This window comes from Corvus cornix, chromosome 12, assembly GCF_000738735.6.
Source record: "Corvus cornix cornix isolate S_Up_H32 chromosome 12, ASM73873v5, whole genome shotgun sequence".
NCBI lineage: Eukaryota > Metazoa > Chordata > Aves > Passeriformes > Corvidae > Corvus > Corvus cornix.
In genome coordinates this window covers 8,735,815-8,858,854 of record NC_046342.1, presented here as the reverse complement: position 1 = coordinate 8,858,854, position 123,040 = coordinate 8,735,815, and the positions used below count along the sequence as shown (strand labels likewise).

Here is a 123,040-nt window from a genome sequence, read left to right as displayed (position 1 = left end):
GAGGGCTGGACACCCGGGAAGGGTTGCTGCTGGGTTTACCACCGAGACCTCCGTGAGGGGCTGAGTGGGCTCCAGTAAGGCTCAAGGCAGTTTTCCTCCCAGCATCGACATCTTCCAGGAAGGTGAGGAGCTCTGGCACCTGCCAGCTAGGAGCTGGCCACCCACATCCATCCATCCATCCATCCATCCATCCATCCATCCATCCATCCATCTCAGGGGAATGTGTCCTGGAGACCTGGGGCCTGGCCCCAAGCAGAGCTGGATAGAGCTGCCACAGCAATTTGAGCCCTGGCACCATCTGGGTTAAAGCCTGGCTCTGAGCAATAGCCGTGGGAAGGACACTGGTGGTGAAGGGCTGGTCCCCATGCCAGCGCAGCTCCCATGAGGCTGCAGGACAGCCAGGCCTCGTCCAGGACCTTTCCTGCACCCATGGCTCAGGGTACCCATCATGTGGGACCCTAGCCACCCATGGTTCTAGTACGGGGACTCGCTGGAACCAGCTGTGAGACATCATCCTGCTCTCCTCAAAACACCATCTCACAGCAGCTACCACAGCAGGCTTGTGGCTGAGACCTATCCCAGAACTGGAGAAACTGGCTGGAAAGCCACTGGTGATGCGGCTGCAGTTGCTGGGAGGAGACGAAAGGGAGAAGATGCCCAGCAAGGCAGGCAGGGACCTCGTGTTGCCCTGGTCTCACTTCCTGCCCATCCTGTGACTGGTGGAACAGTCCCCTGAGGCTCCACCTCAGTCCAGGGTGCACCCCTGACCCCTCAGGGTGCTCCTCATCCCCAGGGCACCTGTGGGACCGCACTGCTCCTTGGGGCACATCACACAGCACCCCATCCTCCCCACTGGTGCCTGTGCTCACCTGGGGTTGACCCTGGCTCAAGGAACCTGCCATGCACCCCATGCCACCTGCCCTCTGTCCCCCTGACCACCCTGCATTCCCCTGTCCCCAGCGCCCCACGTACCTGTGTCCTCCTGGCCACTGGCCCAGGAGCTCCCCTCCGGCTCCTGGCAGGGCAATGGACAGGTCCAGGGGCATCTTCTTGCGGGCAGCAAGGGGAGCAACAGTGGGGATTGCTGGGGCCCACGGCCACCTCACAGCTGGGGGCCCGGGGCAGGGCCACCGGCCACCGAGCAAAGATGCTCCAGGGTCGGCTGCAGGCAACTTTCCCAGGCACACGCTGTTCCCAGGCAGGGGAGGAGAGGCGGTGCCCTCGCTCTTCTTAAAGGCACAGCAAGCAGTGCATCCCCTCCTCTTCATTAGCCTTCCTCTCCTTAGACCCCAGCCCTGGCCCCCAAACCTGGCGGGCGGGTTCCGAAGGTCGCCGTGGCCACAGGTTTCCCCCTGCCTGCCCCAGCCCTGTGGGTTCCGGCCGTGAGTCCAGCATCCTCAGGTCAGGACCATCCCCAAACCCTCCTCCCGCCAGAGCCCGTTTAATGAAGACAAGGCGGCCTGTCCCAATTAGACAAGGGGCTTCGTTAAACAGGGAGCGGAGGGGCCTGCCAAGGGCTCTGTGGCTGGCCCCGGGCCCGGAGCTGGTGGAGCAGCCCCACGGGCGCGGTGCCGGAGACAGGGCACGGGCGGCTGGGGGTCACCCCGGCCAACGGGGGCAGCGCTGGGGCGAGCATCGCCCAGCGGGCACCGCAGGCAGCGGCACCGGGGCAGCGACACTTCACAGCCATGCCGGGGGCTCTGCCCACCATCTCGGCTCTCAGGACTGGGGCAGGCACCAGTTTGGGGTGGTCCCCAAACCCCAATTGCCCATGGAGAGCCCGGCAGCATCTTGACCATCTTGCCAGCAGCATTCCCCTTACATTTGCACTGGAGTGGGGCGCGCAGGGGTGCTGGGTCCCCAAAACCAGAGTGTCTCCCCCTCCGCGGTGTTTCCCAGCTTCCCTCCGCATACCAGGGCCAGGTAAGGAATCTGCGGCCCCCGGCGCGGGACGGGGCTGCCTCTGCAGAGCGAGAGCACCAGGTGTGAGTGACTCACGCACACACCCCCGCGCTGCTGCACGCCAGTCCCTCCGGGAACATCCCGAAAGGCTGTACACCCTTCTTAAAGCCTGCAAGGCTGGCAGCCCAGCCACTAGTCATTCTCACAGCCCAGACTTGGGGTTCCCCGTCTCCCACAGGGCTCAGCCCCAAAGCATGTTGATTCCTCTACATTGACACTGACCAAAACGTGTAGGGCTGACCCTGACCCCAGCTCCTCGCCTGTGCATACCAGCCTGGTTCCCAAATGCCACTCAACAGCTGGCCAGATCACGAGACATTCCAGGACACCTCCACAGGTCCCAACAACCCTGGTCCTTGCAGGGCACTGCCCAGGCAAGCACTAACCCTGAGCCCCACAGGGGTCATGCCACCCCCAGGGAAGGGAGCCCCCTGGTTTGAGAGTATGCACAAGGGAAGCACGGGAGCTGAGCTTCTCCCTGCTTATGCTTGCCGGGCATGAGGCCTCACAGCTGCCTTAGTGGGAAACAAGAAGGAAATCTTCAGCCCCAGGTGAGGTTTCAGCTCTCTGGGACAGGATGAGTCACTCATCACGGTAAGATACAGAGCCAGCTGCACTTGTGGTACTGTGGGGAGTGTGCCCCACCCTCTGCCCACCCTCTCCACCCCCTGCCTCTGGTGTTGGGAGCTGGGATTCAGCACAACCCTTACAGGATTTTAGTATTCTGGCCCTACAGTGGTCCTGCAGCGCTCCTTGCTCCAGCACAACATGAGCATCCCCAGCCAGAGAGAATGCATGGGACAGCTCTGGAGCTGCTGAGAGGGAGAAGCCACCTCTCCCAGCACTTTTAAACTGGGGAGCTTTCCAACGGAGAGGAGCAGCAGCGGGCTGGTGCTGAGGCGGGTGAGGAGAGGAGGAGCTGGCCAGAGCCTGGAGGGGGAACCTTGTCTGCCACAGGGGCCAGTCGGGACATGCTCCAGGAATGTCTTCCAGCACCAGCCACCGCCAGCTCCATGCCCAGCATCCTGGGAAAGGGGCCCATGACCCCTGGCCACTATCACCGGTCAGCTTGGGGAGAGGCCAGAGGGCCAGGGTGACACTCACAGTGCAGCCTTGGGGAACGCTTGTGCAGCCTGTGGGACAACCCAGCAACCCAAGAGACCACAAAATAGACCAGGGTGGGAAATGATCAGCCCTTACCACCTGCTGACCTAACCCAATGGGTCTGGGGTGGGAAAAAGCCATGCCAGCCCTCCAGGCTGCACTTCACAAGGAAAACAGACAGAAGCCCCCCAGCTTCTCTGTGCCAGAGGGGACAGCTTACAGCATCCCCTTTCCTGCTGCTGCCCAAGGCCACATCCCTCTGGCAAAAGGAATCAAAGTATGACATCAGGATGGAGTCACGATCAGTGAGCTGCCCTCTCTGCCCAGTGGCTCTTGGGATGTCTAAAGTGAAGGGGATGCTACCAGCTGTGGGAGACCACAGCTGCTGTGGAGACAGCAGCTGTCTGGTGACTGAAGGATGATGGAGGCAAGTGGTCCCATGGCAGCCAAGCTTGGGGTCAGGCTGAGCCTGCTGTGCCCCCACACCAGGGCTCCATAGGGTGGTTGTGTGTTCCAGCTCTCCCACGACTGCTGTGGAGGGATGGAAAGCTTTTCCTGCCCGTAAACTGTTGTGTCTGGAGGCTGCTGCCAGCACAGCCGCACACCAGCATCGCACGAAGCTGTGCTGGACTGTGGCCAGGCCCCACTGGCCATGCAAAACGGGCTCAGGAGGGAATGGTGACACCACAGGGATGTAACCCTCCCTTGTCTGAGTAGTACTGGACAAGGCAGCCCTGGTCAGCGTGACTGCAGAGGCCAGGCTGGTTCTCAGGGACAGCAGTGAGGGGAGAGCCAGGCACCACCAGGGCTCTGCCAAGGGCTGGCGGTGCTTTGCAATGGCATGGGGGCAGCGTGCCAGAAAGGGAAGGTGACGATGATGGAAGCAGGATAAGGAAGGGATGATGGAAGCAGGATAAGGAGCCAGCAGCACTGAATGGGGCTCTAGAGTCCCTAGTTGAAAAGCTGCCCTCAGCTGCATCCTGTGGCTGGGCTTTGGGTGATGCTGGGGATGCCCAGAGAGGCTGCACAGTGGCTGGGGCTGGGTGTCAGGGACCCAGGGGGTGGCAGGGGGAAGGGGTAAGCAGAGTGCAGGCAGGGGCTGAAGTGCCCCACGCTGCAGGTGGCCACACACACAGCCTGGATCTTCTGCAGGAATCCAGCTTCTCGACTGACTGAGGCACGAGCTGCTCCCCTTTGCTACTGGCCCTACAGCCTCCACTTGCAGCAGGGTCCAGGCTCAGTAAAACCAACCTGCCTTGCCCTTGAGAATGCACATGTAGGAGACGGTAGAAACGCAGGGACCAGGTGCAGCAAAGCTCCCCCAGAACCCCTGCATGGGGCCAGTGCTGCTTTTCCTCAAGCTGACAGTCCCATGGGGTGCTTATGCCCCAGAGATGCCTCAGCCAGCCCAGCACACGCAGCTACGGAAAGGAAACTCCTGCTTCTTTGTAGGGGCAGATAAAAATTCCCTGCCTTGCGGTTACAAGGACTGAGGTGCTCCCAGCCCAGCCCTGGCTGCAGGGTTTGCAGGCAGCAGCAGGCAGTGGCTGGCAGCGCCTGGGGCACAGCCGGGCTTGAGGTGCACGAAGGGAGACCCAGGGACCCATTGCAGCGCAGGAGCGGGGCCTGGCAGAGCAGAGGGAGCGGTTTCCTCTCGGATGCCTGCAGGAAGGAGGAGATGAAGGGAAGCCGAGGGAGAGCTGCCAGCCCACGTTGCACACACTCAGGGCATGTGCGGGCTGGGTCGGGGTGCGCAGAGCGTGACTTGACACGCCGGGCGGCTGAGCCAGCCCGTGCCCGCCTGCACCCACCAGCGCTGCGCAGCCTGCCCGCCCAACCCTGCGCCTCTGCGGGGCTCCCCAGGGACCAGCATTGTCGGCAGCGCAGCGCCTCGGGCCAGGTGAGAGATGCAGAGGTGAAAGGTGGCATTCCTGCAGCCGGCCCCTGGGAGGGAAGCTCGGGGCAAGGCCAGGTCACTGGTGCTTCCCTGCAGTGCCGGGGAAAGCAAGGAGATCATCTTACCTGCAAACACCAAGGTGCCACACCTCTGGCTGCCTCGAGCCCTCACCAGCATCCCTTCAAGAAGGTGTGTGGCAGATGGGACAGCTCAGGCCCCACTGGGTGCTGGGGGGCTGTCACAGCAGGGGCTGCTCCTGGCCTTGCAGGGTGCTCTGTCCCAAATCTGGCTTCCAGGGGCACCTTGGCTTCAGGGGACTGGAAGGGCACACAGGAGCAGCCGAGCAGGGGTGTCTGCAGGAGGCCAGGACAGAGCCCAGCCCTGCAGAGAGCAAGGCCACTTGCAGCAGCACAGCAGCCCCTGTCACACGTGGGGACAAGCTTCCCATCAGATCCCAAACCCGGCACCCCCTCTACTCCCCATTAGAGTGGGACAAGCACCATGAAGCCATGGCTGCCCCATCCCTCCTTCCCACCCCATGCTGAGAGCAGATGGTACAGGGGTAGATGGGCAAGGCAGCACCACCTCCCCGGTGCATGGAAGCTGTTCTGCTGCCTGATGTTGAGCTTTTCTGGGAAACAGCAGTTGCCCAGCTCCCACAGCAGCACCCAAGGACACAAGGCCAGCTGCAGGCTAACCCAGCCATGGGAGCCCCCATGGACCCCAGAGAACCTGCAGGAGCAGACAGCAGCATGGTAGGGGGGTGCTGGGGGGGAGCAGGGCAGTGACAGGGGCTCACAGCAACTGCTGAGCAGCAGGGAGGAAAGGCAGGCAGGCAGCATGTGGGCCTGGGAAGCTGGAGCAGTTCCCGGGATGCTGCCAGCTGTGCTGCAAGAAGCTGCTCCTTGCAGGGGGTTCACACAGCTTGATGGGGCTGAGTATATTTGTTCCTCCTTTCAACGGCAACAGCAGATGCCTCCCTGGCTGCAGGGGCTCAAGATTCCCAGGGGAGGAGTGTTGCCAAGAGGAATAGCTTGGCTATTCCTCACGAGTCCGAGGAGCCAGTCCTCAGAGGCCCCTATCCCAACCCCCAAGGACGGACATGCTGGACCCTGCTGCTGTCCCACAGCTCACTGTGGACTGACACTGCCTTCCCAAGAGATGGAAGTAACAAGCCACTAATGCCTTGTGTTCGGTCCCTCCTGCTGCCAGCCCACAGGCCTTGGTACCACTGGCCCTGGCACAGCAGCACGCCAGCCTGTGCTCACAAGTGACACCAAGAGACACATTCTGGAGCTGTACAGGAAGGAGTTTGCCTAACTCATCTTGCCAAACCCAGATTTCTCAGAGCCCCTGTGCCAGGGAAAGGCTGTCCCTTGCTCACACCCCTTTTGGATGATCCTGCTCTCACTTCTCCACTTCTGCATCTGAGATGCCGGTCTGACAGCTGGGAGGATGGGGTGGTTGCTCAATGCTTCCTCTCTGCCTCTATAAAAGTGTTTCACAACCTGCACCACCTCCCCTAAAAACTACCTGCAGCTCTATATAATTTCTGGCAGGACTCATGGAAGAGCCCCTATCCCACTCTTCCTGGGGCTTGGCTGCTCCTTGCGCAAGGGGAGCCCAGTGGAGCCTTGCGGAGCAGCACCCGTGGCTGGAGGGCTGGTGAGAGACGTGCTCCGCCAGGGAGGGGACGGCACAGCTCACACCCGGGCGTAGCAGGGGCCTTGCCTGGGATGGGCAGGGGCACAGGAGGGGGCTCTTACCAGTAGAGAGTTTGGGCCATGCTGCAGCCTCTGGGGAAAGGGCTTTTGCAGGCCTTGGGCACTGGTAAAAGCATGTGGATAAGCACAAAACTCTTCTACCCACACTTGCCCATACCAGGCTAACACAGCGGTGGATCCCCAGCAGCTGCAGGATACTGCCCTGAATGTTTCACACATGGCCCATGGGAAGGAGGATTAAGGTCTGGTTATCAGTCTGTTAGGATGGTCAGGAAGCTGCAGGGAGCCAGCACCCAGGGAATCAATGCTGCAGGAGGGGTCAGGCTCACCCCTACGTGTGGGGCAGCAGCCAGGCTGCAGGGGAAACTGTGCTCCAGAGGGATTCATGCAGCTCACGAGACCAGACTTGTCCTTGTGTCTCTCCCCCGCGAGGCTGTGCCATTGCTCCTTCAGCTCTTTGGCTGCATGCCCGACTCCAGAAGAAAGGAACAAAAAGGACGAAGTACCCGCCCTGCCCTGTCGGGTGAATCGCTGTCTGTCACCATGGGAACTCCTCCCTCCCCAGACCTCCCCAGGATGACTTCATATCTCCATCGAGCAGGAGGGTTCGTCACCAGCATGGCACAGGGCGGGTGGACATGTACATCCCACACAAGGACCCCACAGCTGTGGGGCAGGATGCTGTGGAGCTCCAGGGGGAAGGCTGAGCAGCACGGGACGGGGGGGGTCCCAATGGGGATGGGGTACGGTCTGCATCCACACAGTGCATCCCCAGAGCAGTGACAACTGGGGACTCTCAGAGCTCCAGGTTCTGGCAGAAAGCACATCGCCAGCACCTCTGCACCCCTCTGTGTTGCCACCAAGAAGGGAAGACCACAGCATCCCGTCCCTGGCCCCTCACCACCTTCGGGACTCACCTTGAACCGTGACAACCTCATCCTCCATCCCCCTCAGCAGAGCTGGGCCAAGGTCACCTGTGAGTCACCGCTGCGCGTGCGAGGCAGGAACAGGAGATACTTGTGTTCCCACGTCATAGGGGCTCCTGCCAAGTGCTGCACATCTGGAACAGCTGTAAACAAAGCAGGGGAAGCCGGAGAACCACAGTGGACAGCAGCCAGGGGCAGTGGGGACCTCCAGCCTCGCAGCAGACAGTGGGGGGAAGGGGTGGAAAAAGCAGAACTGCCACGTGGAGTTGGGATGCCCAAGCACACTCACCTGCCATCTCCTCATCCTGACAGCCCCTTGGTACGCTGGGGCATCCTTCATGCCAGGGGAGCAGAGGCAGGAACTTGCCACAGACACAGGACCTGCTGCTCCAGTTCATAGAGCCCCTGCTCACCAAGCCTCCTGGGAGAGACCCCCGTGCTCATGGGTAGTTATCCCTACCTGGAAATCCCACCCTCGAGGTTCCGTGGGTAGCACCAAGCCTGTTTCTCTATCACTACAAGCTCTGCTCAAGAGTGATGCGACCTGAACCAGCGGCCATGGGTTTGGTACACAGGACTCTGTACAATGGTGAACTGTACAGTGCACCCCAAGAAACTCGGAGTGCACTGTCCTGAATCTGAAATACATCCACTGCTAAATCTTGAAGCAACATCACTTTAATTCCCTAGATTAAACATTCAAACGTTTAATCTAAAAAAATCCCCCCCAGAAGAGTCAACTCACTCTTCCCTAAATATAACAAAGATAAGCAGCACGTTCCCTTTATTGCATTATCCAAGTGCCTACTCTGAATAAAAGTCACATGCAAAGCAGAAAGCAGTGCACAGTACTGGGGCTGCTTTACAAAATGCATTGCACACCTGAATTGCTGTGTGTGGAGGGCAGTGCACAGGGAGCAGCTTTATTTCTGTGCAATGCACCTGGCGTCAGCACCCACCTCGACACAGCGCCCTGGAAAGCTGAATGCTCCATGTCACACTGCAGGCTCTTGGTGGAACCAGGAACTCAGCACTCAGATATTCAGGCTCCTGTTTCAGTATCTTAAGCCTTGCTCAAACCAGGCATTCAACCCAGCTTCCTCTGCTGTCCTCATGCTGTCTCCGCTGTGCAGCTCTCGCACCAAAGCAGGATATGGAGCCTTAAATAACCCCAGGTCATGGCAGAGACTCAGCAGTGGATGGTGGGACACTGAGCAGGAGCAGTGTCTCCAGGGCACCTGGCAGATGACCCAGCACAGGTACTGTTGACACCTCTTTGTACAGAAAAAACCCCTCTTGCTCTCACAGATCAGGGCTGGGACCTCCCCAGGCTGCCACCCCAGCAACTCCGTTTTCCATTCCTGAGCAGATCCTTCTCCAGGCCCCACACTTCAAATAGCTTTTCTGGGCATCTTCAGTGATGGTCTGAATGGGCAGCAAAGCCAAACCTCAGCCTGGCAGTCCCACTAAAAACCTCAGAGCCCTGAGGAAGGAAAATGTGTAAGGGGAAAGGACAGGAAAGCAGAGACTTGCATGGAAAAGTGAGAACCATCCAACCTCTTTGGATGGCGTGTGGGGTAAAGCAGCTTTTAATGAGGGTGTTCAGGGCTCCAACTCACCCCTTCCAGGCACACCACTGCAGACAAAGACAGCTCCTGCCACCATGCCTCGTGCCTCACAGCAGCCTGGGATGGCTGTTGCTGGCAGTCAGGCCTGGATGGGCCTTTTGTCCACTGCTTTTCCACGCAATCAATACACTAAAGCTTTACACGAGGCATTTCCTTTTCCAAATAGGAAACAGGATTGCTGGGTATGTGTCCAGATACCACTGCTCACACTTCCTCTCTGCTGGTGTACAAAGTCTCAGCAGTGCACAGAAGGGCAAAGTGAAGTGCAGGAGTCCTGGTCAGGACTACCAAGAACCAGGTACCTCCCTCAGCCTGGCAATCCTGCAGCCCCACTGAGTGACACTTAATCACAGGGGGAACCCAATCCTTTCCTGAGCAAACCACACTATACAGGGGCCAGATGGGGGAGAAAGTCCCTGGTCACAGCCATGCCAACATCTCAGTCAATCCCTGCACCAGCGGTCTGAGCAGAGCAAGGCTCCAGCAACACAAGACACCACAGAGCTGCACTGCTGCCCTGTCTTCTAAACCCCACTCACCTATGGCTCCCACTGCCATTTTTCACCAGCCTTGGCAGGACAGCAGGTACAGGAGCAGGCCCGGAGGGCTGTGGGCTCTCCTCCCAAGAGCTCTCTGGCACCAAAGAGCGGCACAGCTCCAAGCCTCTCATTTCTGTGAAAGCCTCCCTGCAGCTCCCTGCTTCCCCAGGACAGGCTTGGCTCAGCACCCATGATGAGTATCAACTGTACTTTCCAGGGTGGGTAATTAGTTCAGGTGAGGCAACTCTGACAATTGGCTGCTCTGGCCCCTCTCTTGGCAAGCATTGGAATCCCAAACAAGCATCTCACATATCAAAGGGGCTGCCTGCTCCACAGGCAGATCCACCCTGTACATCTGCCGGGCCCTGCAGCCCTGCACTGGGGGTACCAGCAGCTCTCTCTGCAGAAACCAGGACAACATAGAGCATTCAGCACAGGGCTCTAGTGAGTGCTCCCCATTTTCACTGCTAGAGTTTATGCTCCCGGAATACCTGTGTGTGGTGGAGACAGCCACTGAAGTGCTGTGCAGGGAACTGCAGAGCCTTGCACAGGGTGCACATCAATGCACAGTATCCTCCTTTCCAAATCCTCCCCTTTTGCAGCCAACAGATGGAACGCCAAGGTGTCATGGAGGAAAAGCAAGTGCAATAGCTTGAAAGAGGGGACTTTATCTGGAGAGGGTAAAACTGTGCAGAAGGGGAGGGAGCAAAGGCCAATCCATATACCAGGCTAAATTTATCAGCACAGATTAATGGGATCCCAAGTAACCTTCCAAGTGAAGTAGCAAAATAAAACACTTAAGCCATTGAAAACTAAACTGGTCAAAGAGCCCCGCTGAACAATCCCGCATTGTCCATGGAGCCAGGAAACAGATTTATTAGGTCACCCAGGCCATCTCCAGTTACAGTGAACTTGGGATGCTTCTAGGGATGGTTCCAGCTCCCTCCTCTGGCACTGTCCTTCACTGGGCAGCGGAAACTGCAGGAAGGGGAGAGGAGAGGTCCAGCAAAAGATCTCTTTCTCAAGGTTCAGGAAAAGCTGAGGTAGGACACTTCCGTCATGCCAGACATTTCCCAGTTTGGATTCCCTGGGACTGAGGCTACTGCGGTGGAGGAACAGAAACACCCCCATACAACTCAAACAGCAAGAGACCTGCCAATGAGATTAGAGCTTCAGTTCCTCCAGTATCAAAGCATTCAGCTGCCAAATGCTTAATGACTGCATCAATTCCAGGTTACACTTCCCAAGTCCCTGATAAGGCGCAGAGCACAGGCATCTTTGCCAAGCCAGAACACTCTCGACTCCTGAATGGGTTTCCCCTCCCCACCTTTTAGATCCCAAGTCTGAATGCTTGTTGTTTACCAAGCAAAAAAAATTGTATGGCAAACCTCTCAATCCTTGGAGCTGGTGAGACACGTTTCTGGAGGCATGGATTGCCACAGCACACTAACACAACATGCACTACAAGGCAGAGTGCCATCACAACTGCAGTCTGAAAGTGCCAACATCCTGGGCACAGCTCAGCCTTGACTCTTAACAGGCACCCAACAGTCCTCTGCATCCAGTGCCACTTACCAGGGCACAGGTTCTAGTCCAGATCAGCCCAGATACTCAGAGTTCTACACGGAAAAAGCATCTACAAAATCCATTTAAGGGTGCATAAGCCAGGCAGCCTTGCAGAGCTGCAGCCTTTGGTCAGGAGTTGCTCCTTGCTGAAGTGCTGGGAGCAAAGCTCAGCACAGCCAGATGCTTTTGCAGAGAAACAGAGCAACTTGGAAAGCATCTGTGGCTGAGGGGTTTGAATCTGTTCCTAGAATAAACTACTAGAGAAGAGCCTGAGGAATTAATTACTCAAGGAAAACAGACATTCCCAAAGAGATACCGCCAAAGAAGAAAACTTGTAGGAAATGCTAAGGCGAGGATATACATCTCCTGTTCCTTGTACTTCTCACCAACTGCAAAACACTTTAGAAAATCACCCGTGAGGGGAAAATATATAGCAATGGAAGACAAAAGAGGATTAGTCTGATTGCAGTCACAAAACCAAGGCAGAATAATTTACTGGTTCCACAAGGCTGGAGGCATAAGTGAGCTTGTTTAGTTTTTCAGCCCTCAGTGCACTTGTAACGAGCCAGAGCTTGTGACGATAGTTAAATCCAAATTGCATCAAGAACATTTAACAGTTTCAAACTTGCCTAGTGTACGCAATGGGTTCAGACACACTGACTCTCTGATCAAGAATCCAGATTCAGCACAAATGATTTAGCACACTGGATTAGTCTCAAGTGTAATGACTAACTCCGAGAAACTTTTACACTATTTTTAAATCTCACTTGTCAGGGCAGACCCTGGAAACTAAATGAGAACCTCAGAGACATTTATCCCAAAGAGAAAAATCAAACAGGAATACCTTGCGGCTTCCAAGGGTAGCTGTGACAGGCTAGTGCCACCTGGTGGGAAACTTTTCTCCACCCCCCCGCCTTGCTCCATTTCATGGTTTCTGTTCCATGTTCCAATTTCCCAGAGGCAAGACAAGGGAGCAACAACCAGTTTAACACCAAAAAAGCAGAAAGGGCTGGGTAGCTCTTCCAACTACTCAGACCTAGAGATTATCTTATGGGCATAGGCCAGTCAGCAGCTTCTCAGTTATTGCACAGCTGAGCCTGACTGCATGGAGTCGTGTACAAGAATGTGTAGCCCAATACTACCACTACATAATAATCTCTGCTCATTATTGAGCTGGTTTACAGATAACCAGGAAGCTTAAGGTGAGAGGTAACACATCTCCATATAAAAACATATGGGTTGTCATAACATAGCCCCTCTGGAAAGATGTTTGTCTATCAACAGCCCCAGTTCCTCACATCCTATGTCCCCAATCTGGCAAGATTAACAATGTCTACACACACCACCCAGCAAGACACAGTTGACTCCCAGCAGAACCAACTCCACATAGGATGTATTTATTTTTATACATTTAACACCGAGAAGACAGCTGCTTTGAATGGACTCAGCTTGCCCATGGTGCCCAAGACATTCAGTGCCAGAGGGAACCTGTCACAGTCCACAGCTCCATTATTTCCAACCTGCAGGCAACACATCCTAGAGACGGATCCAGTACATGGCACTGCGGATGCGGTTGTAATCCAAGAGCTGTTCAATGGGACCTGAGTGAACAAGAGAAAAGTCACTTGGAGACATACTTAAAAATCCCTGTATAATTTCTCATGGTCTTTAAAACAGATGGTGGCAGAGCAGCCTGTGCTTGCAATCCATAGCAGCTTTGCACAAAACCAGGCAACTACAGCTCAAACTTGCATCAATAAAACTAGCAGATACCAGCTCCTGACAAAATTAGGTGTTTCCTCACACTGCTCCATAATGCTCAGTACAGCTCCCCATACAGGTATCAAATACAGGGAGCCACCAAGTCATTTCAACTTCCTGCTCAAAAACTGTCTCCCTTTTCCAAACTGCTCCACTTTGAAGGCCAGAGGAAACAGCTGCAAGGAGGAGGGGAATTCACAACACACAGGAAGGAGGCAGCAGAGCTGAGCTGCTTAGGCAGGTTTTCCGAGAGGAATTTGTCCTTGGCCAGACAGACATGCCAGAGCAGTACAGGAGGATCAGGTCCCTTCACTTCCCTTACATAAACCACCCTGACCCCAGGGTAAGGGCACCTGGCAGACGTGCTGGGCCCGCACCCAGCTACAGGACTCCCAGTCTTAGTCATGGCTCCACAGCAGGCAGAGGTGGGAGGACAGCCAGCAGCTCACTGCCACTGCATCTCCATCACCTGCAGGTCTGATCTCGTGGCAAATGGGCCTTGGCACACCTCATGTGCAGAGGTAGGAGGACACCAGTAAAGAACCAGAGTGGTTTAAGGAGTCAGGACAGACACATCAGGACTGCCCACAGCTCACTTCCACTCTGCTCTTGGCCCCATCCTGTTTTTGAAGTGTGTACTGATTGTCACATGCTACTCACCAACTGCTGCAACTGCCGGGCATTTGTCATAAATGTATTTACTGCAGACATCTCTCACCATTCTTGCATCAACGGCCTAATAAACATCAAACAAGCAATTAATGACTCTTCCAGCAGATCTGCACTTCTCAAAGTTGCAAGTTACTGTTGCCATTACATATCAAGATCATTAAAAGATACAATCAGACCCTTGGGGCCATCTGCACCAACTGCCCAGCTCTGCCTGCAAGTATGGCTAATGTCCCTGCACAGTGCATTCTTTTGTGGGTACAGAAGACAAGCCAGTCCAAAATCGGAAGTCTCCTAAGGGATAGAGTGGCTGCAGAATTACACAAACTAGGAAAACTGTTAAAGGAATTTCAGGTGGTGCTGCTTGACACAGTTGTATGCCCTTTCTGGGATGGACTGACTCCAGTCACAAGGACACAGGATACACCACTGCGTGTGTGCCAGAGATTCTGACAGTTACATCAGTGTCAGCAGGATAACCGTCTGGACTCCAGGCAGTCTGATTAAGGAATAAGTAAGCCACGTGTTACTGCAACAGACCAAGGACAGACAATACTGACACCAACCATGCTCAGGTATCCCAGCCAAAACAAATGGATACTCACAGAAATCCTGGCATCCCACTCCTCCAGAGGGATACGGCGTCCGTAGTGCAAGAGATGGCTTCCAATATTCTCACACACTCGTGTGGTACCTGGATGTTGAAGACATCACATTGTCAGTGCACCAAGAAGCCTTCCAGAATTGCACAGCATGATCATCAGCCAAAGCACAGAGTAGAAACTCTAACCATTAAATCATCTGCTAACGAAGCGCAGTCTTAATTCCCAGTCTGTGCAGCTCCAGCAGGAGCTATGCAATACACAGATCGCTTCACTGGTCTCCAAAATGTTACAGCCAAGGCAGATGAGTCTGAGGGTCTCAAGTCTTAGGTCACCAGGCAGTATGTCACTCGTGGGAGCACAGCAGGCTGGGGTCAGCTGCTTTGACAACATGGCAGGAGGAGTGTGGAGCAGGAAAAAGAAGTTTTGCCCAGTGCCTGCCAGCAGAACTGCAGTCTCTAGCACAGGTCCTGCTCCCCAAGAGAAGCACAAGCAGAAACCCTCTTAAAGCTGCACAGTGGTCAACCCATAAACCAGAACATACCATCCAGCTGAGCCACCATGGCATTTCGGAGATAGTTCTTGGCTCTTGTCACCTCTGACTCTGTGGTACTGGTGCACAGACGCATCCTGGAGAGGACACAGAAAGACCATGAAAGCTCTTAAAGATGTTTGTCTGCTCAGAAAGTGAATTCCTCCCTTTCCCAAGCCTCCTCGAAAATAAGCTGTTATCAACACTGCTTGTCTTGCAGGCTGACATTCATCCTTGATCTCCACAGAGCAGCTAAGAACTGGGGAGCACTGAGCAGCAGGAGGTAAGAGCTCCAGCACACAGGCAGGGGATTCAGCTAGCAGGATAGACACTGAGTTTACACTCAGAGGTTCAGCAGCCCTGGTGCTGGCTCTGGCTTGCCCAGCAGCATGTGCTGTGCATTGCCCTGTCACAGGAGAAGGAAGGCGTGTCATCCATTCCCATGCATGGAAAGCTGCTATGAAAACTGATGCTGAAAGAACAAGACAGCTCCACAAAGTCTGTTTGGACTCCAGCTGCTAAATCCCTTCTTCCCCTGCCAATGGCCACGTCTCTGGGGCAAGGGCTCACTCCACCTGCTCCACACACAGCATGGCTTGTAGCTCAGATGTAGCATTGAACCATTACTGGTTCATGGACACAATAAGATGGACAGCCAGAAGGCTCCCAAACGCTGGCATGATTCCAGCAGCAGGTCATTCATCAGCCACAACACAAGGACCTGAGCAGCAGGAACTCTGCCTGCTTTGCTCAGGCTTAACAAGACAATGGAGATACATCTCTTGGGCACCTAGGAAAGACTTGTCTAAGGAATGATCTCACTTGTATATAAAAAACCCCAAAGCCTCGGTGCTAATACTTGAAAGCATGAACAAAAGACCTGAAAAGCCCTAAGAAACTAAAACAGCTCCTCAAAAGCCATATACCCTAAGAGATTTACAGAAACCACTTACAGGATCACTTAACCAGAATGCAAGTCACCAAGAAGTTCATAAAGAGACACAGTTCTCTGTAGACTTAATATGCTCCCCCAGCAGCTCAGTCTCCCACAAGAGGCTCAGATCTTAAACAGCACCTTGTGCCAAAGTTGTACTTACCACTCCCCCTGAGCACAAAACATCATATCATCTATGGACAGAGGGTCAGAAACAAAATGGAAACCGAAGAGGCCGGTGTCTGAGTAAGAGGTGTTGAATGGCTCGAAACTGTGGCAGAGATTATGCTCCGCAGCAAGCGCAGCCACCCTGTTAGACTGATTCTGTAAATAAGGAGATATTGTCAGCCATTTCACTTTCAGCTTCCTCACAGCTCAAATTCTTTCCCACTGAGCTGTTTTCACAAATACCACAGACAAGACAGAGCAGAACACTTTGCTGAAGGAGAGTTTAATTTAGAGCCTTCATGTGGTCAACAGATGAGAATCACTGCTGGAAAAGCCACAGACAATGGGCTAGGAGTCCATTCAGCAAAACCATTTCCTTTCCCAGCTGCAGATGAAAAGCTGGTATGCACACCATCGTAGGAGTGGGAGAAAATGGGGAGGACAAGGTCTCCCAGCAGCAGGGGTTAGCACAGTTACACAGGCCAGACAGTTTCCAGACGATAACGGATGCAATACCGAGGTTTTAAACAAGTTCCATTTGCTCTGCAGTGGTAAGGCAAACTTGCATCATGAGACTGTAGGGTATTCTGTCCTGCTTCCATCACCACCCCCACAGAGTGGTTAGTTGTGAGGGTGGGAATAAGCTGCTGAGAATTCACCAGCTACACCTCTTCCAAACTTAGCAGAGAAGGTTCAGTTCATTTGCCAGCATCACCTCTCAAGAACTGTCCTGGATTAGCCTCGATTACACTTCTATTCTACTTTCCAGGCTCCTAACCCCTTCGCAGTTGGAAGTCAACCAGAACAGCCTCCCCTAAAGCACATCCACCTAGGGTCTCCATAACACTTCACATTAAAGTGAAGGCTCTCCAGGCTCTCCCTGTTGCACTCCCAAGACTCTTACCTTCCCACCTCCAAAAGTGCGGTCGTAGCGCCCTATGATAGCATTAGCCACATTGAGGACCACGTTGTCGGGATCAGCCCATCCTGGCCCCTCCACGGCAAGAGCAATATGAGCAAGGGGCAGAGCATCATCTCTGGCACGGATCTGGAAAATCATCAAGGAGTGGGGCAGAACTGAATGAACACTGTGATCTGTCTGCAGCCTGCTGCCATGCCAGGCTGACACACTGGGGCACTTGATGTTATTTCAGTGAAATAAAAGAATCCCAGGCAGAACTAAGCACAAACCAGCTGCTCTGATGTGAGTTTTGCAGCAGATCATATGAGCAACAGCCTCACTCTCCTAATGGATTTGGGTTCCATCTAAAACCCAACACGTGGCAATAAGCCCCAAGAACAGAACGTGGGAGCAGTACCAAGATGGTGCATCATCAGCTTCTCCGAGATACACAGACTTTTCCACTCAGAAGCAGCTGTAATTGGTTTCACATTCATTCAACAGTTAGGCAACAGCTGCTTGCTTTGATGGGAACCAAAACAACTTTACCTCACTCCCTGTGAAGCGACAGTGTGCAAGAGCAGGCACAGAACCCTCCTTGGATGTAACAGGCATCCCAGTGAAGTGTTGCTTAGCTGCATCTACCAGCTCTCTGTGGGAAATACCTGGCAATGATAAAGAGAGAGATTTGCTAAATCAGACTAATTTAACAAAAACATCTGATTTTACATTAGCAATGTGTGACAAGTTTGATTGCATGCTTAAAAATACCAAGGCTTCCCAGGATCACAAGCATCTAGAACTTACCTCCAGCAGCTGCCAGGACCATACGAGGTGCTCTGAAGTAAGTATCAATATATGAAGCCAGATCTGCTCGAGTCAGCCGCCTGTAAAGAACACAAAGACCCAGAACATCAGCATCTCCAACTTGGGAGGAAAGAGAGGCTTAGGAGAAACAAGTTCACAATGCAGAGACAGCAGTGATTCTCTTTGTTGTGGGGTAACAATACTTTCTAGAAGCAAGGCTGCACTATGTACTGTGTTTGACCTGTGCTCTAATTGTAGAGCACAAAGAATGGGAACCAGCAGCCAAGATGGAGAGTTAAGGACAGACTTCAGTACAGACTGGAGGGTACAAGGCCACTGCTTTAATGAGCACCCCAGCTCTCCAATTTCTCTAACAGTGTCAAACTGACAGGTATGGGAGAAGGTTCAACCTGTCCCTTCCAGCCTCAGGAAGGGCTTGCAGGAGGTGGTTCTAAGGAATGCATGCAGCATTACACTTTCACCAGCCCCAATGGGGAAAACACAGTCAGGGCAGCAGGAGAAGCCCATGGGCTCAGATCACCTCCATGTACACACTGTGCAGTCACCATGCCCAAGAAGCAGCAGTTGTGCACCCCACGGACTGCACCCCTGGGCTGTGCACCACACCCAGCCTGTTGCTCACTTGATGTTCTCTGTGGTCCCTTCAACAGTGTGGGCCAGCGCAGTCCCCTGGTAAGCAGTGGCATGAAGGTAATCAAAGGTGACATCTGCCAGATTGCTGTCCATTTCCTTCAACTCCTGAAGGATGACACCACGCTCCCTCTCGATCTGAGAATCCTCCAGCGCACAATTCTGCACAAGGTCGCTCAGAAGCTCTACAACTGCAACACAATTCCTACGTTAGCATGCCACTGCCTGACTGCTACCCAGTGCTGCTGAAAGAGCAGTGAGTGCTGAAAGAGAGTGAGAAGAGACACACAGCAGTGAGCAAAAACCACGCTGGGGAGGGGGGACAACGTAACAGAGCTGAGTGCTACCCATTCCCAAAGCATCTGGGAGGGACAAACAACATTGGTTTAGCAAGAAGTCCAAGTCAGCTTGCCGAGCACCCCTGCCAGCAGAGTGCAGGCAACATCTGCAAAAGGGGAAGTATGTCAGAAGCAGGTACTGTTCCAGATACACACTCAATCCTTAGAGAGAGTTTGTGGCACCTACAGCATAGCCCATGTCCGCAGTAAGGCCCCGACTCAAATCACTGCCTCAACCCAAAACCGACTCAGAGGAGGCAGCACGCGGCAGTACAGAGCAGGAGGAGCACCTGCAAGAGCTGCACTGAGGACTCCTCCTACAGCAGCTGTCACTAAGCTCCATAAAACAACCATAAACTAGTGAATCCCTCCCATCCTCCCTCCTGGCAATGCAGTGCAGCCTGACATAACTAGAGCACTTGGGTTAGGGACACATGAACATACAGCCTTGAAGCACCACATCACTGCACTACTCTCTCCAACTACCAACCAGGACCTCCAATTTACTGCTCAGCTACTTCAGCCCCTGGTCTGTTGGTAGAAAAGATGCTTGGGGGTGAGAAACACAAGCACATGCACTTAAACGTAATCTCCTAGTCAGACTTTACCCCTGGCCATCCTACCTTTGGGCATGTCCTTGGACAAGGCTTTTATGTAAAAGGCAGTCTGCTCACGGGAGGTGTACCCGTTCAGGTGAGCACCCAGACTCTCCACTTCCTTCTCAAAGGCTGAGCCAGGACGCTTCTTAGTGCCCTAAAGGAAACCAGATCAACTCAATTATGAAATGAACAACCTTCCCTTCAGGGCAGAATTAAAGCAATGAAAATAACAATAAAGACCTAAAGCAATAAAAACTGTCATGTGATTCATAAAAGCCAAGGGCAGGTACACAAGGCAAGACATTTAAAACTTGGTTTATTTTCTCTAGATAAAGGATGGCTGAGGTGTATTTTGACAGACCAACACAAACTTTCAATAAAGGTTGTGTTTATTGATACACAACAAAGCTGCCTGAAAAAATAAAGGCTGTCATCACCACTAACCAACACAAACTCAGCAGCTACACTGAGGCAACAGTGTTTGAACAGCACATCCCTGGAAAGTAAACCAAGAAAAAGCCTAAACCAAGCAGATTTCTAGCTATCCAAGCAGTGATATTCAGAAGAAGACAAACAGAAGCAGAAGACTACTTCTAAATACAGGGCCCATCACTTAAGGAGCGAGCCAGGTGCTGCAGTTGCCTATGAAGGCACAGGCTGAACTTGAGTCAGCAAGTCCCAGGCTTAGATGTCTTCTGCCCTGTCTAGCAAACATCTGCATAATTTGAAAAACAAGAACTGTAGCCTCTAAACTTTGCTGGACCAGTAAGAAAAGCAAAGAAAAATAAATGGTTACAGGAAATGCTGCTTTGAGCTCTCTGTGCTAACCTAAGGAAACATGCTTCATAACACAGTGCTCTACGTGTGTTACACTACTTAATTACATTTTTTCCTTTAAGAGGAAAAATAAGCAAATAGTAAATAAGACTTAATTCATGCATGCTTGCAAGTTGCTGCACATTCAACCAATGAGCACCACATGGGCTACATGCCTTTTGAGATTTATTTTCATACTGTGTGCAAAGTCTCTAAGACTCAGATGACCTGATTTACACCCTCTTTCAACAGCTACAGCCTCCGAAGCGAGAGAACAATGTATGGACGGAGTACTCAGGGCAGCTCTGTGCAGACCTAGGACACATCCTTACCTTAAAGGCCATATGTTCCACAAAGAAACCGGCCCCGTTGGTCTTCGCATCTTCATAGCGGCTCCCAGCCTCGATCCACAAACCCACCTGGCAGCAAAACCAGCGAGTACCAACATCAGAGAAGAAAACTATCAGCATCCTAATGACACAAATGTAACAGCAGGGACAAGAAGTCTGCTCCACAAACATTATGCTAGAAGAACTGAAATAAGAACAAACTAGCAACTGTTTCCTGCACATATTTCTGCTTTTTCTCTCTTGGCTTCACCAAAGCTGGTTCTGCCAGAGTGATAACTTACTGATCACTTACTGCTCATACAAAAACTGTGAGGCTGAACAAATTTGTAGAGCACAAAAGCTTGTCTAAAGACAGCACAACACCAGGCCGGGCCTCCTGCTGCTGTATTAATCCCACTTGTTCACAAAGAGAAGCAGTGAACAAGTAGGTCTCTGTCAAAAGTGCTGGTTCAGACAGGGGTCTGTCCCTTTCAGAAGACTAGCTGCAGGCTAGACAAGGCTGATGGTTTCAAATAAGCCCCTAATCAATGTTAAACTTACCGTGCAGGTTGGCTGATTGGACTCCTCTGAGGCTACACGGAGGCCGTTCTCCAGGGTGGTGACCTGGGTTTCAGGGATGTTCTGGAGTGTCTGGGCATAGGTGGCAGCCCCTCGCTTCCTTGTCAAAGTCAATAAAGCTGCCTGAAAAAATAAAGGCTGTCATCACCACTAACCACCTGTTCCCCTCGGCACGGCCGGGAACTCAGAGCTTTGAAGAACTGGGAAACCCCAGGGAAGAGCCGCACGAACCGGTCACACTCCAGTACCGGGGGCGGAAAGCGGGCCGGCGGCAAGCCCCGCATTGGGTGACAGTGACAGCCACCGCCGCTCCCCACCCGCCCGGCCCCGCTCCGGGCCCCGGGCGGTCCCACAGCCACCGCCGCCCGGCCCGCACCGCCCGCCGCGTCCCCATGACCTTCCCGGCCGGCGCACAGGCGGGGCCCGGCAGCCGATCCGCACTGCGGGGCCGCCCGCGGCCCGGCCGGGCTTCCCCCGGCGCTGCCTCCGCGGGGCGCGGTGACTCACGGAGGGGCGCGGGCCCCACAGCAGCGCCCGCCCGGCCGCGCTGCCCGCCCGGCACACCGAGCGCGCCGCCATCTTGTTCTTCCGCCGACCGACCGAGCGGCAGCGGCGCGCCTGCGCGGGGGCGGGGCCGGGGCGGCGCGTGCCGCGGCGATAAGCGCGCGCAGGGCGGCAGCGCCCCCTGGTGGCGGGAGGGCGCGCCGGGGGGGGGGGGGCGGGTACGCGGCAGCCCGGGATGGGGGTTGCTGAAAATGGGGTTCCCGGGAGATGGGGATCCCGGGGATAGGGATCCCAGAGAATGGGGACCCTGGGAATGGGGGTCCCGGGAATGGGGATCCTGGAGAATGGCGGGGACAGGTCCTGGGGAATGTGGGTCCCATGGATTGAAGGATTCCAGGGGTAGGGGTCCAGGAGAATGGGTATCCTGAAATGGGCATCCTGGGGAATGGGGATCTGAAGGGAATTGGTTCGCAAAGAATGGGGATCCCCGCCCATATTGGTCCCTCGGCTGCAGCCCCACGGGCCCAGAGCAGGTCATGGGGAGGGAGAAGTGGCAGAAAAGAGCCGGAGAGACGGTGCCGGGGAGCCCACCTGCAGGGAGGCTGGTCCCAGCAGTGCCGGGATGCAGCCAGGCGGTCTGGCCCAAAACCACCGTTATTGAGGAAAGCGCATTGAAACCAACCCTGAGAAACACCACGTAGCTTTATTCATGATGCCAGCCTGCTGCCAGGAGCGGGACCCCTTTGGCCCCTGCACCACTCCCCAAACCGCGTGCTGGCCCAGTGGGACAGGCCTGTGCTGGGGCAAAGTGGGGGCAGCAGGTGGCCCCTCGGAATGACAGCAAGCAGCGGCTCCGTCCAGCAGCAGCCCCATCACAGCGGGGCTCATGGACGGGGCAGGGGCCCAGTGCTCAGAGTCCAGAGGGGCTGGTTGGTGGGGTTCAGGGCCTCTAGGCCCCACGATGGGCGAGTTGGTGCCATCAGGGTGGCAAAGCCTTCCTTGCCCGCCCGGCTCCTGGGGGAGACGTGTTCCTCTTGAGGGGCTACATTCTGGTGCTGTGGTCCACCTAAGGGGGGCAGAGAGGGAGGGGGCGGTGTCGTTGCCCTCTCCATTGCCATGCTGGGGACAGCAAGGGGACGGCAAGGCTGGGTGCTCACCGAGGCCTGGCGCCTCTCCCTGCTGATGTGCACCACTGCATCATGCACCGAGGGAAAGAAGGAGTGCTTGGTGATGGCTGAACTGAAGAAGTTGCCCCGCTCCAGCTGGGCCAGGACGGATACTGTGTGGAGGGAGAAGTATCTCAAATGATGGCACCTAGCTGAGCCCCACCACCCCCATCCAGAGCAGCCTCCTCCCGCCTCCTATGTTGCGGGGGACACCAGGGTCACTACCAGGGACCCGACTTTGAGGCTCAGACTGGATCCCTGGAGAAATCTTAGAGATGGGAGCACCCAGGCTATCAGCTGTGTGCCATAGAGCTGGCTATGCCCAGCCAGGGCTCATGACTCTGCAGATCCCCCTCACCCGGGCAGCTGGCAATGAAGACGTCGACTTCTATCTCATGGAAATCTCTGAAGATCTGCAAATGGCAAAAAAAAGTTTTACCCAGGAAAAGGAATGGGCAGCAGCCATCAGGGCACCCCACAGGGCCCTGGAGACACCCTCAGCAAGGCTGCTGTCCTGCCTGTTCCCCAGCTCCTTACATTCTTCAGGATCTTGATGGAGACAGTGTCCACGAAGCTGACAGGGCTGAAGTCCAAGATGACGGTGTGGAAGCTGGGCTGAGGCAGCCCTAGGCTGTGCAGGGTGGGTTCTGAGGGGGCACTGCTGTCCCCCGCACTCAACTCAATCACTGACACCCCTGGACCGTCTTCTGTGTTCTGGGGGAGGGAAGGAGACCCGGCATCAGTGCTCCAGGGCTGGTGGCACCCTGGTTGTGGCAGTGTTCCCCCGGGCTCACCTTGGTGAGGCTCTTTGGCTGTGTGAGAGCACAGGCAGTGGGTGGCCCCGGGAGTGGGTGCCCCTCTCATACCTTCACCCACTTTTGGGCTCTTTCCAGATGTGTCAAGATCCACCCCTCTCCCCAGCACCACTCTCCAGAGCCAGGCTCATTAGCTGGCACCAGGCCACCCTTTGTTCTTGCTCTTAATTCTGATTAACTTGCCGAAAGGTTAATGACTTGTTGGCTCCACCACATAATCATTAACAGCCCAGCTTTCCCACCAACCTTGGGTGTGACGCTGTGACCCCAGTTCAGTCCCAGTGCTTTTCTCACCCATTGGCCCTAAACTGAACTGGGAACCCCATGGGCCACCAAGCCCCACCAGTGCACTGACAGGAGCGTCAGAGTCAGGCAGGGAAGAGGTGCAGGATGTCACTGGAGGGGTGGTCTCCTGCATCAGGCAAGCACCTTTTTCCTCTTTGCCTTTTCCCTCTTTGCCTTTTCCTTCTCCAGTTTCTTCTGCTGTTTCTGGAGCTTCTTGAGGGCCTTCTTCTTCTTCTGAATCAGGCGGTCCACATTGATGCCACTCTGGAAAGCAGTGTGGCCCTGTGTCCCCAGCTGCCCCACCACCACCCTGTTGCTGGCAGGTGGGGGACACAGGAAGCACTCTGAGGCTGGTGGCTCTCCTACCTTCTTCTTCAGGGCCTCAGCGTACAGCTCCACATTGGCAAAATAGATGGTGGAGGAAGAGCGGAAGATCTTCACGCCAGGGACCTCCTGTGCCTGGGGGCAGATTGGGAGGGTGCTACCCCAGGGATGGAGCCACCTGCTCCTCTTCTGTCCCCCCCACCAAAATGCCCCCAGCCTCTTTTCCCAGTGAGCCACTACTGGGGGAGCTTTGAACTGCCCCCCTGTTGCAGGCAGCTCTTCTCCCACCCCTGGTGCTGTTACCATCTCATATTCCGCCACATCCCGGTAGACATCAGTGTCCGATATGCGCCCCAGGACGGAGTAGTGGGGGCTGCAGGGAGCAGAGCAAGGGGCTGAGGTCACCACAGGCTCCTCCTGTCCTTGGGATATGGCACCGGCCCCAGCCCCAGGGTACTCACAGCTGGGTACGGAAGATGACCGTGAGCAGCCCGAAGGCCACTGAGACCGCCAGGCCGATGTCCAAGTTCAGCAGGAGGGTGGCCACAAATGTCACAATCCAGACCAGCTGGAAAGAGGACACAGTCAGCTGCAGCATAGTCTCCCCGCTGGCACCCATAAGCCTCAGGAAGAGCAGAGAAACCGTCTCCAGGAGCAAGAGCACAGCCCCAGGGCTGGCCAGCACCTTACCAGGTCCACCCGGTTGGACTTCCAGAGAGTGCAGAGGTCACTGAACTGCTTGAACATGCCCTTGAGGTTGGCGATGATGATGGCAGCCAAGATGGCCTAGGAGAGAAATCTCTGCAGCTATGAGGAAGCTGAGGGCAAATCTGGGAGTGGCTCTTAGCTCTTCCCCTACCATGTCACCATGGCATGGGACAGGCACAGGGGTGGGACATGACACAAAGGCTGTGGGACTAGATGTACCTTGGGCAGGTCCCGGAAGAGCTCTCCAATCTTCAGGATGGTCACCAGGATGACCAGGGATGAGATGACACCAGCTACCTGTGCAGAAGGAGAGCAGGAGGCGAGGGGTGAGCCCCCACTGCTCACTGTGCTTCCTGCCCCTGCTTCAGCCCTGGAGAGGGAGGCAGCACTGCCCAGACCCACCTGGCTGTTGCCCCCTGTGCTCTCCTGTACCAGGCTCCTCGACATGGAGCAGCTGATGGCAAAACACTGGAAGAAGCCTCCCAGGAAGTTGGAGAGGCCCAATGCAATCAGCTCCTGCAGGGACAGAGCAGTGGCCGGGGAAGACCATGCTTTCATCTGGCTGCAAGAATGGCAAGCTTAGCTTTCATCCAGGGTGAGGGCCCTGTGCCTCAGAGCATCACCTGGTTGCTATCCACTTTGTAGCCATGTTTCAGGGCAAAGATTTTTCCCAGGGAGATGCAGATGGCGTAGCCTACCACAGCAATGGCAAAGGCATTGCCCACCACCTGCCCAAAGTAGCTGATGTTAGGGGCCACAGGTGGCTTCAACCTACACTCAAGAGAGAGATGGGGTTCAAACAGGGGTGCTGTGGGCAGCATGGTGCCCTGGCACAGCCCCCTTCACCGCCAGGCCCTGCTCACCCGCTGGGGATGTTGCCCACCACGGAGATGCCAAACTTGTCATTCAGGTTGACACCATAGGAGATGCCGGTGGAAACGATGATCTGGGGGAGAATGACTGGAGTGAGGCAGGGCCTTCCTACACAGGGACTGTGGTGGAGGAAGAGGAGGAGAGCACAACATATGCCCTGGAGCTGCACTTGCCAAGGAATCCCATCCCTCCTCTCCCCACTCTGAAGGGGACAGGGATGCACCAGGGATTCCTGGCTGCATCCCCACAGAAAGCTGGGGCAGCTCTGGGTACCGTGATAAGCTCGATGGGGATGGGCATGGGCAATTTGGCAGCAAACTTGTGGTTGAGCTCTTTCACAATTAAGATGGCCACAATGGCAATGATGGCAGTCACCAGGGTGCCCACATTGGTATCTGGCAGCTTCTTGCAGAGATCGATGATGGTCTAGAGAACACAGGAGGAGGGAATGTGCTCAGGAGAGCAGATGCCTCCCCAGCAGGTTTTTGGAGGCCTCTATGTGCCCCACAGGTGAGCACCAGGGGTCTTTGGGTGCCAGCAAGCCCCCACTCACCACAAACAGTGAGAGTGGTCCTGACTGCTCGCTCTGGGAGACTCCAAAAACATTCTTGAGCTGGGAGACAAGGACGTGCACAGAGGAAGCAGTGGTGTAGCCACGCACCAGCGGGTCTGAAAGGTAGGTCACCACGAATCCAAACTGCAGGAGGCCCAGGGCCACCTGGAAAGAGAGATGGCAGAAATGACCCACAGGTTATGGTCTCCTGTTCTCTGCTAGACTAGGCCGGGACCACCTTACCTGGAAGACACCCGTCAGGACAGTGATGGTGGCCACCAACTCCACCCTGGAGGCGTCCCGCAATTCCTCATTGACCGTCGCATTGGTGCCATTGACGGACTCCAGGAAGTTCTCACTGGGCAGCAGGGACTCTGTCAAGCTCCCGATCATGACGGAGATGACGGCGAAGGGACCTGAGAACAGGTAGAGTGTGGGCAGGGAGCCCAAGGTGGGCACCAGGACCTCTCTGAGAAGACCTCTTAAGGGGTCAGCTCCTCTCTCCTTAGGCCAGGCTCAAAGCATACACTGCACTTCGGCTCTGGCTTGGCCAGCCCCCTTCCTGGTGGAGCGGAGTAAAGGCAAGAAGTGTCCCTCCCAACTGCTGATGTGGTGATGCTGTGCCATGGACATCCCTGCTCCCTCCCCACCAGGGCTGTGCAAGCACATGGTCCCTCAGCTCACCCACGGAGTTGTGCCTCGACGTTCCGAAGAAGAAGTAGAGGAAGACGGGGTAAAAGGAGGAGTAGAGACCTGTGACAGGTGGCAGCCCAGCCAGCAGTGCATAGGCAAGCCCTGGAAGGTGGAGCAGGGAGAAATGTCACCAATGGCCAACCCTTGGCCACCCCACCTGTGGGGAGCCCCTGGCAGCCTGGGCATGGCATCACTCACCCTGGGGCAGGTGCATGATGCCCACACTGAAGCCCGAAACAATGTCCCCCAGGAGCCAGTCCTTGATAGGGTAGCGGGGCAGCCAGCGCAGGAAGGGCAGGAAGCGGAACAGCAGGGACTTGGCAGCAGAGCCCGAGCATCTGGCGGGAAGGGAGCAGGAGCCAAGGTGAAACACAAGTGTAGGCGGCTTGGGGACATCAGTGAGGGTGGATGCAGCCGCATGGGAAGCAATGGGACCCTCAGCTCCATCCACTGGAGCCTGGTGTCCCCTCAGGCAGGAGGACAGAGTGGGTACATGGGTATTTGGGCAGGGAAGTGAACCCCCGGGTCTGCAGCTCTCTGTGGTGGTGGGGCTGAGGTGCACAGTGGCAAGGTCCAGGCACATCCCACTGGCCACCTGGTCTTACCTGGTCTTGTGGAGATAGCGACGCAGAGAGAGCTTGGCGGGAGGTTTCCTCTGCGCCACCTCCTCCAGTTCAGCCTCACTCAGCACCTCACGGGGCGCTCGGTGGCTCAGGGCCATCTCTGCTGCCATGCCCACCTGGCTACCCGGAATGCCAGTCCACTGCAGGGTCACAAGGGACAGCTCAGCCACATTCCCACGGCCAGGGGCAGCCAGCACCCCACCCACCCCAAAGCCCCTCCTCCAGCTCCACTTGCCCCACAGAACCATCCCATCCTGGCAGGAATGGCCCTGAGGATAGGCACGAGCCGGGTTTTGGGAGTCCTGAAGCAGCAGCAGCAGCAGCTCAAAATGGAGAGCAGTAGGCAGTCAGCAGGTGGGTAGGGAGGGAACTGAGGCTTCGGCAATCAGTGCTGCCCACTCCTGCCCCACAGCAGCCCTATCCACCCCACTGGAATGCACCGGTGGGGTCTGCCAGCAGAGCTGCCCCGGGGGTCTCCCCCTGCACCTGCCCACGCAGGACCCACCTCGGTGCCAACCACCCTTCCCCTCCGTGTACTGCAGCAAGGCAGGGCAGTGGGCAAGCACAGCTGCTGAGCAGAGCCCCAGCCATCCCACAGCCCTGTCTGCAGACTTTGTCCCTTTACACATGAGGGGAGCAGGAATGTGAATCCCTGGCAAATGTCACGGCTCACCATCCCTCCAACAGTGCCCTCCCCTGATCCCTGCAGTGCAGAGCAGGATGAGCCTGTGAGTGGAGGAGCTGGGCTGAGCTGGGGTCTCACCCTTCACAGGGCTGGGATGGTGGGACTGAGGAATCCCTGTACAAATCCACAGCTTGGCCTTGCTCAGGGCTCATGCTGAGAGCTGCACCATCCTGCTGGGCCCACCCAGCCGGTGGCCTGCTCAGTCTTACGGTGCTCACCCACTTGCAGCTGGACCCAGAATCCCCTCGCTGGGTGCCCTGACCAGTCCTAAGGTGCTCACCTACTTGCAAGGACCCTGAGTGCTTCAGGCTGTGCCAGCCTGAGTCCCTGTGTAACCCCCAACCCTCTTATCTGCTGTGCTCAAGCTGGTCAGGAGCCATCAGTCAGATCCATGCTCTGCTTCCTCCTATTTTTTAAAACCAGCCTGTGATCTTTGAGACACCGTTCCCTGCCTCCTGCCCTTCCTCCTGGCCTGCCGAGAAGCTGCCCTACTTCCCAGCCCCACTGCTGCACAGCACCCACCATGCTCCCCTTGGTGCTCCGGAGTGCTGGGTTCCAAAGCCATGGCAGACCCAGCACTGTCACCACGGTGCCCAGAGCCATCCCATTCTGGGGACTGTCTAGTACAGTCCCAGCTCCTGGTCTGCAGCCATATCCAGGATGCTGCCATGTCTGAGCATCCATGCCACATGCAGGGCAGGGGGCTTCTTGCCACTGGGCACAAGCTGGTGCCACCCTCCTGCCAAAAGCTGCCTCCCCAGGGCACTGCTTGGGATCCCACCATCACCCTTCTGTGCCCCCACAGCTCCCACGGATGCCCACTCCCCAACCCATGTCCTGGAGCAGGAGTTGTGACCAGGACAAGGAGGGTTACCCACAGCCTCTGGTCATGGCATCCAGGGTTTTTTCCCCAGACCCTTGCTTACCTGCTGGAAACAGGTGTGCTGTGCTCTGTGGACTGCCCTGGTCTCACACAATTCACACAGACCCAGTTGTTATCTTGTTCCAAAGGTCCCCCGCGGGCACTATAGTCCCACTGAACCCATCACACCTCCCTGGGCTCCATCACAACCTAGAATTGGTTGCAGGGAATTTCTGAGTCACGTTTGGCCCGGGACCGTGGGGACACGGCAGAGGAAATCCAGGCTCACATGTCTGACTGGTAGCAAGGTGTGGCGTGAAGGTAGGGCAGGGCCAGGCATTAAAGAGTCCTGGGTCCCAGCGGTGGTGGGATGGGGCTGATAAGTGGCAGGAGTGGTGACATCCAGGACCACAATCTCCGGGGTTGGGGCAACTTGTCTCCATCCCTGGTGCCTGGTGGGGGCAGCCTGTGGCCACCTTGGCGCCCTCTGTGGTGAACACAACCCAGGTCCCACAGCTTTCAGGCAGTGGGGCTGAGCCTCTTCCCTCAACCTCTCCCACATCCCTGCCCCTCCCTGTCCACCCTTATGCCATCAGTGGTCAGGTAAAGGCACGTCCAACACAGGCACCCCCACATGCGACTGCTGCCTCCTTGTTTATCCACTCCCCATCATTTATCCACTCCCCCAGCATGGAATGAGAGGCCATCACAGGGCTACTGCTTGGAAGCAAATAGCACCCAGTGTCATTTATTACCTCCTTATCACTGCTCCCTGTCCCCACCCATGCCATTCCTTCCTGCACTCCAGCCTCCAGCCCCCCACCTGCACGCCAGGCTGGTCACTCTACCTATGGCCCCCTCTCACCACCCCAGCCTCCCTGGCCCTCACCCCCCAACCAGCCTTGGGAAGGGCTGCAGGACAGGACCACAGCTCCTGGCACTGCCAGTGCAACTCCTGAAGGCTGCCCTGAACTCAGCCCCCAACTGACAAGGTGACAGCCCAGAAGGGACAGAGGGGTGACAATTGATGGTGACCCTTGCTCAGGGCGCTGTGGATCAATGCTGCCCTTTGCTCACCTGCCCTTTCCTCTTAACAAAAGGGGAGGGACAGAGGGCACCAGGATCACGCTCAACCTCCCCTCCCCACACTTCCTTCTGCTTGCTGGCAGCCAACTTGACCCTGCTGAGGTCATGCAGCCTTCAGAAAATGGATCTTCCCTTGGCCTAGGTCAGGCTGGGGGTGCTGGCAGCTGCCAGGCATGAGCCCCACAGCTCACCACAGCCACTGTGGCATTGCAGCCCTGCCAGCCAGGCCTGGGGCCACTGGACACCAACACAGCTGATCCCATCTCTGGGTAAACCCAGCCTGGATATAGCCCAGTTCAAGCAACTGACAGCCCCTGAACTCCCCATCCCCTCATAACCTTGCCCCTGGCCACAGCGACTCCCAGGCAGCCTAGGAACTGGCTGTGAACTCCTGCCCAAGCCCCCTCCCAACATCACCTCAAGCCCTGCTGCATCCATAGCCCCAGCCACGGATCCCCAGCACAGCGAGAGACAGCACAGAGCCCAGCACCATTTTATAGACTTTTATTTCCAAATCTGGCGCTTCCATGATACACTTTTACACAGCCAAAGGGGAAGCGTGAGCATTTCCCCACTCCCTGCCAAGAGAGTCAGGAGACAGAGAGAGGAAAAAAACCCCAACCAAATCCCCCAAAGGAAAAAACCCAAACTCAAGGAGGATGCTCCCCAGAGCCCAGGTCACAGCACTACAATCTGGGACCAAGCTGCAGATTGGTCTGCAAGAAGCAGATTCCTGCTTTTTGACTGTCCCAACTCTGCAGGGATGGCCACCAGCTCTGCAGGGATGGCCACCAGCTCTGCTGCTCTCTTCTTTTTGGCACTTGACACTTGCTCTCCATTTGGCAGCATAAAGAGCCCTGTGCCCAACTTGGCAGAAACATGGGCCCTACAGTGCAGCAGGGACAGGATCCCAGGACTCTGGTGCTGGCACTGCACAGCCGGAGAGAAACTTGTAAACAAGCTTGTTCCCAAAGGCAAAGATGGGCAGCATGGAGGGGCCTGGCTGTTCCCAGCATGTGGGGCCAGCAGGCTTTCCCTCTGCACACTGGTCCCGAATGGCATGTAAACATGTCAGCAGGCCCTTCTCTCCTCATCCCTGGGAAAAGGATGACAGTGAGCCTGCCTTGTCAGGGCTGTGCTGGGGACCCATGGCACCCCCAGTCACCAGCCCTTCTGTTCCCTCCATACTCTCCCCACTGACTCAGGGATGCAGCCAAGAGGCCTTGGCCTCCCCAGAGGCCTGGAGGATGGTGGCACAAGTCCTCTCTTGTAAACATGTAGGCTGGGCTACAGTAAGATGCCATGGCAGTGTGGTAGTAAGGCAGTAAGGAGCACATGGTAACGCAGCCCCGAGAGCACCATGGGGCTGAAAGGGAACATGCTGCCCCCCGAGCCAAATGCCCTGCCCTGAGGCTGGGGTAGGCACAGAGGAGTGTCATCTCACAGCAGGGCCAATAGGAGCCGGGGTCAGGCCGCAGGCTGAGCAGAGACACCATCAAGATAGCCTGAATTTCCAGAGAGGGAAAAGTGCTGTTTATCTCCATCTCCCAAAATTCAGGCCACTCTAAGCTGGGGTCCTCTGCTACTCAGAGGAGAGGAGGTGTATACAGAGCCCATAGGGAACCAGCGAGATACAACTTTTGTGGGCAGTGCTGGACCCTGAAACTGGAGCCACATCATGCTCCTGTGGATGCCAGTCTTCTGCAGAGTGAGCACTGGCTCTGGGAAAAGCCAAGCCTGCTACTAAGCAGGGAGAGGGTCATCCAGCTCCTTTACCAGACCCACAAACCAACACTGGTTTGCTCTGTAACATGCAGGTTAAAGAGCCCAACACTCACTGGGAAAAACACAGTGCTCACTTGCTGAGAGGAGGAAACCAGCACTGATGAGAGTGGGACCATCCTGGTACAGGACAGGACTGCACAGCAGAGCTTGTCTCCTCCCCAGCAGGCTCCCGGTGCCAAATCTGCTGCCCCATTCGCGTGTGCTCTTGCTGGTACACAGCCCCAGCTCACAGACAGGGGCAGCCCCAAGGGGTGGTCCCACAGGAGGGCAGAGGGAGGCCTGGCTGCAGGGGGCTGAGGGACACCAGGCGGGAGGGTGGCACTGAGACAGGTGGAGCTGCACAGTGGGAGGGTGGGGGGCAGCAGGGCCAGCTGCCCTGCAGTGGGGATGGGACAAAGCAGTGCCAGCAAAGCCTTAAGGACTGCCTGGCACTGTTCCTCCAGTCCACTGGGATTGTGGTTCTGGTAGCCCCAGGGAAGCTGGCAAGGGGCTGTTGGTGAAACAAATGCTCCAGGTCCTGGGAACAGACCATCCGTAAAAATAACCATAGAAATTTCTCTTCTCTCTGATTACAAAGATACAAAAAGGTAGAAAACCCTCCCTGCCCCCATATCCTGGGCTCCATTTTCTGTCCCTCTGCCACTGCCCACCCTCCACACACACACAGGCACACCCCACACACAAACAGCTCACAGAGAAGGAGCTTGGCCCCAGGGGGTTGGAGATGCCACCCTCGCCCAGTACTACCTGTCACACCAGGCAGGTGACGGAGAGCACGGCAGCAGCCGAGAGCCTGGAGGCTCCTGGCAGTGGGTGGTGTGGGCTGCTGGTCCCACAGCCCACAGCGCAGGGGAAAGGAGGGTTGGTTTCAGGCCTCTGACAAGCATCAGTTCTGGCCCCTGCTCCATGGGGATACCAAACCTCAGCTGGCAGTGCCTGGCGAAGGGCCCTGCTTCTTCCAACTCTCTTGTGGACAGCTTCGGCCCCTCAGGAATGGCCATCGTTTCTCATTATTCTTCTCAGAGGAAAGAAAAACAATATTAAGCCATGGCATCTCTCCTGGGCTCCAGCGTCCCTTCCCCGCTATGCCAGATGGGGACAGGGCAGAAAACCTCTCTGTGTCAGGGCAGGAGCAACTGTCTCCAAGTCCCTGAGATTAGGGAAGAGGGAAGGAGGGGTGGGGTGGGGTGGGGTGGGGTGGGGTGGGAACAGTACCAGCAGGGAGCAGAGCTAGAAGGAAAGAAATTACATACTGGAACAGGGTGCCTGGGCAGAAACGTGGCTGGGGCCGGCAGGGCTTCCCTAGGACTTGGGCTCTCTCTTCTCCAGCCAGCCTGGCCCTTGCATACATCCATTGGGACTTAGCGCCAGCACTTGACCAAGGGACCAGCCAGGAGGCCAGCCTAGCTGCATAGAGCATCTTCCCTGAGTACCCACAGGCCAGAGGCAGGGGCCATCATCTCTTGGGCACAGGGACAGACTCACATAAACAAAGGCTTCTGCTTGTGCTGCACTCAAGCATCTGGAGCTCTCACACCTGAGGCTTCTCCCTGCCCAGTCACTATTCAGGACCAGGAGACACCTGCCACTCACCTGGGGAGCTCACCCTTACACAGCCCTCTCCCTCCAAACTAAACCCCTTTGGGAAGAAGCCAGGCAGGCAGACAGTGCACAAGATCAGCTGAACAAGACCTGGCTGAGGAAGGAAGGAGTGCACTTACTCTGAGTCCGGTGACAGCTCTGAAATGCTGTGGGAGGTGGCAGAGCGAGGTGTCGAGGGACACACCACGGAGGGCGTCGAGGTCTGCATGGCAGAGGGAGTGGTGGTGGTCTGGGGGCCTGAAGGTGTGCTGGAAGATTGCACCGAGGACAGGACGGAGGAGTTAAAAGAAGCAAGGATGGAAGAAAGGATATCTAACTGTTCAGTGGAAGGATGCCGGCTGGGAATGGCCTCCAGGTTCTCCCTAGAAGGCTGTCTCCTTGACAGCGGCTCTAGGCTTTCCCTAGACAGCTGCCTCCGAGAGAGGCTCCCCAGGTTGTCCTGCGAGGGCTGCCTGCTAGGCACTGTGTCCAGAGGCTCTCTGGAATTGGATCTTCTGGACAGAAAGTCCAGCTGCTCCCTTGAAGCTTGTCTAGCTGACGCTAGCAGGTCCCTTGAAGGCTGTTTTCTAGAAAGCAAATCCAATTGCTCTCGAGAAGTATCCCGACTTGGCAACATGTCTATTCGGTCTCTGGACACTTGCCTACTTGGCAATGTGTTTAGCCACTCTCTAGAGACTTCCCTTACTGGCCCACAGTCTAGCTGCTCTCTTGATCCAAATCTGCAGGGTAAAGTGTCAAGGCAGTCTCTGGAGCCCTGCCTCCGGGGCAGCGTGTTCCCATGATCTCTCCGACTGGGCCTAGCAGCGAGTAGATCCAAGTTTTCCCTAGACGCATGTCTGCTTGGGATACTTTCCAGGTGTTCAGTAGACCCATGCCTGCTGGGGATAGTGTCCAGCTCCTCTCTGGACCCATGCCGACTGGGCACAGCTTCTAAGCACTCTCCTGAGTTGTGCCTGCTCAGCTGTTCCCGGGACATCTGTCTCCTCATCAGCATGTCAAGCTGCTCCCGGGATGAGTACCGGCTGGCCGGCTGTGACAGACTGCCGGCCCCAGAGTAGATCCTGCCATAGGAGGCAGCAGGGACAGCCCTGTGACCCAGCGTGGACGTCTTGTACCACGTCAGCTCGTTGGTCATCCTGCCAACAGATGGCAGGCCCTGGAGAGTTGGAGGGTACTGGAGGCGGTTCTTCAAAATCCCTGCATCAGACAGAAAGAGAAGTCAAATATTTGCACAACAGCAAGAGGAGCAGGAAAACCAGGGAGATAAGCCATGCCTCCCCAAGGGCATGGCCACATAGATCTGATGCTGAGCCTTCAGTCAACCTGAGAAAGGCAAGGCCACCCTTGCCCACTTGCTCCAGATTGTTACCTTTTCTCTGCCGTTGGGTCTGGGTGAGGGAGTTCTCATCCCCACTGGTCAAAGCCAGGTCTGGCTGATTATTGTTGGCTGCATCCTTATTGATGTCAAATCCCAGCTTCCGCTCGGAGCCCCACTTCTGCAGGGAGCAGGGGTGAACCTCACACTCGCCCAGAGCTGGCCAATACGACATGAGGTCATTGCCGTCCACATCTGATGAAGGACACAGCAAACGAGGCCCCAGAGAAGATGGAGAGAATATTCCATGAGCAGCAATTGAGCCATCACAAGACAAGGCCTGACCCCCAGGGAGCTGAGCTCATCCTTTTCCCTGCCAGAGCCCTGGGACTTGCCTTTGGGAGTGGTGTTGGCAGGGTTAGTGAGGAGGCGTTCGCTGTGTGCCGCCCGCTTGAGCTGGCGCTGGAAGCGGCCCCGCAGGCGTACGTTCTCCTCACTCTCTGAGGATGGGATGGAGAGGCTGCGCTCTTCATCCAGAGACAGGTCACTGTCCGAGTCTGAGTCCTGGTCTGTAGGAACATGATGTGGCAGGGAGACATTTGGAATGAAGGTGGGAGAGGTTCCTGCTGGCAGCACCAGGGAGGCAGAACCACCCCAGGAAGACCACACTCGTGAGAGTGCCTTACCCCTTACTGTCCCTCCCTCAGCAGCAGCCTGTGCCAGCTCCTCTGGCCCTATCACCAGGTACTGTGAGAGGAGCCCAGCTCCATCTCATTGCACCTCCCTGTAAGGCAGCTGCAAATAGCCCTAAGATCCCATCTGCCTCTCCCTCCTATGCTCCATGTGATTGGAAGTTGCAGCTGAACATGGGGTGGAAGACGTAACCATACAGCCAGAGCCTGCACCGGGAAGAACTTCCCAAACCCAGGAACAGGGCTGAGCCTTACCTCCCCCAGCATCACGGTGGAACATTGCCACGTCGATGTCCGTGGGGCCGGCGTGAGCCAACAGGCTGTGATCCAGGGCCGAGCCCTGACGTGCTGCCACATTGTCTCTGAAAGAGAAGAGGCCCCAAGTGTCACAGTGGCAGGAGCCTCTGGCTCCACCCAGGCCCTGCTGGCCCCCAGAGCCCCGGCTGCTCCCTACCTGAGGTAAGCACGCTGGCTGGAGTGGGTGCGGGCAGAGCGCACGCTGCTCACCGAGGACACTGTGGAGGCCCCCAGGGTGATGCGGATGAGCCCACTCTCCTCAAACAGCGCTGTGTTGTTGTAGGCATTGGGGCCCTGCGGAGGAGGGAGGAGGGAGAGGGCGTGTGCCCTGTTAAGGAGTTGCCACGGCAGCCCAGGGGAAATGCGGACAGCCCTGCCAGCTCCTGTCCCAGACATGCAGCCTGAGCCCAGCGCTCTGGGCTACTCTGCTCTCGCCCACCTGTGTGCTCCTCGTGGCCTCCTCACTCTGCCCCTTCTTGCTGAGGCAGGCCAGCTTCCATGCCTCTCTCACCTCCTCATTCAGTACACAGAACAGGACCAGCACTGCCAGGCCCTGTGGGGAGAGAGATGCCATGAGAGACAGCCCTTCACCACCATCTGACCTTCTTGCCAACAGTGGGACAGTCCCCGGCTCCTCCAGAGTCCAGTGTGGCCACCGGACTGGGATGCACCAAAGACCCCCCAATACCAATGAGAGCTAACACCCATAGTGGCCATGGATGAGGGAGGAAAGGGTGGGGTGTCCTCCTGTCTGGCAGTGGCCAAGGAGCAAATGGCAGGGTCCCCTGCAGCAACACCAGCCACAGTGGTGGGAGAAGGTTGGCAGGGTGCTGCCTTGGATCATTTTGGGTGTCCAACACCTCCATCACACACTGTTGTCTTGCTCTGCCATCTCAGGACATGGAGGTGCCTTCCCTCCAGATGGTCCTTGCTACCCCTTGGATGTCACCTCTGAACCAAATTCCTTGCAGCCACCTCCTGCTCCATGCGACTGCTCACCACAGGCACAGCAGCAAGGACTGGCAGAAATCACTCCATGCCACAGAGGTGACAGCAGAAGGGACAAGGAGCTCAGAGAGATGTTGGGAGCTCAGCACAGGGCACCCACTCTCCACAGAGTGTGGCCGTGGGGACCACAGGGATGCTCTCCCGGGCTGACCCCTGCCCTCCCCAGCAGAGGCCAGGCAGTTACCTGGAGGCTGCAGAGGACAGTGTAGAGGTAGTGGAAAGCCAGGACACTGTTGTTGACAGCCAAGAGGCCAAAGAGCCAGGTAGTGCTAATAACTAGAAGCAGAACAAAGGAGCTCCGTAACGTCATGCTGGAGAGAGAGAAAGACAGACAGGGACACAGACACACACCGAGAGGTTAGTGCGTACTGTTAATCTACAGTCTAGTGCTCAGAGACAGAGATCCAGAGGGGAAAGTTCCTGCAGAGACCTCCCTGCTGCACCCAGCACTGCAGGCACATCCCTGCACAGTGGCCCAGCTCCCTCTGACTCCCAGGCCTTCCCTTCTGGATCGCACGTGGCAAACACAGGGGCCCAAATGACACAGGTCATTTAGAGCCACAGAGAGCTGTGCCACGCTCCAGGGCTGGCTCAAGAGGGAGTAGGGAAAGGTCTCAGGAGCATGTAGGAGAGGAAGAAGCAGGTGCTCATAGCTGACAAGGGCTGAGTGCTGAATCCAAGCAGACACAAGAGGTGGCTGTGAGGGCAGGTGGTGAAAGGGGACCAGCTGGTAGGTCAGTGTGGAGATGGGGATGTAGGAACAAGAGGAAAGGACAAAGTTTAGGAAGGGTTAATGTGGCTGGCAGGTGTGGGAGAGGAGAGTGGCTTCAAGGCTGACGCTGATGCACAGAGGGGCCCTCTGCGATGGTAGAAGGAGGATGGTCACTGAAAATGCTAAAAACCACGAGCTGCCAGAGCTCTGCTGGGAGTTTGGCCACTAATACTCACAGAACCGATTTCTTCTTGGTCTCCTTTTGGCCTGGGGAACAGGACATCTTGGCCACAAGCAGGAACATGACCCCATTCATCTGAAAGTGTTGGCACTGATTAGAAGCTGTGCCAAAGGCTGGCTCCGATCTGACCTCCCCAGTGCAGACTTCAGGTCTGCCAGGCCCTGCAAACATCCCCTCCTTTCCCCTTCATGCCCGAGCCATGGCTTCCCCCAGGTTTGGCTGGAGTGAGGAGGGACAAAAAGAGGGCCTCTAACTGAGGGAGAGGGACACCGAGAATGGGACAGGCAGTGGGCAGCCAAGGAGGGGCGAGTGCCCATGGTGCAGAGAAGGGACGTAGGAGAGGGTTGTGGGTGAAACAGGACAGGGTTTTACCACAATGACGACAGTAATGGGGCCTGCAAAGCTCCAGACCAGCTTATCATGAATGGAAATCCAGCAGAAGTCGGGGTTCCCGTAGCCCTCGGGATCCAGGCCAACGGCCAGCCCTGCAGGAGGAAGGGAGAGGTCAGGTCCAGACCCAGCAGGCTTGGACTTGTCCAAACCATGTCAATCCCATGCCAGCATTGTCAGCAGTGAAGGGGCTTTCTTCCTGCTCCTTGCGTTGTGCACAGGCTTCCCCACCACAAGGGCAAGGAGTCAGGACTGTGAGACTCAGCAACAGGGACTTTATTTCCTTTTCCTCAGGTGTCCCTGACACAGCCCAGTCCAGGAGGCATTCACTGCCAGCAACAGGTCACCCAAGTATGCAGGCTTGGGAAAAAACAAGAGACTTTTAACTACAAGTCCCGAGGAGATGTGCTGAGAAATTACTTCTCCTTAGGAGACAAGATGACAGCCCTTGATACATGGTCCTGTGACCACCACAATACTGCTGTGGGCACTGCTGTGGGGACAGCTGGGGCTTGCACTGCTGACCATAGCAAGCCCATCCTCAGCTCTCCACACTGGCTGAGTTGGGCAACACGAGGTGGTCAGGAGGCTGCTGAGAAGCAGCATGGCTGGTTTGGGCACAGCTGTAGCACAAGCAGCTCTTACCAGTGATGATGGCAGGCACTCCCCAGCCAATGGCGTAGTAGAAGCGCATGGCCCCGAAGTTGACGTTGCGGGCTTCAGTCTGCATGCGGTAGATGTGGAGGCCCTGGACAAAGAGCCAGGCGAAGGTGGAGAGGAAGAAGCAGTGGAGGAGGATGGCAATCACAGTGCAGAGAAACTGGGGAGACAAAAGCTGCTCAGAGATGGTCCCACTGTACCAATACTAATGGCATCATCCACACGTCACCCTCACCCCCATGGTTCAAGTCCACAGACCTGGTTCTCAGTGCGGTTGATACCCAGGAGAAAGAGCAGCTCAGAGAAGAAGAGGGTGACTGTTATGTTGGAGTGGATGCCACGTGTGTTGGACTTGAGGCCTTTGAGGCAGGTCAGAAAGGAGAAGGTCAGCAGCAGAGACACCAAGGAGAGAGACACCAAGGAATAGGTGACAATGGCCAATGTCTCCAGGTCACCTTCCAGTTGCTGCAGCAGCAGAGAACCAAAGGCAAATAGCAGTGTTAGGGGCAAACACAGGAAGCTTGCAGAACTCTCAAACTGTGTTTGTGTCCCATAAGGAATTTTTTGCCTGTGCCCAGGACTTTTTCTTCCTGTGCTGGGACCCAGCAGCTAACAGTCCCCACCAGGGGGAGGTTACCTCTCGGTGTGAGCTGTCCATCAAAACCCCAAAGGTGCCAAACTGGGAGCACTGGCAGTGGACGTGAGTGGTGTTTCGGTACACGAGCTCGCAGTCCCTGGCTGTCCAGAAGCCAGAGGGGTTGGTCCTGCAGCCACCAAAAAGCAGAGTGCACTTAGGAGAGAAGACACACAAATGTGTGTGTGGAAGGGACTGCAGAGAAGATGGGTAACCAACAGATACAACTGCACTCCTACAGCTGAAGTACTGGAGCCAGAGAGTGGATGTGGCACTGAGGGAAATGGATTAGTGGGAGACTTGGCAGTGCTGGGTTAACAGTTGGACTCAATGATCTTAAATTAACTCAATGATCTTCCAAATTAAATGACTCTATGACCCTGCTGTGGCCTCCCAGCGGAAACAAATCCCATGGGAGAGGGAGGAAACCCCCACATCCCAGTGCTGCTCAGGGAAACTCAGGGAACGAGGAGGTGTGTGGGGAAAGCAGCTCAAAGAGAGTGACATGCTTGACTCACGGGTTGGAGTGATTCCACTGGACACAGAGAGGTTTGCTCCTGTTGGCTGTCTCCAGCAGGTAAAATTCCAGCACGAGAGGGGTGTCCAGGGGTCCTCGCAGGAAGGTGTGATTGCTGAACACAGACACACTCACGATGGGGGAGTTCATCACAGGATTCTTGGGGAGCCTGCAAGGAGCAACAGAGCTCCACCATCACTGTCACTGTGCATGGCAGCTGCAGACCCCCAGACACTTCTCAGGTGTCCCGCTCTGACATCTCAGAAGGAAGAGCTCTGCCCAGTCCACAACAAGGGGCTGGGAAACGTGGCACAGAGCAACACCAAGGCTGGGAATCAAACCCTCTCCATTGCAGACAGACTTGGCAATTGACAGAGGTAACAGAACAGAGTCCAGCCAGCCCCTCTCCATTGGTGCTTGTGGGGGCAAAGGGGAGGAGGACGTACCTGACGCTGCGGCGATCCACCTGGTAGCGTGCGGGCAGCAGCCCCCCGAGGGTGCGGTACATGATAAGGATGACCACGGTGAGAGTGGGCTCGGGCTCTGGCAGCGCCTGCCTTGGGGAGGAGCTCTCCACAGTGTAGTTCCCTTCACTCCCAGCCAGCGTGGGCACTGCTGTGAGGACAGCTGGGGCACACAAGGGGTGGTGAGAACACACACACACACACACACACACAGACACTGCTCTGAAGACAATTTGCAAGGCCTGTGGTGAAGACTAAAGCTCAGGCTCTCACGGTTTGCTCTTGGACCTCTGACAGAGCCAGGTTCAGTAGGGTATTTGCAAACTAAATGGCTTTTAAAGGTCCATTCGAACTCCAACCATTTTATGATTCTACATCTTTCCTGACAGCTGTACCCTCCCATGCTGTTTCTTGAGTGATGCTCACATGCTCACCTTCAGCTTTCGGAGGGCTCAGCACCGACAGTGGCAGCACAACGTGGGTGTGAGGGTCCCAGGCAGGCTGGCCCCGGAAGAGGCTGCTGTGGTAGCGAGGGTAGCGCCGGCGGATGTGGGAGTGGTTCTCCATGCGATCGATGCTCAGCACTGTGGAGGAGCAAGGCAGTGAAAGTCAGCTCTAGGGTGAACACATGGAGAGCAACTGTGCTCCGGGGCACCCCAGGATTCAAGTCCCTGGCAAATGGACCATACGAGCCCAGGTGGGGTTGGGGCTACGACATGTGTTTAGGCATGACACAAAAATCTCAGTACCCACAGTGCTCCTTCCCAGACCAGATCCTTGCTCAGCCATAGGGCAGACTACTCCTGCCACCAAGGCCAGCTGCTTTTTCACTAGAGACTGGGAAGTAACTGGGAGCAGGCAGCACACTCCTGGCTCTGCTGGCTCTTGGAGGTCAGCTAGTCCAGGCAGGGATGGGACCAGGACATCGCTCACAAATGCCTCCCCAAGTTTAAGAGAGCCACCAAGAACATTATCAGCATGCTCCCTGAGATGCAGTGAGATGAGAAGGGAACAAGGTGTGATGGAGGAGTGTCTCTGCACCACTCAGCCAGCCCCAGCCCCAGCCAGCTCCTACTCACTGATGTTGGGGGTGACGACACCGACGGGGTTGAGGTAGGTGAGTTTCATGTTGCTGGCCAATGTGCCCGAGTAATCCCGCAGCTGCTCCATGAGGCTGGCGCTGCCGTGCTCCCCGTGTGGCAGCATGGCCCAGTGCTCCCGGTTCTCGGGCGCCAGCACAGAGCTGCCTGCACGCAGCAGGTTCTGAATGGGAGAGACGTGAGGGCAGAGGGCGAGCATGGCCTATGGGCCTCTCCTGACCACCCCCAGACTGCAGCACTGTGCTCTCTGCACAAGGGCTCTGGGAAGAGAGGTACTTTCTACTATGATGGGCCCCCAGCCTCAGTGCTCATCAGCCAGTGCCCTGCAGAGACATCTTCCCTGCAACCGTGCCATGAGGGACTTGCCAGCAGCAGAAAGACCTCCCTTTGCCTTCCCAGGCTGAGCAAACCCAGTTCTCTGCCGCTCCTCATCCACTCTTTGCTCCAGCCCTGACCACACAACTCTTGCTTCCCTGAGCCACTATTGGTGTGGACTGAGGAGCCCAGTGTTCCTGACAGGATCCCTCCACATCCTCAATCCCCTCAGAAACACAGGGTGGCTGCTAAGAAAAGCAGCATTAGAAGCCACGCTGATCTGGGGGAAGGACTCACCTCGTTGAAGTGGGCGTCCTGTGTAGCTGTCAGGCCAAAGCCGCGCTGCTGGCTCTCGAAGGCCATGAGGCGGGACAGCAGGCGGAAAGCAATGTGCACGTCATTGCCAAAGTAGTGGTCCATGTGGTCAGTCACAGCCCGGAGCCGGTGGGCCAGCTTCTTAGCTTCAATTGTGTTCAACTCAGTCTTGTTCCTCTCCAAGCCCTCCAGCTGCCAGTGGAGAGAAAAGAGAGGGTTAAACAATTCAACAGGTTCCTTACCAGCAAACTGCATCCTTACCAGGAAACTGGGATGCTGCAGGCCCTGCTGGACACAGATTATTTCTGAAGCCATGGCAGAAGCCATGGACACTCACAGTGGTGGTCACTAGAACAGGGAGCACATCTGGCAGACAACCAGCCTCCAGCAACACACCAGGGTCTGCAGTGGCCCACCTAACCCAGTACCCTACACAACAGAGGCCAAGGAGATGAAAGGACAGAGCAAGGCCCTGGCAATACTTCCCTGGAAACTCTCCTGGCTTCAGTTTCAGGTCAGCATAGATGACATGTAAGTGTTGAATACACTTGCCTGGATATTTCAAAGGGATTTGTCCCTGACAGAATCTGGGGGCTACAGAGGTCCCATGGAGCAGACATCCCATCAGCTTCAAACCACTCAGCCCTGCTCAGGGTTATTTATTTTCCTCTCAAATACTCTGGCAGGACACAGGTCATTTCTGAGGGGGACAGAGATTAAATGAAGCCAAGTGAACTTAAGCTCAGACCACTGCTCCCACAGGATGGATTTGGGGGAAGGAGATGAGAAGAGAAAGGCACTGAGCACTGTGGCAAGGCCCTCTTGTACTCCAAGCACCCCTGGAGAGCTAAGTGCTTTGAATTCTGGCTGTGAGCCCTTGTTCAGAGGGCTCCTGCTCTGTCAGGGCTGCAGAGCTGAGAGCATTACCAGCACAGACAGCTCCTTGAAGGCAGGTGAAGTGCAGTTGAAGAGATCTGGCTCCAGCCAGCCCTTCTCCTCATCACAGTGTCTGATGGCTGCACCTAAAACAAGGAGGAAGGGCTTGTTGGAAATTCAGCACAGGAGACATGGCTGCCCTGCTGCATCCCTCCCAGCAGGGATCCTCTGCAGCAGCTAATCCCAAAGAGCGGCACTGACAAGTGATGGGGAGGGCCTGTAACACCCCAGGGCCGTCATCCTGCTTTGCACCAGTGCAACCCATTCTACTCTTGGTCTGTAATACCTCAGCAGGCTGCTGCCACCCCTCCCTGCAGGAGCTGGGTGCCTGTGTGTGCTTTGGGGCTGCGTCACACCGGGTGCCATCACACAGGATTGCAAAAAGGACTAAGTGACTTGGCAGGACCCAGGCTGGAAAAGCCCCAGGGGACACGACTGTGTCCTTAGGCACATCTGACCCCAAGCTACGGAAGCCCAGGCAGCTCTAGGCATCCCCCAGCTGAAAGCCTGCAATGCCTGCTGAGGTCCTGCTCTCTCTACAGGGCAAAGCCATCCCAGGAGCACAACAGCCCTGCTGTTGGGCTGGAAAACCAGCCCCTGAGATGAGCCACTTCAGTCAAGGGGATTGGAGCAGTGGGATGGTGGACCCCAGTGGGGAGGATCCAGTAGTGTGGGTTCAGTATCCGCCGCCAGCCCCCAATCCATGGCTGGAGCCCAAGCACTTGCGCACAGCAAGGGAGTTTCCAAAACTGAATGGGATGAGATGTTAACCACCACCAAAAACTCTGCTAAAGCCAACACAGAGAAAAGTGTTCTTGGCTGGGAGTATCACCACAAACACTTTGAGCAAGAGAAATGGGGCAACCCCAGTGTACCCAGCAAGACTGTGGAACAGGTCCTCCTGGGGACAGCATCAGGGCACAGGAGCCCACGCAGGTGCCCACGGCTGCGAGAGGGTAGCAGGGAGACGGCAGGGAGAGGAAGCTTGGAGCAGACTCCAGTGCTACTCAGAAAAGCCCCAGTGACAAGCGTGCCCCCTCCCACCACCTCCAGCTCCTAGCAGTCCTCCCAGCCACCCTTCTCCCAGCTGCAGAAGCACAGGGACCAGTGCCATTGCAGCAGGGAGCAGGAAGAACAAGGAAGTCTCCATACTGATGGCATTCCGCTTGCACAGAACAGAGATTGACTCAGATGCAGATCTGGGCAGGATCTGACCCCCAGGTCCCTGTGCCTTCCCCTGCCAGCCAGGCAGAAGGAACAGGACCTTGTGCTGTGCCTGCCCATCAGTTCCTGCCCCCATCCTACCACCCCCCACTCAGTTTCCCCTTCCTCCACCCCACGGCCATTCCTCCCTGGCCTCACCACCCATTGTTCACCACCAGCTCCTTTTCCCCGCCCAGCCTAAGCAAGCGAGAGCCATCCGGGAGCCAGCATCCATCCCAGCCAGGGAGCAGAGCACAGACCCCCAGAGCCAACACTGCAGGCTCAGCACAGCGGGTGGCAGGGGCTGCATGCGGCAGCAGCTGGGCTTGTACTGGTTAGTGAGCTGGGAGCAGGGAACAGTGTGTAGGAGCAGTGAGGCCAGGCAAAGCATTGGGAAGACTCTTGGCAGCTCCAGTAGCGGTGGGGAAAGCGCAGGGGTGTGCAGGGTGTCAGGCAGGGAGCAGGGAGGGAAAGCCATATGGTGCAGCCCTTACAGCACAGGGGGAAGGAGATGGGAACAACCTTACCTGCACCCCTCAAGCCTGAGCACGGAGGGCGAGAGAACCGGGGAGAGAAGCGACAACAGTTAGGAGCCGAACCTGCCTCCTCCTGGGGCGAACGGCTGGAGAAGGACAGGGTTTGTATTGTCCCCTGGGGCTCGCACTGCCCTACACTCCCAGACACCCTGCTGACACCTTTTCTGTCGCTGAGGACAGCTTTGCCTCCTCCAGCTTGGGAGGCTGACTCCTACCCAACATTCACCTGACCGCACACTGTGCCCTGTTTCCCTTGTAGGGCACACGGGGATGGGGCTGGTGGAGCCACAGCAAGGCACTGCGTGTGCTGTGCCCGGCCTGACCTCAGCCTCAAGCCTGGTGAACCCAAAAAGCAGCAAGAGAAGATGAGGACCAAGACTGAGGGAACAGCAGAGCCCCATGGCTGGGTGATGGGTCTTACACCCCACAGCTTGTACCCAACCCTAGTCCCATGGCCAGCACCCTCTGCTCTCTGCTCTTCCCCAGGCTGTGGCATTTTCTCCTCCAACTTCCTTCTCCCAAACTTCAAGCCCAGCTGAACGGGACTGGGGCAGTGCAAGAACAGAGTGATATTGCCAGGGCTGCTACAGGACAGCCAGGCTGCCCCCTCCCCTCTCCATCACGTCCCTCACTCACCCAAGGAGCCTTTGGGACACAGCACTGCAGCCGAGAAGCCGAACTTGGTCTGGGGCCACCACACACCCGCCTTCAGGTTTTTGGGGCAGCCGTCATAGAGCACTGTGGAGACACACACTGGTCACAGGGCCGGGCCACTGACACTGAGCCCCACAGCACCAGCTCCCCACACTGCTGTGCCCACACTCACCCTCGCAGCCACTGGGCGTCACCTCGGCAAAAGGGCTGTCACAGCTGTTGCACTGGCGGCCAATGACCCCAGGCCGGCAGTGGCACCGGCCCGTCTCCCTGTCACAGGAGCGCGAGGTGGAGCCCACAGGGTAGCAGTCACAGGGCAGGCACGTGTCACTGCCTCTGGGGCGGTAGTGGAAGTCCTGGGAGGAGATGGGGACAGTCGTCAGAGAGCCCACTGGGACAGCAGCTGGGGCTGGCTGGGGAACCCCTGGAGCCAGAGAAGGTCAAGGCTCTCCTAATTTGCAAACACCCCACTTCCCCCATCACCACCATGCTGGGGCAGGAAGGCTGTATGGAGGAGCAGGGATCCAGCCCAGAATCGGGCACACAAAGCAGGGCCTGGGCAACTGCCAGGCCTTTGGAGGGGACAAGGAACAGCATCAAAAATAAGCAGGGTTTCAGGCAAGCCACGGTCCATGTCCCCCTTGGCACAGCTGCCCCTCACCTTGCAGTGGCACTGCCCATTGGTTTTATTGCAGTCGGGGTCAAAGCCCTTGTTCACATCACAGTTACAGGGCCCACAGGTGGGGTTTCCCCACCAGCCCTTCGGACACTGCTGGTCCATCCTAGGGAGAGAAATACCTTTGATGTTACAACAACCAAATTCCACAGGCCTTGTTCTGCCACCAGTTCAGCTGCCCAGCAGCTCCAAGGAGGCAGGTGGCACCGAGAGGTCCCTGGTTACGTATCCAGGATGAGAGGCCAGCATGGAGCCAGGCACAGAGGCCATGGTTCTACCCTGTATCTTACCTGTGCTCGCAGTACTGCCCAAAGAAGTTCCCACTGCACTCGCACACGTAGCCCAGGGGTGAGCCTGGCTTGCGGCGACACACCGACTTGTTCTTGCAGGGGTTGAGGTGACACACATCCACACAGTCCCCTCCATAGTACCCTGAGGTGTGGACACAGAGCACCATGTAAAGCAAATAGCTTCTCCCTGAGACGTGCTGGAGTACTGAGGAGTGAATTCAGGGGGCTCAGGAGGGATTCTGCCCTCCAGAAAAATTGATGAGTATCTGACAGGGATGTGACTTGCCCAAGGCATGGACAGGAGAGCAGTCACAGGCCAGGAGGGGGTCACAGGGGGAGAGGAGAAGATAAGCGGGCATGAAGAGCAGAGCAGTGGCAGGGTGCTGCACATCCTACCTGGCTGGCAGACACAGGAGTAGCTCTGCCACTCATCCTTGCAGATGCTGTTGGCTGGGCAGGGGTTGGAGTCACAGGGGCTTGGCACACTGCAGCCAGCCTCCACCCGCAGGGCATGGCTGGGCTTGGGCAGCACGGTCCCGGTGACGCTGTCACCCAGTCGCACACCCTGCAGTGCAGGTGACAAACTCACAGTGAAGCTAGGACAGACACATGAGGCTCCAGTTCTCCTGCCTTCCACAAACCCCCAGCAGCAGCCACTCCCCATCCTCCCTATTTAATGCTACCCCACGGCACCTCAGAGCCTTGAATGCCCAGAGGGAGAGTGACACCAGCAGGATGGATGCTGGCAGCAGCTGCCAGACTTGCATTTCCAACTCTCCATGTAACAGACCCGCTGAAAAGGGAAGGCTCAGAGCAATGGACTCACCTGTATGCAGCCCCTCAGCCCATTCTGCACCTCGCCAGAGCCCAGGACTCCCCCCACATGCAGGTGTTTCACCTTCAGGCCATGCAGTTCATTTCCCACCACCACCGTGTCCTGCGGAAGGAAAGGGAGTAACATGAGGCAATGGGCACCAGCCCTGTCCCAGACCTCTCAGGGGGTGCAGAGGCACAGCCCCGCCTGTGTTTGCCAAGCGTCTCCCACAGTTCTTGTCCTGGTGCCAGGGTCTTAAGCAGCATCTATCTACCTGGTAGAGCCCAAAGTCCAGGGTGAGGGTGATGACATAGCGTGAGTCTCGCCCGCTGTGGACATCCTGCAGCTCCAGCTGGAGGTCGTGCCATTTCCCATCACTGAGCTGCAGCTGGTCCAGGAGGAGGCTGGTGCTGCGCCCGGACCCCCTGCTCACCATGAAGGAGAGCAGGCCCCCAGCCAGCTGCAGAAAGGGAACAGCAATGCCAGCAGTGAGCAAAGACCTCATCAACTCTGGCTGCCTCCAGCCTACCCCCCATCGGAGCATGGGGAGGGGAACCCATCCCTGCTAGATGCCTCTCCCGGCAACTACCCTCTGCTTGGGATGGAGCCAGCAGGGAGAACAAGGTCCCCATGCTCTCCTGGGGCAGACAGCAGCAGAGGCTGGGCCATGGTGCTGCGGCTGAAGCTGTGGCCATACCTGGCAGAGCAGAGTGGTGTACTGGCCTGCGTGGGCCTGCAGCAGCACCCCATCCTGCTGGCGTGTCCGAAACGCCAGCCCCAGGTACCACGGCACTGAGATCTTCACATCCATCTTGAAGTCCCAGGTCAGGACACTGTTGCCCTGAAAATAGTGGGCATGGTGCATGGCTGGAAAGGAAAGTGGAGGTGAGGAGAAGGGATGGGCACTTCACAGGGAGCACTAGATGCAGGGACAGCAGCGTTAGTTCATCTCACATGGATCCATTACTCTGCTTCCACAGCAACCCCAGCACAGCCTTGCACATATCCACCCTTCCTGTGCCCAGCAGTGCCCACTCACTCACCATGGCGGCAGTCTTTGCCCCCAAAGCCAACAGGACAGAGGCAGGAGTAGGTCCCCCAGCTGACAGAGCAGGTGCCTCCATTCTTGCAGGGGCTGGAGTCGCAGAACGTGTGCTTGGCATGACAACCTGGAGGTATCAAAGTCACCTGCATCAGCCTCAACCAGCTCACCACCTCCCCCCAGCCCACGTGGAAAGGCATGGCTGCCTGCTGGCCTTTTCCCTGGCTGTCAGAGGGGCAAGCCCAGCTGCTCAGTCTCTCCACACAGGCCCTGCCTGCTCAAGGATAAGGGTTAAGGCTGTTGCTCCTCCTTATGCCAGAACAAAGATACCGCAGAGCTGGACTGATGATCCAGCATCTCCCAGGTCAGCCAGCTCAACAGGCTCTGCGCTTGGGATCAGGGGACATTCCCAGAACATTAGCTGAGGTGGGCACTGGATCATTTAGGAGGACCTGAAGGCCTTGTTCTCCAGTGAGAAGCTGCTCAGCTCCAGCTGTGGTGCCATGATGCTGTTACAGCCCAGCAGCACCGCCGTATGAGAAGGAGAAGCAAATCCCAGGGCAGGGGTTGGCAGGAGCAGAGGTGCTGGTACCTGCAGCAGTTCCGTTGTTGGCGATGTAGGAGGCCAGGTCGATGCGTTTGCTGTCGATGAATAGGTCTCTCATGCATCCCACGAAGTCCCGGTGAGTGATGGGGAAGTTTTCCGGCAGGTTGGGGACCCCTCCAAGGAGCAAGGGACCTGTGAGGTCCAGGGACCTACAGGATCAGAAGCCCAGGGCTTTAAGAGGTACAGCAACCTCACACTGGCCCAGCCAGCTCCCCAGTGCACGGGGCTGGGAAGCAGACATCCTCAGGGACAGGCACACACAGCCAAGGTCCCAGATGTGAAGGCCTGGCTCCTCAGGGGACCTCTCCCCACCACAGCAGTTGCAAGGAACTCACTTTTTTGAGCTGGTCTGCACACCTTCTGCAGCACAGGAGTAGTTCCCAATCTCATTGCCAAACTGCAGGGCCACTGAGGCATCACATTCATCTATTGTCAAGATGGCCACCTTGTCTTTGGAGGGGCCCTGCACCACCCCCAGGGTGCTGACCTTCGGCTGAAAGCAAATGCAGGGTGTCAGCAGCACACATGCCCCAGACCCAAGCACCCAAGGGTTCACACAACAGCAAGGAAAGGCCTGAGCATGACTCAGGCTCAGCTGTGCTCCTGGAAGCATGAGCAATGCAGGAGGGAAACCTCCAGCCGAGCCCAGCAAACAGCTCCAGAGAGGGACATGGGCAAGGACACCCCATGGAGCGCATTCCTGCGGCCTCCAAGTGAGGGCCTGAGTGTCAATCTGTCCCTGTACCCAGCTGTCTGCTCCACTGCATCCATCCCTGAGGGCTGAAAACGTCCTCTACCTTCTCTCCAGAGCCCCGGCTATGGGACACAGCCAGAAAACAGGAGAGTCAGAGCTGCTCACTTGTGGGGAGAGAGAGCCATGAGTCTTGGGGACAGCTGGGGCACACGTACCTTGTTGTAGTAGTGGAGCTGCAGCGTGTGCCACTGCCCATCACTCACACCCCCCGGCAGGTAGGGGCTCACCACCGTGCTGGACTCTCCTGAGGAGAAGGAATGATGGCAGGCTGAGGGAAGCCAGAGAGCCCTCAGACGTTCCCACCCTTCCTGGGCACCGAGGCCACTGTGCTGCTGATGGCCTTGTGAAGCTCATAGTGACACAACAGGACAGAACAGCAGAAGAGACACCAACAGGGTTTGTCCTGCTCACAAACCACACTCCTAAGCCTGGGGAGAGTCCTGAGACACACAGCTCATCCCCTGTGCTATCCATTGATGCTCACCAACACTTCTCAACCCTGCTTCCCTTAGCACAGGCTCCATCCAGGGCAGCACTCTGCTCTCCCCACTCAGCACAGGCCTTTTCACAGCTCCCATGACACAAATCCCCCGACAGGCAGGGCCAAGCATACCTGTGGAGTATTTCAACTGGACCTGTCCCTGGATGATCTCCACTGCCAGGAAGTCGTGCCTCTCGTTCAAGCGCCCATTGTAGAGCAGGAGGCCGCTGGGCTCCACAGTGCTGAACCTGGGGCAAGGGAGGAAGAAGGAGGGCAGGGTGTGTGCAAGGAGCACGTGGAGATCCCCTCTCTCCCACCGCATGCATCAGTATCCCAGCATGGCAATGCTAAGATCTGAGCATGGGGGCCTGGCATGGAGGCAGTGAGCTGGCAGCAGCAAAGGGCAGAGGAACCGCAGGAAGGGACGAGCTGATGCCAGTGCAGATTCAGAGCCCTTTGGCTAAAGGTGCCAGGGCAGCCCCATGGGGAAGCAAAGCCAGTAACACAGGGGTCTGGAGAGCATCAGGCAGTTCCTGGACTGGCCCAGCGTGATGTGCACGACAGCCACCAGAGCAGGGCCAGGTGAACCAAGGATGCCGGCGTGCAGCAGAGGAAAGAGAGAACTCACGAGAGGGCAAGGGTGAGGTGGAAGCGCTGGCGCAGGCCCCGGAACATGATGAAGGATCGCGGTGGGAAGGAGCGCGTGGACACCTCGCAGAAGGGCGTCTCAAAGCCGCCCGCTGGGCACTGGCAGCGGAAGCCGCCGTCGGCGCCGTTGGTGCAGGTGCCGCCGTTGCGGCACACGCCGGGCACGCACCGCCCCGCGCGGCTGTCCACTTCACAGTTCTCGCCTGCGGGAGCAAGGCCACAGGCTTGGGACGCATACACAGCAGCCACCCATGTGCTCCTTGGCTTGGGAATGCAGACCTCAGCCTGGATTCAGGACAATGCAGCTGAGGGGAAGGCGTCTGTGGAGCAGCTGGGGGCCAGCAAAGGATATGACAACCCAAGTGTCACCCAGGTGCTCCCCACAGTAGCCAGTGAGCTAGCAACCACTGCCAGCCCTGCACGAGCCACTGGGCTGGATGTGATGCCAGCTCTGGCTGAAGGGGCCAGGAGCTCTGATGCCAGCTCTGGCTGGATCCAGTACGGCATGGGAATGGGACAGGAGGGCACTGGCCACAGTGGGGCTGCACACGCCTAAGGACGGAGAAGCAAGCCAGGGAAGTCCTGGTAATGCTGAGAGTGCTTCTTGGTGCCGTGCCACCACATGGACCTGGGACAGGCATCTCAGTCCTGTCTCTGGGATGTGGGGACAGCCTAGTGCCACTGAGCTCCCATCAACAGCCACAGAAGTAGTACCATGAGTCTCCAAACATTGCATGCAGGAGCAAAAGCCAAGTGGGAAACAGCCACATGAGGACAACAAATACCCTTGCACCTTGCTGGCATGGGTAACAGGGATGCGCCACGCCGCTCAACAGTGCAGCGCAGGGCCTCTGTCAGCCCCTTTTCCTGTGCTATCCCCACAGCACCCAGAGAACCACTCAGCTGCAGTCCTACACCCCGGGCCCTGCTCCCATTACTTGCTCCGTGATACACAAGGAGGATGAGGAGACAGCATGAAGTGACAGGCAAATGAGCTCATTAACCCTTCTGCTAATGGCTGTTCACGCTTCAGATGCTGGGGGTTAATTACCACTGACTCTGCTTATCTCACCAGGAGCCACCAACAGGAGAGCTCCAGGCAGCCATCTGCTGCCATGCTCCCTCCCAGCACCGAGAGCGAGGCAGGGGATCCCCTCCTCAGTAGCCACAGGACACCTCCCCTCACCCCCCAGTTGCCAGTTCTGCACAGCCTGTTGGAAACTTGTGGCAACAAGACACTGGCTGGACTGTGAATTCCCCCCCAGCCCCCCCAGCTAGGACCAGATCTGCCTGGATCAGATCCTGCCTGGTGGGGCACCTAGGCCCAGCCTCCCCTTCTGTTCTGGGTGGGTTGCAGCTTAGCCACTGCACACGGGGCCAGTGTGGCTCCACACCTCTGCCAGACCAGCTGAAGACTGGCACAGGCTGAAACCAGCAGACAGACTCCAATGGTCCCAGAGCCCATCACCCTCCCTAGCATGGGGCACAGCCAAGAAACCTCCTGTGCCCCAGCCTAGCACAGCCGTAGTCCTTCTGCTCTGTGTAAAGGGGAGGGAAATGATGACCAGGGTCCCCAAGAGTCCTCCATGCCAACTCCCTACAAGACAGATTTCTATGGCAACCCCAGCCTTGCACATGCAGCACCATGGAAACACGGAGAGCTGGGAGCAGAGCCGGACCTCTGCGGACACAGAGATGCTCTGACACCCACTGCCCAGCTGGGAAGAGCACCTGCCATGGTGACAGCAAGGCCAAGGGACCCACCCACCTGTCCCCCAGGGCCCCAGCCCAGCACTCACCGCTGAAGTGCTGGCGGCAAACGCAGGTGTATCCCCCCTCCTTGCGGGTGCAGATCCCCCCGTTCAGGCAGGGGTTGGAGTAGCACAGGTTGATCTCCGTTTCGCAGTAGTCCCCGGTGAAGCCCTGGGGACAGCGGCACCGCAGGCCAGCGATGGGGTGGATGGGCCGAAAGAGGGTGGAGTGGGAGGCGATGAAGGGGGCGGAGCTGTCGAACTTGAGGACGGAGATGCACTTCATGTAGTTCTGGCAGGGCTCCCGCAGGCACACGTTGTCGTCGAAGGGCAGCACCTCCAGCATGGAGGCGCCCGTCAGCACCATGCGCTTCATGTACAGCTGCTCCTGCAGCTCCTCTGAGCTGAAGTAGCGCCCGCCCCGCGGCGCCAGGGCCGAGAAACTGACGTTGAGCACCGTACCACCCACGTCTGTGTCGTTCTGGATGTTGAAGATGAAGATGTCCTCCTTGGGCGTCGCAAGCACGGTGGCCACTCCTTCCAGGAAGGTGGACAGCAGTGGGGAGAGGAACCGCTCCTGCCACATGTTCTCCAGCCGCACTGTAATGCTGTTGGCCAGCATGTCCTCTGTGATGATGATCACCCGCAAGACGCACTGAGCTGTCACGCTGTGGATCCCGTCTGTTGGGGGAACAGAAACACACTGCAGGTCTCTGCCTGCTGCTTGGAGGGTCTCCTCCCTCCCACCCCAGGGCAGAGCCCTGCACCCCAGTGTGGCCCCCAACAGGTCTGAGTCCTTGGCTAAGGAAGCTTGGAGCCACAGCCCCAGAGGCTAGCAGGGGGCCACCTGGGATGGAGGGGGAGTGGCCAGTGTGGCTGCACCTTCTCCCTCCCATCAAGCTCTGCACTGAGAGAACTCTCAGGTTTTCTCCTTGTCCTGAATTTTGGCAGCAAACTGAGCTCTCAGGAACAAAGGTGCTCAGGAACAGAAGGAAGTCCCAGCAGGAGGTTTGGTGAACACAGGAGCTGATGCCAGGGCCTGGGGTGTGTTGCTTCCCTGCTGCGCCCTGGCTGCTTCCCCCATGCTGCCTTTTCCTGCGCTCTCTTCCTGCCATTTCCTTCCTCTCTCCTCCAGGCTTTCCCAGGCTTTTGTGCTGGTCTCCCTGCTTCCCCCCTTCTCACCATCTGCTCCGCATCTCCTCTCAGCCCATCTCTGGTTTGTTTAATTCTCTTTAATCTCTATTTTCCTTGGAAACAAACTCCTTCCCTTTGGGATCCCACACCACATGAGCAATTTCCCAGGCAGGAGCAGAGGAGCATGCAGGGACACTCGGAGCATGCCTGCCTGCTCTCTCCCAGGACCTTTGCCAGCAGCAGCAGCACACCCACCGCACATCAGGTGCACTCCCAGCCAGCAGCTCAGGCTGCAGGGGCACAGGCAGCACAGCACAGCCCAAATGGGCAATGGTGCAGCTTCCAGCAGATCTGTGATCATGGGCCCCTGCCTCACCCCACCTACCCAACTCCCAGAGACCCAATGGATTCTGATATCCCAGGATACCCCAGACACCTCTGCTAGCAGCTTTGGCTGGGGCAACCAGCTGGGAAAAGCCTGTCTGCTGACCCCCAGGAGGATGTCTCCTCTCAGTCCCCTCCTTCTGGGCCTCCAGCACAGGCTCCAGCAGGCGGACCCAGACTTCAGCGTGACAAAGCAAGACTGTGCCAACCTTGGTGGCCCCAGAAATGCTCGACGGGGCTCATAAGGAACCTCACTGCTCTTGAAATGAGGCATTCCATCTTCCAGCCCACTGCCAGCACCCCAACGCTGGTGCCCCATGGGCATTAGCGGCACACAGCTGTCGCCTGTTGTTCCCATCTCCCATCCCACATTCACCTGAGAGCCTCAAACCTCCACGCTTCCTCAGAAAACTGGCTCTCCATCATCATACCAAGACAACATTTACATCAGCACATCTCAGCAGTGGCTCCCATGACTAATCCTGGATCCCAAGCCTTGCTGTAACCTCCCCTATGTGCTTCACCTCCTCCAACCCAGTGCAACGAGGCGTGAGGAGCAGCAGGTTTCCTGGCACCCTGTCAGCCCCAGCCCTGATGAGGACCAGGTGTGCAAATGCCAGCCACTCATCCCTCATCCATGCCCCAGCTCCAAGCCTTATTTACAAAACTGCCTTTACTGTTCTTCTCTTCCCATGGCTGCTGCGCTGCAAAGCCTTTTGATTTCCCTCAGCCTTGTTTGAAGTTTGCAGTGCAGGAGGATTTACAAATTGAAACATCTCCCTTTCTTCCACCTCTCTCTTCTACTCTTCAGAAGGTGAAAGCTTTCTGGTGACCCTGCAAATTCCCATGCAAGCAGCAGCCTGTGCGCCGGGACTGGTGCTCTGGAGATAAGGCTGGCTCCAGGCTGGGGGAGCAGCACGCCAGTGCAGTCACCCAGGAGCTAATCTCCCGCAGGAAAGGGGGGTTGCTTCTCTCTGAAGTCAAACTACTCCCACCCCACATGGAAGCAAGATGAGAAAGCACCCTTCCGTGTGACACCCTGCCTGCTCTGGCACAGAGGGCAGCACAAGCAGCAGCAACAAAACAGCCCCATCCAGCACCTGACTGGACATGCCAGGGGATCTGTGCCTGCCTGGGCTCAGGGCAAGGAACTGGCATCATCACCCGCATTCCCCAAGGCACATTCTCTCTGCAAGAGGCTCACAGGGTACTGAGACCACCCAGACCTTGAGAGGCAGGAGTGAGAGGAAAGCCACAAAGCCACACTTGGCATAACATGCTCCCCAAGCCACCATCAGCCTGGCATCCCTCCCTGGGGAACCAACTGGTGAGACAGTACCCCAGGATGCCATCACTTTGCCACCAACTCCCTTCTCAGCACACAGCTGGGTCGTTTCCCAGCTCCCTCTCCTCTCCCTTTGTCCCCTCCTCGCAGCTGGCCTCTCTGGTCAAGACAAGCATGAGCTCAGCATGAGCCCAGCTCCCTCCCCTCTCCTCTCCTGAGCTCATAGCTCACCCAGAAGCAGCCACGAGGCCCTGGGGACAGCTCTCACTCTCCCCAAGGGCTGCTCAGTGCCCAGCAATAGCCAGGCAGGCATCTGCCTGATTTATGGCTGTTATTAGGCCTTGGCTGACACAATGCTGAGTCCTGGGGCAGGCTGGAGGCCAGCAATGCCTCACAAGAGCAAGGACCCTGTGCCTGGGGAAGAAAGTGAGCTGGAGGTTACCTGATGCCTTTGGCATTGCCCAGCCCAGGGCAGGAAAGCCAAGCATCCACTTCCCAGTTCCCCACAGCAATGTGGAGCCAGGCACAGCCCCACAGCCCTCCTCAGTAAGCTCCCCTGTAACACTGTCCCACCTCAGCATCACACCCAAGGCTGTCTCCCCCCCCCAGCTCCGTGCAAAGGGAAGCAGATGGTTAAGAGAATGACCTGCTGCAAATGGGGAAAGAAAAAAAATAAAGCTACCAGAAGAAAGCCCAAAGCTGGCTGGAGGCACTGACCCCCCATGGGAGGTGTTTTAATCACGAATGCTCAGCCTTTCTGATTAAATCCTGTGGCTGGAGAGCTGGTGCCTGGTGAATATTCATGCAGCAGAGTGAAGAGTCCTAGAAACATGGCTACAGGGAATGGAGCAAGGAAAACGGACAAGGGGCTCTAACCCTTGTGCTGGACAGCATTGGACCATTGTGTTTGCAATTCCAAGACCGACAATTACCAGCTTCAAAAGCAACAAAGCTAAAGAAAAGATCTATGTCCTCTTCTGGGTGGCAGCAACAGTGTCCAAGAGAGCAAAAGCCACTATTAAAACTGCAATGGCCACCCCAGAGACAGCAAGGGTGCTGTGGGGACAGACAGGGTGGCTCTCATGCTTGCAGGTGAGGAGCAATAAAACAAGTCCAGACAGAGAAGTCAGGAAAAGAGACAGGTATGGGTACAGTGAACATTCCTCACCACTGCTGAAGGGCTTTGGCAGACCTCTCAACATTTTGATAATACTTTACCAGTTAAGAGATCTTGAAAGTATATCAGGCTCCCATTACCCAGCACAGAGGATGAATGCCATTCTGCAGCTGAGCCTCCCCCCTTGCCACCAAGCCCAGAGAAACCAGTCTGAAATGGTTTAAAGTCAACATGATGTCAGTCTCTTACACTGCCCTGATTTCACAGTGCTGCTGGCCAGGGACACAGCCCTTCCATCCCACTGTCCTGCATCCTCAGCAGCCAAGAGCACATTTTAGCAGCCAGAGGTGTCCACACGCCTATGAGAAGCTGGGGTCAGTTTCCAGGCTATCAGCCCCGCTGGAAAGGCACTGGGTTTGTGATGGCCCAAGTCTTCTGCCTCCTACAAGGGGCTGAGCTAAGAATACACACAGCTCACAAGCAGGCAAAAAGGCTGCTTGCTCTGTGTTTTAGGGGGGATTCAGCCTCCCTCAAATGGACCATAAAGACAGAGAAGCCACTCCCTCCTAGGATGCTGACCCTTGGGGCACCCACATAGGTGCTACTGCTGCCTTCCAGCAGCAGGAAGGTGCTCTGGCACGGCGCAGTGTCCGGGGCAGACAATGCAGCCGGGTCTGAATGTCCTGGCTGCCAGCTCTGCAAACCCACCCTCCCTCTGCACGCAGCGACAGCATGGGGCCGGCAGAGCTGCCAGCTGGGCGGGGGGCTTCCAACAACAAAGACCGAAAAACCAAACTAGACTTCCACCTCCACAGCCAATATCAAAGCCAACAAAAGGCCCGTTTTCCAGTGTCTCACTTCCCTTGCCAGAACGGCTCATCCCCTTCCATCTTCTCCCCTCCTTCGTGAGCACACCTCTCCCATTCTCCCTTCCCGCTGGAAGATGACGACATTCTAATTGCAAGGGCCCCCTTGCCGCGAGGCGGCTCGATACAGGACTTCAGAACGTGATTGTCTCCTGCCTTTGTGCAGGGTTAAGTGTGTGAGGAGGCAGGCCTTGCATAAACACACTGGGCCAGAAGCTGGAAAGGTCAAAACCACCCCCCACCTCCAGCGATGGGCATGTGTGCGCCTGCAGCCGCTCTCGGCCAGCCCTGCGGCTACAATTAGCCCCCACGGAGCCCCAGCCCACTGGCAGGCTGGTGCTGCTCATGCCAGATTGCCTTGAACAGGTATCTTTTTAAAGCCCTCGCTCCATATTTTGAAAGAAATCCTGCTCTCACAGAATAAGCCAGATCGAGAGAGCTAAAAGGGAAGGCAGCTGGTAGCCGATGGTCAGGGGAGCATCACAGTTCAGAGTACGGCTCCCCAGGCACTCCTGGCAATTCAGTCCTTGGCCCCTCCAGAGAAGGCTCTTGCTCTCCCTCCCCCAGAGCCGCTCCACGGTTCAGCGATGGACAGATGCCTCCATTTCAGATCATGCATCCGCCAGCTAAGAAAGGCTGATGGTGAAGGCAAAGCTCAGGCTCTGGGAGCTCCAGGTCCAAAGCCTGCTTGCTCACAGGCAAGCCCCTAGGTCCATCTTTGTCCTGTCCTCAGCTGGGCTAGAGGGGACCCCAACACTCCACAAAGCCACCCCTAGCTACTGCTAACATCTGCATTTGGATACTCCAGCAACACACACTGTGCTCGAGTTCCAGGCACTGTGCTCAGGTTTATCACAGCTGTCCCCTGCAACACTAAGTTGGCTGCAGAAAGGTGGTACCAGACTTTAGAAGCCACCCCACAAAGCGCAGGTGTTGGCAGGTGCCACAGCCAGGATCTAGACTGAGCTGTTTGCTACTGGCAGATGGGTGTTTAAAAGGGCTCCTTCTGCACTGAGCTCAATCCCTCCCTCCCTCCCATGCGGAGCCAGGGAAGCGCTCGGTCCCGGCAGAGAGAAGAGCCACCTGGGCTTGGGAGCAAAGCAGTGTACCAGCTGGCCATCCTGGGAACTGTCTCCTTCCCAGGCCAGCACCCTATGGCACACAACACAGCCTGGTTGGCCACAGCACCTCCAAAGGTGCCTCACTAGCAGCCAGAAGCGATCTCACGGCTCAGTAACGATGCTTTGTTCTTGCAGACCATTTCCAGCCTTTACGGAGCGCTGCTCGGCAGCCTGCCTCCCATGCCACCCTTCACACCACTCCAGTAGTATTCCCCGACTAGAAGGGACTCCCAATCCAGATCTTGTTACCAGTCCCCAACCCAAACCCCGAAGCACAATGGGCTGTCCCAGAGGGACCTCGCAGAGCCCCCCCAAAGGTACTGCACTGAAGGTTTAATGATTTACACTCCCTACCTGTGACAGTCACCAGCATGGAGGCCACAAGCGGACGGTTGTTGTCCAGCTTACGGCTCAGCCTCAGCTCCCCGCTCGATTGATTTACAATCAACAAGTGCAGTTCGTTTCCCCGCTCAAAGGTGTAGAAGAGGCGGTCAGATGCATCTGGGTCATATGCTGGGACCTTCCCTATGACCCCCGAGGGGAAGGTGTTGGACTTATTGGACACGTAGTTATTGAACAGGATTTGGAAGTTCTTCAGAACAGGGCTGTTGTCATTCTGGTCAATGAGTTTAATGTGGACTGTGGCTCTGCTGACAAGAGGGGCAGAGGTGGCCTGCACTACAATCACATACTCAGGTTTTGTCTCATAATCCAAGTCTATCAAGGCTGTGAGCTCCCCAGAAAAGATGTCCATCTGGAATATCTCAGGGATGTTGCCTTCCACAATTTGGTACATGATCTGGGCATTGGGTCCCTCATCCGGGTCGACAGCCGTGATTTGGGCCACCACAGAACCTACGATGCTGTTCTCTTTTACCAAGACCTCAAACTCTTCAGCAGGAAAGACAGGGGCATTGTCGTTCACATCCTGAATGGTAACCTGGATGTGGACAGGAGTTCGCTGAGGAGGGATGCCCCTGTCCACAGCGTAGGCAGTCAGTTCATAGACAGGAACGTTCTCGCGGTCCAGCCTGCGCACAGTGCGAATAATCCCCGAGGTGGGCTCTATGGTGAAGTCTCCATCCCCATCCTCCCCATTCTGGAAGGTGTACTGCACTCGCCCATTGGTGTGAGCATCCCGGTCGGTGGCAGAGATCTGGAGCACGCTGGTGAAGGGAGGTGCATCCTCAGAGATCATGCCCTGGTAATGAGGGCTGACGAACTGTGGGGCATTGTCATTAACATCATTCACCATGATTTCAACATATGTGGTGTCCGCCTTCTGGGGGATCCCATTGTCCTTGGCAGTGATAGCCAATGTATACGTGACCTGGTCCTCATAGTCCAGTTCTGCCTGGAGAGTGATGGCCCCAGAGTCTGGATCAATACGAAACTGAGGGACGTTGTCTTCCAAGTAGTATGTGATGCGGGCATTTTCCCCCACGTCATCGTCCGTGGCACTGATCACCACCACGGTGCTGCCCACAGGCCGGTCCTCATTGATGCTCACAGAGTAGTGGGCACTCTGGAACACAGGCCGGTGCGTGTTGGCATCGGTGATGTTGATGTGAACGTGGCAGTTGTCACGCAGGGTGCGATCAGAGGCTGTCACAGTGAGCACGTAGCGCCTCTCCTGCTTGTAGTCCAGCGGCAGAGACAGAGTGATGAGCCCCAGCCCACCTTGCGTGCTGATGGAGAAGCGGTTCCGTGTGTTGCCTCCTGTGATCTGGTAGGTGATGGCACTGTTAATATCCCGGTCGATTGCCGTGACGCTGAGGACGCTGGTCCCCACAGCTGCATCCTCGTTCAGGCGTATGAAGTATTCCTTCTGGGTGAACTCAGGGCGGTTGTCATTCACATCCATGACAGTAATGGTGACGCTGGCTGAGGCAGATAAAGATGGAGAACCATGGTCACGAGCCTCTACCCCAAAAAAATAGTGCTCGACCGATTCCCGGTCCAGGGGTCCACTGACCGTGATCCATCCAGTGGCACTGTTCACCACAAAGGGTGTGTCAGCCGAGACCCCTGTCAGTTTGTACTCCAGGCGCGAGTTCTCGCCATAGTCTGCATCCACGGCCTGGATGTGGATGACAGAGTGGCCAAGGGGAGCATTCTCCAGGACGGAGATTTGAAAAGGGGTACTGACAAAAATGGGGGCATGGTCATTGATGTCCACCACCTGGATGCTCACCATGCCAGTGTTGTTAGAAAGAGGAGGACGCCCCGCATCCTGAGCCCGGATCCTCAGGGTGTACTCCCTCTCCACCTCAAAATCCAGTGGGGCCACCACCTGTATTTCCCCAGTTACACTGTCGATGGAGAACTGGCCCCGACTGTTCCCACTGATGATGTTGTAGTGCACCAGCGCGTTGTTGTCCTTGTCCAGATCCGTGGCGGTGACGCGCAGGATCTCGGTGTGGGGCCGTATGTCCTCCCTCACTTGGACAATGTAACGCTTCTCGCTGAACTGAGGGATGTTGTCATTCTCATCAAGGACTGTGATGTAGACCTTGACGGTGGCAGAGCGGGGTCCCGGCTCCCTGCCCTGGTCATTGGCTTCCACCACCAGGGAATACTTCTCCATCTTCTCCCTGTCCACCGGCCCGCTGGTGGTGATGAGGCCGGAGCGGGGATCGATCTCAAAGACGTCGTAGGCAGCCCGTTCATTGACAAAGCGGTAGCGGATGTTGGCATTGGGCGGGGAGTCAACATCGGTGGCCCGTAGCTGCAGAATGGGGTATCCCTCCTCCACGTTCTCCCGGATGGTCTCCCGGTACTCGCCCTGCTCGAAGACGGGGGTCGTGGCATCGTTTGCGCGTCAGCAACAGTGATGGCCACCATGGTGGTGGCAGAGAGCCGGGGTGCCCCGTGGTCAGTGGCCGTCACTCGGAAGTAGTGCAGGTCCATGCTCTCCCGGTCCAGGGGCTGGGTGGTGGAGATGAGCCCGGCCCGCGGGTCGATGCTGAAGAGATCCCGCGAGCGGCTGTTCATCAGCGCGTCCATGGAGTACACCAGCCGCCCCGCCTCGCCCCCGTCGGGGGTCCTGGCCGCCACCGCCACCACCGCCGTCCCCGCCGGCTGGTTCTCCGCCACCTCCGCCTGGTAGTTGTACTGGGGGAACAGCGGGTGGCGGTTCGGGGCTGCGCGCCGGCCCCGCCGCCCCGGGCCGGCGCCGGGACAAGGGCAGCGGGGCGCGGCGGGGCGGCGCGGGGCGGGCAGCCGCGGCGGGGACCGGCGGCGCGGCGCGGGGGCAGCCCCGGGGGCACGGGCCGCCGCCCGGCACGGCACGGCGGCGGGACAGCCCCGGCGGGCCGGCGGCCCCCAACCCGGCGGCGGCGCGGTGGCCCCCAGCCCGGGGGGAACAAAGGGCAGCAGCAGGAGCGGCAGCAGCACCAGCAGGAGCGGCGGCGGCGGCCCCCGGTGGCGGCGGCAGCAGCAGCGGCTCGGGGCGGCCACCGGCTCCTCCGCCGCCGCCATGGTGCCTCGGCGGCCGCCCGGCCCGGCCCGGGCGCACGGCGGTGGGCTCGGCGCCGCCCCCGTAGCGCCGGCGATGGCCGCCCCCCGCCCCACCGCCCCGCGCCGCCGCCGCCGCTGCTGCCGGGGGTGGCGGCGGCCTCCTCCCGCAGCCCCAACATGGCTCCTCGCCGCCCCGCCCCGCCGCGCCCCCGCCCGCCCCCGCGCCGCCATCTTGAAGCGCGGCCGGGCGGGCTGTGGCGGCTGCTCCCGCGCCTCGCGGGGCTCGGGCGCCGTGGCGGGACACGGCGTCCCCGGGCCGGCCGCGAGTGAGCCACGGCCGGGTCTGTGCGAGGGGCTGCACCGGCCGGCACCGGGCGAGGGGCTCCCGGAGGCCTTCCCTTGCCAAAAGCGCAGGGGCCCGGGACCAACCGTTGCACACAGCACGCACCTGCGGGCAGCCCCCCGACCCGCTGCTGCGGCACTGCCAGCGGCCGCACGGCCGGGCCGTGCCCCGTGTCCGAGGAGAGCCCGCGGGGACAGCTGCCCTGCTGCGGCACCAAGGGCGAGACAGGAAGGTGCCAGCGGTTAGGCAGGAGGCACTGCCGTGCCTGGCAGCCCCGCGGGTCTCTTCCACCCGCACATGTCCATCTGGAAGCGGCACCGCGTTGGGCATCGGCAGGGATGGATTTTACCGTGTGCATGAAGACAGTCTTCCTATGTCCCGCTCTTCCAGGCGGTGCAAGTGGGGTCATATCCCCTGCCAGCCGGCTCCCCCACCCATGGGCACACAAGCGCATGGCACAGATTTAGCTATCCCACTCTCCTTCCCTGACACAGACCCCAGCTGCCACCACATACCAGGTGTGGCATCATCACCAGAGGGTAAAGCTGCAGATTTTGCTTCCGGCATCCCTGATGCAAAAAAAACCCCTACGAATCCTACATCTTTTCCAAGGAAAATTCAGTTTGAGGCCCTTGTATTATGGTGATTCATTAATGCATCAGCCTCATAATTTAGTTGTTGGTATGATTCAATCAACTAATATCTCATCCTAATCCACGGGAACTCATAACAGGCTTAGGAATAACAGGGTTTAGGTCTTCATTAGTGTTTCACATGCCACAGCAGGGGGACGTCCTTGGCCATGTCCTGCTGAAGGAGAGGGTACACTGGGGCAAATGCTAGGGAGTAAAGAGCCATGTCAGGGAGGAAAACAGCAAATCTGGGAGATGGGGGCAGTTTAGGAAGGGGTAGGGAAGGACAAGGCACACATGGGACACACAGTGCCTCCATGCACATCCGAACTCCAAAGGGGCTGCAAGAGCCCCCTGTGCTGCTGTGCTGGATGGGCTGTGGTTCAGGGCGCACAGGCTGGAGACTAAGAGGACCCCCATATCCACACCACAGCCAGGCTAGACATCGCTGGCAGCCCTTGTGTAGGCCCTACATAGCTCCCAAAACAAACTCACAAATTAATAGTGGGATGGATTCACACTGAAGATGGAGCTCCACTCCCAGCACTGCAGGAGCCATGCTCTCTCTCCAACACACTCCCACCCCACAGGAAACAGCACGAGGCTGGGCGAGGTCCCGCTGTCCCTTTGCAGAAATCCAAGTGGCTGCTTGGGAGCTGCACACTGCTTTGGCCAGCACAGGCCATCTGTACAGCAAGAAGGACTCACAGGAGATGCACTGGCCCCAGGGCACAGCGGGTCTGGGGACCTCAAGGAGGTCCAGCTGCCACTGTCCTGGTGGTGCCCTCTGCTCCAGCTGTGGCTGTGGAATCCTACACGCTGCTGCTGCCACAGTGCTGAATCCTGATGCCACCAGTGCTTTGCTTCTCTGCTCCATGTTCTGGTACTCTACCACCAGCTCTCACCCAGCTTTGGTTCCACCAATGGTGACAGATAGTCCCCTAGCAATTATTGTTAGTGTAAATGAGGGGCTGGGAAGAGTACATGCTGCCCACTGATCAGGGGTTTGATAGCAAGCAGGCTCCCATTCCTAGGGTGGAAACTGAGGAAAAACAACATGGGGTCTGCAGCACGCCCAGTATGTCCCCAAACCACTGGCTAGCCTCATGCAGGGCTGGTGATTCCCTCCCATCACCCCTGCAGAAGCCAAGGCCTGGCCATCACCGGGGAAGCCACAGGGTGGGCAGAGCAGGCAGGGCTTTGTCCTTGCCCTGTTGCCTGTGCCGAGCACGTTTTAGGACCGCAATGGGAAATATGAGGCAGGCCCTAAAGTGGTGGCCAGTGCAGCTCCGCATGTGCCAGAGAGAAGTTCCCCTGGTGCTTACACAATGCTCAGGGCTGACACCCAGCGAGTGTGGATGTCTAAGCCCCTGGAGAAGCCAACATGTTAATTTATGAACTCCACAGGATGGGTAATCTGCTGTGATTAACTCCTCAACCACCACATAGCGCCTCTGGCTTGGGTGGTCCTGCACCAGCACTGAGAGGGCTGTAGCCATACCAGCCCTTGGCATGCTGTGCTCTTGGGGGATTTACCTTCTCCCCTCCAGACCCTTAAGCATCCACTTGAGCCCTCCCAGTGCTGTTAGGATAATGCCAGAGCAGCCCTGGCTCTGCACACAGCTCACCCTAGAAACCTCATTTATCATAGGGCAGCTCATCACCCATGTGCAACAGGAACATGCTAGCTGGATCATACATCACACCTCCTCAAACTGGGGATGTGCCATCAGGAAACCAAATCAGGAGAGAGGCAACACTTTTTAAAAGTAATGAAGGCTTTCAAGTTTATTTGTTCTAATTACCCAGCTGACAGCTCAGGGGAGGAGGAGGAAAGTATCAGGGTATTACTGCCACAAAATAGTTGTAATTGAATCATTCCAGACAATAAAGCAGAAGCGCAGGTCACAGGCATTGCATCACTCCCCCCCACACCAACCCCCCAACACCCCTCACTGTTGCACTACAATAAAAACACCAATACGAGCAGACACTGCTCTAATTGTGGCCTATTACAGCAAACAATCTCGAGTGTCTCACCTACACGGAGAGCAGGACCCGCTGAGCAGGCTGGGGGCAGCGAGTTTACACGCTGCAGTTTGATTCCCTGTGATGTGTGAAGGCCTTTCCTGGGCAGCAGCTGCATCTCTCCCCCTGGACCCCACAGCCAGCTGCCCCCCAGCTCTCCCAGCCCTGGCTGCGGGTGGTGGGGCAGAGGGTGTTATGCTACTCTGCAGCTGGGCCGGGGTGAGCAACCCCATGGACAGCAGTGGCTTGGAGATACCAATGGAAGCCACCAGCTCTGCAGTCTGGGCTCGTGGCAAGCAGAGCCACAGGTCCTGCTACTGCTGGGTTTGCCTGGCACAGCAAAGCCTGTGCTGCGTCACTGAGGGCAAGTGCCAGATGAACATCCCACCACAGCAGCAGGTCATGAGCCAACAACAAACCCCAGCAGCACTCAGAAGCAAGCCAAGGTTGGCTCACAGGTACATGCAACCATGTGCTGCACAGAGCAATGGGGCACAGGAGAGCCACCATGGGGGACACACCAGTGAGCACTGGCAGCCCTTATGTGTCATGGTTGCCCCCAGGTGTGCAAATTGCACTTCAAGGCCACACACCTGGGGACTTTGGAGACAGGCCAGAGGCAGGAGCAAGGGCAGCCCTGGTCCCAATTCTGCAGGCAGCTGTGTTTGATGCTATCCCTATGTTTGGAGTGGCACAGCCTGCACCTGGCATTTACATCCCTGCCCTGGCAGGGCTGTGCCCGTGGCCGGGCTGGCTCCCTTGGCACAGAGCCAAGAGCAGAGACCAGCTTCCTGCTGCCAACACAGTGCTCTGCCCAGTGCCTGCTGTCCTCCCACCATAGAACCCCTGCCATCCCAGGCACCTCAGAGCTGCAGGCGCAGGCTGAGGTTTGGGAGCACCGATCCGCAGCCAAGGCGCGATTCATTACACTCGCTACAGACCATTAAACCCGTCCTGCGCGGGCTCGCTGCCTTGGCAGCCGGGAGCCAGCTGAGGCTGCGCACACCTTGCGGGGAGCCAGCCGTGAGTCCAGCTCTGCCAAACCCTGAATGTGCAGCAGCGATGCTGGGCAGGCCCCAGGAATGATGGCTGTGGCCCTAGCAAGGGCTGCTGCCCTCCACCCTTCCTTGTCAGCCAGCAACATGGTAGAAGAAAACAAGGCCAGAAGCTGTGAGGGAAAATTACTGCATTACCCCCATTTGGAGATCAGCACCCACTGCTTTGCCTCCATGGGCAGCAGGCACCCAACCACGCCTGCTTTGGTGCCCCCATGACAGGATTGGGCAGGCAGGGCTACACTCACAGAAGTCCAGTTTAAGACATTTTTATTCTTCTGCAGGTTACACTTAGTGTTTAAGAAAATACAGGATCCCTTTTGACATTCATACATTTTTACAGGGAAAAAATAGGTTTTTCTACTAGGGTGGTTATTAAGCTTGGGCATTCCCAGGCTGACTTCCTTGCCCCCCTTGGCTGCCAGGCCAACCCTCCATTCTCAAGCATCACTGCCCCAGTGGCCAGTCCAGGCCTGCAGAGCTTGTGCCATCCCCTCAAGCTAACAAAAAAAAAAAAAAAAAAAAAAGTAAAGTAAATACAGTGCCCAGTATTTCCAGTTTCACTTTCCAACAGCTCCTACACTGGCTACTGCAAAGGAAGACCTGGGGACAGGGAGTGACCACACTGCGCACACAAATATCTAAGAGACCCACGTTAGTGTGTGTGACTATCTGGACCAGGGAAGCAGGTTAATCCCGTTTGCTAGAAACCTAGAGGAAATATAAATAAGGGTTCCCCACACTTAGCATAGTCACAAACAGCTACTGGACACCAGGCTCACGCTGCCTCTGAGCACTGCCACAGGGACAGGGAGGGCAGCGAGGCAGAGCTACTATGAAGCTCAAGGCAAGAAATGCACACGCTGCACGAACAGAGCGTGCCTGCCCAGAGGCAGCCCCTCTGCTCAGGGCAATGCTGCAACAGAGGTGGCAAGCGGCAGCTTCACTTGGCAGGACACGTCTTTGTGCTGTGTCCGGCCAAGGGCTTCCTAAGGGCAGTGTCACCCATGTGGCTGTTACTTCTAGGCTGCCACAGTGTGCAAGAAATTCAGATTTAAACATCACTATAGAAAGCAGATTGAAAAGCAGCTGCTGGGGTAAGGCCTCCATGACCCAAGGTGGGCTGCTGCCCAGAGGCAAAGCTGAGGGCCAGGAGGGAGTGAAAGGCTCACTAGACGAGGCGTTAGACAGCGAGCAGCTACTTTCCCTTGGCAGGGCTGCAGCACATTGGCACTAGCAGCAGGAAACAAAACAGATGTTACAAAAGCTTCTTCCAAGCACCAGCGGACTCCACTTGGTCACTGCAGGGAGAGAGACGCACATGGAAAAGAAGTGATACTCTAAGGCAAAGGCCTTTCTCTTCAGGACCTCGGGACACCAGTGCAAGCTAAACATCCCCCCATGCTGGCTACTAAGCCCCCACAAGCTTTCTGCCCTTCCCACTAACACCAGCTGCCCAAATAGCTCCTGCTGAGTCTTGCAGGCAAACCACGCGCCAGCGCCCACCCTACTCTGCCTGCCCCGGCACCAGGCCCCAGGGGCACCCCATGCCCTCTCTGCTGCTGGCACTTCCAAAGGGCCGGTGAACGCTGTCCCAACCTTAGGCCTCGCACAGAGGGATATAAGGTATGAGCTGTACTGGAAGGGAATGGGGAGAAAGTGTCAACAAAAGACATAGTCGATCCAAGTGGTTCAAACTCCAGTCCAAGCTGAGGAGCATTAGCTGGTACCAGAAGAGATTTCTGGGAACTCCTTGTAAATCTCCAAGATGATCAGTTTGTCCATCTGGCACTGCTGGTCCTCCTCCTCCTCGCCCAGGATGCGCTGCAGGATGCCCTGCAGGTCGGCGAGGCGGTGCTGGTGCTGCAGATAGGGTGTGGAGCGGATGATGGCGTGCATCAGAGACAGATACTCCATCCTCAGCTGCCAAGTGGGAGGGGAGACAAACCACAGAGCACCGTCAAAGATTTGAAGTGAGATAAACAAGTATGCCAGCCTCCATTACAGCATGAGCACAGGAACAGCTGCTGCTGCACCATCAACCAGAGCACAACTCCAGAGGCACCTGCTTTTCCTTAAGTATCATTAGTAACTATGGAAAACTCTGCTTTTCCCACAGCAACAGAGTGCTGCTCCTCCCCTTCCCTCAAACACGTGTACATCCCCTGCCTCTTGCAACACCAAGCGAGAGAGTCCTCCTACTACTACTACTCACAGAGGGTCTCTCTTCCCAAAGGTCCATGGTCAGAAGGGTGCAAACCACCAGAAGCCTGGCAGATCTTTCTTCAAATATGCTGGTGTGCCAGGCAGGATAAATCCTCCCTTTCTCCTCAGCTCCCAAGGTTGATTTAAGCACCCAGAAATGTTGTGCCCACCCCAGAACTCCACTCTTGCCTGCACCAGCAGGCCCCATGGGGGCCAGGAAAAACACCATTGCTTTGGGACTGTGCTCCCTTCCCCAGTGCCCATGGGTTACTGTGAGCACCTTGTCTCCAGGGGAGAGATCAGCAATCTGCCGCACCAGGATGTCTATCAGGACCATCATGTCCGTGTGATAGAAGATGCTGGCTGTATCCTTGCTGGCAAAGATGTCCTGCAGAAACTTCAGCACTGAGTGTGGTGGCTGAGGCTGATGCTTGAAGATGCAAACTGGATCATCTGGGGGAGGTAGAGAGAAGAGACTGTGCTGAGCCACTGTTCCATCTTCCGTGCACTTCCCTTCATTAGACCCTCTGGCTCTGGAGAGGAGGCTGCCCTGCCCTCGGCCAGCCACTCCCTGCCCATGGATAACTTTTGTGCCCAAAGACCTCAGTGCCTTGCACAAAGGTGTGTAATCAGGATGGCAGCTCTGCAGGCTACCAAGATGAGACCAAACTTGTTATGATTAGCCTTAATCACTGTTTATAGTTCACCTACCATGCCAGGTGAAAGCTCATTAGCACATCGCCTCTAAGTATCTCCCGTTTTTGCTCAACAGCCACCACTCATTTTCTCCCTGGTTTATTAAGAGGGGTCCAATAACCCCTCTGAAAAGCCCATCAGAGCCTGTACCAGAAACAAGCTTTCACCAGAGACCAGGCTAGTACTATCCCAGAAGCAAGAAAAGAAACACTTCCAAGTTTAAATGAGCCACCGCATCCTGTTCTCTTGCAAAACATCCCTGCAGACTCCAAGAGGGGCTCTGGGCCATGGCAGCTCCCTCAGCAGTTGTCAGGAAGGCGGGCAAAAGAGAAGCATCTTCATTAGGTTGTGGCCCCCCTCTTTCTTCTCCCAGCTCCTCACTGAAAAGTGATCCCTGCAGGGAATCTGGCAGGGAAAGGACTAAACAAAGGCTTTGGGAGGAGGCCAGACAGAAGAGCATTGAGGTGCCTACTGCCCTCAAGCTGATATAGTGTGGAGACAGTGATTTGCAGCCCCAAAGAGAACTAAAGCCAGAGTAAGATGAGCTGCAAGCATCACAGGATGGGTTATTTCCAGCAACTCAACAAAATGAGTTCTCTCAGGCAGCAAAGCCCCTGTGCTCCAGAAGGTATTAGAAAGCACAATAGCGGCCTGCAGCACGGGCTGAAAGACCTGGCACCGCTCTTCCTGTGGAGATCTCCAGCGTTCCAGAAATCTGCTCTGCAACAGCTCCACGAGTGCACTGGATTTCACTCCATGCCTGGAGCAGACACAAGGCTAACCCTCTGCTGGCAATTCAGAAATGGAAAGTTCCACTCTCAGCAGCATTTCAGAAGACAAAAGCTCCCTCTGCATCTGTCCCCCTCTGGGCAGAGGTTTGTGTGCCAGCACACATCGAGTCCTCTGCCTGTCCAAGGACAGAAGTGGCCCAGGACCAGCTTTCCTCCCAGACAAGAGCTTGCCACGGCAGCTGGTCCTTGCTCTGAGACAGAGCTGATCTGACCCAGAAGTATATGGAAATGGCAGCCACTCCTCTCTCCCTAGATGCCATCAGCCATCACCTCATTCCTTGTGCAGCTCCATCCTCAGCAATGCAGACTGTCACTCTCACAAACTCACCAGGAAGCAGCACGTCTTGCCTGAGCTGACCGCTCCTCAGCTACCTGCATCCCCGACATCCTACCCCCTAATGAGCATGGGGCTTGTCTCCCCAAGCATCTCTGTGCAACCCCTGCCAGGCACGTAACAGTGCCACACACACTCACCTCCTCTGTTCAGCAGCAGCAGCAGCTTCTCTGTGAAAGTCTTGACATTGGAGTGCTTGCTTATTGTAGTCATGATCACACTGTGTTCTGGAACTAAGGAAGAAACCTGTTCAGCATCTCCCTTTGTCTCCTGAAGACCATGGTGATAAAAACACATAATGGGTGGCTCCTATTTCACATCAGTGCTCTGGGAAGCTTTGGGGAACCACAGTCTATCAGGGCTACGAAAAGCTTCAGGCCCACAGAGTGAGTGGGCAGGGGGAAGGAAGGTGAAATAAATCTGGAAACAGCACATGAAACACTGGGGATTTGGTGCTTTCTCCGTATACCTGATTCATGTGTGGGTTCCCACCTTGCCAGCCAAACGCTGGGAAATAGCTTGCAAAGGCTTTATGTTGTCAAACATTACCTCTGCTCACAGCCCTCTGCAGCCAAGGGCTCCGTTCTTTGGTACCTTCTAACTTCCTATCAGCAGTGCCCTTCTGGAACTTAGAGTCTTGCAAGCTCTCTTAAGAGGAGTCCCAGGAGCATCCCAGAAGAGAAAAGTTTTTCTCAGCACTAAACACTGTGCTCTGCAAGGGTACAGGCTGAAGACTTCTTCTAGGAACTGGCCCCTTGCCTGCTCTGGGGGTGATTTGCTGTAAAATACACTTACCCTAGCAGAGCTTATGTGCGTGCGTGAGCGTGCACACTCAATCACATGCACAGCACAGTGTGGCTACCTCTGTGGCCTGTAGTATTTCACAGGCTGAAAAATGTCTCGGAATCCTGAATGCTATCAATATAATATGCATTTAGGAGAGTTTTTGAACTAATGCTGCATCACCAAACTGCATGACAGATGAATCTTTCAGACAGAGGAATAAAAAATTCAATCCACTAATAAGCAACGTGAACATCATTTACCATGTTCTTAGCATCAGAGAACAAGTCACTGCTCTTGGCTATGCCCCAGGTGGGCAATAATCCCCAGAAACACACTGCCTGTCATGCACTACTGCCTAATTACTGCAGCCAGCAAGGATATGGGCAAGTGCGGGAAGGGGTAGTGAATGAAAGCAGCTGAGATATACTTAATCAGTCTCTGTGCAATCAACTTTCACATGGAATTAGAAACTTTTGCATAAATTTCAATGAAGCGCAACCCAAAATAACAGGTAAATAACTGGACATATCGTTGCTGCTTTATCCTCCCCTCTCTCCAAAAAGTCAAGGATGAAGTCATGAAGCAGATGAAGGGAAACTAATTAACTGAAGACAACTGGAGCAACAGGAGACTGGGTTAAGGAGTGGCTTCTCTTAGCAGGACCTGGAACTATGCTCCAATCTTCCAACAGGCTTCAAAATGTGCAGGCAGAGGGAGGGAAGATGCCCTTCCCTAGGGACCTGATGTGCTGTCTGTCCTCATGGAGCTCAGCAGGGCAGGGAGGACAGAGAACAATGCAAACAGGGGAGAGCACAGCTCAGGCCAATGCTGAAGGGCCTGACCCCAACAACTTGGCACTGGGTGAACTTCAGGCAGTGTGGACAGGGAAGCAGAAGCTTTGCCAAGACCTGCAGAAGGCAGAGGACTTTTCTTCTGAACTGGCATCAAGAAATGCCCACTGAAGCATCTTCTCTCCCAAATCACCTGTGCCTATAAACTAACCCCACTCATGCTCTGCAAGTACAGCCCAACAACTGCTTTGATCAGGCACTCTGGAAGTCCAGTGACAAATCCACTGGGTTGCCAGAGCTGCTGGGCAGGGGCTCTCAGACCATTTTTTCCTCTAGGGTTTTGCACCATATTTAAACACAGCGTAGTGCCAGAGACTAAGGGAGCTGGTTGGTGGTTATAGCACCATCAAGACCCAGCAAGATTCTCCCTCCCCATTTTTCACACCCTCACTCCAGACCACTGAAATCCTGCCAAGGCAGAGCAGCACCAGTTTAACCTGGAATGTGGAGATTGAAGGCCAGAAGGACGTTGACAAATAAGTCAGGCAGCTGGTCAGTGGTGTCCGAGGGCAGCCCGTCCTCAATCACATCCAGCAGGAACTGCACAAACTGAGAGTTGAGATGTTCTGCACAAGGAGAAAGGGGCATTTACAGCACAGTGAAAACAAACCAAGCCAACAAGGGACCATCCAAGCCACTTCTCTGTGCTTTTATGCTTAAAAACCATTAGTTGAGTGCTAGTGTCAGTCTCCAGGGAATGAAGGGCTCTTCAAGTGGACTAGACAGACCACTGAAGCTTCTTTGTGTGAGACACAGTGCAGGGGAATGCTGAAATTTGGTCCCCCAACTGGCAATTTTTTTTGAGTAAACAAGACACCAAATCCTGCTGTAGCTTTTTGCAGAGCCACTGCCACCAGTGAGGGCTTCAAGTCAGGAAGAGATTGGTATTCTTGACCACTGGTTTAGTTAATCTCTTTAAAAAAAAAGCCCTAATAATCTAGATCATTAGTAATAACCAAGTTTTCAATTTAGCTATTAGGAAAGCTCAGGAGCTCAGGCAAATAAGTCCACCTGCAGGAAATAACTGCCAGGGTTACACAAGGAGAGAAAAACAGGAGGTGTAGAGGCTCATTCCAGTCTCTACTGCACCAGTTTAAATCTTGTACAGGTTTACCCAGTGTTAAGGTAATGCTGCTGACAAGATACTTATAAAAATCTCTACTGCATTTCCAGGAAAATTAAGCCCAGAACTTCCCAAATACAACACAGCCTTGGGAAGAAGCAGGCAGGGCTTTCTGGCTGAAATGAAAGGACAGAGGATAAAACAGGGAGAATATTTGCACTTCATTATTGACCGTGATACCCTTAATCATCTCCATTTTCCCTAAGAGCCTGAACTACACAGGGCTGCACTATCCTGCTAGAAGGGAGACCAGAAAGAGGCCACATGATGCAGCTGACAGCCTTAGTGGGCGTTTGTGCAGGGATCTGGGATCTCAGCCTCATCAGCAGACAGTCTCCAAAGCAAGTAAGAGGTGTGTGCTTTCACACAGGCCAGAGGTAAAACAAAATGCCACTTAGTCACAGGGATGGGCAAATCCATGTTGCCTGCAGCGTGGCATTCAGTCCTCCACTGCTCTAACCCAGATTTGTGCTGCTCCTTGGAACTCTGGCATCTCAGCCCAGTGCTTCAGCTGCCAGGCTCTATTGATAAACAACAGACCCTACTCTTGCTGGGCCTTCCACTGAGCTGTCCCCCACCTTGACCATCAGGAAAGGTCCCTTCCCTGTGTCTGCCAGCATGCCCCAGACATCCCACCAGCAGCTCTGCCATGAGCACAACCCACTCTTACCATAGTGGTGATATGGCAGGGGCTCCCCCATGGAGAACATCATGGCCAGCACCAGTGCAGAGTAACACATCTTTTGATGATCTGCAAGACAAAGGTCCTGTCATTAGTTCTTCTGAGGATGTGAAACCTTCCCCCGGCTGCAGCTGTCAAGTCACACATTTAATGCAGGCATTTAACACTGATTAGCCTGCTCCTCATTCCTGTATTGACTGAGCTGTAAGGGTGTTTTTCCCCATTTTAGCACACCACACGCCTTCTGTGCCGTGTGTTTCCAAAGCAATTTAAAAATAATCATAACAAGAGTCCTCTATGTTTTACCCCTCTACTTCAGAGGATCTGGGCAAACTTGATCTGAATAATTAAAAACCTCCCCTGCACAGTCCCAGGACACATCCCATAGTTATGTAATTACTGAACCCAGAAAAAGCATCCATCTGGCCAGCTCAAAATACTGCCTGTTCCAACCAACACCACCCCCAGACAGCCATGCTGCTTGTTACCATCTCTGCACTGCTCTACTTTTGCTACCTCAGCTCTGCCTGAAGGTATAAAAGGTCCCTGGGGAGACCAGATCACTGCTCAGGCTGTGCATCTGCCCACCTCCCAGGCCACGTCTCCAGCACTGATACATCCCAGAGCCTGCTAGTCCAACACAATTTTTGCTGGCAGCAGTTTTATGAGAATGCTCCAAAGGACCCCTGCCAGTGTCTTTCCTGAATTTTAATTAATGGATATCTCTCAATAGATATTTGCAGAACAAAAAAAAGTCATGGAATAGGATCTGTGCCCTCATCAAATGTAGCCTCTGTCCAGTTCAGCAAGTCTGAAGACAATAGGAAAATGAGTATTATTATATATAGGTTACCACACATACTGGCTAAATAAAGTTTGGCTACATCTTCCAGAAAGAGCCCTGGGGCACAAGGAAACTGAAGGTGTATTTATGAAAAACTGACCAAAACTACTTTTCATTACAGGAGAAAACGGCCCCTTCAATCTATGATGCTTTTCCTGGCCATACTGCTGCCCTGCACAATACACACCAGTTCCATGGCCCCCTCCAAACCCTTTAAGGTATTTCACTTCTTTGTGCACAAATCAGCCCCTCTCTAAGCACCTGCACCCTGCAGTTTGGCTCTGACTGCAAGGGCTGATGCCTTCACTGTCACCACCTACTCCTGGACTTGGCCAAAGGACTTGGGACATTTGACAGCTCTCGGGTTTACTGTCAACAGGGGGAACAAAATGCTACTAAATCATTCCAGCCCCTTGCCCCCTGGAAAGTCAGCTCTGTCAGCAAAGCCTCTCTACTCAAAGCACACACGGATTCTGTCAGAGCTCCACACGAGGCCTTGGTTTTCAATCAGCAAGTACTTTGAGTAAAAATAGATAATTTGCAGCTTAACCAGATACTACAGCATTAACAAGAGTTTGTAGACCATGTGACAGCAAAGGAAGGCTGAAAACTGCTGTTTACTCTCTGTAAACAGAGAGGGAGGATATTTAATGACTTAAATATAATTCATACTTATATAAGAAGTTCTCAGCTATAAGGTGACAGTGATGCCAAAGCACACGGCAGCAAAAAAGGGGATCTGACAAACTGTTCACCACATGGTTTCTTCATTCTTTCCTCCATGGCTCCCAATGGGAGTTGGGTCTTGGAGGCAGGATACTGCAGGAGGTAGACACAGGGAGCTGCTGTTCTCATGTTCCTAGAAAGGCCTTCATCAACAAAACATTTTCTCTCATCACATCAGGAGCAATAAAATAAAGTGAGAGCCAGAAGCCAGTGATTAACATGGTTGTAGCAAATATGGAAGAACAGACTAGAGATGGGAGGGAAGAGAGTAGTTTTACACCTCCTTGGTCCTTCTGCCATTAACTGATGTCCCTTCATCCTGGTTGACAGCAGTCTATGTGATTAGGAGGCAAACCTTGTTGTATTTCCCTAAAGACAACAAATCAAAGGATGCTGAAACCAGCCAGAAACCCGAACTTGGGGCAAATCCAGATTAACCCAGGACACTCACTCTGCACAGGCTCTACAAGTTTTTGGGAGTGTCCCAGATGCAGCAGGGCAAGACTCCAAGACTCACCATGCTGAAGAACAGAGTAACTGTCAGTCAAAACACAGCTTTTTTTGCTTTACCTTACAGAGCAGCACCAGTGGCTGTAAGAAATTAAATAGTATCAATGCAGCTCTCTTGAAGCAGAGGGACTGCTGATGACAGACTGATAAGCATCACTGAAGCAGCCATGACAGGCAGGAGAGATGCAGCTGTTTGCTCACCAGCCTGTGTTGCTGAAGCCTACTGAGATAGTGGTGCGAAACTGCTATCATGTATGAAAAGCATTTCTCTGAGGCCTTTGAAGGCCTTGCTTCCACCTTCTAGACACGGCAGTGTGAAATGTGGGCACTGGGAGCAGGCACAATTGTCTAGGACTGAAGGGAGAAGAGCCTGACAGCTGGCTTGCATGTACACTGTGCTGCAACAAGGGAGAAAGTCATGATTATAGACTGGATTATCCCTGTCTGTTTTCTTTGGAATTACTCTGGCTAACTCTGTCTTGCTGTGGCTTATTATAAGGTATTCTAACATGGATAGATGTGCAGGCAAGCCGTAGCAGAGGGAAGGAGCTGTCCAGAAGCAGTAAGACCCAAACATCTGCAGAAGAACTGGCCAGCAGCCAACACGCCTGCATCAGTCCAAGGGTAAAGTCCTTCTCACCAAAGGCACCCAGCATCCACAAACAGAGCTTCTGCCTCAGCTGCTCTTCAATAATAAACCAGGAGGGACCCCACAGAGCTGCTGCAGCCAGTTCCATGCTCCCCAGTTGTGCAGTGTTGGCACTGATTGCTCTGGCTCCAGTCACCCACAGAAGGGATTAGCTATTCCACAGCATGTCATGGATCAGCTATTCCCCAGTTTTTAGTAGCAAAATAAGCTCAAGTCGTTCTAGGATTCAAGGTCATGTTTTCACACAAGCTTGCCATTTGCTGGCAGCACATGAAGCAGTAAAGCACCAGAACGGCAGGAGGGAACTACTAATGCCCTGAAACACCTTTGAAGGACAGACACATTTGGGCCAAGGATGGTTACCCCCCTGCAGCTCCACTGTGAAGGCTGAGAGGACTGGATGCTGCACAGATGCCACTGCACAAGTGCCTACCACAAAGCTGAGCACAAGGAAAGCAGCGCGGGATGAGGACACCAGTTTGTGAGGCTCCTGTATCCACACAGTGGTCTGTCAGCAAAGGAAGAGCAGCTTCTCACCCTCCAACTGGACCACCTTACAGCAAGGAGGGAAAAAACCCTCACCTTCACATGATGCTAGGGAAAGGGAGATGCTGCAGAGCTGCAGGTTGGCAGCTCAGAGGACACTGTAGAGCCACTTCTCACCCACTTCCACTGCCATGCTTTTAGGACCCCAAAGCAGAGCTAAGACTTGCTGAGAGACAAGCCTGCTCCAGCCTCAGTACTACCTGGACATCAGCAGAGGTGTGCAGAAGTCACACAGGTCAGAGCACAAAGCTCCACAACCACCAAGAGGCTGAATCAGCTGTGCTGTCTGACATGACACAGCCCCGGGCAAAACACAGCATCACTGCAACCAGGCAAGGAACAGCAAGTGTGACCAGCCCACCCTGCCTGCACAAAGGCAGCTCAGGAACAGGCCAGTAGACAGAACTCTGTTTGGGAAGGTGCACAGGATGCTCACTTGGAGACAGTCTTTGTGAATGGATGATGGAAGCACAATAAAGTTTATTTTCGGCAGCACAAAATCAGAAAAAATGTTGCTGCAGGAGCACAGTCACAGTCCCATAACCAAGTAGCATTTGTTTCTTGGGCAGTAAGACCTCAGCCTGGAGAAGATGCTTCTCATGCATAACCAGAGTGTGATAAGTTCACAGCACAGGATTTATAAGCAGCAGTAACAAAAGAGAAAGCGTAGCCAGCACAGGACTAATACCTGCAGTGCCACACCACCAGCCCTTCGCCCTGCCCTGAAATGCCACCATCCTCACCTTTGAAATGCCTGCACCTCAAAGCATCTAAGAGGAAACAAAGCCCTCTGCAACAGGCTTGATTTTCATCTCCTACAGCTCTTTCCAGACACAAGATGAGCCCTGTTAATGCTGCCCACCACAGTCAGGTTGGCACAGTCTCTGCTGGGATGCTGGGGACAGGAATGTCTACTATGCAGGTTCAGAGTGGTCATCTAGGACATTTACTCAGCTCACATGAAATGGACGGGACAGTCCTGTTCTCTGCAGACCTGCCAACCCCTACAGAGTCTCATCACCAAATTATACCCCTCTGCAGCTTCATGACACCCACAACAAACCAACAGACTGCAACCAGGGCAGCAAGGCTGCAAACACCAGGCTCTTCTGATTTGATCCACGTGGTCACTCAACAGCTACTCTAATTGTGGGTCACAGTTAGCACAAGACAATGGATTTTCAATGTCCTTTTAAGAGAAAGATGCCACTGCCAGCAGTGGTGGCCTACAGCCTGGCTTCAAAATGGGGAGCAAAGCTGTGACTGTGCAGGACCAGGCACGTGTGGGGAGCTGGAAGGTAATGCCAGGGGAGTATTACTACATGCTTAACTTACTCTTAGGCTTTTCCCCAGCATCTCCTTCTGGCTGCTCAGAGATAAAGGACACTGGGCTAAGCAGGAGCTCTGAGGGCATGAAGGACATTCCTATTAGTAGCAGGGACAGGTCATCCTAACAAATAGAGGTGTGTGAAGTAGAAGGAACATAAGGGCAAAGCCTGGGTACGGAAAGCAAAGAGCTGGGAAAACCTGGGCTGCGGCACTATCCTGCAGAGGACCAGGACTGCAATGTTAAAAACAGCACTACCATCTCTCTTGGCACAGTGGTGGAGAGAAGGCCTTTAACCAGCACACATCTCACTCACCAGGATGAAACACCACAAAAATTTGGTATAGAAAGCTGAAAAAAACTCTATAAGAAACTGCAGAGATCTTCCTTGAGATCAGCAGGTATCTCTTGTCAGCATTATAAAACAAAACTGGTACAACTCAAAACGTGTTTTAAGACATCTACAAGAAGTGACACAGATCATTTAATGGCATGTTCAATAGCTGGAGGGCCTCACACCGTTGGACTGAAACATCCCTTCCTGTGCATTCCTCAGTCACAGCTGTAATAACCTGAATAACTTTAAAGCCAGACACCATTGCCTCCCGAGCACTGGGCATGTGGAGTAGCCAGGCAGTGCGGGGCCACTGCTGCTGCTGCAAATCATGTAATGGGAAGACACTTTCCCAGGGCCCTGGGAACAGCAGCTCTGGCTCACCCTGGGTGTGAGTCTGCATGTCCCGGGCCAGCTCCATCGGCAGCACGGAATTCACGAGCGTTGAGATGACAGCAGCATCCAGGTTGCACATGGCTCCAAAGCACTTCAACAGCAGCAGGCGCAGTGGCACCCTGTGTTCCTGCAAAAACAATTTGTTAGATCAAACCATGTCCCAGAGGAGGGCTCACTCTGAAGCAGAGACACAGCTTCTAGAAGTTCCTGTTGTTGGGAAGCCACAGACCTTCCCAGGGTGACAGTGAACCTAGGAGCTTTTAACAAGCACAGGAATCACTTTACAATAATGTTCACAATTGGGCTGGCTACGGGTTGTTGGCACATGTGGTCAGACGCAATGTGGCAGCCAGAGCACAGATGTGAGATGCCCCATTTCATCCACTAAATCTGGTAACACACCAACAACCCATACCTGTCCCCAGCGGAGAGACTGAATTTGCTGGGTAGCCAGGATTCTCTGAGCACACTAAGGTTTTGTGAATGCTGCTCTGATTAAGGTTTCCTGACAATGTAACATTGGCAAGCTCTCTTTAGGAAGTTTTGGGACATGCAAGGATTTCAGCAAAGATGATGCTCAGCCTGCAGCTCCCGTGCAGGAGCTCTGATGCTGAGGTAACCTTCATACTCTACCCTCAGTCAACAACTCCAGGCTTCAGAGAACACAAGTGAGCCAAGCCTTGGCACTGGGCATGACAGTAGCCAGGACAGGACACCCAACTGCTCCCTACCTGGTCAGGCTTCCTTGGAATTGTGGTCAGAGAAGAGCAGGCAGGGAAAGTCAGCAGGCTCTGTTATGCCCAGCCTGCCTCCCTGCTGCTCTCAGCTATGCTACAGACCCCTGATGCTGAGGTCTGGGTTCAGACACAGAAGTGCCAGATGAAAGCAAAATGCCACAAGACTTGATGTGCTGTAGCTGGGGACATAGGGACAAGATGGAGACAAGTTTTTTACTCCCACAGAGTCCTGCAACAGAACATTCCAGGAAGGAGGGGGCAAAGCAACACATCATAGGCATTTAAGACAAAACTTCAATCTCTTCCTCTGAATACTGATTTCCTTCCTCACTCCCAAGGCTTCTACTCACTACCTACTTTCCTAAGCAAAGTTATTTACTAATGAACAGGATTGCATCAATTAAAAGAAGAGCAATCACAGCCTGTCAGATCTCCCAAGGCATCCTCTGAAATCCTTCCTCTAGATACCAGTGATACCAATGCTGTCCCTCAACGGACCAGTAAAAGCAGCAAGCTTTACCCTTCCCAGTGCTAGCTACTGCTTCAAAGTCTACAGCATCCTCTGCTCTTTCACACAACTTTCATGCATAGCATTGACATTAGCCAGCACTCGAAAGGAATATGCTGCAATTCCAGTGAGACCACAGCCCTATCCAAGGGAAACATCTTATATATATATTCATCATACCAACCCTGCTCCTTTGCATCTTCAGGGAAATCTTAAAAAGAGAGGTCTGGTGCATTCTGCCACCTTACCATCTGATAATATGCCACGAGGGACAGGACAGATTCAAACTCATTCTTCTTGCACATTTTCTTGCAAACTTCTGGGTCTGCATCTGTCTGGAAGAAGGAATGGACAGGTAACCCAGTGACACATCAAAGCAGAAGGTGCCTGCTGCAGGGACCTTGAGGGAGTCCACTTGCTTTCAGATGTCAGTAGCCCCAACATCTCACAAAGAAACTGAAGGCAGAGCACAAAAACAGGTCAAGAACCATCACCTTTCATATTCTGCATCAAAGTGGATTCTTGAGAAACGCCTCCGCCACAGAGCATGTCTCGGGCTGAAAACATCTAAAACATGACCTGAGCAGCACCTGATTGAGAGCATCACACAGTTACACAGGGCAGCTCCAGCACTGCTCCCATCCTGAGAAGTACATCTCCTCCCACCCCTAAGTGATGAGGAAATGGTTGCACAAAACCCCACTCTGCCTTGCCCTGCAGGCCCACAGCAAGGCAGCACAGGCTGTACATGGAGTGACAAAGACCTTGGCATTTATTACAGAAAATTTACCTGTTCTGTTTATGTCAGAACTGGAGAGGACTACAAAATAGTGCCAGAGCAAAGCCCACACCAGTACCCCTAGCACAGACCGTGTCACTGCACTGAGGGCAGCTCCCACATCATCCCCACATACAGACGGACTTGTACATACTGGTGAGAGCGTTGGGACAGTAATCCCACTGCTGCTCACTATGGGCCCGTTCCTTTCCTGTATGCACAGATGTGTCAGATGCTTTATACTTTCTCACAAAAACAGCTTTAAAGCTCACTTTCAAGGCAACCAAAGAATGTTCTTTGCATTTAATGAGCTTCACTCCACAAGTACCCACCAGCAAGGGAGGATGTTTTAAGTGGAAGATGTTTTAAATGGGCCTAGGAGTGCAACAACCCTCACCAGAGACTTCCAGGTTTTCTGTGGGAGGTTAGGTTTTTTTGGAGGTGGGGGTTTATATCCTCTTTTGATAGGTAAATACCACAGTTCTCATGAAGAACAGTTCAGTAACGCTTTTCAGAACAGCTTTGTAAGGTAGAATGGAGAGTAAAGGCAGCTCAAGAGCCCTACAGAGCCCACAGAGAAGGGTAGGGCTTCACAATGACAGTGAAGGACGCACAAGAAACCTCTGCCCCCTGAAACAGCAGATCCAGTGGCAACACCGGGGTGAAGGAAGTCAATAAAAGGAACTTCACCAGGGCTGTCTTCTCTGCTCTGCCTGTAAAGAGAGGAATTTACTCACCAGGATGCGAAGCAGCTCCTCCAGGTAGCAGCAGATGACATTCTCATCTTCGTAGAGTGCCCAGCTGCGCTGCTGAGCATCATCCTTGTGCCTGGCCAGATCTGCAAAGATCACCTCCAGACGCTGCTCGTCGTGGCAGATCTGGCCCGAGGGCAGCCCCGCACTCAGGTTCTGCATGACAGCAAAACCACTGGTTAGTGGGGCCCTGACAGCTGGCTGTTGTTTGGGTGCCTGTTTCCTGCAATCTTGTCTCACGACTGGCAGCTGACCTCATTCAGTCAAGAGCTGGCAGTACAAAACCAGTAAGTTTGTGACACATGTTATTTCAGGAGCCTCTACCCTCTGTAGATTCTGGAAATCATCCCAAAAATGGGAAAGGCCAAACCAGCCTGGTATGGGCCAGGACCACTGCCAGGCAGCAGCTGAGCACCCCCAGCAAAACAGACGTGTCCTGGACACCAAACCACACTGCACAGCTACCTCGAGGCAGGAGAAGTTCCCTCTGCTGCCCACTCCCCCAAGCCTGAAAGGGACAGATCTGCCTTTAATCCTTGGCTCCAGAGCAAGGACTTGTATGGTCCTTTCCATGCCAGCTGCTCTAGGCCTGGATTTTCTGCAGCAAGAACAGGAACCAATTCATCATGGGCTGCTTTGGTTTTGCTTCATTCCAAACAGCAGAGCTCCACTGTTCACCACAGCTCTGAAGTGTGTAGCCACTCAGTAAATCTTACTGCACACATTCCTTTCTCAAACTGCTGTCAACTGCATCCCCATCACTTCTGCCTCATACACAACCCTTGCCATGAAGGTCTCACTCTTCAGTTGCCTTTCCTTTGCTTTTCCTCTCCATCAAGAAAGACGGGAATGTTGAGGGAGCGTTCAACCTGCCCCAACAGCTGCTGTGCTCTGGGATTTAGGATAAGCCTCTAGGACCTAAGTATATCACATGAATCACTTGCTTTCCAGAAAGCAAGGCAAGAAGGGGGGTTCAGTACATGGAACTGAGCTGATCACAGTTGATGAGCCCAGGCACCATTAAGAGAGGTAAGGACTAATTTGTGAAATAGCTTAAATTATATACACAAGGGTTTGGCAGCAGTGACAACAAGCAGCAGGAGATCAGCAAGGTGGAAGAGAATCAAGCTGAGAAATTCAAACAACAGTGAAAACCCACTCACTGAGACCAAATTCCTAAAAATTTTTGGATGAGGCTGTCTTATCACAAGCAGTAGCAAGGCACGATCACTCAGTGAGAAAAGGCCTTTACAGCTTAACAGCCAGGACATCTGTCCTGGTGCAGCTCCTTCCAACAGGCTGGCTGTGCAGGCAGGGGCAGCAAGCCTTTAGGCAGACTTCACTTTGGGAGCAGAGCAGAAGGATTTCATTTGGAGACACAAGCCCATGTCTTGTGCCAGGTGGGACACTTGCAGTTGCACACCTGCACGTGGATGGCCCTTCCTGCCCATCTCCCACCCTCCAGCCCTCTCTGGGGAAACCACTCCATGTTTAACAGTAATGTCTTGCCTGCTTTATTAGAGACAGAGTTGTTAGTCATTTGCTTTGGGGTATGAATTAATTTCATTAATTTAATGGACTTCAAGTCCATGCTTCAGTTATACAATAAAAAAGTTTTCTTGTTGCTGCTTCTTACATAATTTTTGTCAGGCAGGTAATGAAGGAAGGAGCATGCAGGTTTAACACAAGCCTCTGTACACTCTTGAAATTTTGGGAAGCTGCGGGTGGCCTAGCAGAAAAGCAGGTAACCAGCTGTGAGAGAGCACAACAGCTTTCAGGAGCTGAGTACAAACACAAGAATTTCCCTCTGAATGGTGATTTATCAGAAGCAAATACATTAAGAGACTTACTTCATCTTGTCATCTCTCTGCTTCTCCCTAGGAGGACCTACAGCACTGCAGTGTCACCTGCCTGTCCCAGCTGCTTGGGAGAGGGTTCTCCATTCATGTGCCTACTCACATCCTCCTCAGTGGAGCACTGCAGGGCCAGTCCTACCTCAATCCACTGCTGGGACTCTTTTTGGATGATCATTTTAATGAGTACTCGTTTTAATGATCACTCTATTCAGCCTCTTACCATTAATCTACTTTCTCCAATCCTTCATCTGCAGCCCTTAACGACTCCACTGAGCACCAAGCTCCTAATGGACTTGGATGAGATCAATCCATTAACAAGCTCTTCCATCTGACCATGTAACTACACCTCACACTGTCTCAGTGCACCATCAGCACCATTCTCAGCCTTCCCATCACCAGGGTCAGGTCTCTGCTTATTAAACATCTTGGCAGATACTACAACCTGCAGCATCATCATATGGTCATTTCCAGGAATCTGCTGGCGAGCCCATAAGCAGAAGGCGATTTCAGTATTTCTAACAATGCCACTTTGCACTATCTTGCTGCTTCAAATAGTTCCCTGCCCCCAACCCAGCAGAACAAGCTGCTGCAGGGATTTCATTCTTCCTGAGCAGCCCCAAACCATTTTGGGAACTTTATCATACCCACACTACTCAGAGGTGGCCACGCCTGCCATGCAAACCCAGCTGCTATCCTGCCCATTTCTTATTTTCCCATTCCCATACCTCCCTTCCCCCCTCCCCACCAGCAAGTGCAGTGGATCACTAGTGCCATGGGTACACGCATCTTCCCTCCAGATGAGCCCCAAAACCATACAGCCAGTTTTCAGACACATTTCAGGCGGACTGCTCTGGGGCTTCCTCCACCCTCTGGGCAGCAAACTGTTCCCACTGCAACACCATCCATAGAAACCAGACAGCTAACATTGCTCCCAACACACACAGACCGCCAGGCTCCTCAGCAGCTGCTAAATGAGACGAAACGTGGTGCAAGAGAGATGCCTGACTTCAGCTGAGCCAAGTGTCCCAGGGCAGGCCTTTCACACACACTCTTTCAGCAGCAGCAGGTCAGCTCCCAGCTGACACAGCCCCATCCAGGGCAGGTCAGCTCTGCAGGGAGGCACTGTCGGCCATGTACAGACCTGTGGGTGTCACAGGGAGAGAGCAGCACTTGGCTTTCAACCCCCACATTAGCTGTGCCTCGGGAAGGTCTCTGCAGCCTTTGCTGTTCAGGGGTCCCAGCCACCTGCAGCCCAACACACATGGGCTCCACAGACATCCTCAGCAGCTCTCTGGAGGAGTGGGACCATTACAGCTGAGCCGGGATGGCTGCGTGCAGTACTCTGCCACAGACCTTCATAAAGGCTCTTCCAGAAATGACTGAGGAAAAAGACTTGCCTAGGCATTAATGCATTCCTCCCACCCTCCAGATTCGCCTTTGTTACACTATCTCACTGAGGAGGAGTCCTCCTAACAGCCCAGCCAAAGCACTCGCCTTGAAAGCACTCACCCTGCTGATCTTCCCTTGTCTCGGGTGAGTGTGGGGACAGAGCTCCCATGGGAAGTTGAGCCCCAGAGCAGCCTTTGTGTCTTGTCAAAAGCAAGTCTCCTTTAAGCAAAGCTGAATCAATGAATGAATGGGAAGGCAGCCACAGGGCTTCAGGACAAGGAGAGGGTTTCAGCCACATTAGCCATGAGGTTTGTCAGAGCTCGTTGAGGACAACAGGCACTGGTGATGGGCAGCTGGGAGCAGGTCACAGCCCAGCACTACAAGGGAAACCCCCCCCCAGAAACACATCACCTCCCACATCAACTTTCTGACTTGTTCCTCCATCTCCAACACATCCAAGAACAGTCTGACCCCACTCAGCAGCTCGGGCTCAGCTAGAAGACTGACCTACATTACACATCTTTGTCAGCAGTTTTCAAGCTTAAATTTAAGGCAACCAGAGATGGGTCTGAGTCACAACTACAACACAGCAATGCAATCTTAATAAAAAGCAGATAAGTGGTTTCTGAGTTCTCCCTCTCAAGGTGCAGCTAGCTTGTGCATTGGGCACTTCTGGTTGTCTCACACTAAGTTTAGTAAATCTGCAAAACTCAACCTCCTTAGACACGATATCTACAGTACTACCCCCTCCTCTCAGATGGGAGATAATCCAACAGACCTGAAGGCAATCACATATCACCAAAACCTACTAATCCAAGTGACTCTCTAGAAGCCCAAAAACCAGGCAGCATCTCTATCATCTTTAGGTATGTCTAAATTTCCAATGAGGTCCCATAAAAGCCAGCTCCAGTTTAGACAGTCACTGCAATGCTGCCTTTGAAAAGAGGTTTCAGTCACCTTGTGCATCTTACCCAGTCACTGTGACATTTATCAGGAGCCAGCTCATGGACAAGGAGAGGGGCCGTTTCCAAGGCCAGGCCAAATGCGGACACAGGGAAGCCAACCTGGCAGGTTTGCTCCTGCAGATCAGGGTTCCCCAAATAGTATGGTACCTCAGAAGCATCCTTCCTAAGGTGTGAGATCCTCAGCATCCTCCTTGTCTCTGCTGTTCCCCCAACTTAGCCTTAAGTCACCTCTTGAAAAGAGCAGCAGGATGATGTCCCAGCATCTTTTATTCTCTAAAAAAAAAAGTCCCTGTACAAACTCCCTGCTGGAGGAGCAGCAAGGTAAATAAGACCAAAGTGCTACCACTATTCAACCTTCAAAAGGCACTGGGGATAGAAGCAAGGTAATGGATTCTGGAATTGATTTAGTAGACCAGTGAGCTGACTCTAAATTAAAGACTGGAATAGGAATAGAAAGGATATAACTAATTAAAGAACATGATACAAAAGGTTGAAGCAGGTATGGTATCTACTATGAGCAGACCAAAGCTTTAAATCAAAGCTGATATCTTGCTCTGTTTTAGGGAGTTGAAGAAAAAACATTGAAAAATATGCAAGAGAAGAGTTGCCCGTGTATTTGCATGGATTGGGGAGTAGAGGGATTTCAGAAGTTACAAATTAAAGAAAAAAAGTCCTTGACCTAGAACTGACAACTCAGCAACAATTCTACACAGAAACCCCTGAGATTGTGGAATGATTTGGTATAATGAACAACACAAAGCCAACGATAATAATTTGTACCACTAAACCACACTAGTGAAGCTACGGCAGTGCAGCCAGCCCACAAGTACACATGACCACCCTCCCAAATGTTAGAGCTGATCTTCTACACCAGGTGAACAACCTCACCTGGGACCAGGCCCCCACATATCAGCAGAGCTGTATCATCTGTGTGGGACACAGAAAAAATGCACACCAGATCGACAACATTTACACCTGAGCACTGAGCAAGCCCATCCAGGCTCTCCTTCTGAAAGCAGTACTGCTCAAGATAGGTATGAAGAGGTGTAACAGGATGGCACAGAACGTCTGCTGTGTCTCCATACATTACTGGTCATTTTAAAATCCCACAGGTGTCCTAGATGACAGATACCATATCAGTTACCAGTAGATCCATACTCATCCCTGCATCAGCATCAGTTTCTTCCCATCCTTTTCAGGCTGGTCTGCAGCAATGGCCATGAAATCAAGGCTTTCAAATCCCCTCTGCAGAAACCTGGCACTAAATGACTTCTGTGGAATTAAGCTTATTGTATCCTGAGTACAGGTATTAATGAAAAAAATAATATTCAAATCTTGGACAAGGTACAAATATCAGAAGACTGAACTTCTCAGCATGCAAGACAGAGCCAGAACATTTGCTTGAAACAGCTAAACTTTTTTGCTGAATCTAGTTCACACATTGACAGGGCATTGTTACTGGAGAAGGAAGCAATTAACCATTGGGTTATGGCCACAAACAGAGACTTGATGATTGCTTACAGGGCCCTCTATTCAGTGCAAACAGTCAACCAGATTATGATTTGATGTAAAACGTGAATGTCATTAGCTCTCCATATTCGAATGCCTCTGAACAGTTCATTATAATCTTGCCATTAGCAATGGAATTCCAATCTTAGAAATTTTTATATGACGCACACTCCTCAGGGCTGCATTGAGCAAGTGGGAGCTGAAATTTATTATCCCTCCAGCTAAAGCAGAGGGCTGTCCAGGTGCACTTCACCATTTCAATGACTGATGCAGAAGGAGAAATATAGGATTATTTTGACATAAGGTTTATTTAGAACAAGCTCAAGATACTGCTCCAACTCAAGACTATGTCATTCATCTGCAGCTCATCTGGGGAATAAACTCACCTGTTTTCCACTTCTCTGCTAACAGTACTCGGACCTGGCTTAGACCTCTGGCTCCCCTGGCTGGACACTTACCCCCATCTACCACCTTTCCTTTGGGATCTCACTGCATTTCTCATCCCAAACATCAGGAGCTCATTGAGCTCACAACACCTTGATACTCGGTCTGCAGCAGTCCCCACTCCAAGCCCTACACATGTTACCTTACTCTCCACCACGGAGATGAGGATCTGCTCCATGATGCTGCTGGTTGCAGGGATGGAGGTCTGGATGTGGCCGATGACGATGCCGATGGCCACACGGGACAGCTCGTAGCTGAGGTGGGTGTTCCTGCGCACCAGCTCGATCAGTTCGGCACCAATTGTCTTGGGCACGGAGGCCACCAGGCCACTGGGTTCTGCTGGCAGCGACTCCACCCCAGCTGCCTTCTTATCCTCCAGGCAGAGGTTGCTGAAGGCATCCAGGCTTGCAGGGGGGGCCACAGCAGTTTTCTTTACCTGAGAAGTCTTCTCCCCATCCACGTTGTGGGACCTCTGGCTCCCCCCTTCAGCTGGCGGTGCTGGGGCAGCCCTCTTGGACTGGGGAGATTTGCTGGAATCCTTTGGGGAAGTCCCATAACGGGAATGGGTCACAGAGCCGCTGTCCAAATTGCGTGTGATCGTGGTATGGACACTCCGGCTCGGGACAGGGGGTGGAGTGTTGGCAGGACTGGAGGTGGCTGTTGGGAGAGCGGTCTCAGACACAGAAGAAGCAGTGTACAAGGTATCCAGGGATGTCGTGCTTATAGAGGAGGCACTAGAAGCTGACCCAGGAATAATTTCAACAGCATCTGAAAGGGAACAATTAAACATGCCTTAGCAACAGCATCAAAGGAAAAGAGAAAAAAACCAAATTGCTACAGCGCAGTCCATTAAAAGGCTCATTGTGCATGCGACCAGAGCAGTTTAACTCCTCTTCCTGCCTCACTTATCTCAAAGCAAAATTGTACCAGTTCTCTCTGGAGCATTCCCACACAATCACCTCTTTAGAAAGGGGAAAGCTACTCTGTTGAGATGAATACCCTTCAAAGGGCTTAGTGTTTTACACAGGGGGAGGGAGGGAGGGACGGACAGAACTAAGAGACAGCAAAGTCTTTTCCCCCTGGGTTAGGCTTTTTCTGCATGAAGGATGTAAGCCCTCACTTTTGAAAGACGGTGTCTCAGAACTGCAAGACACAGAAGGCTTCACACACCAGCCTGCACCTCCCTCTTGCACACACCCCACAGTTAGCACCGACAGTGAAGGAAACACTTGACTGACAACCTCTCTAGTCCCTCCCTTTCAGCACTCTCCAACACTTGATCATGAGCCCTGCAGCCCTGCTAGCACCCCCTGACTTCACTAGCCTCCACACTATCTGCTCTACTGTATTTCTCCCCCGACTTCTAGTTTTGACTAGCTCTAGCAGTGGGAATTCCACCTTCCAATGCAAAAAAACCATAACGAGCAAAGAGATATTAAGATTTTTCTTCCCTTTAACCTGGTCTTACATATCGTTTTGATAAATCTTATCCGTTAGTTTCTAGTGGGCAGAAATGTATCTGAGTCCTTCCCTGACTATGAAAACAATTACTTGGGCAAACAGTGGGCTACCTAGAGCTTCCCAGAAGCAGCTGGCGTTAGTGCTGGAAGAGAAGCAGCTGCACCCCAAGGGGAGCCCACTTCTCAGGGAAGGCAGTTACACACCTCCCACCCACAAAGGAAGGAGCACTGGGACAGATGTGAAATGCCTTTGCTGCCCCTCTGCAGGCAACTCCAACCCCTCCTGCTCCATCAGTGCTTGCAGCCCTCCACTAGTCTATCCACCAGTCCCCCAAAAGTAAACACCAGCTAGGCAGAAAAACTGGGCCCTTCCCTCCTACACAGGTTCAGCATCCCTCTTTTTCCTCCTCCTCACAGAGGATCAATTCATGAATCATAGCTCCCCCCATGCTTCATTAAATCAAAATAATGAGTTGAATGAAATTGACCTTTGTGAACTCCCACTACTCCAGTCAAAAATGGCTCAATACCATTAAGTACCATTAAGGAAGCTGGTGCTGGTCCCAGGTTTCAATTACCTGCAAATCAATAGCTCTGCCCTGCTCCACACAAGGGGACACGAGTGGGCTTGAGATGGGCTGAGTGTCACCAATGGCATCACTGTCACAGCACAGCAGAGCACTTGGGCAAGCTGGCAGCAAGTCAGCAGGATGAGCACAGCCCTGTCAGCCCAAGCACGCTGAAGACGGAGAAGCTCCTGCCCTGGCCCCATGGTCCTGCTCTCAAGTGTTCCTCACTAGCTGCTCCTCTGCCTGTGGGCAGCACATAAGCAAACGTGTCCCTGGTATTATTACTGCTCCTTACAGGCACAAGCCACTGAATTTATGGAAATCCCACCACTGTACAAAGAAAGTGCTCAACAGATTGGGAGTCAAAAGCAAGACCTGAGACTGCATTAAAAGCCAGTGAGTCCCCCTGGTGAAGTATCACACTCTTCACTGCAAGGGAACACTCCCTCTGCCTTATTGGGAGATGGCCATGGTGTCTGTGGGAGAAAAAGGATCTTAAACCACTGCAGCTGTGCACTGGCCAGACTAGCCACAGGAGCAAGCAGAGAGTTGCTCCATGGAGAGCACTATGATTCCCGGGGCCATAGGCACTGAAAGAGCAGGAGGATGCTGTACCTGGCACCCATCCACAAGCTGCTCAGACCCTCCCAAATCAGAACAGGCTTGAAGGAGTACTGGTCACCAGCTCAGGACCATTAGCATTAAAACCTACAGGAATCTAGGCTATATATATTTTACAGATATATTTTTAAGGATATAAACCATATAGGACTTCAGGAAATGGATAAGGATGCTCATCTAAGCACAAACCAGAAGCATTCAGGTCTCATGGCTGTTACACTGCCCAGTGTCCATTTCATGCCCGAGACCTGGAGAGCAGTTTGTCCTTACTTTTAATGGGAGCAGCAATCTGTGTGTTCTTGCGCTTCTCTGGAGGTGGGGGGGTGACAGGAGCAGCACGCCGGGACTGTGGCGGGATCTATAAGGAAAGATTTCAGAGCAATCAAAGGAGGTTGACAATAAAGACATTTTCTTTTACAAAGCCTTCTTTCTCGTGTGCATGTGTGGATTTGTCCTTACATCTCTCTCGTCATTTGAGGCAGTTTTCTCAGGAGGACAGATGTTAATAGGCGGCCTCCTAGAAGAACAAAGCAGCACTCAAACTGACTTCATCCCCTCCCTGTGACAGGCAAAGCAGCCCTTGTTTAATTGCTGTGTTCAGCAGCACATGGCACATACGTCGTGTAGACCTGTCAAGCATTTACTCCTCCTTTATTCCAAATGCAATCCCACACACTTACCATGTCTCCACATTACTCTCAATAGCTCCACAGAGGCTGCAAACAGAGTGCGTATTTACACACTCTTCTGGAGAGATCCATTACATCAGCTACAAATACCCTTGCAGACAGACAAGACCAAGGACTGGAAACATGTAAATGCTTTTTCCATGCTTTCAAAGCTATTTCTGCTCATGCAGGGAGAAAATAGGGCTTGACCCTCTGTGCAGTACTATGCTACCTATAGCAAGACGCACTGGGAGAAGCTTTGCCAGGGAGTTGCATTAACTCTCCACATCTGGGGTTTCTCCTGTAAGTCTCTTCTTCTAGGATTGCCAAACAAGCAATGTATGAGCCCCAGGCTAAGATTCCTACACTCATCTTTTCCTGTCAGATCTAAACACCATGATCACCAATATCACTTTCACCCACAATTACTCCAGGGAGGTGCAGCCTCAGGGTTAACCTCTAATCAGTAGGGCATCACTGAACACAGCAGCCAAGCTAGGTGGGAGCATGTTGCATCAATACTCCAGTCCCCACAGCCCAGCAGCTCAGGGCCAGGAGACTCTGCTTGGGACCTCTTAGGACTGCTGGGATTCAGAGCCTGCTGCCTCAAACGTGCCTCTGCTTTTATGGGATATTGCAATCGCTGTCTGGCCAAACCTCCCAGGGGAGTACAGGAAGGGAAAGGAGGTGATGGTCTGAATGCCTTGGGTCACCCAGCTTTCAACCATTTGGAATCTATAGTGACATTCAGTCCATCACAAGTGAAAATTTTCCAGGTTTGTTTAGCCCTGGAAGAAAAGTTTTTCTGTGCCCTGTCATTGCTGAATAGACCTATATGAACACCACAGAGGGCACAGATCTCTGCCACCCCACAGTGAAAATCTGAGACAGGCCCCTGAAGGGTCTCTAACTTACGTAGCTCAGTAGAAGGAGAATGAAAAATGTGCTTTTTTTCCCCCAGACCCAGGAAGGGCAAAAACCTCCTCTGAAATGGGAGCAAAGATATTTCTGTAAATAAAACACCTTCAAAAGCCACTTCAAACATTCAAGACTCGATGTCAAAAGCTAAAGATGTGCTCACAGCCCACGTCTAGATCCACTAGACAAGTGAAGACACAGCAGTTTGCACAAAGACTTTTAAAAAAAGATCTCTTAGTCTCTTTCCCACCCAACACCAAATACATCCAACCTTATACCACGTCATATAAAAAGTCACTCCTTTACAAGCACCTTCAGCTGGTGAATTAGCACGAGCCACTGCTGCAGACTCCCCGCCTGCACGCCCTGCTCTTGTCAATCCACCCCACATTGTTCTCTGGGTGGAATGCTATTCGATACTTGCATACAGCTTCAAAAATGATCCGTGTCGGTCCAAAAAGAGACTGCACAGCTGAGAGAGGTCAAGCAGATCAGGAGGGGTCTCTGCATTGCATGGTTGGCAGGCTGGCCCCAAATCCAGAAAGCTCAGCTGTGCTAAAAGCAGAGCCCTGTCTGCAGAGCGCTGGAGCTGACAGCACGAGTCAGAGCTGCTTGGCACAGCACGGCCACAATTACTGAGGCAGTGGGATTTAGCAGACAGGCAGGCTCAGAGCTTAGCACAGATGCATGACATTGTTTGGAGATAGCGAGGGTTGGGTCATTCTGGAGTATTGCCATGGCTTCATTAGCCCTTCCAAACTTACCACACAAGTTTAACACAGTTACCACAGGCTAGTGCTTAAATTAATAGATGTACAGCTAATGCTAGCTCAGCCCCTGCCAGTTTAGACAGCCCCACACCACAGTACAAGTGGCTGCGAGTAGAACGTGCAGCATGGCAGGAATTACCCTGTGCTTGCCCAAGCCGCATGGTCAGGAGCTGTGAGATATAACCGATGGCCATCCCCTCCCTCCACCCCACGTCCTAGCCACTGCTTGGGGCCAACAGGAGGATGTACAACACCCAAACCCCCAAAGGGAAAGGGAGAAAATATCCTCTGTGCAGCTGCCATGCACAAGCTGACCACGCAGGAGTCCTTGAAGTTCAGATCCCACCTGTCCAGAGGGGGGAAAGATGAGGGACCTTACCAAAGGTTCAGAGAAAAGCAACTGTACTCGTGTTGAAAGCCTCCCTTTCCCCAGGCCTCTATAAGGGCACTGTGAACTTCCCCAAATCCACAGATTTTACACATCTGCTTCCCTTCCTTCACCCTTTTGCAAGGACTGATAGCAGGCTGTGCTCCCTGTGCTGCTCAAAGACAAGAGCTGACTCAACCACAACACTCCCATTCCCTTCGCAACCAAGCAGGCAAAGAACATCACCACTCTGACTCCTGGGAACAAGGTTATTAGAGTAGTACCCTTTAAACAAAATAATAAAACAGTAAACCAAACTAACCATCTCCCACCCACCTCCTCCTCCAGGCAAACTCTGCCAAGCCAGACACACTGGACTGTAGCAAAGGTTTCCAGAGATGAGCATCACAAACTCACTGAGCACGCACAAATGCAGCAGACTGACTAAAATACTCCAAGAGCCCAACCTCCACTCTTGGCAGCTGGTATGGCAGCAGCCCCAGCCTCCCACCTTATGCTGACTGTGGAGGAGCTGAAGATAAGCTCAGCACAAGTGCCCTCACCAAGTACTGAAGCCAGTTCAGTCCTGGGAGCAAAGCCGCTGAGAGGAAATTTGCACTTCAAATTTTGCTTGAGTTTTCAGATGCAAACACTTGAGTGCACCTGAAAATCCCAAGCAATGAAAAGCACATGCCAAGACCTTTGCTCCTCTGGAGCTAGTGAGAAAGTTTAGATTTCAGTAGGTCTCCTCTTAGGCTACTGCATAACCAGTGGAAGAAAGCAATGCTGCTTCCTCCACTCTGTATTTTCAAAGCGCACCGGAAATCCACCAACTGAGCTGTTAAAATCTCAAGGAGCCCTTTCAGCACAGGGCTAAGCTGGAAGCCCTTCAACTGCATTCTCAGTGCCACCCAGACAGAAACAGTTCTTTGTCAGCCAAGGAAATTTGTCTTCCTCCTTTTTGGCAAGCAACCAAACCACAGACCAGATAAAGACAGGGAACCAGCATGGAGAATGGGCTGTACGGTGCCCCATTTGCTCAGCCCATAATGTACAGGCTTGAGAATGGAGCTGGTTTGACTGCCAAAGAACAAAAACGAATACTGAGGAGAAAAATGGGCTTTGTAGGAATTGCTATGTTCAGCCAGAGTAAGCCAGAGCTACCTTTCATCTCCCCAAACTCACAGTTCTTCATGTGTAAAACAAGCCTCATCTGCTAGGGAAGACAGTGTATCAGTACCTTATAAACGCAATGCCTCCAAACACTCGGCCCAGAGAGATGAAGAAAAACTACAGTGCACGTGTTCATCTGTAGGAGGAATAAAAAATCTCCATGCTCATCCTTGCTTGGCGCCTTTAGCCCTAACATCCAGCTACACCTACACAGGGAAATCTGGCACATCATTCATCCCCAACAGCCACAGCCTCCGTCCTAGGCTGCTACTTTGAAGCCTCACTGACGCCACACTGTAACCTTGGAACTGCGTGTCGCTGAGATAAAAAAAGATCTGCTCTAAATCTGATTTCCTGCAATTTCCCTTTAATTCATCATGATAAGCAACCTTCAGATAAAGCAGGATCTTTGGGGTTTTTTTGGCTTTTTGTTTTGAGTAGTATAAATAGGCAGCCACAGCAGATAAAATGCTTAAGGACCAATGATCTTGTGCAGACATAACAAGGGAGAAATGAAGCAGTGCTGAGTGCTTGGAGGGGGCTCTGCTGCTCACGTCAAAACTGCCTTTCAAAGCATTCTCCAGGGAGCCTGCAACTCTTTTAGAAAGTTGCCAAGAGATAGTCACACAGTATAAAGTGGATTTTGCATGTTCCCATAAAACTGTGGACCCTCAAGGATTCCAAAAAGCATGACAAGTGTAAATAGCAAAGGGACTGTTCCAGATTTCTTACACCGAGACACCAACACTTTATACTGCAGTAATCCCAGGTCAGCAACACAAACACTTGATTTGTAACTTCAGCTGCAAAGGCATTTTATTCAACAGGACAAGCAATGTCACACCACCAAAGGAGGAACCTAGCAAGTGTCCAGCCACTGTTACCTGATAGAGACCTTCATCGTCCTCCTCGAACTCGGTGTTGGGGAGGCTGTGGTGTCGCTCATACCCCGTCCGGCACACCCCGTTGGGCTGCCGGGACACATCCAGGTGGTGGTCACTGGTGGACTGAGTCATAACTGTCCCCTGCGGGGTGGGAGAGTGGCTTTTACGGGACACAGTCTCCTTCCGGTGATGGATCAGTTTTCTGAAACGGAATGATGACATCAGGAAGAGCAAAGCTCAAGGGAGTGACCATGCTGCAACATTTAAATTATTTTTTAATGATTTATTGCATTTGGGCTATATATACCAGAATGGGCTGCATTACTCTGAACACCAACTCGTTTCATTAACAACTAAGGAAGCACTTCTGGGGGAGGAAGGAAGAGGCTTTGCAAGAGCCCATAATTTATTCATCAGTTCACTGGAGAAAAATGCCTCTTCCTCGGGGGAGAGTCACATATTGCATTGCAAGCTTCAGAAATTGCCTGCACTTTAGAATTGCTATTCAACTGAGATTAAACCAGCATGCCTCAGCACAGAGTGCGAGGTGTCAGAGAAAACAAAAATTCTCCTCACAAGCAATTATTTGAGAACATATTAAAGACCTTGTGTCACATGCCAACAACCTCTACAATTCCTGGCTGGTAAAGCAGAGAAAATGCAGCCAGAAAGGTTTTGGATTTCTCCTCCAAGCCTACAGCGGCTGAGAATCTCCTCTTCTTGGCATGCAGAGGGATAGAGAAGCAAGGCCAAAGCTCCACTTTGCTGGACACAGTTGTCAGAAGGAGCAGCATCAGCTCAAACACTGGGAAGCTGTCTGAATGCAGCAGCACTCTGCAGCACAGGGGCTCCAATCAACAACATCTAACATCCCTCAAGGACAGAATGACACTATGACCACCCTCCATCTGCCAGCTCTCCCAGATGCCCATCATACTTACTGGAGGACATCTCTCTGCTCCAGGTTGTATTTTCCCCCATTCTTCATGGCTGCATTGTGCACAGCCTCAATGGCACGGTCAATGGACTGGAGAACCACATCCTGCTCCAGCACCTGAGAAAAAACATCCAACATGCTACTGTGCCCTTCAGCTGAGGTTCTTTTGCACCAGAGTTTATGCCAGGAGAGACCATAGTACAGTAAACTCCCAGAGTTTATGTTTGGGAAAGAAAGTCAGAGTTACAAGAACCAAAGTCCAATGATTCCTACAGGGAGACCAGAGACAAAGCTTCAGGACCATGCAGCAGCCTTGAATATTTAGCCTCCTGCAGGGAGGTTTTAGAGATCCCCCTGGAAAGCCAAGCTTATCCCAAGCCCAATTATTCCTGCTCTTACTGCCTTACTATGGAGCAAATTCACAACTGTGAACGTGACAGTTGAAATCTGGTGGCCTCCAGAGTCTATTGACTCTGGATGGGGGTTTTTTTGCTCACTATTTCTTGATGGTTTTCATACTTGGTTTGTAACTTGAAGCATCTTTTCCAAATCTCCACCCAAGCTGTCACAGTAACATTTATTCCTCCCGCCAGCCAGCTTAGCACTCATTACTGCATTAAAATAAACAGCAGCCTTGAAAGAAGAAACACCAAAGACACCACTCCCTGAGCTCACACAGGAGGCTAGAAGGGGAACAGGAAGATAAAGCAGGTTTCTATACTTGTGACACTCTAAAAGGCTATGTTTATTAACAGTTGACATGCCTTCAGGAGAAAAGACCTTTACAGGACTAAGGCAGAAGGCAAAGGACACACTACTGAGTCTTTGACCCACAGGTCTCTCATAAGCTGCCACTGGTGCCAGCACCATCCATTCGCTCCCGCTGCTCCAGCCTCAGCCCACGCACAAGGGGAGGAAGGGAATGCTCGGGCTCCAGTGCTCACTGCAGCTGTTTGAACACTAAATCCTCTCTTTATCTTCACTTGCTTTGGCCCCCCCTCCCTGCATCAGAGCAACTATTTATCCAGCCAAGGAGCGGCTGGATTCTCATCAAGGATGCACCTTAATTGGCCTTAGGAGGCTGCAGAGCACAGAAGGGAAGCCCTCCCCGCCAGGGCGAAAGTGCCTGTCTCCATAGCACTGGCATGCAGTTTCTGATAACATGCTATGTATTATTTATATCCTGATTAATTGCTTAACCAAATGTGAATTAACAGCTACTGCAGACTGTGGGGAAAAAACAAGGTGTGGATGGGGGGCCTCTTCTGCAATACTCAGCTTTGAAAAATGTAGGAGGGGTTTTTTTGTTAGTTTGTTTTCCCAAGAAAGACAGAGAAGAAAGCATGTGGGGAAAACTTTAAAAATAAAACCAAATTTATTAAAGTATCCGGTCAAGAACAAAACCAACACTCAGAACTCAACCTTGGGATGAAGCTCCAAGCAGCCCCATATGACCTAGGGATATGGCCTAGGGAGCATTTTGCCACCTCTAACTACAGAACTAAGTAAGGAAACGGAGCAAAGTGTATTTGGACACATTCCAAGGGGGGTTGGAAAGAACAGCAAGTTATTTCAGAGAATTCACCTCCTTTTCTGAGAAGATAAGAGAAAATTACAGCAAGCTGCATGCTCTCTCTGGGAAAGGGGATCAGCGAAGAAGTCTCCAGCACTGCTGTCTCCAGGGGAATGCTAAGTTTTTCTGAGTGCCACAGACCCCTGCTGTCTGCACACCCCACCTGCCCTCCTGCACTCCCACATGAGTCCTCACCCCAAAATTCAACACAACTCCTGCTACAGCCTCCAAACACTGGCCCTGGTGCACTCCCTGGTCCCCTACTTGTAGTTCCTCCGCATTCACCACCACCCCTTCCAAAAACAGCCGCTCTACAAGTTGCACCCCTTTGTGCAGCTTTCTCCCACGCTCCCCAGTTTTCCAGGCCTTCACCCACAAGGGTTTAAGCCCTATCTCAGTCTGATCATCCCAGGGAAGATGGCAGTACAGAGCACTGAATCCTACTGAACAGCTCAACACCTCTGCCCTCTTCCAGAGGGCACATCAGCACAGTCCACGGGAATCCACAGGCTGGAATCATAGAATGGTTTGGGTTGGAAAGGATCTTTTAAATCTTCTAGTTCCAACCCCCCACCATAAGTAGGAATGTCACTCACTAGACCAGATTGCCCAGGGTCCTGTCCAACCTGGCCTTGAACACTTCCAGGGACAGGGCATCCATAACTTCTCTGGGCAACCTCTTCCAGTGCCTCACCACTCTCCAGTTAAAGAATTGCCCCCTAACATCCAATGTAAACCTTGCCTCTTTCAGTTTAAAACCATACCTCCCTGTCTTAGCACTACCTGCCAATGTAAAAAGTCATTGCCCATCTTTTTATAAGCTTCCTTTAAGTACTGGAGGCAATGAGGTTTCCCTAAAGCCTTTTCCAGGCTAAACAACCCCACCCTCTCAGCCTGCCTCCATAGGAGAGGTGCTCCTGAGGAGCTGCTCCCTGCTGTGCAACGCCATTTATTATGGAGAGGGTGCTTTCTTTCTGATAAAACAGCATTTTCACACTAATGCAGCAGTGCTGTGACAACTGGCTTTTAGCTGCTGTGCTCTTTCCTTTTGTTTCTGTTTCCAACCCTCTATTAACAAGGCCCTGTCAAAGGGCTGGAATAAAAAAGCAGCATTAACTTGCCACTTGCACTTTATGACATTGTTGATGCCGCTCATAAATCATCTCCCTTTGTCAGCTGAACTGGGTGGGTGCACGTTGGGTGAGGGTGAAATGGCAGGGTCTTCAACACAGGGGCGGCCCTACATTCTGGGTTTGTAGGACACTCAGCATTAGGGATCCCCTGCACTGTAGTCATAAAGTTAAAAAATAGAAATCAGTATCCTGGATAGATCACGTGATTCAAAGGAATCTGCACACTCCTCAGGTTAACCAAAATGGCACTGCTTTGTTTGAGGAGGATGGATGAAAAAGTACATTGCAGTTGAAATGAGCACAGATTGCAAGGGGGCAAAAGTCAGGTTTGCCAAGGTCTCACCTATGAGCTCCTTATCCCTAGGACTCAAGGGATTACGTGCTCACAGCAATTCTGGGCAGTGCCTCGCTGTACTCTCCATGCAATCTAGGGAGATCAATCACTCTGCAGGACAAGGGAATCCTGCCTGCATCCAGCACTCATTCCTGCGGATGCTGGCAGCTGGGACACAGGCAGGCAGGGGTCCTGAGCAGTACATCCAGGCATCTCACACATTCACAGGCAGCCCTGGCCACGCACAGCTCTATGGCCTGCAAAGGAGAGAGGCCACAAAGCAGCAGCAAGAGCAGAGTCCTGGAGTGCAGGCAGGAGCTGGGTGTTCCAAAGTCCTGCAGAGTCCTGTGCTGCAGTCCTGCCCCATCCCATGCTCTGGGGTACAGAGATGAAACCCTGCTCATAAGCTAAGGCTCACATGAAAGCAAGGGAATGCATGGAAAGGCCATTGCTGTACAGAGGGCTGTCAGAGGAGACGTACCAAGCAAAGCCCAGGAATTCAGCTGGATTTACTGAGGCTGCACGGTGGGGGTTGGCAGAGCCCCGAGCAACCATTGCAGCACACGAGCTGTCATCTGTGTCCTTCACCAGTTACTGGCTCGCCAGGCACAGGCACAGCCATGCCAGCCACTCTGGGCAGGCAGAGAAGGTGGCAGGGACAGGGCAGTGACAGGGCAGTGACACAGCAGTGATGGCAGTGGAAGGCACCGGCCCTTACGGCGTGAGCGCAGGGCTCTCCTCGGTCAGCACAGAGCGATGGTGCCCAGGCTGTGGCCAAGAGGCATCAACAGGACACCCACCACCTTCTGCCCAACGTACCATGAAGATCAAAGAGTATTTGCTGAGGTATTGATAACACATTCCCACTGGTGCCTCACCCCAGAAAGGAGTGGCCGCCACCCACTCTATCAGATATTTCTGCTTTAATCAAACAAAACGCTGCAGCAGAGAAATGCTGGGCTCTATAAGCAGCCTGTCTCCACCAGCCTGGCTACAGCCAGAGGCAGGGAAAGAGCAGAAAATGACCCTTGGTGATCACAGCCCATACTGGCTATGGGGCACTGTATCACAGAACCAGAGGTACCACCAGCACCCCACAGGCTGCTCTGTGGGAACATGGTACTGCTCAATTACAGCCTTGAATATCAGCCAGAAAACTGAATTTCTTCCTTCATAGCCTGGTGTAGGAGAAACACAGAAGCATCAATAAATCATTATTTCCTCGCTCCTTGCTAATAACCTGAGCAAACAAAGGGTCTCCCAAGAGCCTGCTGCCAATTTCCTTCCCACCTGATGAGGACAGAGCCAGACCTCAGCAGTGCCTTGGGGTGCTTTGCACACCCCAGGGTGGCTGGGGAAGGATGCCTTTCCCAGGGCCAAAGACAAGCTTTTAAGAAGTACCCTTCCAGAATGTCTTGTGGGGTACCTAAGCACGGCCAACACAGGGCATGGCCCTGCAGAGGCAGGAATGCATCTACCCCCATGCCTCACACTGCTCTCATGCTCACTGTCCCAGGAGCACTCTCCCCAGAGATAGCACACCTGCACAGGATGTGTCGCACAGGCTGGTGAGAGACCCGAGCAATTCAGAAGACACTACACGTGTCTTTGTGGTACAGGCAGCACAACCTCCTCTCCTGTCCTCCGCGGGCTATCAAAAATGTTGCCTCCTCTCTTTTTGTTTTTAATCTTCCCACATGTACCACTGGTGTTGTTTAAATGCACTCACACAGAAGAACTTGCTCAACAGTCTAGAATAATCATACCTTTCAGAAAAGCATTTTCTAGACAAACAGGCTGACAGCTGCATCAGCTCAGACAGGCTGAGCCACTCTGCGTGAGTTAGGCTCCCACATTTATGAAAGTGGCCCATTAACGTATGGCAGGCTTTTCTTTGCCTCTGCAGGGGGCTGTTCCAAGCAAACATAGCACTTTTTTTCTCCTCCTGCCTCCCCATTTTTTAGTGATCAAGGGCATTTGCTCTTCTGCATGTGCAGGAATTGGTGCTCTCATGCCTGCAGCTGCCTCTGCAGCCAGAGGAGAGCCCAGGCAGGGCTGCTCATCTTCACCCTCATCTCATTGCCCCAGCTTTCACAACACAACAACAAAGGACAGACAAAGTTTTGTCTCCAGTGACAGCTCAGTTTTCACGCAGCTGCACTGACACAGACCACTGGTGAAATTAGTATATCTATCCCACTGGCATACACAGGCACAGGCTGGTTCTTTGTTACTCAAATCAGAGAGGAACACCACCTCTTAGGTCACATGCCCTTCACCCCCAGTCACCACCAGACTGTCTGCATGCTTATTCCTTCCAGATTGAAATGATCACGGCACCAATTTACAAAAATCAACTATCCTTTGTCTGCGGCAGAGTGATGTGCCAGATCAGAGTTCCCCCTTCAGGACCACACAGCTCAAACAAATGGGCTGAATTTTGGTTTTTTGCATTGCTGAGGAAAATTCAGCTCCTTTCCCTTCCTGTTTTTGCAGCCCAAACCAGAAATTTTTAGTCTCCAGGCAGCTGGCTAAGAGAGACGCATTAACTTATTCTTGCCGGCATGAAGATATTGTGCCTGGCGGCACTTAAAAACACACAATAAAAGCACGAGTGAAACAATGGGCAACTGCCCTGGTTATTGAGCAAATAAGATGAGAAAAGCTCCAAACAAACCTGCAGCATCTCTGACTCGCTAGCGAGAAAACAAAGACATGGCTGAGCTCTTCTGACAAAGAGGCAGCCCAGAAGGAGCCCAGGAATTCCTGCTGATCTGCTAGAGTGCGTTTCTCACGGATCGCTGTTTTTCCACTGTGCACTGACAGCAGCCGCTCCAGCGGACAAGCCGGCACAAATGGGAAATGAAAAGAAAGGATAGGCAGGGAAAGGGCTTAAGCTGTGCAAATCACGCTAAAGCAAAAGCCAGAGCTCCTGGCGAAGAGATACACTAACTAGGGACAGCACAGGCACAAGAGGCATTTGGAACAAACAGAACCCTGAAGGCAGCAGAGAGATGCACAGCAAGCAAACCTCAACCAATTTCTCTCCCGAAAGCACGAAGTCTCGGAGCCAGGGAGAAGGGGGCAGAGACAGGCTGAGGGACAACAGAATGCATGCAACACACCACTGCATGCTTGTACTTCCTGAGGTGGAAATGCTTCATCCTGGGTCTCTCCAGCCATGCTCAGACCCTGTTAACCGGCCACGATGACCAGAATCGGCCACTGATTCCTTCCTCTCGTAATTTTGCACTCTCCAGTAACCAGAACACATCTCATGCCAAAACACTCTAAGAGGATAAAAGCAGAGATAGAAATTTTTAAAAGAAAATAATCAACACATACTTACATATCTTGCTGCTCCCTGCTGCCTTAATTCTTACTGCTCTCAGAGCTTCAGGGGACTTCCCTGGCTCAGCCTGCCCCAGGTGCACAGCTGCCAGACAACAAAGCTGCCCCTCTCTTTAGGATCACCTGTTCAGCATCATTTTGGCACAAAATTGTCAAGCCAAGTCAATATCTGATATGATCAACGTGGCACCTGTGCAGGGAAAATTTACATTTCTACTGATACATACATAAACATTAAGTGTATATACATACACATACTAGAGTTATCATCTACGCTGAAAAAGAAAACAGTAGATAGCATCTGCTTTAATGAAAACTCAAGATTATGAACCAGGATGTATCAAGGTGGGAGGAAACATACTGCAGGGCAGCACTAGAAGTATACCAAGACTTTTGACATATTAGCATTTAAAGTTGAAAAAAGCCCAACAAAAGGGGTTTTGCCAGACTTTGTGTAGTCTTCAGTTTGGTAGCCCAAAAAACTGCTACAGATGTCCTTTGCTCACTGAGATTCAGCACAGCTTCAAGATCACTTGGACACAATTAGCACAGGTCTATAAGAAAGCCCCTGTATTAATTAAAAATGCAACTAATTTCTAAGTTTCCAGAGTGCTGGGAAGAGTGTAAGGTGCTAATCTCAGCCCACCTTTGTTTTGATGGAGTTGGCAAAAACATGGATGTGGGATGAATATCCAGCCACAGAAACTCTTTTTGCAGTTAATCAGGTTGGCCAAGTGCTGCCAGACAAGGAGCAAGGTCAGAGCCCAGAGGAAAGAACAAGACTGGAAAACTGTGCAAGTCCTGGCTCTTCTCCTGGCATTCAAAGAGGAAGGCTCAGTTTCCCCCCACAATCTACTTCCATAGCAGAGATTGTAGCAAAATGCCAGAAAGGTGGCAGTTATATAAAATGTAGGATGAAAAAATTCAAATTTCTACTATCATCAAGAGAACTCTTTCCCTTGCCATTCACCCCTGCCTTGGAGCACATTCCAGTACATGAGGATCACGTGAGTAAAGGCTCCAGGGGTCAAGCAGGAAAAAATTGCAATTAAGTAGTCAATTCAACTGATGCCCAAAGACAGATGCAGAAGAGCCTGTATGTACATGTTAACCAAAAGGGACTTTCCTCCTGCATGCCATAGACTGGCACTGATGTAACACCTCGCAGTTGCATGTTTGAGAAAGATATAATAACTTGTGATTCATCTTGCACAGGAATTTATGATTTATCAGCTTTTCTTCCCAAATCCTCCCTGTCCCATGATCAGCACTCTGGCAAGAGTCAGAAGGCAGCACACTGGAGTTATGATGTGCTTTGGGCATAAAAACTTAAAACCATGGGTAACTTATAGTGTCTCTTATACAGACAGAAAATGGGGGAATGAAAAATTAATTGGACCTGCTGTCTCAGTCCCAGTGAACATGGGAAGACAGACCTGGCAACAGGCACAGGTGTACAACCCAGGAACATCGGCCAAGCAAGAGGGAGAAGGGGCAAGGAGGGTGCACAGGTCGCTGTTCAAGGAAGTGCAGAGCCTGTGGGCTTGGCACGATGATTCAAATTTGCCACACAGAGAACAAGTGCCGCTTTCTGGTATCTGCTGGATGAACAGCCATATGTACTTCATTAAAGCCATTAATGAGGGAAAAGAGCTTCCATCCTCAAGGGGCAAACACAGAAAAGTCATCAGCTAGTTTTAGTCCTGGACAGTTGTAAATTGCACAAAATTGTAAACCAGACATGAATCCCCAAGATCTTTCCAGCAGCACCAGGATCAAAGTTTCCAGGCCTGACACAGCCGAGGCTCTTTCCTGCTAAGCTGTCACTGTGAGATGAAAACCTGTCTTGCATTACCGTGAGCAAACCTGAGAGAAGCCCTGGAAAGTTCTCCCCAAAGATCATTCTAGTTAGGAGGATCAAAGGCAGCTTGCTGCTGCAGGATCAGTTAACAGTCTGGATAGAGAAGAATTTTTCTGTGTTTTGGACTCTACATGCAGAATAAGCATTGCTTCCTCTGCCATGAAGGGACACAGTTCCCCTGCACACCCAAAATAAAGCCAGCAGGGCAGGATCAGAACACACTAACTCATAGAAAAAACCCAGTGTTTTCCTCTGTGATGAGCACTTCCCTTTTACTGGTGCATCCTACCTGAAACTCAACTTACCGTATCATGTGATCAGATCACATGCGTGACCTCCTCTGAAATAAAATGATCCCCAGTTCACCATATGGAAAAACCTGAGTATTTTTTACCAGGAGTAGAACTGCTCCAAGCAAACACAGAAAGGGGTTTATGGTGCCCCTCTGCTCAAAGAGAGCAACTCCACATTCTCATGGAGCAAAACTCATTCCAAGGCAAAGGGATCACTTGCCAGCAGTACGCTTACTACCATCCCTTCACACAACTCCTAAGCACAAAAGATAAACCAAGGTCCTTAAGAACTTCTCCACTAATGGTGTTTCAGGCCAGGGACCCAAGAGAGCAAGCATATTTACAAGGTTTCTCCAAAGCAGGTGCCCATATAATATTCCCACAATACAGATCTCACAAGCAACTTCTCTCCACAGCCCCCTCTGGGTCACAGGCACAAAGATTTGAAACGCCAGTACTGGGAAACCCCAGGATACCCAACCACCTTCTCCCCAGTATTTTCAAGCTGTACTGACCAGCTCCCACCAGTGTGGAGGAAACACAGCTCCTCTTTGGTGGGGACGTATTTCCCAACATGGGAATCCCAAACAAGTTCTCCACCCAAGCAGAACAGCATGTCCAGACCCAGCAGCGTTCTTCCAGCTGCCAGGATCCTTCATGACTTTAGCCTGGTACAAACTACTCATTCAGGGATTTAAACAGCGTGACAAACAGACTCCCAGCAAAAGATAAGCTTCACATGCTCATTTGCTTTCAGGTGGGCCAGAGTAAAGCTAAGGCAAGAAGGAATATCCTTTGAAAGAGGATCCCCTGCCATGGGTTTTGGTTGCTGTATATTTTAACATGTTCAGAGTAGCACTATGGAACAGGGGATGTTATTCATGCTTTTGGCTTATCAGTGCCAACACAAGAATTACACAGAGTTAGGTGTGCCAGCTAATTATAGCAAAGCCATTTAAAGACTGTTGAGAGTGCAGGTGCAGGGCAGCAAGGGAGGGGTATCAGAGGGGGTGAAATACTCCATACATGCTGCACTGTCAAGAGGGAGATCATGCTAATTGGTCACAGACAAAATACCCAAGTGTGCACACATCCTTGTTAGCTGAGAGCTGCTTCTGCAAGCACGTTTATTCTTGGTAAAGTGGATATTTCTGCTGATGTTTCTGTTCCTGATTCTCACCAAATCCAGCAAGTCAACACAATCGAGCTTTATTGGGACAATGATAAAACTAAAGCAAATTCATACCCCAAAACCAATGAAGATGCAACTGAGATATACAGCAGTGTCTTACACTGTTATATGTGTGGTCATAAAGACAACAGCACAAGCCAAAATAAACCCCAGAAAATTGTGAACTATAGCTCCTGCAGTTGTTTTTGATGGCAGACAGCAGAACACTATTTTTCTGTGCTGCAAAACTTCGACAGACTGACAGTTTCCATTGACCTACAAAAGTAGCTTGAGAATTGCAAGTTTAGCTCTGTTTATCAAAGGAATGAGGCTAACTTACAGTTACTTCCAGATTCAGTTCAAGAACAAATTCTGGGGTTTGTTTAGTGGGCTTTCTTACCTTAAAAAAAGATTAAACGGTTCAACTGGATTTGCTGACATTTCACCATAAGGAAATAAGAGGTGAGTCATGGAAGAAAAGCAATTCATTAGTGTCCCACACTATCTGCAGGAGAAAACCAGCCTCTGCTTTAGCTGCAATTTATAATCCCATCTCCTTTCGCAGCTTAAAGTGGCACAGGCTCCCCAAAAAACAAAAAGAAATGGGGACAGGAGGGGAATGTCCTCTTAGGACATTGTGCTTCAGGCAGCAATACAGCCATAATCCTGTTTTCCTCACTTCCTGAGGCAGTGAGCCAAAAACCTGCATTTGTTAGATCGTTCATTTCCCATGTGCAAAAGTTGCTCCAAGCTCCCATGGCTCATTACAGGATCGATTTCTTGCATCTGCTGCTTCACATGCCACATTCACCTGTGTCATCCCTCATCTCACTCAGTAGCATCAGCGAGAGCAAACCACTGTATTTCAGGAAATCTTCCCTGCCCATATCACATGGGACAAATCCTGCAGGAATGGAGATGGCCAGGACTCAGCTCACCTCCTCCATGGAGGTCTGGAGCTGCCTAAAAGCAAGCAAAGGGTGACAGTAACTCTGAAGCTGCATGGTTTGCACAATTCATGTACACGTTTTCTCTCTCCCTCTAAACTCTTCCAGGTCGGGGCTGATCACCCTTCACCACTCCTAACTCCCTTCAGCCCAGCCATGAGGTTTGTGTGGTCCTCCACATCCAAACATTGCCAACAGGGTATTTTGTTGAGAGAACTTTTATGCTCATTCATTAACAGAATATGAATAGTATTTAAAAGTTTTTAAAGTGACTGGAGCTCAATATGATTTTGAGATCTCAAGCTTGAGAATACAGCCAGTTCACATGTGTTCATGCATGTAGAAGGCTCAGATGCTGTCCCAAGTCACTGGGCAATGCTTCAAAGGCAGCCCAAGACCACAGGCAAGATGATGCTTCCCAAAACTGGGTGTTGGAGGGGTTTCTTTTCATCTCTGATATAAAAAATTATACTGTGCAGGTCCCTTGATAACAACTGCACAATTATTTCAATGCTGCTGCTGCTATCTCGTCATCAAGCTAATGGAAGACAGACACATGAAATCTATTTAAAAAAACAAACTAAAAGGGGTGCATTTTACAGTTTAAGTCAATTAAGGTGATTCTAGGGCAAAAACTTCATTATTTAGAACTCAGCACTTCAATGGACATTGTTTTTTTGATGTCAAATGGAAAAAGCCTTCATCTATAAACACTTTGATTTGGCCAGGCTCAGGGAAGTCCCTAAGTTTCTGCAGTAAGTAGGTAATGAAATTTTATGCTCATCATTCTTACTTGAGGTGCTGGGATTTCATGCAATTATTCTTTTAACATGCTAAAAATGTGGACTTTCCTGATACTTGAGCTTCTCCCCAAATATTCCCCAGGGATAGCTAAGCCTGAACACAGATAGAAAAGGCCCATGGACCTGCTTTCTGGCAGGTCACTTGGATGCAAATCATTGTTCATACCATGGTCAGGCCATCCCCCTGCAAACACACATCCTTTACTCAGGAAAAGGAAAAAGGGAATCTGGAAAGGCACAGAATTCACTGAGTTTACACAAAAAGGAATTGTCACCACATCATATTCAGAAGCCACGAAGGTTTGCATTTGTCTGCTCAGTGGAGAGATTAAACTTGATGTCTCTAGGCAGCCATCTGTTTTCCACAGGAGCTGCCCTGGTTCTCATTGCAGCACATGGACACTGACTAAACTCGGCTGACAGAGAGCCCTCTACCCCAAAAACCTGTCCAACTACTTCCATCCCCCAGGTGGGAATGGGTGAAAAGCACCTGTGTGGTCCATCAAGGCTTTCTTCCCACCTCCAGAGAAAGAGGATGAAACTCAGAGGCTGAGCTCAGCCTCCTGGCCACTGAGCTCAAGAGCAGTGGAGGGGGAGCAGGCAGCAGGAACAGTGGAAGGTGCCACCCCAGCTACATTAGCAGCTGTGGAGGTATGGCCCCAGGCACAAACCCCATGGACAGGCATTCAAGACCTTTTCATCAAGACATCATCCCAGCAATTCCCGCCTCCTTGTGGGTGAGTGTCTATTTTTGCAGCTCTTGCCTCATCTTCTTCCTCAACCCTTCGTTTTTTATTCAATATAATAGAAGGTTTGGAGCTGGGGCCTGCCCTCAGGTTTCCATGCTACAAGGCACTGTCCCTACACGTACTACAAAAACCCCAAGAAATAATTAATAGTTATTTCTTAGAAAAGATCTAATCTGAACTTGAAACTAGTGATTTAGCAAGAAACGACCCACAGCCTGGAATTATCTAGCATGCCTAGTCCAACAGCTTGATTTATTTTTTTAATTTTTTAATTATAACTCTTGAGCAGCTGAACAAACTAAAATATCAGCCTATGGTGGCATTTCCAGATCACAGAGAAAATCAACACCTTGCAGACCACTTTCACACACACCACCCCAACCTGAGCAGGCAAGGGGGACAAAGCAGCACAGATGGGACCCCCCCCATTGGCATGACAGGAGATCCCTATTCAAAAGCACATCCCACTAGCATGAAAGGCAGCCTGAGTCAGAGGAATGGGCTCACTGCACTTGGAGCTGGGTGACACTGCCCTTTTAGCTGGTCCAGATGGACAGGAGGAAGGACACGGGCTTCACAAGAAGCAAGCAGCTTCCAAGGAGGAAAGGAGTGACAACTTCTTCTAAACAACTTCAACAGGAAAGCAAATAACCAGGAAAAACAAACCCGTGGACTTCCCACCTCACTCTAAAAAGCACACCCTGACAAAATCTTACTTCCCCTTCTTGCCTAAGCCTCATGCTAAAAGAGGACAAATTTTAGTTCTTTGCTCCCTTGCAAGGGAAGCAAACAGCTCTGGCATGCAAGCTCTGCATTGCAGGGCATGAACAGATGATCTCACAGGAAGCTGAGCCTCCTCTCCCAAGGTGGTGGGTTTTGTCTTTTGAACAAGTCTATTTGCCCATTAGCACTGACAGAGCTTTCCCCAGAAGAGTGCTCAGTATTCCCGTGGTAAGAACACGATGGGGGCTGAAGGGGAGCAGAGACAAACAGATGCAGTCATGAATCGTGCCCTCTGTACCACTTCTCACATGACAAGCTTCAAAACCCTGGTTTTAAAATCAAAGGTTTTGCCATGTGATAAAGTCAAGACAAATTAGGTTTGACAAGACCCTCTCTTAAAGGTCAAAATTTTATTTGTGAGCCACTGGCCAGGGAAGCAAAGTGATGCTCCTCCAGAAGCAGGACCAGGACCCACAATTCCTGCTGCGACTCAGACCTGAGGCAATGAGGTCACTCAGGGTCCACAGAAAGAATTTCCAGTGGATTGCCATTTCAAATGAGAACTTTTTCTCTAAATACAACATGCATTTTTCAGATCCAGATGCCAACTCACAGAAGAAGCACGAACTGGGGTCCTCCAAGAGGGCCAGCACCCACTTCTCTCTGGAGAGCGTCAGCCCTGGAAACAAGTCCTCCTTCCCACCAGAAGCTGGCACCCATCACACAGCAGTCTGCACACACAGCAACAGCAACTCTGGGAGGCAGCGATCACCAGCCCTGCAGGACCAACTGATTCCCCAGTCCAACAACAAACACTTCCAGCCCTCACAACCCCTGCAAGTCTGCACACAAATACACTTCTTTAGTGAAATAAATTTAGCCAACTTTTACTGATATGGCCAAGATGAAAGCCTCAATTTAAGGCTTTGTCTCAGGAAGAAATACAATGCACATGCATTTTAATTTAAAAATCTCTGCACACAGAGCTCTGTTAGAACCTGTGGCTTGTAAAATTTTGGTTATGGCAGTGGCCATGTAGAATGTTATTATCTGTGAAGTCTAATTTTCTTGCAGACCATCTAATGCTACAGTTGCATACTAAGGCTGCTTGTATTTCCCTCCTTATAAAAACCCTTCTGGAATTCATCCTTCTTCCAATACCCAGGCTGACAGCTCACACCATGAATACATAATCCTGTCTGGGAATGACAAAGTTTAAATTGTTCATGAAGGGAGTAAATCTGGGATGCACTTATAAATTCTGTTTGTTTTTATGTACATCTAAACTACAAAATGAACAAAATAGAAAGGAGGCTGCTTCTGTTCCAGAACCAGAGCTCTCCTCAACAGAGAGGTTCAGCTGTTTTCTATGTTTCAACCACTGACAGATGTAAATACCCACTTTACACCGTGGGATTTGACCTCCCCTATGGGCATTAATGTGCCCATGGCCTTGCAAGGGATCTTCTTAGGTCAGCCAGTTACCATGATATAATCTGCTTTTGTCAAAGCCTTTCCTAGTTTACAGGCGGTTCCAAGCATGGAGGTTACTCTTCCTTGCAAGGAGAAGGACTCTTCACATCGTCTTCCCATCATCACTAACAGAGCCCATTTTTCTCCAAGGACAAGCAACATGAATTCCTCCCCGCTCTTCAGCGTCTTGCTCCCTCTGTACTTCACACAGAGCAACAATCACAAGAAAATCAATTTCCATGAACTTTCTAGTTTATTGGTTTCATATTTCTTTCAATACAAATCTCTCCTCCTCTGTTTTTTTTCTGATGAGATGCTGGAAATCCTCAAAAGAAACACAAGAGTGGGATTGTGAGAAGTGATGCAGAAACACAAACACAGAGCAGGATGCTCCTAGTTCAAAGATGGCAGTTCTTCACTGTGCAATAAGAAGCCCATCATCACCCAGATGCAAACAAGGAAAGAAAGTCTAGCCATCTTCTTCTGATGAAAAGCATTCAAAAATCATACAGTAGGCAAAAAAAAATTACAGATTTGATCAGTAAAATTGCAAGGTAACAGCAGGTGATCACCTGTGCATCACTGAAATGCTCACCAGCCCAGCACTAGAAAGCAGGGGTGCAAATGACCTGGCAGACACTGTGACCCCGCAGGGAAGCTGGGAACCAATCTGTGTCTGTCTGCTCTGGCCAAGAGCCTCTCTGAAGGCTGAGAAGAAAATGGCACACGTCTTCTTTCCAGTCTGCCCCCTCACCTTGCCCTTCCTCCAAGGTAAATAGAGCTGCAGTCACATTGCTCAGGAGTGGACATGGACTCTCAGACATGTCCCTACTGCCTGCTCACTTCCAACCAAAGCAGCCTTCATGTTGTTCAACCCTGAAACAGGCTTAATATTTCCAGCCCACTGGAGCTATCCATGCATCCACCAGGGTCACTCCACCCATGACACAGGAGAGATAAGACCATGCCACCAATGCTGCTCATACATGGGTGTCCAGGCCACAAAGGCAAATTTTATCTGATATCAAAAAACCTAATTATTTTTAATTGGAGTAGAAGTGAGAAGAACATGTCTTCACAGCCAAGGCTAAAGATCATTACCATAGCTCAACTTTAATCATTCTGGACCATGAAAGATTGTAGAACTTCTGGCTAAAATTTCAAGTGTTTAGCTACAGTAATTAGAAATGGTTATAATTCCCCTGACTGTGTAATTTAGTCTCAAGAATAAAACTTCATCTCAAAGCACGAGCAGCTCTGACACAACAGCATCTCTGCTACGGTGAGAGCCCAGAGAAAAATGCTTCATTCTTTCACTTTCTTGCATGTGTCAAGAAATGCAGCCTCAGCTGCAAAGCGTACCAGCTGGTTATTCTCCAAAATAAAACTTTATTTTTAGCCTAAGCACTTACTCAGGATCTGTGTGAGTATTGCGATTAAGCTCTCACGCCCATTGAAAGCTCTGTCAAACCTGCAGCAGATGACAAATAATGCTGCAGGCTCCAGCACAGGGGACAGTCCGTACAATATCTGTACAATCATCACCTGTTCAGGAACAATGAGAGCAACTCTGCCAAGGGTTAGGAGCACCAAGTTTAAAGATGGATTTTATGTAGATGGAGGAAGAGACTCTTACAGCAAACAATTGCCAAAGCTCAGTTTCCAGAAAGCCTAGAGAGGTTGTATTATCTCCCTCTCTGGAGACATTCAAAACCCACCTGGACACATTCTTGTGTCACATGCTCCAGGTGGCCCTGCCTTGGCAGGGAGTTGGACTGGATGATCTCCAGAGGTCCCTTCCAACCCAAACCATTCTGTTACTGACAACGTACAACCAACTGCGGAGTTGGAACTAGATGCTCTTTGAAGTCCCTCCCAGCCCAAGCTATTCTGTGATTCTGTCTGTGTTCCACAACCATCATTGTCTCCATGGCAGTGTGGAAGGTTTGACAGTACCTGAGCTGCCACAGTGATCCTACACAGCACCAGCCTCGGCACGTGCTGTTCCATCCCCGAACCAATGCACGTGCGATCCTGGCAGAGAAGCAACACCATTAGAAACAAGGAGTTTTCCAGCAAGCCAGTGAACTGAATTAACTGAGAGTGGGGCTGACAAGAGCAAAAGCAGCTCAGGGAAGGCTGGACAGCAAGGCTGGGTGTAGGATGTGGGATCAGGCTGGAGGAGTGGCCATGAGCTGTCAGACCCACACTCTGAGCCCTGACATGCCCTGGTCTGCAAGGAAACGTGGCTCCTACAGTACCTCACTCTGCACCACACAGCTCCAGTCCTGAACCCTGGTCAATGCTACAACACCAAACAGGACAGAACGGTTTGGGCAAACAGAGAGTGCTCAAATTTCACTCCGTCACAGAAACCTCTCTTTGCAGCTGGGGAGGTGACACACTCCTGTGCCTGCCTGGCCAGGACTACCTGTACTCTGCCGCTATGCACTTGCTCGTGCTGCAGGAGAATTTTAAGTTGTTGCTAGGCTGCACAAAGCAGTCTCTTATTTTTATCACATGCCTGTTTATTCCTGTAAAAAAAGATACTGCAAACAGCAATCCAAGGCATCCTCAAAATGCTTGTTGTACTCTTTGCTTCACTCCATGTTCTCACCAGACAGTCCAAAGCTTCTTGGCCATCAGCATACACATCTTTGCACCCAGACCGACCTTTTCTTGCTCCTCCAGAGATACTATGTGAAAGTGTGAACAGATTCAAAATCCACATTACAAACAATTCTTCAGTTATTCAAAATAAATTTAAGGTAATTTTGAAAAGATTATTAATTGTCATTTCAAAGCTATTTCCTAATGGCTTAATACAGCTGAGCAGCTGATTTGTAGCAGCCAGCAGGCTAAACCATTCCCACTTCATCAGGAAACATCCCCCTGCGACTTAGCACTTATTTTTGCACCCCTGACATTTACCGATACAGCATTTTAAAGCTGCCATTCCCCTCCTCGGCATGTAATGTTAACACTTCCATTGACAGGGCATGCAGCCTGGGTCAGTGCAGACATGAGACAAGACAAGATCAGTCATGGTGCCTGGTGAAGCTGAGAGCTGAAGCAGCCCTGCTGCTCCCGGACGTGGGTCCCACAGCAGAAGCAAACCACCACAGCCAGCCCCTGCCCTGCCAAGAGCAGAGCAGATCAGCTTTCCTGACAGGCCAAGTGTCACCCACAGCTCAGCATTCTCCAGGACAACCACTCACTCTGTGCTCCTGGTGCTGCTGTGATACAGCCTGAAATCTTCATCCAGAGCTGGAGTAACTCCACACTCCCATAACAAAATCCCATGTTCCATCATAATAATAGCAACATATGGCTATTTATCCCATAGAAAGGAACGTTATTATTTGTTAGACAAGGCATTTTTCCCTTCCTGACACTGAGTGAACCTCCTGTGCCTAAGCAAGCTTTCCAAATTGAATCTTTTACAGCTGCACATAAAGCTTTGAAAAGCCTGTCTTCTGGAGTGACTGACTGACTCCAGAGGACACCCTAAGCTCCATTTTAATATCCACATTTTTCTGCCACTCATATATCACTTAAGTGTCAGCACACAGCTGGAGACAAAAGACCAACCTCATGCTGATGGGCACCTTGCTGTTCAATAGGGAAGCCTGGAACTTGAGATGACAGCTTTGCTGCAGCAGTATTCACCTGGCATTTGATATTAGCACATTTCTTGCTCCACCAGTAGCTGGAGGCAATTACCCTTGTGCTGTCACTGGCACAGTGCTAGGTACATGTTTTCACTTGTCTGGCAGCAGCACCCACACCCCCCACGTACACAACTTTGCTGGGCACCGTCGTGCCTGCTGGCATCGTGGCCACCTGAGATCTCCACCATGGGCATGCAGAGCCAGAGCTAAGCCACATGTGAGGCCAGTGTTTCAACAAGCAACTCGCTCTGTGTGTGGTCCACAAGCTGCCCCATTCAGCAGCACAGCCCGGTCCTCCCCTCTCGCTGCTTGATGGCCTCAGCATCTATCCCCAGAATGGCACTCGGCTTGACATGACTCTTAATAACCCAAACAGGAGCTAAAAGAGAACTACAGAAGAGTAAAATCAGCAGGAATATCAGCTGAAGTTGGGCGTTTCTAATTGACTCAAATTAACTTCACATCACACACACCCTCTGGTGCTCTGGTTGGGCCTCAACTTGTTTCTTAGGGGCATTCTAGGAAGGATTTGTTGGTGGAGCTTTTACCCCCCCCCACTACAACTAACTCTCCTTTAACAGCAATGCTGAGCCACAAGGACTTCAGTACAAAATTCTGCAAAGACATTAGACAAAAATAAGCACTCAATAATAACTGGGAATTATTTTTTCTTCTAGAGAATTCACGGCATCAATATACCATATATATGAAAGTTCAGAAAAAAAAACTCCTGAAGCTCAAGAGGAGCTCAGAAGAAAACTAATGCTCCTAATAGTGCACAGCAGCAACAGCAGCCCAAACCTCCCCCATGAGCATCCTCTCAGCAGGTTGCTGCAAGGGGCTGTGACTGTTCTCCAACCTATTGCTCACCTGGAACCTGACTGCACTGCTAAGGAAGGCCAAGCTTACCTTTACAATGGTGACTCCTGTTGGCCACCCTCTCTCCCTGCTAACACTAATCATTAGTGGTGTTTATTCCCTATTGTGATTGAGGCAGCATTAATTGCCTCCCAAAGCGCTGTCACTAATTGGTCTCAGGGCCCTTATTAAACCAAAACTGGGTGACAAATTGTTTGCACTCCTCCTGGACATTGAGCAAACAGTCTCAAGCACACTCTGAGTGAGCAGATGCTTTCTGCCATGAATAAACCCACGTTTTGACATCACATCAGCTCTTCAGATGCAACAGCAGAAAGTCAGTCACAGAGGATGACTGCAACTGCAGAGCAGCAAATTATATCCTGCTGCTTCACACATCATCAACAAGTCCAGGTGCTGGAAATTTAATGGCCAAAACACAGATAAGCAGATGCAGGGAAGACTCTCTGTTTCCTGCAACAAGGTCTAAAAAGCATTTGGGAAAGTTACAGCTGAACTAGAGGGAATGCTCACAAAGTCACCAGCAATGCTGCTTTAATATCAGTGCATTACTAACATTACTAACATGTCAGGAACTGGCCTGGCAGGCTGCAAGCTGTGTTGAGGCTGTAGCAAAATATAATGGTAGAAATTAATGTAAAGTCATAGAATAAATACTTTTCCTGTAAGATTTTGAAATGCATACCAGCAAGGTACCTGCAAGAAAAACTGGTATGAGTGAGCAGCCTAGGAGAAGGCTACTGCATCCACAGCAGCGAGAAGACGTCATGCCACACAAGCAAATGAAGCAAGAGACTGCAGAGAGGAAACTCATGAGCAGCAACCTGGAGCTATGCCACTGTGGGGTTTTAAAATCTAGCAGTTAATAAGGTCTTTGCTCTGTAACTAAATAGCTCCTGTAAATAGCTTAAGGGCTTATTGATACACAAGATGTCCCCTCCCGTCAGGCCAGGCTGCAGAAGAGCCCCAGCCTCACAGGATGGACGGACCAAGCGGCCATCAGAGGGACCTGGTGTTGCCCAAACACACGTACACACTCTCCTGTAAATGCTTGTCTCACTGGAGTGTTCTGCAAAGCCCACACCCACGCTTACTTACAGCCTGAGTTACTGCTAATCAGAAATTCAATGGCATCTGAAGGAGCAGCAGCAGAACATTAAAATAAAGGGGATTGTCACCATTTTCAGACAGACTCCAAAAGGCCCATTTGTAACATTCACATGCATTTCTGTGCAGTTACCCATTCACTGATGCAAAGAATCTTCAGCATCCAGATCACACAGCTATCCCAAGGCCCAAAAGTATAAAAACCCCCATGAATTAGTTCCATATGAAACCCCTGTTTTAACTTCAGAAGCCATGTTTTCCCTCAGAAGCCTCCACTAAGCAGCCCCCGCACTGTACAAGCCACATTCAGCATCTTTCCCACTACACCTGTATGGGCACAGTGCTCACGCCCTAGCAGCCAAAAGTTGTACTTCATCCTCTGACCCCAGCTAGGGCCACAGCAGGTGCTCGGACCTTCTCTAATTCCCAGTATCACCAACTTGGCTGAAAGTGCTGCCATCGCAGGCAGCTGCCAAGGCTCCTCCCGGCCCCAGGACAGCAGGGCTGTGCTGTGGGTGCCATGGTGTGTTGGTGGAAGGAGGACAATCAGCCCTCCCTGTCCTCTCAGTGTGCGGGTACCACACACACAGAGCCCCCAGGCTGAACAGCCAGCACAGAGATGGCTACAGGAGTGCCGCTAACTTACACCAACGACAGCTGCTGGCCGGGAGATTCCAGGTTACCTGTAACCATGTTCACTCCAGGGAGGAGAATCCCCCTCAGCATCTCCCAGGGATTTTCCTATCGTCCTCTCCCAGTTGTGCAGGAGTGAACAGCCCACCAGACTTTCAGGCCCTGGGCTCCTGACCTGGAGATGGCACCCTGGGGATCCACACCCAGCCCCTTTCCCCCGGATAAGCCTGCTGAGCTCTCACTTTGTCCCTGACCCGCAGGGCTGGTGCTCCCCAAACCTGACACCACAGGAGACGTCTCCTGCCTCCCTGAAACCTCTGAATTCCCATCCCAGTGTCCCAGACTGTTCCCGCCTGCCGAAGACACTGCAGAAACGGCCACAGAAACCGCACACCCGTTTCGCCAGCCGGGCCAGCGGCTCCCAGAGGGGACACGCGAGGGACCGTAAGCAGCTGGGACTGGGCTGCTCAGAGCAGGGGGCAGCTGCTCCGAGCACCGAGCTGTGCTCTAACACCGCCCTGGCACAAACCCAGCCTGGGACCGCCAGGAACGCCCCGCTGCCTGCGAGGGGCCAGGGCAGAGCCGCCCAGCCCCGGGACCCCCGGCAGAGCCGCCCCCGCCCGGCCCGGCCCACCTGCAGCCGCTGGAGGTAGGAGGCCGGCGCGTAGCCCGTCTCGCCGGAGCCGGCGCGGGTGACGAGCCACCAGTGCTGGTTGCTGCGCTCCAGCAGCAGGAAGGTCTCTCCGGCAGCGAAGGGTAGCGAGTTGGGCTCGGCCGAGCGGAAGCTGTACAGGGCCCGGTACATGACGGCGACGGCGGCACCGGCACCGGCACCGCCGGCACCTCCGCCCGCCCGGCCCGGCCCGGCCCGGCCCGGCCCCGCCCCCGCCAGCCCCGCCCCCGCGTCCCGGCCGCGCCCCGCCCCCGCACGGTACCGCCCCCTGGCGGCACGGCGGCGCCGCTCCCCCCGCCCCGCCCGGCCGGCCCCGCCCCTGCCCCGTGCCGCCCGGTACGCCGGCAGGGGGCGCCAGCGGCTCGCGCAGCGCCGCTGAGGCGGCGGCGACGGGAGCGGTCCCGGCACTGGCCCCGGGACTGACCCCCGGCACTGACCCCCGATGGGCCGTTGTCAGGATGCATTGAGCACGGACGCTTCCCCAGCACCGACCCATTTGTGTCCCTCCTCCGTCACAGCGTTGCCCGGCTCACTGCCGGCTCGCGGGGTCACTGCTCCCGCCTCCCGCCCATCGCCCACCCGCGCCTGGCCGTTCTGCCCCCCGCCGTGGCCCAGCTGGCCGCAGGCACATCGCTTCCGCACTAAATCCGCCCGTCCCGGCGGGTGCCCCCGAGCAGCCCCTCCTCTCGGACTCCCGTACTGGAGCACCCGGCACCATTAAGGCCCCAAAGTCCCTGTGTGCCCACCAACCCCATCCTGGCTGCCACGAGCGGCTTCCCCCAGCGAGCTCCCCTGGGCCGGTCCCGTTCCCCGCCACTCCTCCAGCATGGGATCCGGGCACAACCAGGGCTGGCTCTGGCCCGCAGCGGACACAGTGACCTGGCACGCGGCCGTGGGGACACGGGACACGGCACATCAGGCCTGAAGCTCTCCAAAAAGACACAGCAGCCCCCAGCCCCATTCATCTCTTTGCCCCATTCCAGGAGAACAGCCCTTTGAGACACTACCCTAAGTGGCCCAAGGCCCCTGCAAGCCCCCCCCTCCCTCACCCCGCCCAGACATCAGCAGCTTCCCTTGGTCCCTGCTGCCCCTGCCGGGGGTCTGAGCCCTTCTCACTGTCCCAGGGAAGTGGGTGGCAGCCCTGCAGGGCACCATCCCCCCTCCCCCAGCCAGGGCTTTCTCCACGCTGCCCTAGGAACAAGACAAATTTTCCACCTGGGAAAGCCAGCACAGAGAGCCCCGGAGCAGGGTGGGTGGGGACCTGGTTACAGCACCCCAGTGGGACTGGTACATACTCCTGCAGCCAAACCCACCACAAAGACACCCCTCACCCATCCTGCCCACTCCTGCCATCCTGCCAGGATGCAGGGATGCAGAGATGGAACAGTCCACAGATCCCTGCTCGCAGGTGCAGGGGGGCTTAATTCATCCAGAAACCCTCCACAACCCAATCCCGCCGGTGGCAATACAATAAAAACCAGGCTTGCAGCGGCCACAACCCCCTGCTCACTCCCAGCACAGCCCACCCAGGCCCCCGCTTTTCCCAGCACTGGCAGTGAGGTAATTCTGGCTGATCCTGGTTACGCAGGGATGGAGGATGGAGTGGGAGTGAGCGGTTGCCTAGGCTTCCCCACTGCGGCGGGTACCGGGAATCACTGCGGTGAGCTGAGGCTGGGTACACTCAGGCTGGAAAGACGACGGGGTGCTTTGATTTGGAACTGTGAAATGTAACCGGGGCTGAATCCTTTGGGAGCCTTTCAGGTCTGGACTTCCTGCCTGGTCATGGTCCATTCCAGATGCCCAGCAGGGCACAGCATGACGGTGGACAAGGGCTGGGCAGCCAGGGATCGCCACTGCAGGAGGGAAAACCTTCCCACTTGTGGAGTCATTATTCTTGGTACTACCCATATCCCACAGGAACAAGATTCCCTGCTCGCCCGTCCCCTGCCCGGTTTACCCTGTTGCTCAGTCCCCACTCCAGGTGAGCCCTGGCCACTCCCTGGCACAAGCCCAGCTGTTTGTGCTGGAATAACGGCGCTTTGTTTCCGCGAAGTCGGCAGCACAGGCGGTGCCGGCAGGCCAAGGCAGCTGAGGGGGATGCAGGCATCCACCACCCACCTCCCACGTGCACAGCAGCAGCAGCACCCCAGCCTCTCCCTCTGTTCAGCACAGCATCCCAGCTCTGCCAGACAGCGGCTGGGAAGGATTTCCTCTGTAAAGGCTCCTGCAAACCCTTCTGCATCTGGGTAGAATGCAGAGCCCAGGACAAATTCCTGCTGCTGAGGAATCAGCTTTGAATTGCAAGTTCCAGGTGATTTATACTGGACAGGGAGGGGCAGCGAGCAAGGATCCTGCTCTGTCACTTGCAGGTGACTTTTAAAGCTGAACTTGAGACCTCGGGAAATATCACTTGCATCCCTTGTCCTCAGAGCCTTGGGGACTGGGATCACAGTAAGCCATGAAGGGCTCAGCCCAGGCATTGCAGCCCCCACACTCCTGGTTTGTTTTTTTTTTTTTTTTTCTCCAGGGCTGCAGAGGGGAAGCATTGCACAACAGCACTCATATGATTGGAACACAAACTTGCCAGCTCCACATACACTTATATAATTCTGCACTGTCTGCTCGTCAACACATTGCAAAACAGCAGTGGGATCAATCGCTCTACTTTTAGGTATACAAATATTTTTGCACTTCCACCAGCCCTCTCTGGGTGAAAAGTCATGGGGATGTGAGGTGTTGTGAGGATCCCAGGCCCACAGCTCCGGGGACAGTGTCTTCGCTGTGTCCTGGAGTGACTTGGGGTGTCCATGAGCAGGATGGCCAGGCATTGGGATATCTCTTGGACATGTCCCTATTTCCCAGTGTCCTGACAGCCTTACCTCCTTGAAAACCTCATTAAAGGGCTGTAGATAGGACCCCCCAACTGCACACATCAGCATCGCTTCCAGAATATCTCACCTCTCCAACTACATCTGCTCCCTTAGGGGAGAAGCCCCCAAACCAGTGCTGCCTGCCAGCAGCTGGGAAAGGTGCCCCACCCGGCAGGAGCAAACCCTGCTCCTGCCTCTTGCAAGGAACACAATGATCCGTGCTGAGTCCAAAAACATCAGCGAGGGGCTGCTCTTTTGGCGGCCGTTTCCCCATGGAGCACAATACACGGAGAAGCCGACGCTGCCGGGGCAGTGAGTGGCTCTGGAACTGCTCTGCTCCGCCTGCCTGCGGGGCCGAGCTGCCCGCAGGGCTCCTTGCGCAACCCGTCCTGCACAAAGCCGGGGCTGGCGGCGGCCCAGACCCCTCCTGCGGCCGGAGGAAGGAGCAGCCAGTGCCTGCCAACAGCTGCACTTCCTAGAAACGAAGAAGACAGAAGGTCGGGAGAGTTGAGGGATGGTGGAGGGGGGCCGGGGGATGCTGCGGGAAGGATTGAGGCGCTGCAGCTTACAAGGCGAGCAGCACACAGCCCAGCCTGCCCTGTAGCTTCTCTTCAGGAAAACAAGTTCTTTGGCTTCACACAGCAGCTCCCTGTTCTTTGTTAAACTCCGCTCGCGTCCAGACCTGATGAGCCCCTTGCCAGCCCATGCACTCTGTGGGCCGGCACGGCCCCTTCCCAGCTCTCCCCGCTGGGGCAACCAACTCTGCAGGCTCCAATGCCGTGCTGCGGGAACGAGCGGGCGAGGACAATACCACTTTCTCTGCCACCAACACGGTAGCCAGGCAGAAGGCATTCGGAGGGTGAGGGATGTGGCGGGCAGGGGTAAGGTGCTTGGCAGCGAGAGCACCACTCCCTGGGCTCCCCACGCCGTCCTTCCAGCCGCAAGGCTGCCGGGTGAAGGAGACTCCTGGCTTCACGTCTCCAAGCAAAACAATGCTGCCTTGCCCAACATCATCCTGCTCACATTCTGTCCTCGTTGCACGTGGGAAGAGCTGCAAAGCAAGGGGTTGCCTGGGGTGCAGCAGTGGATCCCGGCTCTGCGGGCTGCAGGACCACCTCTGCTTCCCTTTCAAAGAGAAATTGAAAAGAACTCCACGGGGCCAACGCAGCCTGTCACAGCTAAGCTGGTGGGGACACTGCTATGGTGCAAACCCAAGAAAGAGAAGACAGAGCCCATCACCTCATCTGGAGCTGGCAGCCCAGCATGGCAGGCACCAACCTCCACCGTGTGAGGATGCTGCCAGTGTCACCCTTTGCTACCCATATGGTTTCTGGGGCAGGAGGGACAGGGACAATGGCCCTGCTTGCATCCTTTCCGTGAGGGGGAGCCCTGGGCTGGTGGGTGGGTGCAGCGGGCCCTAGCGAGCAGGTGAGGGGTGCTGGGACAGGGATCCTCACTGATTGAACAGGGTGCTCACTCTGGTGGGAGTTGTCTCCAGGGTTTGCTCTGCTCTCATTCAGCTGTCTGAATTACAGGCGGTGAACAAAGGCCAGGCAATAGAGGGTGGGGGGACGCCCCTTAGCCAACCCTCATTTCCATACAATTGAAGGAAGGTGGCTTTGCTCCCAGCCAGGGACACAAGCTATTCATTCCCTGCCCCCTCTGCCCTGCCCTACATGCTTCCAAGGCTTGGGCACCACTGGAGCTGGCCACAGGGCAGTGCAGGACCCTCACCCTGTGCTGAGGATGGATCCATGCACAGGATGGACAGACAGTGGCCCCCAGCCCCACTACAGCATCACTAGTTTTGTTAATGTCCAGTTACACAAACTAAGCCCACCACCATTAGAAACAGGGAAGGCACAACTGCCGGGCCACACAGAGCACCCGCTAGCTCCAGTAGTGGGTGCCACAGAGGCATCAGGGCATCACTCTGCCCCTGTGCACTGAGAGCCACCGTGTCCCCAGTGGCTCGGGTCTGAGCCCTTTGCACGCCCAGGGTCATAGAGTGAACCATTCTCCCCTGGGCAGGGAGCACAGCAACTTCGGGCTGCTGCCCTGTGAGATGTCATTGCTTGGCCACAAGGAAATACTTTGTTCTCGCTCCATAAGAGGCATTTGTGTGTCCCTCCCCACTGGCATAGACCCAGCTCAGGGGAAGAAGTCCAGCAGCTACTCAAGAGGCAGCAGCACAGGATGGGACAGTGCAGGGACAAAGGTGCCCCCTCCAGCAAGGCCAGGGGCTGTCCCCTGCCTCTTCTTGCTTCTGCCCTGCCCAGCCCCAGTGCCAGAGAAGCCACCTACCAAAACATCCTGGCAGGTCCACAGACCACCACTCAGCCCCCACCTCAGTCCCCAGTGCCCTGCCAACAAGGCAGAGCTCAATTCACTGGAGAAACCAGTGCTAGCTGCAGGAATGTGTTTCATCTCTAGCCAGCTGATGCGTGGCAATTCCCATCAGCCACCCCAGTTTTAGGCTAGAAATGACCTATTTATGTAAGGCAAGCTCCCCACAAGCCTGGGGCTGCCTGTAGGGACAGCCATGGGAAAGCAGGAGCAGGTTCCTGGGGACCTGGACCCAGCCTAGACCATGTGCTCTCACCCAGCCCCTGCAAAGCC

The 123,040-nt window shown here is 53.5% G+C and overlaps 4 protein-coding genes across 5 annotated transcripts; all 4 read right to left on the bottom strand.

The window, feature by feature from the left end:
- Window positions 1–12,711: 12,711 nt before the first annotated feature.
- LOC104683469 (cytochrome b-c1 complex subunit 1, mitochondrial) lies at window positions 12,712–21,649 on the bottom strand. The gene is made up of 13 exons (XM_039559239.1): window positions 21,540–21,649; window positions 21,015–21,155; window positions 20,457–20,543; window positions 19,333–19,462; window positions 18,364–18,562; window positions 17,721–17,800; window positions 17,463–17,578; window positions 16,917–17,060; window positions 16,008–16,168; window positions 14,923–15,008; window positions 14,382–14,470; window positions 13,768–13,843; window positions 12,712–12,947 (listed from the first exon to the last, which is right to left on the bottom strand). The coding sequence occupies exons 1-13, from the start codon at window positions 21,609–21,611 to the stop codon at window positions 12,883–12,885; spliced, it is 1,446 nt and encodes a 481-aa protein (XP_039415173.1). The 5' UTR covers window positions 21,612–21,649; the 3' UTR covers window positions 12,712–12,882.
- A 598-nt stretch (window positions 21,650–22,247) lies between these two features.
- On the bottom strand, window positions 22,248–27,702 carry SLC26A6 (solute carrier family 26 member 6). The gene is made up of 19 exons (XM_039558905.1): window positions 27,559–27,702; window positions 27,152–27,291; window positions 26,945–27,055; window positions 26,504–26,676; window positions 26,261–26,425; window positions 25,981–26,133; window positions 25,698–25,780; window positions 25,458–25,605; window positions 25,237–25,350; window positions 25,054–25,131; window positions 24,817–24,912; window positions 24,588–24,694; window positions 24,430–24,499; window positions 24,169–24,261; window positions 23,962–24,066; window positions 23,240–23,416; window positions 23,061–23,115; window positions 22,694–22,815; window positions 22,248–22,602 (listed from the first exon to the last, which is right to left on the bottom strand). Exons 1-19 carry the CDS (start codon window positions 27,684–27,686, stop codon window positions 22,579–22,581), a joined length of 2,142 nt encoding a protein of 713 aa, XP_039414839.1. The 5' UTR covers window positions 27,687–27,702; the 3' UTR covers window positions 22,248–22,578.
- A 2,995-nt stretch (window positions 27,703–30,697) lies between these two features.
- CELSR3 (cadherin EGF LAG seven-pass G-type receptor 3) lies at window positions 30,698–61,743 on the bottom strand. Its single transcript, XM_039558904.1, is given in 36 exon segments — window positions 30,698–33,009; window positions 33,716–34,793; window positions 34,966–35,166; window positions 35,307–35,480; window positions 35,859–35,965; window positions 36,058–36,194; window positions 36,340–36,453; window positions 37,093–37,219; window positions 37,857–37,936; window positions 38,234–38,346; window positions 38,897–39,071; window positions 39,170–39,376; window positions 39,549–39,675; window positions 40,064–40,231; window positions 40,509–40,689; window positions 40,961–41,110; window positions 41,606–41,789; window positions 42,239–42,448; window positions 43,184–43,278; window positions 45,568–45,669; window positions 45,758–45,941; window positions 46,247–46,367; window positions 46,552–46,693; window positions 46,948–47,116; window positions 47,378–47,488; window positions 47,640–47,825; window positions 48,063–48,232; window positions 48,409–48,534; window positions 49,000–49,163; window positions 49,350–49,507; window positions 49,924–50,012; window positions 50,382–50,497; window positions 50,878–51,100; window positions 52,697–53,329; window positions 58,910–61,373; window positions 61,376–61,743. Coding segments are annotated over 36 exon segments (9,000 nt in total). The 5' UTR covers window positions 61,562–61,743; the 3' UTR covers window positions 30,698–32,981.
- Window positions 61,744–66,325: 4,582 nt separating this feature from the next.
- On the bottom strand, window positions 66,326–117,748 carry NCKIPSD (NCK interacting protein with SH3 domain). Of its 2 annotated transcripts, XM_039558868.1 has the most exons (14): window positions 117,513–117,579; window positions 102,343–102,507; window positions 96,182–96,294; window positions 95,241–95,442; window positions 90,731–90,818; window positions 87,953–88,578; window positions 81,633–81,803; window positions 80,366–80,452; window positions 78,861–78,999; window positions 73,529–73,609; window positions 72,173–72,301; window positions 70,239–70,331; window positions 68,558–68,730; window positions 66,326–67,995 (listed from the first exon to the last, which is right to left on the bottom strand). In XM_039558868.1, exons 2-14 carry the CDS (start codon window positions 102,379–102,381, stop codon window positions 67,792–67,794), a joined length of 2,145 nt encoding a protein of 714 aa, XP_039414802.1. In that variant the 5' UTR covers window positions 102,382–102,507; window positions 117,513–117,579; the 3' UTR covers window positions 66,326–67,791. The 2 variants fall into 2 exon arrangements, with proteins under 2 accessions (XP_039414802.1, XP_039414801.1); XM_039558867.1 differs by lacking the exon at window positions 102,343–102,507 and having other exon boundaries at window positions 117,513–117,748.
- Between the last annotated feature and the right edge of the window lie 5,292 nt (window positions 117,749–123,040).

What these genes read in the sequence shown, in the direction of transcription:
- LOC104683469 (XM_039559239.1), bottom strand. Translation starts at nt 21,611, where the DNA reads ATGGCGGCGCGCTCGGTGTGCCGGGCGGGCAGCGCGGCCGGGCGGGCG. An exon ending in GTCGCTTCACAGGGAGTGAG is followed by an intron (nt 17,061 to 17,462) that starts GTAAAGTTGTTT and finishes ATGATTTTCCAG; the next exon opens with ATCCGTGCCAGAGATGATGC. An exon ending in CCCGGCAGTTGCAGCAGTTG is followed by an intron (nt 12,948 to 13,767) that starts GTGAGTAGCATG and finishes TTGTTCACTCAG; the next exon opens with GTCCCATTGAACAGCTCTTG.
- NCKIPSD (XM_039558867.1), bottom strand. Translation starts at nt 117,683, where the DNA reads ATGTACCGGGCCCTGTACAGCTTCCGCTCGGCCGAGCCCAACTCGCTA. An exon ending in ACGATGAAGGTCTCTATCAG is followed by an intron (nt 90,819 to 95,240) that starts GTAACAGTGGCT and finishes CTTTCCTTATAG; the next exon opens with ATCCCGCCACAGTCCCGGCG. An exon ending in AGGAGCTGCTTCGCATCCTG is followed by an intron (nt 80,453 to 81,632) that starts GTGAGTAAATTC and finishes TCCTTCTTCCAG; the next exon opens with ACAGATGCAGACCCAGAAGT.
- SLC26A6 (XM_039558905.1), bottom strand. Translation starts at nt 27,686, where the DNA reads ATGGCAGCAGAGATGGCCCTGAGCCACCGAGCGCCCCGTGAGGTGCTG. An exon ending in ATGTGGCGGAATATGAGATG is followed by an intron (nt 24,262 to 24,429) that starts GTAACAGCACCA and finishes ATCTGCCCCCAG; the next exon opens with GCACAGGAGGTCCCTGGCGT. An exon ending in CTGAGGCCCTGAAGAAGAAG is followed by an intron (nt 24,067 to 24,168) that starts GTAGGAGAGCCA and finishes ACTGCTTTCCAG; the next exon opens with AGTGGCATCAATGTGGACCG.